Below are 144,179 nucleotides of genomic sequence, written 5' to 3' on the forward strand. Positions count from 1 at the left end.
ATTAGAAAATACCCAGTTACACAATGACTGACTCCCCCTTACCTTTTTCATGGCTAGGAGAGTTTTGAAAGACCATTGCAGTGTTTGATGAAGCTTGGGAAGCAGTCTAAACTCCTGAAAAAAGCAGAGAGCCCGCCAAAGGATTTCTAACCCAGTTGTACACCCCACAGACTTAAAGACACATCTAATCACATGCCTGGTCTGCTCAAAACCACCTTCCCATGGCCCCCCACCATCCACAGATAAAAGCTATGATTTAGCGGCTCTTTACAAACTAGCACCAAACTTTATAGCAGCATTATTGCCTGCTGCCCTCTTTACCCCAAACCCTCAGCCCAAAATGCTTTCTCCCAACCTCAAACTAATCCTTCTGAACTGCGCTCAGAAGTTATTTCTCCCATCATCCCAGAAAGCTAGTTACCATCTTCTGTGTTCCCATAGTATTCAAAAGCACTTGTGCATTAGCAACTGTTGTGTATATATATAACACACACACATATATAACATATATAAAATGATACATACTTATTTTACTCTATTACTTAAATTTAAATTATTTAAATTACACTACATTTTTATGATATCTTCATTTTGTTTAAACTTTATATCCTTATATATTATTTCTTAATTTATATTTTGTCCACATATTTATATAGTTTTGTGTAAATACTTTAAACACATTAGATACTACCTAAATATATCTAAATGTTTACATAAGTATATATTCATGCTTTATTTCTATCTTTATGATTTACTTAGCATTTTATTCAGATATTTATATTTATATTATTTGTATTTAAACTATGTTCAATTACATATAAAATTTTAAATAAATATAATTATTTGATATCCAGTCTGCCTTAAGCACTAGGTTTGTGTGAGCTCCTCTAGAAGAAGTCAGAATAAGATTCTCAGCTAACCACAATAACAGCTACTTTTATAATGCACTCATTCCATGCCAGACACTGAGTTAGTGATTTCTGTACATTATCTCATTTAATCTACATAAGTGTCTAATGAGATTGGTGCTATTTACTATCGATATTTATACACGAAGAAATAGAAACACCAACACATGAGGTAACTGAACCTTAGTACTAAGTGCTTAGTTAGGCTTCAGATTCAGGTTTGGTCTTGACTCCAAGGACCTGGACTGTGACCACTAGGTGAGGGGGGACACGGCGGGGGCTACATATCATAGCAGTTAAGAGAAGAGGCTTGGGAGTCAGATGATTTTGGTGCAAATTCCTATTCCATTATCTCATAGTGGCATGGTTCTAGAATATTCTTCCTGCCTTTCATGGGCATATTGAACAAGACAGATTTAGATGTAGAGCAAGTGCTGAGAAGGAAAAGGAAGCTATGTCAGCAGTTAGTGATGGAAAACTTAGACGAGGGATGCCTGGGTGGCTCAGCAGTAGAGCATCTGCCTTCAGCTCAGGGCATGATTCGAGGTCCTGGGATTGAGTCTCACATGGGCTCCCTGCATGGATCCTGCTTCTCCCTCTGCCTCTTTCTCTCTCTCTCTCTCTCTCTCTCTCTCTCATAAATATATAAAATTAAAAAAAAAAACTGACACTTGGCAAAAAACTGACATCTATATTTCCCTGACAACAAAGCTAGGTAGATCACTGGCTACGGCTTAAACTTGAATTTCTCCCGTACTTGAACAGTTTCTATCCTTCAGGTTCCTGCTACTCAAGAATAGAAACTATTAGTGTCACCTGAGGCCTTATGAGAAATGCAGAATCTCAAGTCCCATTCCAGACTACAGAATCAAAATCTGCATTTAGATAAGATTCTTGGGTAATTCCCACATACTATAAAGCTTGATCATCCTCATTTTCTGTCCAATATCCTTAAATCATGGTTCTAAAGACTTTTGCTGATTTTTCCATTGTTGTTCCAACAATGTATTTCTAAGAGAGGTGTGAGGATTATAAGAGGAATGTGGGGTAAGGTGGCAGGTAAACCAAGAATCAGAATCTAATAGCAGACTTGATACAAAAAGCTGTGAGACCTCAGGCAAATCACCGTCTCCGTTAACTTAAATTTTCCCTCTACAACAAGTGTTTTTGGAGGAAAGAGATGAAAGAAATTAGCATAGAGTATTCTAAATTATCTAATTTTTAGATCCAATTATTCATTAAATAAATATTAAATAAAGTAAAACACAGGCCTGACTAACAATTGTGAGGATTATGTCTCTGTCTTAACCACTGCTGTATTTGAATAACTATAGAGTAGTTATTCAATAAATACATGAACCAAGAATAAATGAATGTCCACTCTTACACTCTCTTACCCAAAGCTAGCAGCACCTTCTGTTCTCCTATCATAATTTTTACATATATTAATTGATACAAAACAATGTAACAAATTTTTCTTCACTGTAACAAATTTTCTTTCTGCAAAGGCACTTATAAAGTATTTATTACCTTGCCAACTAATAACATTTCTGCAAATTTTCTTCTGTAGTTGTGGTAGGTATGTGTCTTTCAAGTCTCTAAGGTCATAGGCAACATAGATTTGAAATCTGCATATTTCATATGCAGATATAATATCAGAGCATTGGTACATAGTAGGCTTTCAAAAAACATTTGTGAATGTATGCAGCTTTCATAATTATTTTAGGACTACATAATATTCCCTCAAGTTAATGTATCCTGACTTTCAAAACAAGGTCCATAATGTTAAACATCTTGGCAGTTTCTCCTTTTCTTATTAAAAAAAAAATTAGAGTGAATATCTTTGAGAATGTATATTGGTGGTTCTGGTGAATGACATTTCCTTAAAATTCATTAGAGTGGATTGGCTGGAACAAAGGGTAGGAGCATCTTTACGGTTCTTATTACAAACTGCTAACTTTTCTTTCTAGTTCCAAAATTCTAGGATTTGTAGAGAATCTCACATTCTCAAGTGGCGGTGGCAAAGACTAGAAGCCAGCAGCCAGCTACTGGTGCCACCACAGTCCTTGAAAATGGCAAAACAGACATTCCCACATTCTTTTCTTTCATGGATGATTAAAACAAAATGGAAACCTTGTGCTAGAAATTGGCTTACAGCGTCCAATGGAAGAAATATCATGTTACACAAATGACCAGAGACTAGTTGGATAAACAAGATAAACTCAGAGTTGCATTCTTTCCCAGAATCGGAGAGTAGTGCTTTGGAGCATGGATTCACAATTCCACTTCTAGCCTATTTTTAAAATATCAAAGAGAAGGACCAGATGTCACAATGAATTAATATCTTAGACTTTTAAATCTGTAGACATAGGTTCAAATTCTCCCTGGTCGAAAGTAAATATGAGTTTTCTGGCTTCTTGGAGATCCCTTGTGGATATTTCATTCACCCACAAATTTGACAGTTTGACAGGATGATCCCTGCATCTTCTTTTTCATTGTGACCCGAGGGCTGGATGCTCAGATGAGGTGAGGCAGGTGCCATAACGAAGCTGAAGAATGAGTCAGCTTCAACTTCCATCTTCTCACCACACATCCCTCCTGGAATTCCTATCTACTCTTCAGCATTTCCCCTTTAAGAGGCACTGAATTACACAGCTGTTGTTTAAGAAAAGCAGGAAATAAAGGAGGAGGAGCTCTGGCTTCTCGAATGACTTAGTGATGGAAAGCTGAAGGCCATCAAAGTGCAGCTGCAGAATCGATCGGCATGGCCACAGTACCACTGCAGTCCATCCAAGTAGATCTACGGGAAGTACTCCCCCAACACATTTCCCCTCAGTGACATACACCTCCCTGTTCTTTACTCAGGCCAGTTTCTGAGATCTCATCACAGAGACTGTGGCAATGTCATTAACAGTCTTATGCACCATTGCCATTTCTTCTGGAAGGTCTTGCCGCCAGGTCCAGGTTACATAACCTTTCTTTGTGTCCTCACGACCTCCTTGTTCCCATCACAGTGCTTTTCTCACTTGCCAATCATACTACACTTGTTTGTTTCCCCCTCTGCTGGTCTCTAGATGCTATGGGAACAGAGCATGTGCCTACCCAAGTCTCCGGTATATGCCCCCCGTGCCCATATCTAGATACATCCTCTGACTTGTATCTCTGAGCATCTCAGTAGGATGTTCTGAATCACCCTGGAAATCCTCTGAGACATCCTTCTGAAAAGAAGAGTGGTGGCTGAAGAGGCTTTCTGATGGGATCTGAGATGAGGGGGTGGCCTCAGGCTCCCTGCCAGCTAAGCGTCTCAGTGCAAGTGAATTTGATTTCCCCCAGAAACTCCACATAGATCCTCGCAGGAGAAGTGTGACTGGTGTGCTGATAGGAAATGACAGGTGATCTCTCTCAAAAAGACAAGGGAACAAAAGGAAGGATCATCCTTTATTTGACTGATGTCATTATGCAGCCCCAGATAATTCCACTTCAGGAAAACCTGGACTGAGGAACTTTTGGTCAAAAAACAAAAAACAAAAAACAAACAAACAAAACAACAACAACAAAAAAAAAAACAACACCATGTACAACCTTACTTTATATCTGCTTTTCTTTCTAGTAAAGTTGGGCTTTCAATTTAAGGTGTGCTTAAAAAGACTTAGAAAAAGGCAGAAGGAGCACATTCTTTCACGTCTCCTCCTGACAGTGTTCCAGTGGAATCCCTGAGTGAAGAAAGCCTGGCTGATCCTAAACTTTCTAAATAGGTGGGCTGTCCACTTCTCTTTGACACAGATTCCCTACTTTTATTTGCATTCAGCTGTATCAAAGTATGAGCATGTTTCAAAACAAAACAAAACAAAACATATCATTTAAGGCAGAGTAAAGACAACTGAAACATTCCTTCTCCCCCTCCAGAAACCTAGGAATGAATTCCTCACCATTGAGGAAGAGTCTAGGAGAGAAGAGAGTAGCCACTCAGGGAAAAAAAAGTGAACCCAGAGAGCTGGTCAAGTCAAATGTGGAAAAGACCAACCTCCCAGTCTTCAACCTGCAGTCACGGGTTAGTCCCAGAGAATCTGTCTCTTTTTCTTACTTTTTTTTTTTTCCTGAAAATTATAATTCAGAGTTCCTTCTCTGAGCCTCATAACACCCTGATCTCTAGGATAATTTGCATCCCACCTCTCTTGAGCTTGGGTGCTAAACTTTTCTTCCCAGAGTTAGGTTTTTAAAGAAAAGAGGTTTAAAATTGTCAGCAAGAGAGGAAAGAAGGCCAAATCGCTCTCATGCTTGAACCCGTGGGCCAATTTGTTTGTAATTGGATTGGTATGCAGCAAAGATAGAGCTGTCTGGGGGAAATGCTCCACGGCCCCCTTCTGGAGGGGATATTTCTCCTGATGCCAATCCTCAGTCCAGTGCCAGCCCCTAGTGTGGGAGAAGCAGAGAGACCCCAGACCACAGAAGAGAAGGGCCGATCATGTGCACCCATAAAACAGGGACTGCCCTGTAAAAGGAGGCAGGACCTTCACCAAAATAAACGCAGAAAGTAGAGCACACATTGCAGGCTCTGTGTCCAAACTCAGGGATTATGGGCCAAGGAGGAAGCCTGGTTGAGAGAAGGGGAGGAGGAGACAGAGATAGAGAGGGCTCCAACAAAAGATGAAGCCAGGCCTCACCAGAAACCTGAGGAAAACTTTTTTTTTTTTTTTAATAAAATGAAGTTGCTACCACTTCCACTGCCACCTCAGCTGAGCCTCCATGGTGGTCCATCTGTCAGCCAGTTATACAAGTTCCACCTCATGCTCCGCATCAGTGACAGAGGCAGAACACATGTGGACTTGGGGAGAAACAGATCTGGATTCTAATCTTGATTTTGCTACGTCCTATTTATGAGATTTTAGACAAGGTATTTAACCCAGTTGAACCTTAGTTTTCTCATCTGTAAAATGAAAATAATTCCTACCAGAAGGCTGACCTAAAGGGGTCCTGAATGTTTGAAGAGCCATATTGGATACTACTCATTGTCAATCAGCTTTATCCTCATCACCCCTTGTAGTGGTTCCCCTTTATCTCGGGGGCTAGATGCCTGGGAACCACATGTCCTAGAACTTCCACCAATGTTCTGAGTATGACATGTTTCATACTAAAACTCATTCATGCGATGTTTGTAAGGCAGAAGAGAGCAAAAGGCCCCCTCCTTCTCTCAGCACTGGTAGGGATGAAAGTGTAAGCTTCAGCAGATGTGACCAGTGTGGCAGCTGGCTGGTGTCTCTCACTGCTAAGTGGCAGCTTCAGGGTTATGGACCAGTTCTAATTTCCCACAGCTCCCTGGCTGCCTGTGGTGATGTAACCTGAAAGCTGGGAGTAGCCCACCTAACTTTCTTGATTCCGGCTTTCCCATAATCTAATAAGCACTTATATTAGTTTTCTACTGCCATGTAGCAAATTACCACAAACTTAGCAGCTTGGAATAACACCTATCTATTACTTCACCACTCTACAGGTCAGAGGTCAGGTGGGATCAATAGGGTTCCAGGTTAAAGTCTCTCCATACTGAAATCAAGGTGTCAGCTGTTGACAGGGAACTTATCTGGAAGCTCTGGGAAGTATATACTACTAAGCTCGTTCAGGATATTGGCAGAATTCATCTCCTTGTAGTTTTAGGACTTAGGTCCTCAATTCCTTGCTGGCTGTCAGACAGAAGCTTCTCTCAACTCCTTAGGACCACATCCCTCCTCATGTGGCCTCCTCCATCGTCATTCCAGTGATGGCGCATCGAGTCCTTCTCCCAACATGGTAGCCAGAGTAGGACCCATCACACCCAATCCCCTCGCACTTGGACTCTCACTCTCTTTTCTCTTCTCAGCCAGAGAAAGCTCCCTGACTTTAAGGGCTTGTGTGATTAGATCAGGCCCACTGTGGTAATCTCTTTATGGACCAGGATAAGCACCCAAGAGTGCTAAGGAAGGATGGACCATGATCAGATTTGTATTTTCACAAAACAGATGTTTATTGAGAACTTACAATGAAGGTAGAAAATCCACTTTGGTACTGGGAGTATTGCCATATAACATAACATAATCACAGGAGTGATCACCAGCATATTCATAGCTTCTGGGATTAAAGTGGAACATCTTTGGAAGTAGAATTTTAGAATGCTACCTACTGTAGCACCAAAATCCCTCTATTAAATCACATTCTTCTTGAAAAACCTAAAGGGGTTTTTGTTTTTCTGTATTGAACCATAAGTGATCTAAGATCACAGTCTGCAAACTCAGAAGTGAAGAAAACAACCCTTTGGATTATAATATTGTTACCCATGGAAATTTCAGGACTCTTACCCAACAAACCTAAGTTCAACAAACAATTATCTAGCAGCTGCCATGTGCCGGGTTGTGCTATGTTTAGGGGAATCAAAAAAGAGAAGAAGCCCTACCCTTACAGTCTAATGGGCAAAATAGACACACAAATAGAGCTTTTCAGTGTAACATTAGAGATGATAAGAGAGATTGGGCTCAAAGTTGAGCATCTCTCATTTACTCAAGAAATATTGATCTGACATCTACTCAGGATCAGGCATTAGCTTAAATGCTAGTGACTTAAAGACCAATGAGGCATAATGCAGCTAGAACAATATCAAAGCCAGTGGAAATCAGGTATGTAGTATCGCATTATTGCCAGAGAGCACACTTATTGTCATATATCACAACAAACTGCTGTGTTTTAATAATAGCTGCCATTTTTTTTTTACTTTTTACTCATTAACCCCAACTACACATTTATACATGCTATCATATTTAAATGTCACCTAAGGGGATCCCTGGGTGGCTCAGCGGCTCAGCGGTTTAGCGCCTGCCTTTGGCCCAGGGCGCGATCCTGGAGTCCCGGGATCGAGTCCTGCGACCGGCATGGAGCCTGCTTCTCCTTCTGCCTGTGTCTCTGCCTCTCTCTCTCTCTCTCTCTCTCTCTCTTTCTCTCTCTCTGTGTCTCCCATGAATGAATAAATAAATAAATAAATAATAAATAAATAAATAAATAAATAAAAAGAAAAAAGTCAACTTCCTAACTTTTTAAAAATAAAGGCAGCCTGGGTGGCTCAGCGGTTTAGCACCGCCTTCAGTCCAGGGCGTGATCCTGGAGACCCAGGATCGGGTCCCACGTCGGGCTCCCTGCATGGAGCCTGCTTCTCCCTCTGTCTGTGTCTCTGCCTCTCTCTCTCTCTCTCTCTGTGTCTCTCATGAATAAATAAACAATTTAAAAAAATAAAATCTTTAAATGTCACCTAAGTGAGAAGAATTATTTTCTGAATTTTACAGAGGGAATCGAAAACAAGTCACTTTTCTAGATTAAGAGTAATCTGGGTTTGCCACCCACACAGACACCATTCTAACATCCCTCATACAGGATAACATCCAATGTCTAATGTTTGTGTTCTGCCCAGATCGTACTTCTTTGCTGCCTTCCCCATCGCATCCTACTCCCCCGGAGTTATCTTCCCACAATCAGAACCCACCCCCTTTCTTGGGGAGCTATTTGTGGGGTCTCCTCACTGGCACAGAAGGAGGATAGCATCTGGGAGTGCACATTCCTTGGGTGGTCCTTCACCAGTAACTGCTGGAAGTCAGAGTGTGAAAACACCAGCTCCTTTACCTTGTTCAGGAAGACTCGATTTATAGAGTTCCTGAGTTTACCTGAAGATAGGGCAAATTCGACCCTTGGTGGAACTTCATGACTGCACACTTCCCCCACTTCCTCCTTTCCCTGCCCTCTGCCCCCCACCCACACTTTTCCTAGTTTCCCTTGGGAATTTCCTTACAAACATTTACACACAGGTCTGAGAGTCCTCCCTAAGACATCTGTGTTCTGACATTTACACTGCACTACCATGGGAATGAAGGGAAGACAGTGCTTAACTCCATTTGTGCCAGTTGGTGAAGACTTTCCAGTTATGAAAGATAAGCAGAGGCCTATCTAGGTGGTAAGTGGGAAGAAGAGCATTCCAGGCAGAGAAAATTGCACACACAAAAACCACAGAGCAGGAGGATGAGGGCAAGTCAAAGTGTAGACTTAAAATTGGACATGCTGGGGGCAGCTGGGTGGCTCAGTGGTTGAGTGTCTGCCTTTAGCTCAGGTGATGATCCTGGGGTCCTGGGATCGAGTCCTGCATCAGGCTTCCTGTGGGGAGCATGCTTCTTTCTCTGACTATGCTTCTGCATCTATCTCTCTCATGAGTAAATAAATAAAATTTTAAAAAAATAAAAATAAAAATTGGACATGCTGGAGCAGAAAGTGGGCCTGCCAGGAGGAGTTGGAGCTCTTAGGCCAGGAGAAGCACCTAGGAGTGTTAAGGAAGAATGGACCATGATCAGATTTATATTTTCACACATTAAATATTTATTGAGGACTTACAATGAAGGTAGAAAATCTACATCAGTACTGGGAGCATTGCAGTGAAGACCAACCTGGTCTGTGTCCCTCATGGAGTTATAGAATAATCCTTTTCTGTCCAACACAGTAACCACAAAATACCTGTGCCTATTTAAATTTGAGTTAACTAAAGTTGAAATTTAGCTTCCCAGTCACATTAGCCACAATTCAAGTGCTCAGTAGCTACGTGTGTCTACCCTATTAGATGGCTCTGGCACAGAACACCCTCAGCATTGTAGAAATTCTACTGGATGGTGCTAGCCTAACCACGTGAGAAAATAGCTATGAGTCTTTCACCTAAGTTTTAATTCTTATGTGGCTATCTCCTAGTTAGTCTTTTTTTTTTTTTAAATCTCTCCTTGTGCTTTTCCATTTTATACAGAAGACTGAGGATTCTTTTGATTGCACAACCGGGCCTCTGCACAACCACCTGCATTTGGCAATCAAATCATAGTCGTGGTTGTCAAAAGACCAGGATTGCAGAAATCCCTTTGAAAGTGCACGTGGTCCTTTTATGTGCTGGATGAGGGAGATCTGCTCACACCTGCCTGGAGAGCCCAAGCAGTGGAGTCCGCCTGCCGCCATCTGTTCATGATGTTCATTCTGAATGCTTGCAGCTCAAAGCCTACCTTCTAAAAGCAAAACAATATTCAGGAAAGAAGAATAACCTGAATTCCTCACCTGGCATCATACCATTTCCAGGGCTACAAAAATGAAAGTAAAACATCCACTAGCTATGGCAATCTCTGAAATCTGTCAGGGAATTTTTAAAAGGGTGATTTTTTAAAAAATTACCTGATTAAAACCAATAGAAACAGGAATTTTCATTGGAGAGTTGTTTCCCTCTACTTCATCTATGTTCTTACAAGAGCCAACGAACAACAAAGCATTTCATGATAGTCTAGAATAAATCCATCAACAGCATAAACACTAGACTGTGTAATCAAAGATTTTCAATCAAAGCGTCACTATAGGGAAATTTCAACATAGCTATTATGAAGTGCGTAGTGCAAATCCTAATGAGTGTGCCATTCAAAAATGAAATTCCCCCTAAAGAGGCACTTTCAAATTCAATAGAGCAAAGATTATACATCTCCCTATTCCTGATATGATACAGTTTTTAGGCTCTAAACAAACATTCCTGACTTCATGAAAGCTCTTCTTTTTATTGCAATGATTAGAGGGCTTTGTTTAACAGAAGAGAAAGCACTACTTTTTTAAATAACAAAATGTCAACTTTGTTGACTGTTATGCCTGCATCTAAAGCTTCACTCAGTCAGCTTTATAGGATTTTTACTAGTCTTGATTTATGATAAACTGATGAACACTAGTGGAACAGTTCCTAAAGGCCTGGAGCAGCTCTGGGAGCAAGGGGCTAAGTACCAAAGAGACCGTCTCATTTCAGGGCGGGAGAAGGTATCATTACAATAAGTAAGATGGCTTTTACAGATAGTTTGTTTTGTTTTGTTTTGTTGCTTTTGCTTAGCACTCTGCTAATTCTGTTGCCCTGACACCTGCAGGCAAAAGGGTGCAGGATATTCCCATCTCCTCTGTCTAATTCCACAAGCCTAAGGAAGCAATAATGACCAAGCTCTTAGAATCTTCCAGTTGATTATAGAGAAGGGCATTGTATTCCACTGTATATTCTTACAGCCCTGCCACCAGATGAAAGGAAAAGCATAAAAGCCCCAGCAAGGCTGGAACTCTACTTTTCCTGCTGTAACATGCCATCAAATGCGGATGGGGCCCTCCACCGATGCAGCCATTCTGTTGTTCACGTCCGCTGAGTTCAGCTGAGGATGTCGGAGATCAACAGGTGGCCTGGCTAATGGAACAGATTCACTCATTGTTTGTGTGTTTAATGAATCATTGAGTTACTGATCAGCAGTGAGCAATAGAAGCTGTTCAAACAGAAAAGAAGCCCAGCCGTGAGGTGGTGTCGCCACCACACTCCTTTGAAGCAGTGCTGGCCCCACGGACTGTGAGGGAGGCTTGGGGTTTCCTCCCTATGGTTCCCAGAAAAGCTGGTGGTGAGAAGAGGGTGTTATTTCTAATTGGATGATGAAAGTCAGCTCAGGGGACAGAGACCAAAGGGCCAAATGTAAAAAGGGGAGGAAGTGAAAACATCGGAATCAAAGGTTGAGGTAATACCATGAGACAGGTGTTTGCAGTGAACCGCGCAATAACCCCCATCCTGCCTCCCTCCGCAGGTCCTCCGGAAGCAACCAAGTGGGCAAGGGCCTAAAGAAGTAAGAAAAAGCAAGACTTAGGATTCGGGTGCCGATTTCCTCACAAAGGGTTCATGGTGCAGTGGAAATCCTCTCTGTTATCAGGAGGTAAGTTTGACCCTTTTTTGTGAGATTCCCACAAGTTGCACTGGGGCTTTTCCTGTGAGTAGAATTTGACTGAAGGTATGCTGGAATTGCATTTACTGGGTCACACTTGTCTTTTTTTTCTCCCCGCAAATAAGACTTTTTATTTGTCACCATTAAAAGTCGGAATGTTAACCAGATTCTCAGACTAGTGGCTCATATCCATCAGCTCATTTAACTGTATCACCTGCCTCATCCCAGGAGCTTTTCTAGAACTATTGCCTTCACCGTGAAGCAACATGAGTTCTCCCATTTCAAACTTGGGCTTCTTCAGCATTTTTACTTTTATAATGAACCCATCAGAGAGGATAAATAGATTGGAAATTCTTTCCCATTTCTGACTAGAATCACTTTATTGACAACATCTTTAGAACCATTTATCTGTGCCTTTTGGGTCATGATTTCTACCATCTTCCTGATTTGGTGGACCTGCAGGTGCTGAATGTGAGAGGTCTTCCAAATCCGATAATTGCTTTTTTTTTTTTAGTAAAACCAACACAGAACAAATGAAGCATGTAACTCCTGGTACTCCTGATATTGACATGAGCTTCACTCATGGTCTGCCATATTCTTGACTATGGAGCACATTTTTCATGGGCAAGATCCAGGGCATAGAAGTTGGGCAGGTGGTTTTGCCCTGAATATCCTTGGTGGTTAGTTTGGATTTTCCTTTTTTTAAAAGATTTTATTTATTTATTCGTGAGAGACATAGAGAGAGAGGCAGAGACACAGGCAGTGGGAGAAGCAGGCTCCCCACAGGGAGCCCAATGTGGGACTCGATCCCAGATCCTGGGATCATGCCCTGAACCAAAGGCAGACACTCAACCGCTGAGCCACCCAGACGTCCCAGTCTGGATTTTCTAAGGCAACTTCATCATTCTGCAGAGCAACAGGCCTCACTTTATGACCCTTGGGGCGGAGGGTTACTTGAGATCTCAAGACGAGCATTGTTCTGTGCTTCCTGTCTTGATACATGTTTTCACATCATACCAATCTGCCTTAGAAAAGAGACAAACCACTTCTTCTTGGTTTCCTTTAACCACCTTTTGTGGGAAGTGTTTTTTTAAAGGTAGGGGACAAATGAAAGATATGGCAGAGTGATTTGGTAAGGAGAGAACTGTACTATGGGTTAAGTAACCTGTGTCTTAGTTTCATCTCTGCCGCTGTCTCTGGAGTATCACCGGTCACATACTTCCCAATGGCAGAGATTGGCTACCCATTCACCAAACCTTGTTCCATTCCTCTTGACACACAGCTAACCCCAGGTTCCAGCTTTCCTCATAGCCAGATGTGTCCATATGACAGGCTCCAGCCAATGGAATGTGCACCAAAGTGTGCAAGCAGACCTGGATCATAATCCTCATAGATGATCCTCCATGCTCTCTTTTCCCTTGTCTTCAGCTGGATGCTGATACCCATGGTTGACCTTGAAGTTCACAGAGCTTCTCTCAAGCTTGGGTTGTCCTCCATCTCAGGGTAGCTGGAGAATCTAGGGCAGCTGGAGTGCCCAGCCTGGATACCTCAGCTGTAAGCAAGCTCCTCCATTTACCTTAGTGCACTGTACAAACATCAACTCCTTCCACATATGCCTTAAAACCAAAGAGTAAAGAGATGTTCCCATGGACTCCGAGGTTTCTTCCTGCCCTACCATCTTTGATTCAAATCCATTGCCTCATTTATACTTCCATCCACCCTAGACAAAGTCAGGGAAGATGCTCTTCCTGTCTCTGTAAGATCTGGAGAAAAGAGGGAGACTTTTCTCTATTACATTATCTCTCAAAGACAGAGCTAGAAGAGGAATAAAGAGAGAGAAAATAGAAAGTCTGTCACAGTTAGTGGGAGCGAATCAGGAGGTAGTCTAGAAGGCAGTAGGCTGAATGGCAACTCAGGCCAGAGAATGAGAATGTAGTTTGCCATTGCACCTGGCTGGTGGCAGATCTTTGGGCTATAAATCCTGAATGAGGGCCAGGGCAGTAATAATAAGCTTCTATTCCACCAGTACATCTCTTGCTGTGGGTTTGTGCTTAATCAAGCCAGCCTCAAATCCTTTTAGAACTGAAGATCTTGACTATTCCAAAATGAATTTCCATCCATATGTCCTCTTCAATAAAGCCTTCTTTTCAACACAGAGGAGGATGTGAAAGCTATTGCTCCCTTAGGCAATGTCATTGCTATTTGAAAAACCAAGATGTATATACACACATGTGTCTTGTGTGTACATAACTTACAATATAATTTTCTGATTCTGAATGTTTGTGTGTACAGTGGAATGTTAACTCCTCCTGGATATAGAAGCTACACCATATGTCCCTATAGTGGGAATGTGTCCCAATCATAGAGTAAATGGGTTGCATTTGGTTTGTGGCATTAAATAGTCAAACTAAGTGCTTGCTATTGGGATAATGCATAACTAGTCTACATAGATGTTTATAAGCACCCCTTTTTTACAGGATAAGTGAAGGGTAATTCCATGTTTTGGTCTTTTTTTTTAATCTTCGACACATTTATATAGTGTTTATTATATAACAAGTATAATGAAACAAATATTATTCTAAATGTTTTTACAGTTTTTTATTTATTTAATTCCCTATTAAAGTGAGATATTCAGGGAGGCCTGGGTGGCTCAGTCAGTTAAGTATCTGCCTTTGGCTCAGGTCTTGATCCCAGGGTCCTGGAGTGGGCCCTCAATTGTCAGGCTCCCTGCTCAGCAGGGAATCTGCTTATTCCTCCACTCTGCCCTCCCCCTGGTTCAAGCGCTCGCTCATGCTCTCTTTCTCTCTCTCTCTCTCTCTCTCTCTCTCAAATAAATAAATAGATAGATTAAAATCTTAAAAAAAAAAAAAAAAGAAAAGAAAAGAAAGTGGGACATTCAGGAGTCCCACTTAGCATTCAGGAAGAATTTGATGGAAAGTGGCAAGGACCATAGGTCAGAAGATCTTACTTCCATACCATAGCATGACCAAGTTTGGCTGGCAGAGAGGCAGTTATAAAATGACACCTCCTTAGGCTCTGCTTCCTCATTTTTGAAGTAAGAAGCACAAGCTAGATGACCTCCAGGATCTAATCCAATTCTAGGACCGTTTTGAATTCATTCTCATCCTGACCCCATGACTCCTCATGATCTGGTGCCTGACAAACTTTCCAAATTTTTCCATCTTGTATCCCAGCCTCACTTAGCTCCAGGCCCATGGGCCTCTTCTTTGTTCCAAAAACACTGAGCTCCTTTCCAGCTTAGGGCCTTTCCACTAGCAGTTCCTGCTCTGGCAAGCTTTTTCCCTGCATTGTCTGTTTGACTCTTTTTTGTCATTCAAGTTACTGATTAACCTCTTCAGTGAGCCTGTCCCCAATATCTCCTCCTAAACTGTTCCTACACCCAGCACTAACTTTCCATCAATCACTCTGATTTACTATCACCTGTCACCATCTGATATTTTCTTGTTTATTTATTTGCTTCTTTGTTTATAGTCTGTCTCCTCTCATGAGGAATAAACCCTTGTGAGATTGAGGCATTATCTGTCTTATTTGTCATTAGGTCTCCATTGCCTACATAAGAGCACAATAGCCACAGAGCCCAGCAAGTCTAGTGCTTGCAGTAGAGGCAAAATGGAGCCCAAGACTTAGAGCCATAGGATTCCTAAAAGTCACATAGAGGAGAAGAATCCCTTAGTGCTATACTTTCTTACTCAACTCAGTGATTTCAGAGCAAAGGTCTGACTATGTGCAGATCCACATCCTTTTTCTCCTACCGACCTTCTTTCTATCTCTCAGAGACATGAAGCTTCAGACACATCCTGTGCTGTTCTATTACCAGCCCCACAAGCAGGAAATAGCATATCCACCTAAGGAGAATGATTCCTCACTGCTGAGGACAGATGAGCAGCTCTGCAGATTTGGGGCTTCAGGATCTGGGGAGGGAGGCCAAGGCTAGTGCCCAGTGGGACTTAGCCTAGATGCTGAGCCTGAAGTGGTGTCTCAACTGAAGCTGATTTGATGCTGGCTGCTGCCCTGTGCAAGAGTATGTCTCCTCTCCTAATGGAAGGACCACATTACCAAGGCAGATGTAGTAAACATTCTTTCTTAGGTCTCTCACCTGATAGAGAAAATCCTCTGAGGTTTAAGGAAGCCATAGAGTTTCTGGAAGGGACAGCTGTAGAAGTTGCTCCTTCCCACTCAAAAGGGAGAAGTGATGCTTAACTCACAGCTGAAGGCAGGGTCCCCACCCAGGTGAATCACTTGGGACTAAAGTAGAATGAAGAGGAATAACACTGTTGAAGTCACAGTGCAATGTCAGAGTGTCACTATCTGGATTTCAGAAATAGGGACTGGGCCGTGTATGAAGAGTCATCTCAACACACTCATGACCTGGGTAGAGTCCGCATGATTGTTTTTATGGTTAATTGATTTTGACTTCTCTTTCTTCTCTCCAATCAGTTTCAGAACTTCCAGGTCTGTTAAGAGACACCCTTGCACTCAGATTCCTCCACTTACTCCTCAGGACCTCCTACATCAAATACCATGTATAATGACAACTCTGGACTAGTGATTTTCTATCCTATCATATAAAGATTACAGGGTCAGACATTTCAGCACTTCTGTGCACCAGCATTTGGTCAAGAAGTTCTTCCTTAAGCATTACTAACATATCTCTTGCTGCAATGTCAGCTCATTTCTCTGTTTCAACCTACTGTGGAGAAGCAAAATAATGAGTATCCAAATTCTTCATGATTTCTGAAAACAGTGAAATCAACCCTTAGCTTTCTCTCTCTCTCTCTCTCTCTCTCTCTACTAAATTTCATGAAAGGCCATGCTCCTACCACTATAATCTATCTGGTAATCCTTTTCTGGACTTCAATTCTTTGCATCATTTTTAAAAAGTCAGAACTGCACATACTGTTCTTGTAAGGTCCTTGGCAAGTCTTGGAACAAGGAAAGGTTCTTTCTGATTGGTGATGTAGAATTTCTGTCATTTTCAATCTGAAAATATACTGTTGAATTACATTCAGCTTGCAGCTGGATCTCAGGTTTCTTCTTGTCATATATACTCACCCAATCCTTTCCTTTACAGCATTGCCTCCCTACAGTTTTTGTTCCTAGGTGCACAGAGAGGTCCCAACCTTATCCTCTTTCAGACAGTTGGCCTTTCACTTTTCCTAAGTTTATTTACTTTTATTATTCTGTCATGGGAGTTCTCAGAAAAGTCAACCAGCTGAGAAGAGAGGGCTACACATCACCTGGAAAAGATAAGGAACAATCCTGGTCCCAAGAAGATACTGATATGGCAAGCCTGGACTCCCTCTCAAGTTCACACTGAACCTTTTCTTTTTTAAAGATTTATTTATTTATATATTCATGATAGACACAGACAGAGAGACACACACACACACACACAGGAGGAGGGAGAAGCAGGCTCCATGCCGGGAGCCCAATGTGGGACTCAATTCTGGGACTCCAGGATCCTGCTCTGGGCCAAAGGCAGGTGCTATACCGCTGAGCCACCCAGGGATCCCCCACACTGAACCTCTGATGACCAGGAGTTGTTTCAGAGTCCCTACCATAATGTATCCACACCATATTTGATCAGTCTCACTCCCAAATCATCATTGGAAATCTACTCTCAGTGTCTTTTATTCCCGACTTGTCACATGCACAAACGACCACATTGTCCTGCGAATCCAGATACCCTTTTTGCTTCTTTTTATTATATGTATCTACCCAATTCTTTTTTAAACATCATTGACTGCACCCAACTTCTATCCCTAGGTTTAATGCCCTCATCCCAACTTTATCCTCCTCTTTCAGATAATTGGCTTCCCACATTTACCAAGTTTACTTACATGTTTCTCTCCCTTTCCTGGGAGGTTTGGATAGACTTAGCCAGTGAAGACTGCCTGGAATAGTCAGTTTACATTTGTCATTCCCACATAATTATTACAGAGGTTCCTTTTGCTCTTAACAGTATTTTGGTTTGGATGGTAAATTATATGGTCACCCTACTGATAGGGCAGGCTGACTCTCTGCTAGCCTTTCAGACTGACTCTGAACCACCTGAGGGCACCTTAACTTGCTACAGGTTGTTCTCTCTCTGGGACTAGCCTTTGTGGTCTAGAAAATGAGCATCTGGCCTATGGCAGAGGCCCTGTGGCACTACCTATGAGTTTAGGCTGATCTTTCTACCATGAGGGCCCATGAGAGTTAAATGTTCATTGCCCTAATTCTGCATACCATTGCATCATGAAGCTGCAGTGTAGTAGAGCAACTAAAAACTGGAATTTTGGAGCTGGACTGCTTAAGTTCAAATCCTGATTCTGTCACACTTCTTTATATCATTTAATTGAGGTATATAAACCTATATACAGTTTCTTTATAAAGAGAGCTCTGAAACAGACTATTTACATGGACACAGACCCAGCACTCACTACATTGTATTTGTGATCCAGTGTTTGTTGACTTCCCATGTCATAAGATCTAATAACTTGGATATGTCACAGGTGACTGAGCTCCAGGCCAGCTTGCTCATATGACTCTAGTCTGTGGGACAGTAAGCTTGGCCAAATCTTTCTAGCACTAGAACATCCCTTCTACAAGACAAACCCAACAAACCTTCTCATCTGAATGCCTAATAAAGATTGAATTATGTCATTCATTTATTCATTCACAAAGCACATGTTCTCTCAGGCACACAGAGCTAAGAGCTGCAAGGGATCTAAAGAAAATAATGTCCATGCCTAACTTCAAGTTAGTTTATTATTGAGCTGGGAATAATAGAAATATGCACACAAAAACTAAATGGCCATGCAAGACATTGGACCCAGAAATGCTACAAAGGAATACAATGATTAAATGTCAAATGAGTAGGACCTCATAAGATCTAAGAGTTCAGAAAAGACATAGGTCACCTAGAAATGTAGACACCAAGGGAATCAAGACCTAGAATAAGAAGTAATGGATTGGGAAGGAAAAGATAAATGTTAAATATGCACTGAACTTCAGAATCAGACTAATACTTGGCATGAGCTACAGCCTTGGCTTCTAGAAGGCCAAATAGCTGAATGTCTACTTCAATATCATGTTTTAGTATCCCAGAACTTGTAAATGATCAGTAATCTTTTGATTTTACAGTTTACAATTTTATCTAATGAGTATAACAACACTAGGATGATAGCTGAAACAACATTTTGGATTAATTTTTTTGATAGAGTTACCAACTTTTTATTTTGCTAAGTAAGTACATTAGGAAAAGCAACACTATAATTTCATAAAAGGATATTGTCACACCAAAAAAGTAAATAAGACAAAATCAGACAATTTTAATATCTCGATATTAACTTTCAAGTGTGGGTCTATATTCAAAATTATCATTAGAGTAACAAATTACCTTATTTGCTTTATGTGCTAATATAGTATTAGTCAATTGAAACACAAAATATATTTATCATTATAGAAGTAAAATGCTTTACTGACTATTCATGATTATAATAGCTACTAATTTATTTTTAAAGTTAATAACTTTCTAATAGGTAACTATAAAATAATAGTTTCACAGCTAACACAAATGTTGAAAGAAAATACATTTCCTAGATAAACTAGGAAAAATCTTTTTCAAATGCACATGTTTATAAAAATTTAAGTGATAATACAAGACAAAATAATGGTTTATTGTAATTCTCTTCTTTACGTAGTTGTTTACACCCCTGCTGAAGAAAGTTTTTCTTAAATTATATTCTGCTCTTCACAAAAAATTAGTAATGTTATTATATTTGCTTCCTTTGTATCTCATATAGCAGATATCCAGATCAGCAAAAAGGAATAGAAATCTTATTTTTTAATTTGACAGCATTTAGGATGAATGATGAATTCAACTAGGTTTCTGCTTTACTGGCTTCCTGAAGGATTTCTGAATCTCAAACAGTGATCACAGTGAACTTACTGAAGAAATATTTATATAATGGAAAAATCAGGAAAGAAAGACATCATGTAATTATCATTTTCAAGGAAAAAATAGAAAGATGCCATGAATGATTTACACTATTCATATGTGTGCTTAGGAAGTAATTCTAGCACAGAATAATATTACAGATTTACTAGTGACCAGCAAAAGATAGTGAGCCACTGTGATCAATTCTCTAGCCACAGACAAACCCCTTGATTCAAAAGAGATTTGAGAACTGTATGGTACTTATGCAAGGATATAAACAAGATGGAACAAACAGCTAATGCATATTTTGGTTTTTTTAATTTAATTTAAAATCAATTCATTAACATATAATGTATTGTTAGTTTCAGAGATAGGGGTCAGTGACTCATCAGTCTTATATAATACCAAGTGCTCATTAGATCACCGGCCCTCCTTCCCAGCAACCCTCAATTTGTTTCCTATGATTAAGAGTCTCTTATGCTTTGTCTTCCTCTCTGATTACATCTTGTTTTTTTTTTCCTCCCTTCCCCTATGATCCTCTGTTTTGTTTCTTAAGTTCCACATATGAGTGAGATCATAGGATAATTATCTTTCTCTGATTGATTTATTGCACTTAGTATAATACTCTCTAGTTCCATCCATGTTGTTGCAAATGGCAAGGTTTTATTTTTTGATGGCTGAGTAGTATTCCACTGTATATATCTACCACATCTTCTTTATCCATTCATCTTTTGATGGATATCCGGGCTCTTTCCATAGTTTGGCTATTGTGGACGTTGTTACTATAAATATTGGGGTGCAAATGCCTCCTCAGATCACTACATTTGTATCTTTGGGGTAAATTCCTAAAAAAAAGTTGCTGGATCATAGGGCAGCTCTATTTTCAACTTTTTGAGGAATCTCTATACTATTTTCCAGGGTGGCTTACATTCCCACCAATAGTGTAAGAGGATTTCCCTTTCTCTGCATCTTTACCAACATCTGTCATTTCCTGACTTGTAATTTTAGCCATTCTGACTGGTGTAAGTTGGTATCTCATTGTGGTTTTGATCTTATTTCCCTGATACCAGTAATGTTGAGCATATTTTCATGTGTCTGTTGGCCATTTGTCTATCTTCTTTGGAGAAATATCTGTTCATGTCTTCTGTCCATTTCTTGATTGGATTATTCTTTGAGTGTTGAGTTTGATAAGTTCTTTCTAGATTTTGGATACTAGCCCTTTATCTGATAATACATTTGCAAATGTCTTCTCCCATTCTGTCTGTTGTCTTTTGGTTTTGTCGACTGTTCCCTTTGCTATGCAAAAGCTTGTTATCTTGATGAAGTCCCAATAGTTCATTATCACCTATTATTGAATCACCTTTGCAGTCCAGGAATAAATCTCACTTAGTCATGATGAATAAACCGTATAACGTACTGTTGGATCCTATAGTATCTTGCTGAGAATTTTTGCATCCATGTTCATTAGGGATAATGGTAATTCTCCTTTTTGGTAGAGTCTTTGTCTCGTTTTGGGATCAAGGTAATGCTGGCCTCATGGAAAGAGTTTGGAAGTTTTCCTTCCATTTATATTTTTTGAAACAGCTTCAGAAGAATAGGTATTAATTCTTCTTTAAATGTTTGGTAGAAATCCCCTGGAAAGCCATCTGGCCCTGGACTCTTATTTGTTGGGAGATTTTTGATGACTGCTTCAATTTCCTTGCTGGTTATGGGTCTGTTCAGGTTTTCTATTTCTTCCTGTTTCCATTTTAGTAGTTTATACATCTCTAGGAATGCATCTATTTCTTCCAGATTGCCTAATTTGTTAGCACATACCTCTTCATAATATGTTCTTATAATTGTTTGTATTTCTTTGGTGTTGATTGTAATTTCTCCCCTTTCATTGATGATTTTATTTAGTTGAGTCCTTTCTCTTTTCTTTTTGATAAATCTGGCCAGTGGTTTATCGATCTTAATTCTTTCAAAGAACCAGCTCCTAGTTTTGTTGGTTCTACTGTTCTTTTGGTTTCTCTTTCATTGATTTTTGCTCTAATATTTATTAATTATCTTCTTCTGGGTTTAGGTTTTATTTGCTGTTCCTTCTCCAGCTTCTTTAGGTGTAAGGTTAGGTTGTGTATTTGAGACCTTTCTTGTTTCTTGAGAAAAGCTTGTATTGCTATTTACTTCCCTCTTAGGGCTGCCTTTGCTGCATGCCAAGTTTTGAACAGTTGTGTTTTCATTTTCATTTGTTTCCATGAATTTTTTTAAAAAAATTATTCCTTAATTTCCTGGCTGACCCATTCATTCTTTAGTAGGATGCCTTTAGCCTCCATGTATTTGATTCTTTCCAAATTTTCTCTTGTGATTGAGTTCCAGTTTCAAAGCATTGTGGTCTAAAAATATGCAGGGAATGATCCCAATCTTTTGTTATCACTCGAGACCTGATTTGTGACCTAGAACATGATCTATTCTGGAGAATGTTCCAGTGCACTCAAGAAGAATGTGTATTCTCTTGCTTTAGGACAGAATGCTCTGGATACATCTGTGAAGTCGATCTGGTCCAGTGTGTCACTCAAAGTTCTTGTTTCCTTGTTGATCTTCTGCTTAGATAATCTGTCCATTGCAGTGAGTGGGGTGTTAAGGTCCCATTTTTTTATTATATTATTATCAATGTGTTTCTTTAATTTTGTTATTAATTGGTTTATATAATTGGCTGCTCCCATGTTAGGGGCATAAGTATATACAGTTATTAAATCTTGTTGGATAGACTCTTTAATTATATAGTGTCCTTCTTCATCTCTTATTACAGTCTTTGGTTTAAAATCTTATTTGTTTGATATAAGGATTGCCACTCCACCTTTCTTTTGATGTCCATTAGCATGATAAATAGTTTTCCACATCCTCACTTTAAATCTAGAGGTGTCTTTGGGCCTAAAATGAGTCTCTTACAAACAGCATATCAATAGGTCTTGCTTTTTTATCCAATATGATACCCTGTGTGTTTTGATTGGGGGCATTTAGCCCATTTACATTCAGAGTAATTATTGAAAGGTATGATTTTAGTCCCATTGTATTACCTATAAAATCATTATTTCTGTATGTTGTCTCTGCTCCTTTCTGATCTATTACTTTTGGGCTCTCTCTTCACTTAAAGGGATTCTTTTAATATTTCTTGCAGAGCTGGTTTGGTGATCACAAATTCCTTTAGTTTCTGTTTGTCCTGGAAGCTTTTGGTCTCTCCTTCTCTTTTGAATGACATCATAGCTGGATAAAGTACTCTTGGCTGCATATTTTTCTCATTTAACACTCTGAATACATCATGCCAGTCTTTTCTTGCCTCCCAGGTCTCTGTGGATAAGTTTGCTGCCAGTCTAATGTCTCTACCCTTGTAGGTTATGGACCTCTTGTCCAGAGCTGCTTTCAAGTTTTCCTCTTTGTCTCTGAGATTTGCAAGTTTCAATATTATATGGTGGGATATTGACCTATACTCTATTGATTTTGAGGGGGGTTCTCTGTGCCTCCTAGACTTGGGTGCCTGTTTCTTTCCCCTGATTAAGGAAATCTTCCACTATAATTTAGTCTAACATACCTTCTGCCCCACTCCTCTTTCCTCTTCTTCTTGGATCCCCATTATTCTAATATTGTTTTGCATTATGGTATCACTTTTGTCTTGAATTCTCCCTTCATGATCCAGTAATTGGTTTATCTCTCTTTTTCTCAGCTTCTTTATTCTCCATCATTTTGTCTTCTATATCACTAATTTTCTCTTCTGCCTCATTTAGCCTAGCAGTTAGAGCCTCTACTTTTTATTGTATCTCATTAATAGCCTTTTGGACTTTGACTTGAATAAGAGATTTTAGTTCTCTTATTTCTCCAGAAAGGGATTCTCTAGGGTCTTTTATGCTTTTTCAAGTCCAGCTAATATATCGTTATAATTGCTATTCTGAACTCTAGTTACAACATCTTACTTATGTACATACTGATTAGGTCTTTGGCAGTCTTCTTGTTCTCTTTTTTTGAGGCAAGTTCTTCTGTCTTGTCATCCAAGAATAATAGATGAACAAGGGAACAAAATACTAAAATGGCAACAACAACCCCAGAAAAATATATACTAAACAAACAGGAAGAGACCAAAAAAATTAAAAATAAAAAGAATATAATCAGCACCCCTGGCCTTCCTGTGATCTTGAGGATTCTGAGACCACACTGTCCCACCTAGGATTCTACACCCCACTTCGCCACATGAATGCCTTTCAAGCTGGGACATCTCTCACTGAAGCAGACTTCTAAAAGTTCTGATTTTGCATTCCCTTGCTATATCACTTTCCAGTGCTGGCTGCTGGAGGCTCCCTCTCCACCGTGGCCTCTCTTCCTATATATTACCTGGAATTCACTTCTCCACATCTCCTACCTTGCAGAAAGTGATTGCTTTTCTATCTGTAGAGTTTCAGCTATTCTTTTCATAGATCTCCAGTTGAGTTCATTTGGAGTGATTTGGAATGATCTGATAGCTATCTAGCTGAATTCCTGGTACCAGATAAAAACTAAGGTCTCTTACTCCTCTGTCATCTTGGATTCCTCCTCCACTAATGTATGTTTTTAAAAAGCCTCTTTTTATTTTTAAGATTTTATTTATTCATGAGGCACAGAGAGAGAGAGAGAGAGGCAGAGACACAGATAGAGGGAGAAGCAGGCTTCATGCAGGGAGCCCGACATGGGACTTGATCCTGGGTCTCCAGGATCATGCCCTGGGCTGAAGGCAATACTAAACCGCTGAGCCACCTGGGCTGCCCCCTTAAAAAGCCTCTTGACAAAGTATTAATCCTTTATAGATAGCAGTGTCAACACAGCAGGACCTACCACCACCAAGGTCAACTACAAGGAAGGAGTGTGTGTTCTGAAGCCTACCAAAGAAGTAGCAGATACAGAGGAACCTGGAGAAGGTAATAATTCTTCAGCATATCTTTTCCAAAGATTCCCCATCATTACACACTGAAAATGAAAATAGAAATCCAGGATATTCGAGTTCTTGTTATCTGGAGACCAGATTACCTTGTCCCGATGGCATATTTCTATATCTAAATTTTAAAGACAATTTTTTTTTCCCTCAAATGATGAGAGGAAGCAGTAAGAACATGCAAAATACCAGAAATAAACAATTTAAATGAAAATGAAAAATCTTAAATTAGCTTTTGAAAATTTGTTCTTCAAGTATTTTTTTCATTCAATCACCATTTATTAAGTACCTTTGCAGCACCAAATCTAGAACCATACTACATGGGTTTAAATCCCAGCTGAGTCACTTGCTGGCTATATGACTTTGAGTTAGGTATTTAAATATTCCTCAGTTTCTCTTTTATATAATGGGATTAATCATAAACTCACTCTTTTTTTTTTTTTTGCTTTTTGAATTTTGTTTAAAGAATATATACAAGAATGAAGCTTTCCATTAAGTAGAAGAGAAATAAAATACTTTGTAGTGAAGATTATCCAACTACAAACAGATTTGATCAGTAAAACAACAATAAACAATTTTGTTTTATTAAGGGCACACTCCATTCATTGTCTGTAGACAATATAACCCACATGTCTTGAGTGTTCAGTGAGTTAGTATTTGTAAAGCATTGGAAATAGCACCTAGTAGATAACACACATGATGTAGTACTTGCTGAATTAAAATGAGATGTACCAGGTATAAGCATGGATAGTAAATAAAGCATCCTTTTTGAGATTATTTCAAATAAATTACATCATTACCATCAACCAAATTTTCAAGTCCAGGAGTTGAGGAGGACATAATTTGTTATGCCTGTAATTTGTTTTAGAGAAAGGAAAGCTTAATTATTTGGTGGTAATGCTGCTAATAGCCAGATTATCCAAAAATATTTCACTTCTTCATCACCCTCAGTTGAAATAAGTGAATGGTGAATACATGTTGATTGAATTAAATTAGATTGAATAGAAGAGGAACCAGTTCAGAAGATGGAACCATGCAGTGCCATCAATGCTAATGGGAAAAAAAAGAAGTCTAGAAAAAGGACATATGACAGTGTCATGTATTTCAGGAAAGTTAAGAAAGACACAGGCTGAGAAAGGGACAATGGTTCAACGGATTAGGAGACGCAGGTGGCCTTCAGTTTTAGTAGAAGTTTCACGTAAGTCGGATTACCAGAAGTTAAGGAGAGTGTTCTCTGGGGAAAACCAAAGATAAAAGTAGAAAATATGGAGTATGACACCTGAAGATGTTAGCGGGGTTAAAAAAAAAATCCTTATATGGGAAAGCCACATGATTAAAAAAGAATCACCAGAGAAGGAGGCTTGAAAATGTATAGAAAATAGAGTATAACTGATGAAGAAGTTTCCAGTGGAGGCTGAAGGGCAATGAGATGAAGAATATTGACAGATAATTGTTAGGTGGAAAAGTGAATGTGAGGAAGTTCAGGTCAAATGTCCTTGGTTTCCCTGATAAAGAAATAGATGGAGAGAGGATATAGCAATCTCTCTGGGGACATAAAAAAATGGAAAAGTTTAGAACTACTACTATGAGGAATATTATATGGCATCAACTGGACATAAATAGATAGTTATCCAATTAAGCCTGAATACCCAACTGAGATGCCATAACAAGGATCTGTGGGGAATCCAAGCACAACCTCCAGTAATGACCCATTTTACAGAATGGTGAGAGGGCATGTGGAGATCACAGACTTGGGAGAATCAAGTCCATAGTGGACAGATTTTCACATGGAACGATCTTGCCTGGTAGCCCCAGGCTGGAAATAATGGAGTAAGACAGAAGTGGGAAACAAGTACACGTTTTGGAATTGGAGGGTCTAGTGAAGACAGAATGGCTTTGTGGGCATGAGGTAGAAAGACAGGGCATTATTAATCAGAAGAGTGTTCAAAAAGTATAAGATCCTAGAGGTGGCAGAGAGAGGAGGGCCAAGAATCAAGCCTAAAAAAATGTGCAAAGGGGCAGGAAGAAGGGAAGCAAGCAAAGAAGAGAGAACCATGAGAGAGGTAAAAAAACAAAACCTGACCATGTTATGGAGATCAAGAAGAAAGGGAATTTCAGGTAGAAAGAATTTACACAGTATATTTATACATAATAACTCTAATGATTATGTTATGTAATATACTAATGATTATTAAATGCTAGTTATGAGCCAAGCACAGTGCTAACAGTTTCATAGGCATTGTCCTACTAAATTTTCTCAGCAACCTAAAGTGGCAAGTATTATTATCACTGACACTTTACAACTGAGGAAAATGAGACATAGCTATGCAAAATAACTTATCCAAGGTCACACCACATGAGCTCCTAACCCTGACCACGGCTTTCTACTTTAATAACAAACATGATGTCCAAAGCAGTTTCTCTATTATTACAATTACTTTGCAAATGTACCATCATGCACATTAATGATCTCTATTACATTTCAGGGCAATTAACATAGAACTCAAGAAAGCCTAAGGTCAAGGAGTCATCATTGGATTTGAGCATTAAGAGATGGTCTAGTAGATAGGTACAATGTGCAGAGCACATTGCTGTGATAAAGGACTGGGGAGAAGAAAAGGAGGCACAGAAGGTGGGGTTAGGATCATGGGGATTGGAGTTTGGCACAAATGAGTTCAAATCCAGGCTGTGTCACTTAGTTGTGTGATCTTAAACAAGTTTTTCCATGTTAATTAGCTATATTTTCCTTCTATGGAAAATGATAACAATAACAATGCCTACTTTATAGGTTGTTCTGAGAATCAAACACAATCCCAATAAATAGTTTTGCTCAGTACTTGGCTCACAGTATACATTCAAAAATGTTTTATTATACAAATTGCATAGTTGACTTTACTGTAATCTGCCAAGTTTCTTTTTTTTTTAAGATTTTATTTATGTACTCATGGGAGACATGAAGAGAGAGAGGCAGGGACACAGGCAGAGGGAGAAGCAGGAGGCAGGCTCCATGCAGGGAGCCCGACGTGGGACTCGATCTCCGGTCCCCAGGATCGAAAGTGGTGCTAAACCACTGAGCCACCGGGCTGCCCCAAGTTTCTTTGTAAACTTCTCTTCTATGTAGGTATTCATGATATAGCCATGTTTTGGTGATCCTCTTACTACTCTCTGCTCTTGGTTTCTTGAATTAATGTAGCCTATTTCAAAGCACTTTTGTATATACTAGTTCTTTTTCTCAGACAAGACTTTGTGAGACAGTACAACAAATTCTGTTATCTACTCTAGGTAGAGAATACTGTGTCCTGATAAAACAAATAGTCTGCTTTACAGAGAGCTATTATATATACCACATGTGGATAATAATTTTCTGAATAATTAGCGTGTAATAATATAACACATTTACTAAAACTGCCCTCCTCATAATATAAACACTGTTTAGTGATTTAAAAACTTAGAATTTTTACTGCCTTCATTATCTACATATCATCATTATCAGCATTTATTTTCATCTCCTGTAGATGAGCAGAACACCAGCTACCCTCCTTGTAACAGAGCATCTGACCCCTGTGAATATAAATATGTATAATAAACATTTACATGTACATTGTATTCAAAAAGACCAAGTTCCAAGAACATTAAAAATATGACAGGGAGAAAAACTATATGCACATTCAGGGTCAATGTTTGGGATTAAAGAAACACCCGGAATCACCAAAAACCTTTGGAGTTAAGCACTAACTTTCTAGGTTGGTCCTCCAGATCAGAGAAGTATCAACTCAGCTAGGTATGGGGAAAATAAAGGACAGCCTGGAAATTAACCACATCTGTTACACTCATTGAGACATAAGAATTTAACTTTGGGAACTAGAGGCTGTTTTAGATAAACTCCGTTTTAAAAAATCCTTATTAAAAAAAAAAAAAAAAACCCTTATTTAAGGACCTCTAAACACAGCACCAAATACTGTCCTCAGATTCTTAAGCAAAACTGGGTCTGAAATCAATATAGGCACTGTTAGAAAGGATTTCAGGATTGAATCAGAGAATAGGATTTGGCTCCTAGGACACAAACCATGCTACTAATCCCAGGGAAAGGATTTGCCCGTTTAAAGGATTATAAATTTTTGAAAAGCATATTCTGTTGATAATACTTTTCATTTCCTGCAAATCAAATTACTGAAGGATATTTTTATTGTACATAGAATTGGACAATGTTTTCATTGTTGTTGTTTTAATATCTTTTGTATAAAAGGGTACCAAATTTCAAAATAATGAGATATGAATTTTCATAGCCCCAAATGGTGACACATCCAAAGACTCTTTAAATGAAGCCTACCAGCAAACTAGAAGACAATTACATCTAAAAGAAAGTATCTTTGATTTCTGGCACTGGCATTTATGAGAGTATGGAAATATCTCCAGTTTTACATGATGATAGCACAGAGACACCTAGACAAGGAAGGACAAGACCAGCAGGCTTACTTGGTGGGCTCTCTCCTATCTCCCATCCTGGCATCTTCTCACCCTGGACTCATTTTACTCTAGTGAAACAAAGGGCTGCAAATAACATTGAAAAATAGTGCTTTAGTGAGAGAAAAGCTCATTGGTTCTTGAACTTCCTTAATGGAACTGGCTTTCCAGAAACTATTTATCAGACTTAAAAGAGAAAGCAAGCAAGCAAGGGAAACATCTGAGGTCATATAACACTTTGGTCTCCAATATTCTCAATGCCTGCCTCCCTCTGTGCACAGACCTCACTTTGAAGTTACCACCAGCCATAGGCCTAGAAAATCCACTCACTGGAGACCATGCCTAATTCTTTGTTCTAAAAGGCACCTAGTTTTCTCCAGAGACATACTCAGCAGCAAGCAGCAGCAACAATAGCAGCATATTTTATTTGTACCAGCCCAGCATAGGACCATCCCTGCAATATAGTAGTAAAGATCTGACCCTGTGGGCTTTTTCTTGTTCTGAATTTTCTGCTGTCACTAGGACAAAGGGCCCACCATTTCTGAGAAAGGAAGGGCGGGGTGGGGCTGGGGAAGGAGACTGCCTGAAGTCACAGCATAATGCTATTAGCCTGAGTTCTCCCATGACGGAGCCAGAGTCCTCCCTGGGAAAGACAATTACATGCGAAAGGATGATAACCTCACCAGGCAGTAACTTTCTGGGAACTCCTAAGTGTTACTACTATGCACAGGTTATTAATTAGATTGCCTTTCAGAGAAGTAGCCACACTTCAGGGGTCCTCTCAAAACCTAGTCAACCCTTCCAACGTTTGCCCCTCTCTAACGAGCTGGGTCTTTTCAGCAATCATCTAACCACATGATTTCCTTAATTCTTAGCCAGTTGCACAATGACAAAGATAAATGAGGCTTTTCCAGTTGATTCTAAAATAAATTCAAGATTGAATTAATATGAATGGAAATACTTTTTGTTCGGGTAAAGGGTAGAGGGAAGAAACCGCATATGTGAGATTTGCCGACACCTGCTAATATATATACTGTGTGTCCCACATTGAGGACATAGGAGTGGCAGAGGTGGAATAATGAACTCTGGAACCCAAAAACTCCTAAAGTGGTGAAATGCCATCATATTCACTCAGTTTCAGTAGAAAGTAGGAAACTTAGTTATAAAAGAGAGCTTTTTGGGATTCTAATACCATCACTTGTTCAATGAAATATAACAACTATGTTATTTCTAAAAACAAAGGTTGAAATAATGTTGGAATATCTCCAGTCTATTAATTTATGTGCTCCTCCAGCTCTCATTTGTATTAGGAGTAAAATGGTGATGGGAGATCTTGAAAGTCTGAGAACAGCAAAAATTTAATGACTGCAGAGGAAAAACATATTACTTAAAACTGCACCAAAAAAAATGGAATCTTCATATTGTAAGAATCTAGACTTAGTAGAAAAAGACAGTTCTCTACTTGTTAAATTAACATCTCACCATGTACCATTAACTTTTATTTGAGATATAGTTACTAGATACCATCTGATGAAGTGATAATTGTGTGTAAAATACTAGGGATTAAAGACAAAGAAACAAACAAAAAACTTGACTGCTTAGTCTGTCACAGGACCTCATAATCTAATGGAAAGAAATAGCTCACACAGACCTAACAACACACAAGATCTCAGGGATGACCATTCCAAATGAAAACAAAAAACAGAGGAACAAAGGCCCTGAAGGCAAGTAGAAATCAATAAGAACAAATAAGGTAAGTCAGGGATACCTTTTCCAAGGAAACTTGAGGTTTTGGGTAGATTTGAGAGGATAACATGGCTGGATGGATAGGAGAAAGGAAGATATTTCAGTGGAAGTGAAGACCCTGAAGCACAATCTATTTCATTATTCTTTTCCTTCTACCTTAACTTGCAACCTATTCCTCTCCTCCTAACAAGTAAAGGAAGAGTAGATATCACTTCTATGGTTAAGTTATAAGGACTGAAGGGTAGGTTCCAGTTCAAGATGGTGATGTAGGAAGACTGAACCCACCTCCTCCATGAAACACACCAAATTACACCTATTAATAGAATTATTTCTCCTGAAGAACAACTGAGGGCTGATTGAAAAGCTACTGAACAATCAAAGACAGAAAGAATGGTAAGAGAACAGTAAGAGAGACAGAGACATAGTAACAAAGGGAAACTGCACCCCCCACCTGGGAACAGCAGTAGGGAGGGATAGGACTGAGGGGCCAGGAACAGATCTCTTCATCCCTGGGCACAGAAAAAAATGCTTCAATTTAAAAGAGTAACTAACATATAAAAGAGACAATACTAAAACACTGCCAAGCAGCAGAGGAGCTGTGGAAAAGTTCTCCAGATCAGAAGGATTGGAGAACAACAAGGTTTCTATTCTCACACACTTGGAAGCATGGACAGGACTGTGGGCCAGTCCTTTTGTCTGGATGGGCTTATGACTTCAGCAAGCCCAGGATCCACAGGTCCACACCAGCCCTAGATACAGTGGGACACAGAAGAGAAGCTGTGTTTAGAGGGGCTGTGGAAATGTGGGAATTCTCTCTCTCCTTCCACCTCAAGTGCCCAGTCCAGAGCAGACCAGCTCATGGTGAGCTTAGGACCTCAGCAAATGCAAAGTCTGCAAGCCCCCACCAGCCACCCAGTGGTGCTAAGGAACAGAAAACAAACAAGGTTTTTTTTTTCTTTTTTAAGTTGTTACTGTTTTATTTTTTCTCTTTCTCTTCCCTTATTACTCCCTTCTCATTTTATGTATATATTGTCATATTTTACATCTTTTTATTCATATTTTCCCTCTGTCTAATTATGACTGATTTCCATTTCTTTTCCACTTAAATAAGTCCCTTTAACATTTCTCTCAAGGCAGGTTTAGTGATGAAAATTCCTTTATCTTTTGTTTGTTAGGGAAGCTCTTCAAATCTGAATGATAATCTTGCCAGTTGTAGGTTTTTTCGTTTCAGCACTTTGAATATATCATGGATATATTGTAAAAAATTGTAAAGATTCTACAGAAAGCTCGTAGAAGTAATACATGAATTCAGTAAAATGGCAAGATACAAAAATTAATGCCCAGAAATCAGTAGCATTCTATGCACTAACAATGAAGTCACATAAGAGAAATTTTAAAAACAACACTATTTACAAATGTACCAAAAAGAATAAAATACCTGGGAATAACCAAGAGGCAAAAGACCCGTACTCTGAAACTATAATACACTGATGAATGAAATTGAAGATGATGCAAATGGAAAGATATTTCATGTTCATGAATTGGAAGGATCAATACTGTCAAAAATGTCTATGTTACCCACAGCAATCTACAAATTCAATGCAATTCTTACCAAAATACCAACAGCATTTTTCACAAAACTAGAACAAATAATCCTAAAGTTTGTATGGAACCCTGAATAGCCAAGGCAGTAATGAACAGTAAAGAACAAAGCTGGAGGTGTCAGAATTCCAGATTTCAAGATATACTACAAAGTTATCATAATCAAAAGAGTGTGGTACTGGCACAAAAATAGACCCATAGATCAAGAGAAAGGATAGAGACCTCAGAATTAAATCCATATGTATATGGTCAATTAATCTATGACAAAGGAGGCAAGACTATACAATGGGGAAAAGACAGTCTTTTCAATAAATGGTGTTGGGAAAACTAGAGAGCTACATGTAAAAGAATGAAACTGGACTACTTTACAACACCATACACAAAAATAATCTCAAAAAGGATTCAAGACCTAAATGTGAGACCCCAAACCAGAAAAACTCTAGAAAAAAGCACAGGCAGTTATTTCTCTGATGTCATAGCAACATTTACCTAGATACATCTTCTAAGGCAAGGGAAACAAAAGCAAAAGGAAATTATTGGGATTGACTACATCAAAATAAGAAGCTTTTGCACAGGAATGCCTGGCTTGCTCAGTTGGTACAGCATGCAACTCTTAATCTTGGGGTCATGAGTTCAAGCACTACATTGGGTATAGAGCTCTCTCTCTCTCTCTCTCTCTCTCACACACACAGCTTTTGCACAATAAGGAAACCATCAACAAAGGAAAAAGACAACCTACTGAATAGGAGAAGATACTTGCAAATGATACCCAATAGGAGTTAATGTCAAAAATATATAAAGAATTTATACAAATCAACACCAAAAAAAAATCTGATTCAAAAATGGACAGAGGGCAGCTCCTGTGGCACAGCGGTTTGGTGCGGCCTGCAGCCTGGGGTGTGATCCTGGAGACCCAGAATTGAGTCCCACATCAGGCTCCCTGCATGGAGCCTGCTTCTCCCTCTGCCTGTGTCTCTGCCTCTCTCTCCCTCTCTGTCTCTATGAATAAATAAAAAAAAATAAAATCTTTAAAAAAAAGATTTAAAAAAATGGACAGAGGACCTAAATAGACATTTTTCCAAAACATGCATGCAGCTGGCCAACAGAAACATGAAGAGATACTCAACATCACTAATCATCTGGGAAATGCAGATCAAAACCACAAGATAGATGACTGTTAGAATGGCCCAAATCAAGAAGAAACAAAAAGTGTTGGTGAAGACATGGAGAAAAAGGAACCTTCATGCACAGTTGGTAGGAATGTAAATTGAAGGCCACTGTGGAAAACAGTATGTAGGTTACTGGAAAAATTAAAAATAGAAATACCGTATGATCCAATGAGTCTACCATTGGAAATTCCCACTCAGGGAAAACAAAAACACGGATTTAAAAAGATATATGCATCCCTATGTTTACTGCAGCATCATTTACAATAACTAAGACATGGAAAAAACTTAACTGTCCATCAATAGACGAGTGAATAAAGAAAATGTGCTACATAAACACAATAGAATATTACACAGTCAAAAAAAGGACTAGATCGTGCCATTTGAGAGATGGATGGACCTAGAGGGAGTTATACTAAGTGAAATAAGTCAGACTGAGAAAGACAAATACCACAAAATTCCACTCATAAATGGAATTTTAAAAATAAACAAACTGGGGTGCCTGAGTGGCACAGTTGGTTAAGCATCTACCTTCGGCTCAGGTCATGATCCCAGAGTCCTGGAATTGAGCCCTGCATCGGGCTCCAGGCTCAACAGGGAGCCTGCTTCTCCCTCTCCCTCAGCCTCTCCCCCAGCTCATGCTCTCTCACTCTCAAATAAGTAAATAAAATCTTAAAAAAATAAACAAAAGGCAGAATCAAACTAATTGTTTGATTATTGTCAGATCCTGCAAAGCATTTTTATTATTGTTATTAGCAACAAGCAAATAAAATCATATCAAACTCTCCAAACTCAATTCATACTCTTTTATAATGGTAAGAAGATAGACATGGGTTTGCAGGGGAAAATGATCATTTACTTTCTTATTATCTCATCAGTTACATACATAAATGTTCATAGTCAACTTTATGTTCCCATTATTTATGTGTCTGAGGCTAGAGACTAATAATAAATACCATGTGTTGGGCACTTAACACTGTCCAGGACTAGGCCTAAGTACTTTACATTCATTAATTCATTTAATCCTTATAGCAACACTAAACAGTTTTTCCAAATTCCCAATAGATACTAATCTTTAGGAAACAAGAAATCAGGAATCCCAGAAATGTTTGTGAGTTCCTGAAATCATAAATTATTCTGTATGTTAGTGATATTTACCAAGGAAAAGCTTTTAGTAGTGGTTGCTGTTTTGTTTTGTCTTAGTATTTTAGACAAACTATAAAGAACATATTTTAGACAAACTTGTAAAGAACTATGCCCTATAGTGAATATTCAGAAACTGGAAAAAGCCAGCAAAAATTATTGAATAATGCTGGAAAAACCTAACATTCAGATATTCTAGCAAGATTAACAGCACTACACAGAATCATATGTCAAAACAGCTAACTTAAGGACTTACTTTGCTTCCATACGCATTCTCTCTTAAAATACATAGGATTTGTATGAAGTATAGCATATATACAAATTTATTGATACTTATTTTATTCACAAGAATGACTCATTATTAGTCACAGAGAGAGCCACAAACAAGCTCTTGTAACATGCTTCATTAGATTTCTATTGCTGTGTAACAAATCACCACAAATTTGACAGCTTGAAATAACACAAATTTATCTCATAGTTTCTGTAAGTTAGGTCCCTGGGGCTGAAATCAAAAGCCACAGTTCTCATCAAAGGGTTCAGGGTCCTCTCGAAGCTCACTGGTTGTTGAAAGAATTTATTTCCTTGTGGTTTTAGGACTGAGGTCCCCATTTCCCTGCTAGCTGTCGGCCAGGGACCACTCTTAGCTACTAGAGACCACCCACAGTTCCTTGCCTGTGGCCCCAGAGGCAATTCACAACCTGGATGTTTTTCTTTCTTCCAGTCCAGGTGGAGAGCTCTCTCCGTTTTCTTCTTCTGTGACTAGCCAGAGAAAACTCTCTGCTTTTAAAACACTCCTGTGACTAGGTAAGATCCATGTGGATAATTCCCCCATCTTAAAGCCAACACATTTAAGGCCTTACTTACATCTCCGAAATCACATCACAATAACAGTTAGATTAGTGTTTGATTGAATTACTGGGAGAAAGTGTGGATATACCAGAGATCTGGAAACTCGGGACTATATAATAATTTTCCTACCACATATGACAATAGCCACAAACTACATATGCTGGCCATCTATGTCATTTGAATTTTCTAGGAGCCAGATTAAAAATAGAAAAGAAATCAGGCCTAATTTATGTTAGTAATATGTTTAACTCAAAATATTCAAAATATTATCATTTCAGTGTGTCATCAATAAGAATTATTGAGATATTTCACATTATTTTCCCCAAGTCTTTAAATTCTTTTTACATTTATAGCAATTCTGAGTGCAGACTAGTCTCAGTTCAAGTAATCAATAGACACATGCTATATTGGGCTGAGCAGAATTCAATTATGGCTGTTTTTCTCCTATACGGTCCTGGCACAGTTCTGGAAATGTCTATCTTGACTTTCATTCCTGCTCTTGCTTTCAATGTGACATCAGTGATTATCTTAAAGCCTATAATATTTCTATGTTTATCATAAGAGAATTATAATAGTTTGTGCTATTTTCCCAATTTCTCAACTGATTTCTCACAGGTTCCAAGATTCAAGAAAACATACATTCCCTGGGAAATTCTGGGAAGGAATTCCCACACAGAAATACTACTATAAGATATACACTACAGAAAGTAAAATTGAGGCTCAAAGCAGTTAAATTATTGTTCCAAATCACACAACTAGTGCAACTGTCTGATCAACCACTTGGCTACAATACAATATTGTCAATTCTTGTGTGACCAGAGGACAAGGAAGCCATCCTTCCCCTTCACTCCCCATTCTCACTATGTTAGAGATTAATTCTTGTCTAATACCTTAATCAGAGGCACACCTGGGAGCAGTATATTCATACTTTAGTAAGCTCCCTGAACATGCAAAGGAACATCCAGAGCTAAATTTGCAGGGGAGGGCTGGAGATTGCAGAATTGCTGTGTAAGAACATAGAGGTAAACCCATACAATTAATAGTCAGGAGGTTTTCTGACAAACATGCCAAGACAATTCAATATGGAAAGCATAGTTTTCCCAACAAATGGTGCTGGGACAACTGAATATCCACATGCAAAAGAATAGTTAGACCCTTATCTCACACTATATACAGAAGTTAATTGAAAATGGATCAAAGACTTAAATAAGAGAGCTAAAACTATAAAATTCTTAGAAGAAAATGTAGGTATAAATCTTCATAAGCTTAGATTAGGGAATGGTTTCTTAGGAATAATACCAAAAGCAAAGCAACCAAAGGAAAACTAAACATATTGGGCTTTAACAAAATTTAAAACTTTTGGGCTTCAAAGGACACTATCAAAAAAGGGAAATAACAACCAATAAAACAGAAGAAAATATTTGTAAATTATATTTCTGATAAAGGTCTAGCAGAAGTACTATTACAACTTGACAATAAAAAGACAATACAATTTTTTAAGTGGGCAAAAGATTCAAATAGACATTCTTCAAAGAAGACATAGAAAAGCCACTAAGCACCTGAAAATGTACTCTACATCACTAATCATTAGGGAAATGGAAATCAAAACCATAATGAGATACCACTTCACATGTACTAGGATGACTGCAATAGTAAAAATAATGTGTAGAAAAAGAATGTGTGACAATAATGTGGAAAAGTTGAAACTTTCATCCCTTGTCAGTGGGAATATAAAATGGTACAGCCACTTTGGAAAATAGTTTATCAATTTCTCAAAAAGTTAAACATAGACTTGCCATTTAACGCAGCAATTCCACTTCTAGGGATATACCCAAAAGAATTGAAAATATATGTTCATACAAAAATTTTTGTACAAATATTCATAGGGGCATTATCCACAATAGTTAAGCATTGAAAACAAACCTAATACTCATCAGCTGGTGAAGGGTACACAGGCCTATCCATACAATGGAATATTATCCCATCATAAAAAAGAAAGAAGTACCGAAGCATACAACAGCATGGATGATGCTTGAAAACATTGTGCTAAGTGGAAGAAGCTAGACCCAAAAGATTATATATATGTTACATGATTCCATTTATATGAAATGCTCGGAATAGGCAACACATAAGGACAGAAAGTAGATTAACCATTGCCAGGGCAGGGAATGGAGACAGAGGAATGAGAATTGCTAAAGAGTATGGGTCTTCATCTGGGGTTATGAAAATCTTTTAAAATTAGGCAGTGATGATTGTTGCACGACTTTGTGAATATACTTTCTATCTTACCAAAACCTCAGTGAAGTCTCATAAATACATAAAGATTTTGTATAAATGTTTGTTTGCTTGGGTCTTCCTCTGTGTATGTAAGAGTGTGAAATCAAGTAAAAGTTCTGAGTTCTAAGTGTAGGTCAACACATCATGGAATAGGAATATAATGTGACAGGTGATCCATCTATAATCAGAACTAATATGGGAGCAGCTGGAGTGTGGAGCCACAGGTGGGCATGGGAATGTGAGCCCTTAGAAATTTGCAAAAATTTGCAGAAAACTTTAGGAACATGCTTGACTTCCTATGACCATGGAATGGAATTTTTAAATAATACCATGTAAATCTTAAGGGCAAGAGTGACTCCAACATGTGAGTGGTCAGTACAACTTGGTCTAAAGAAGATCATTATTGCTTCTTTTACATGAGAGTTAGACCAGGCCTGCTCTCATGAGGACTGTTATGTATTTCAAATCTCTAACCTTAGTTTCTCGGTTTCATAAAAGTGAGAAGTTTAAGTGTAGATCCTTTTTCATGCCAAAATTCTTATACCCTGGAGGATTAAAAACAAGCAGCTCAAGTTTTCAATCCAAAGCTTTCTGGGTTGAAAGCTTTTTTCACTGATAATTTACCCTCAAATCAATAAAACCTCAAATAAGTCAGGAAAATCACAAGGATGGCAGTAAGTATTTGCTAACAGCACTATAAAATGAAGCTCTTTTCAGCTGAACATATAGAGAAGGAGGGACATCTTCCAGACCTACAATTCTTAAAAATTTAAGGTCCAAGTCAATATTGTGTATTTAGAAATGGTTTTAAATTCAGAGTAATCTAATTCGTAAAATGCAGAAGGGTGATTTCCTACATAAGGGGTTTTCTTTTCTGCTTTGGCAACTCTCCTCTGTCTCCACAATGATAATCTCCCCAATGGCCTTTTCCCCGTAACACTTTCCTATGAACCAAGTCCAAGATAAATCAATATGAAGTCTTTATTACTGTCTCATTATACTTAAAAACCATGACAAATGTGTACAGTGGTCAAGAATGAGGTTCTCGGATCAGAAAGGTCTTCTCCCATCTAGAATGTAGTCTGTGAGGGCAGGAGATATGTCTTATTCCAACACTTGGCATAATGCCTGACGCAAATCAATTGTTTTGTAACCATTCAAATAAATGAATAGTTGAAATACTAACTCTACCACCATGATGTAGTTCAGTGATGTAGTTCAGTTCCTCTGTTTCCCCATCTGCAGAATGGAGATGATTTTGTTTCTCTCAGAGAACTTTCAAAAGTGTGGTGTATGCAATGAGCTTAGCATAAGGGCTGGCACATAGCACTCGCTCAATCCATGGTCCCTCTTGTTATTTTTATATCTGTCTTTGAAACATTTCTTGATACACATTATGAAAGTCTTTTAAAAAGTGAGTGGCTTGTCACACAAATCTGACTACTAGAGCATCACAAGGATAAAGTAATTTCAGTTCAAATTAAAGGCCAACCCAAATAATCCGGACAGAATACTTTTCACGAGGGAGCCTCTATTTGCATGAGAAATCTAAGACTGGAGGAATAAAAATGATGTTTCCTATTCTGATCTCACATAGACCCTAAGAAAGCACTTCAAGAAGAAAAAGAGTATTGCCATCTGTTTTCACCTCCTACTACTGCCATGGCTCCTAGAGGATCCACCAGACCCTATTCCCATCTTTATGACTACTTTAGAAACTTCAGTGAAAATCAGGAGTAGTGACACGAAATCTATGAATGGGGAAATCTCACTGCCATAACTCATACCCCAGAATGTCTGATTGTTCAGTTTTGCAGATTAGCATGTGAACAAACCAATTTAAAGAAATGAGGACATGCCACATGAAACACATTCCTCTTATTTATCTTGACAAGGCATGATTCTATTTTGATGATTTATGTTAATGTTTTATTGTATAGTGGTTAGGCCCTGAAGTACATTTTATAAGACAAATGAAGTTTTAGTAATCCCAGACATCTTCTCCAGTATTCTCTTATTATGTCTTTGCTGAGAACTCATGCGGGGGAGACCACCAACCACTGTGTGAGTAAGGAAGTTTGTGAACTAATGAAATGAAAAAAATCAGTCAAATTCTACAGTAGTGAGGGTCCACAGGCAGTTCCAATGGGACTCTGTTTTCACACAAAAATGGTTTATTGGCCTTCATCATAATAAGAGATGAGCAAACTCTGCTGTATTTAGGTTTCATCAAACATCAAACCATTTTTTTTTTCAAATGTTTTGGGTTTGCCAAAATCCAAAACACGTTTTGCCCTCAGCATTTTTCCCTTCATTTTCAAACCCCTGTGTATTTTAAGGAAATTTAATCCTTATGTTTCTGACTCATTTACACTTAACACGTGAACATGTTGTTTCATAAGACTTATTTGACGTCTATGAAGCCTTGTAAGTCTTCTAAAGCCCTTTTTCCTTAGCGGCAGGAAGCTGTGTGTTGCAAAGACATGTGAACTTGAATCCCCAATGAGTGGGGGATTGGTTTGGAACTCAAGATTTGTTAAGATATAGTGTTAAATTGAGTTAAACTTGGTAAAATCCATTTTCTCTACTATAATTACTATCCTATACTTCGGCTCATGGCTTTTAACAATGAAATTGCTGAGGCCACAAACCTCATTCTTGACATTCCTGTGATATATACCACAAGCTGGATTTCCATAAAGGAGGAAGGAGCTGAGGTCATTGTCTATCTGTGGCCAGTGGAGTACGGTTTAAATTCTAGACTTTCTAGCTCCCTCTAGTCACAAACCTCCATGGAAGCCGTTGTGTCCTGGCTGTTCAAACTAAAAGGTTCCTCTGAAGTCATTGTCTTTGTCCTTTTGACCTTCTCCGGTCTCACAAAGGTCTGTGTGGGGTGTGACAAAGCTCATGCATTTTGGAATTCTACTAACTAGACTTGGATTCAAATTCCAGTACAATCACTTCCTGAAAGGCATGTAGGATGGGAGGTGAGTGCTGTTAGGACAAAGACTCTTTCTTACCCTAGAAATTCAGAAAATGAAACCAGAATAGTTAGTGATCAATGTATAAAGTCTAAATCCAGATAGTTGACTATATTGGGGAGTGAAGAAATGGAGAGACTTCTGTTCCTTCCCTATTCTTATGTTTGTCCCTCTCAAGTACCCTTCATCCTTAAGCAGCTACTTCCACTACAGCAGGACCCCAGATGGGTCTAGAAGCCTGGTATAGGTCGGGCACTCAGAGCCATGTCCAGTTTCCTCCTGGAGCAAATATAAACCATGAGTTTCCTGATGTTTCCTCCTGAGGCCAGAAGTGTTGTGGAGTGATTAGTGGGAAAGCACAAGGATTTTAGAGTTAACCAAATCTGGACCTGTATCTTGCCTCTACCACTTCTTAGTTGCTTAATTATTGGGAAGTTAACTGTATCACTGAGCTCTATTTTCTAATTGCAAATGGAGATTTAAATATATACTTATAAAGTGATGGCACAAATTAAATGAGGTCAAGTATGGTAAGTGCTTAGTGAGCACATATTAGAAGCACCATGAATAGCAATTGTATTCCTCGCTATTACTGTTGCTCTTGTTCTTGTTTTTAAACCAAGGTTTAAAAGGTTTCTGATAACTGGAGTCCTTCTCTCTACTATTTACAACCCCTTTTGCCATACTACTAGTATTTGTATAGAACTGAATATCCAAGAAAAGTGTTTGGCTCTATTTATTTTTTGTCACCATTGGATCTCTTCAGGGTGTCAAACTGAATAAAAGTGCCTTCCTGTCTGCCCACATGAGCAAAGAATTGGGATAATCTTTTTTTAAACTAATCTCTTTGCTCAGTGTGGAGCTCGAACCCACAACCCTGAGATCAAGAGTTGAGTGCTCTCCACACTGAGCCAACCAGGCATCCCTGACATTGGGATCATCTCTAGCCTAACCTTTAAGCTATGATCTTCAGGACCATCTCTTCATAGGCTCAACGAAGGTTGACTTCAAATATATCTGCCTTTCCTTTAAGGGTGTCTTCCCCTTTTCTTCATTACAATAGATTCCTCCTTTCTCTTCACTCTTCTGTAAACAGACACATTTATCAATGGCCTTCTTTCTGCCTTCATGCCTTTCTATAGCATTTTCTTCTGGTATTTGTGGAGTACTTTCTCACTTCTCATCTCCTGCAAGAAATATTCTTGGTTTAAATCTTATTCTCTCTTCAAAACTCATCCCTCTATCTTCCTCCACAGATTAATAAATGACTCTACCACCTTCCAGACACTCACACCCAAAGTCTGGAGTCACTTTGGTTTCTCCTTTATCATAGTCCCCTGCATCTAATTGCTCTATTGATTCTACTTCGACAACAAATGTATTTATCCATCTTCTTCTCTCCACATGCATCACTAACACTCTGGGCTGATCCCACTATTCCCTGAGGCCTGTGCCACCTGTAATGTTCTTCATGTTTTCACTCTTCATCTCCTATGGTCCATCTGCCACATGATAGAACTGTCTTCTTAAAATGAACATCTGATCATGTCACCCTTTTACTGAAGACTTGCAGTGGTCTTCTAATGTTTTTAGGGTCCTACAAGGTCCACATAATCTAGCATATCCCGTTACATTCTCTCTATCTCACCATGCACCACACATACTACTCTTTCAATTTTTCAGAGGAGTTGATCTCCTTTCCTCATGGGGGTTTTCCCTCTGTTAATAATGAGGCTCTCCTCCTCTCCCTTAATTGGGTTAATTCCTGTTCTTCCTTCTTGTCAAAGCTGAAAACTCACTTCTTCTGAAAAGCCTTTCCTAACTTTCCTCCTACACCTTCACAGCACCTAAACTCCTTTAGACACTTAGCACAAGCATCACTGAAAAATTTAGGGAAGACTATTTGTTTACTAGCTCCTAGTTACATCATATACCTAAACTCCAAGAGGGACTGTGTCTCTTGCTCACTGCTGAATCCCCTTTGTTAGCAGGAATGCCTCAGTCTTGTTTGCTCTTAATAAAAATGTCTTCAATTAATTAATCCAACCTACCTCTGTGCACTCCTGCCCCATGTCCCTTCCCATGTAACTTTTGGTTTGCACAGATGAAATTTCTACTAGTCCCAAAGTCCTTTAGTGGTATAGTCAAGGTATTTGATCTGGTTAAGGATGAGATTGTAAGCTCTGTGTGGAAAAGCACCACACTTTCTATTTCTTTTGTGTTCACCACACATTTGCTGCTCCTAATACTATAAATCATATTTACTAATGTTTACTGGCTGGCTGATAACTCATGCTTTTCCTAGACAATTGTATTTATCTTCATGATTCATCCTTTCTACAATATCCCATTCTTGATTTAACTATGGCAATATATAGTAGATAGATTCATATAGATAGTTGTGTAGTTACATAAGAATATATTTATGTTTGATAGATTCCTCTATCAGCTGAGTGGTAACATGAAATCAATATTGTTAAAATTCAGTAAGTGTTTTAAAATTTTAATAATTATTAACTTAATGTTAAGTAGCTTTAAGTAACATTATGCTTCTGATAAATCATGTTAATTCTAAGTTATGACCCAACTGGCTGGATGAAGGTCATCTACATTAGGGAAGGCAATCTCCTTTATTCAGTCTTCTGTGAATCTTATCTAGAAATATTTTTTAAGGTTTTATGTATTTATTTGAGAGTGAGAGAAAATGAGAGACAGAACATGAATGGAGGGGAAGTAGCAGAGAGAGAGGGAGCAGCAGACTCCCTGCTGAGCAGGGAGCCCAATGTAAGGCTCCATTCCAGGACACTGAGATTAAGACCCAAGGCAAAAGTAAATGGTCAAGAGACTGAACCACTCAGATGCGCCTCTAGAAACATCCTCACAGACACACACACACAAGATTTTATTTATTTATTCATGAGACACACACACACACAGAGAGAGAGAGAGAGAGAGAGAGGGGCAGAGACATAGGTAGAGAGAGAAACAGGCTTCATGCAGGGAGCCCGATGTGGGACTAGATCCTGGGACTCCAGGATCACGCCCTGAGCTGAAGGCAGAGGCTCAACTGCTGAGCCACCCAGGTGTCCCAGGCTTTTCTAAATTCTTCTGCTTTTTTTCCTAAGAATTTTTTAAAGTTTAAAAGATTTAAGTCTTCTTTCCATCCACAAACTAGATTAAATCCCCTTACTTTTCATTCCTATAGTCCCCTATCCTTTTTTATTTATATAATTCCTCATCCTTGTAATGAGGAATGTTTAGTATCAGTAATTCCCCTAGCCTGTAGTTCCATGACTGCAGAGGCTGTATATCACTTGCTTTCTGCCATAGTCCTAGGTCACAGAACTGTGCCTGCCCCAGAAGAGGCACATTCAATTCAAACATTTGTTGAATTGAATTATGTTCTAGTTCCTTGATTTTCTGACCATCAGGCAATTATTTTCCAGGTCTGCATCCATGTTGCACAGTATTCCAAGTATAAATGATGGCAGTACTCTTCCCATCTGTTTTCTACTGAGAAAGGGGACCATGAATAGAATTTTTCTCAAGCTTTGGGTTTAGCAGAAATCCATACTAATTCAAACAACCAAAATTCTCTATCTGTTGCTCATTCTTCTGACATACAATAGTGGTTTCAGCAGCATACAACCCAGCCTATCATTGTCTACCCACATTACCCTCAGAGAGGAAATCCTTTTACCTAGGAAGCAGCAAAATTAGATAATTGTGGCTATAATTATTTGCCAATTCAGCTTTGCAACTCCAATAAACTGTACTAGAAAATGAAATAGAAAAAACAACAAAGGAAATCCTGATACAATGCTTAGATAAAACCAAACCTGGGGGTTTCCTTCCTAAAAAAAAATCTGCAATAATAAATATTCTATGTTTAAACTTAAAATATTATGACATATTTTTCTGCTGTTTTATCATAGTTAAACCATAGCTACTTACCCATTTATACTAAGAGATAAAATCCTAGCAATGCCTTAATTTACATTAACTTTTTAAAAAAGATTTTATTTGTTTATGAGAGACACAGAGGGAGAGGCAGAGACACAGGCAGAGGGAGAAGCAGGCTCTCTTCAGGTAGCCTGATGCAGGACTCGATCCCAAGACCCTAGGATTATGACCTGAGCCAAAGCCAGATGCTCAACCGCTGAGCCACCCAGTGCCCCTACATTCATTTTTAAAAGGAAAAACTGTAACAGTGACTATCACTAAAATATTCACCTAAACTCTAAGATGTCACACATGCAAATGTAGCTATATTCATTATCTTTTCCTTCAGCATTATAATAGAGAAGAAATGAGCCAGCCTAAGTCTCAGAAGATCTACTTTTGATTCTTGGCTCCATCTCTTACTAGCAGGTAACTTTAGCTATCGACTCATTGATGGGTAAAAATAAGATGGTAATGTCTTCCCTATCTACCACTACAATGTTGTATAAATTAAATGAGATATCATATGTAAACACACTTTATAATTATGAGGTGCTATACATATTAAACCAGTAAGAATGCCACATTGTATCAGTATTTTTTTCCAAGTTTTATTTAAATTCAAGTTAATTAACAGATAATGTAGTATTGGTTTCAGGAGCAGAATTTGGTGATTCATCACCTACATAGAACACCCAGTGCTCATCACAAGTGTCCCCCTTAATGCCCATCATTCATTTAGCCCATCCCCCCACCACTTCCTCTCCAGCAACCCTCAGTCTGTTCTCTATCCTTGTTTTTTATAGCTTGTTAGTATATTTACTTTTTAAGTAAAGGTTTTCTCAAAACAAAAGAATTTCCCATTAAGATATTATTTATAAATAGTACTTTTAAATAGTTTGTTCAGTTTTCATACTTAACTTTTTTCCGGCAACTTCTTTTCCTGGCTGCATTAGGATATCTTGTACTTTATGGGTAAGGAACAAATAATTTGTTAACTGAACAAATGATTGCTTCACTTTTTTCAGGTTTCAGGTGGGTAATTACTTGGGAAAGCAACACCTTCAGTTAATTCCTTAGCCAATGTACATATAGGCAACTGCAATTTTCAGGAAGAGCTTTAAATCTCAGGGAATCCAATGAATCACATTTAAGTTAAAGATGCTGCAGTATGAAGCACCAGTCAAAATGCCAAAGAAAAGGCAACCAAGGCACCATGTTCAAACTTCTTAGTGAGGCTTCCGTCTTAGAAAAGTATCCCTTGATGGTTTATTTCCACCAGGGCATCAGAGACAGCAGCCTGTTCCACCATCTGGGTATAATAAATGAAGAATTTGAGTCATAAAAATTTCTACCCAATTTAAGATGCACAGTATTGCTTTTCTCAAACTAACTGCCCCTGGCAGTTCTAGTTAATACTTCCATTCAAAACACACACACACACACACACACACACACACACACACACAAAACAAAACCCAAAACCTTGAAAGCCTCTTAAACTGACATTTAAAATAATTTGGGAAACAATGCTAAGGTTTAATCTCTTTTACATCAAACTTCCTGTGAAATATGATTGTACAAACTTTCCCCAACTCTTCCCCACTTATGGCAGACCTGCTGGGAAGCAATGTAGAGGATAGAAGTCAGTGTCCCCTAGAAAAACAAATGATAGGACAATGTGCATTTTAGATTTATCCACTGAACAGGGCCTAACCAACAGCCACAAGAGCAAACTCAATAAAGAGGACTGGATTCTACCAAGCAAGAACAAAATGTGTGTGGTTTTTTTTAATTGCTATTCTAAAGTTTGAATCTTTGTCAAGCAATGCCCATCATTTATTTCCAGCTCATAGGAAAATATTTTCTACTTAACTATTTGACTACTACAGCCTCTGTAAGATACTGGTGTGAACCAAGAGTTAAAGACTTAAAAGGGACAAAAAAATGTATTTTTTCAAAATTAACTATGAGTCATCTTTGATTGACAGACTCTTTAGAAGGAGGAGAGAGAAGAGGAGAAAAGAAATCAGAATGAGAAAGAAATATCTCTTCCACCTCTCCTTAGTAAAAATTTAATTTCTTAATTAGATTTTATTAAGACAAACCAAATTTAACAACCTAAATTTAACAACCTAAAAGAAATCACGAGTCAAAAATTCTTTTTTTTTTTTATTTTTTATTTATTTATGATAGTCACACAGAGAGAGAGAGAGGGGCAGAGACATAGGCAGAGGGAGAAGCAGGCTTCATGCACTGGGAGCCCGACGTGGGATTAGATTCCGGGTCTCCAGGATCGCGCCCCGGGCCAAAGGCAGGCGCTAAACCGCTGTGCCACCCAGGGATCCCACGAGTCAAAAATTCTTAAACTAACTTTATAAGAATGTAAATTTCTATACATGAAAAACGAATAGAAATAAGTTGGCTCAAATGTGACCAAGAGTTACTTTCACTATTGTGCAAAAGCTCATGCATGTACATAAGTACATAAGAACATCAAAATCATCCCTTCAAAACTGAACAAGGGATACAGACTCTCACAGATGGAGAAACCCAAAATAAAGAAACACGGAAAAAAATCAACTGCACTAGTAAAGCAAATAATTATAAATTAAGGGAAAATGCTATGCTTTATCTAGTAAGCCAACAAATGTTTAAGAATGATAATATTCATTATAGTGAATTTGCAGTGAGATATAAACTCTTCAACATTTCTAGGCAGAGTGTAAATTAGTTTAACTTTTCTGAAATAATTCTTTTTTTTTTTTTTTTAAGATTTTATGTATTTATTCATGAGAGAGAGAGAGAGGCAGAAACACAGGCAGAGGGAGAAGCAGGCTCCATGCAGGGAGCCCGACGTGGGACTTGATCCTGCGACTCCAGGATCACAACCTGGGCTGAAGGCAGTGCTAAACCGCTGAGCTACCCGGGCTGCCCCTTCTGAAATAATTCTAACTATAAACTCTAAAAGAATTTTAAAAACACAGTCTTTTTAAGTCGGTATATTCATTTCTAAGGTTCTGTTCTTTAAAAAAAAAAAAAAAGTTAAAGAAACTCACCAAAACTTATGTAGCAAAATACACACGGTTTTCATATAATAGTGGAAGATTGTAAATAATCTAAATTATAGCAATAAATAACCAAGAGATTTCACAGGATTGTATATGATGTCATCATTTAAAAAAATGTTTCTAAAAGTAAGTGACAACAATAAAAAATGCTACCCATGGACTTAATGAAAAAGTGGGACACAAAACTATATATGCACCATGACCACATTTTGGTTAAAATGCATGCATAGAAAAAAGACAGGAAGGAAATCAAGAATATATCAACAGAGCATAAAGGAATACTATATTTTCTTCTCTGTACTTCTGTATGTTCTATATGTTTTATAATAAACATTCTTTAAAAAAATTCTGATTTTGGAATCATAAAAATAGAAATGCACTATTGACGCATCCTTGTCAGATAGATCAATGGGATATAAACTTGGTTTCAGAAGGAAGTCAGTAAGTGCAAAAAATACATTTTTTGAAAATGTATTTTGAAATGTATTTTGAAATACATTGTATTTGAAATACAATGTATTTTGAAAAATACATTTTTAATTTTGAAATTCAGAGCTCAAATTCAACCTGATCCATTGAGCTTTCCATGGAAACTCCCTTAAATATTCTAACTCAAAGAAAACTCTCCCTTCAAAAATTCACATTTTGTTTGCATGCATCTTTTCACTTAATATTTTATAAATATCCCTAATATTGATATCCTGTCCTGAGACCCTTAGATGTGTTAACTGTTATTATTCCCATTTTATAGGTGGGAACAATGAGGCATAGAGCAGTTACGTAACTTGCCCAGAATCACACACCTAATAAGTGGTAGAGTGAGGATTCAAATACAGTTAGTACGACTTCTATACCGGCTTTCTCTACCGCATTTTAGCATGTTCTGTTTTGTGGGCATTTTATGTGTGTTTAGTCTCCTCGGTGATAGTACAGTTGCTTTCTAGTTGTGTTAGGGGCAAGCATAAGACATTCCTAAAACTTCTTTTACTTGTCTTCAAAAAAACCCAAGATGGTGCTATGGATTAAGGATGCTGACCATAAAGAAAGCAAACAAGTCAAATGTATTTATATAAGCACCGAACTCTCCAGGGGGAGTACTTTAGAGATTAATATTATTGATTTTCAAGGCTTGTTCTCTAGACATAGATCTCTAAAAGGCAAACTATAGCTCATCTACACAACCGTATGTTCCAGTCTTAATTTCTCTGACACAGCAACATAGAGACTAAATTTTAAATTTTTAAGGTTTATTTGAGAGAAAGAGAATGTGCATGTGTGCACGCAAGTGCAAGTGGGGAGGAGGGCAAAGGGAGACAAGGAGAAGCAGATTCCCCCTTGAGCACAGAGCCTGACCTAGGGCTCCATCTCACTACCCAGAGATCATGACCTGAGCCAAAATCAATAGTCGGACACTTGACTGATTGAGCCACTCAGGCACTCCAAGACTAATAGAGAGAGAGAGCATGAACAGGAGGAGAGGTAGAAGGGGAGGAAAAAGCAGACTCCCCACTGAGCAGGGATTCCCAACATGGGGCTTGATCCTGATGGGGGAACACAGGGCTAGCTGAGGACAAGGCACAAGCCTGGGGCAGCACATTGACAAGTCCTTGAAATAGGCAAAGGGACATTCCTCTTCAGACTCAACTGCCTCGATGTTCATACTTTGCTAAGGGCAGAAGGCAATTTTTGCCCAACTCCCAGGAGCCTGTAAGTCTACTTTAACCTATAAAAATTCCTTTAGAAATTTCCTTTATCTCTAAACTCCCAAGATACATGTTGGCAATCATCCCCCAAGCACATGGTCCACCGATACACATCTGAAGGGTCTCATGACTCAGGTTTTATTGGACGGTAATAAGTGACCTTTTCCCAACAGTAGCTAGCCCCCTCAAGGTCCTGGAAACCATGCCTCCAAAATTCCTTAGAGAGTACAGCTATCCTCAATTCCCTCCCAATACCCTCCCAATTCCCAGGTATATAATCAGCCACCCCTCACAGGCCCCGGGGCAGCAGCTCTTCCTGCCCACGGGTCCTGTCCCATGCTTTAATAAAACTACTATTTTGCACCAAAGATGTCTCAAGAATTCTTTCTTGGTCATCAGCTCCGGACCTCACCTATATTCCAAAACTTCATCAATCCCAGGACCCCAGAATCATGACGTGAGCTGAAGACAGACACTTAACTGACTGAGCCACCCAGGTGCCCCTAATAAAAAATACTTTTAATTGAAAAAAATCAAGATGTCATTTTGAACCACCTTTCATATAAATCTATTTATTACCTGTGGAATTCTTTTGGACAAATGCAATTCAAAGGTAGAAAACGAGGAAGGAAGAAATGAAAGACACTCCTTTTGCATTCTTGCCAAATAAACAAGCGGTTTATAGACTTGGCTTCTGAAGGGAGTCAGTGAGTACAAAGCACAGTTTTTGTGCTACCTGCTGCCTCAGCCAGCTTGGTAGTGGAACATGTTTAATAGCATGTAATGTGATGCAAGTTTGGGGGGCAAAGAGGACAGAAAATGCAATGTCTCATCCAAGTGAAATTATTGGGGAATTCTGGGTTTATAGATTACCCAAATTGGGTTTTGGCCAGATGATTGAAGTTAAGATCTCTAAATGGATAGAAAAAGCGGCTGGACATTTACTGACCAGGGCAGCTAAGGACTCTATGTTACAATTCAGTTGAAAGCCAAACCTTCCAACAGTGACCCCTGACACGAAGGCTGGCACAGTCTTGATTCAGAAGAAAGAGTGCCAACTTGTTGAATCATCAAATCATTTCCTAGAGCAGATATTTCTTGGATGTCTCCCATGCAGTTTCATCAAGGCAAGGATCCTATTTCACGTATGAGCTCATAGCCCAAAAAGATGTCTATATGCATATTCAGAGAAGGGTTTAAAGGAAGACACAAGAATATTTTTTAAGCATCAAGGTGCTGAAGGCAATAAAGGAAAATACTAGGCTTCTAGGGCTGGAGTGCTGAAAACACAGCATGATCCTTGTAGATTGCTCTGACCACATATACCTTTTCTAGAGACTGTCACCATGGTTCTTACATCCCACATTCCTTTCCTTTTTAGAAAGCTGTTGTGCTATGTACTAATGGAAACTGGCAGCTCCATCAATAAGAAAACTTTGAAGTTTTGGTAATGTTTGGAAGTTTACATTTATTGGATCCTATCTGTCTTTCCAATTCCTAAATGTATAAATAGCATAGCACCCTACTTTGGTAGGTACACAATGTATGTCATTAAATTCCTGATTCCTTTTATTGCAACGTGGACCTGGTGCAGTAAAAAACCATAAGCCCATTTTATGCAGTCTTTCCTTTCTATTGTCACTGTGACATAAGATGATACCCCTGTTGAAGGGTATTTTGGTAGAGCATCTTCTGCTTCAGGGGTTTACTATGGCAACCGAAAATCCAACTGAAATACCTACCTACAGAAAGAATTTTAAGGTTGTCCAGCAACTTGCCTCTTTCTGTTTATATCTACATCCTCACAGCTAAGCGTCTCAAAATCCTTTGTGTGTGCCTCCCCTCCCATTTTTCAGACTGCAGAATTTCCCCAGTGTTTCTATCTGCAGGGAACGGCAAACAATTTCCTTACCTGCCACAGGCCATCGCCATCACATTTTAATTGTCTTCAAGGCTTTTCGAGAGAAGAATCCTGTTGAGACTTTGGAAAACCTGGTTTCTAGTACTGAATGAAGGAAAACATATAATCTTTGTCTTATTTGCAAATAAGTGAAGATCCTTCTCCCAAATAACTCACAGTAGCAAGGATCAGCGTCTTTAATATGATTTGAAAGTGCATAAAGGTGCATGGAATTATGCACATACACTATAAATACATACAGGTAAATGCAAACAATCTTTAAAAATTATTGGTTGATTCATAGTATGGAGTTAACCAAAATTTACCTGCAAATGGCCAAGTCATTCATATTCAAATTAAAAGAGTCTTTTAGTGTCATTCAAAACAATTAAGGGTATTGCCTTAAAAAGATAAACAGTGTAATAGGTCTTTGAAGTAGGAACTGGTTCAGCTGCCTTTCTCCCCCAATGTAGTCCCTTCAAAATCATCAAAGCAATGTTCTTAAAGTGTGAATGTCTTACAAGTAGCTCCTAATGGATTCACCCTTCACTCTGTTTCTCACTAATCAGAGGTAACCTGACTTTTACGTTCCTAATTATGACTCTTTCAAAGAGCATTAAAGCTAATATTGGTTTTAAATGGTCCTAAATGCATCTCTGCTTTTGACCTGGGCTGCTCTGACCAACATACATCCTGATATTAGAGCAATCCCAAAGACAGTATGTCCCAAGGGCACTAGTCAGTAGGACTCCCCCCACCCCCCAGCCCCCCACCTCCCCCACCCCCCATCACTTCTCTTTCTTTTCCCTGAACCACCTGCAGGATGTCCCCTAAGTGGTTGATTTCCTTAGACCCCTTCCAGAAGAGTCCAAGTTTTTCAAAGGCTTACTCTAGTCTGAAAGAGTGATTTTCAAATTTAATGCACTTAAAAAAAACATAAAAACCAAACCTTTATGGGATACTGTTAAAAATGAAGACTCCTGGGCCCCAAATCCCAAATATTTTTAATCCAGTTAGGGTGAGGCTGGGATGTGCATTTTAAATATGCAGGCTAACCTATGCAGGTGTAGTTAATCTGCCTTTTGAAAAATACTGTCCTATAGAATAGTGTCCATTCTGGACCCAAATAACTTTTCAGGCTTATCTCCACATTAACTCCCAAATCCCAGCCTTAGTGTGTGTGTGTACATACATGCACGCACACAGACATTAGGCCCCAAAAGATGACACACAGCCTCACCTGTGTGCTCTTCTTGTTCTCTCAGCTTTGAATGTCCTTCTCTATCCTCCCACCGTGTGAAATCTGTTTTCGAGGTCTTACCTAGCTCTGAAGCCAGTCCTAATATCTCAAACTAGAATTCCCCTCTTAAAATTTCTGGAGCACCCAGTTTTTATGTCATGTGACCCTTAATAAAATATTCCTTGCATTTACATTTATTTTTTAGCCTACCAGCATTCATTATTAAACTGTAAAATACTTGATAAGTATCAGATCTCACTTATCTTTTTAGTCCTAGCAGAGGGCTATGAACATAATGGCTGCAGAGTAAATGTTTGTGAAATTAAACTTACTTTAGCTAGGTCTCTTAGATGTACTTAAGGTTAGTTTGTTAATATTTTTGCTGTCTTCCCTTGGATTATTGAGGCAGAAATCATCTCTGAGGTAGATATAATACACAACCCAGCTAGCGAAAATTTTAAGTTGCCGTGTCTGCATTTTGAAAGTCTGCTTATCTTGTTTTGCTAACTTTGAGTTCCAGAATCTTACCCATATTACACAAGCTGTAAATATAAGTATCCAAGTATAAAAATATTTAGGATTATTCATTAATGAGGAACTTAGAAAGATACCAAAATATTTACTTAAAAATTAAATGATCCTTGGGGTACCTGGATGGCTCAGTCATCTGACTTTGTTCCAGCTGAGGCCATGCGCTCAGGGTCCTGGAATCAAGCCCCGCATCTGGCTCCCTACTCAGTGCACAGAGTCTGTTTGAGATTCTTTCTCTCCCTCTGCCACTCCACCCACTTGCACTCTCTAAATGAATGAATGAATCAATCAATCAATAAAATCTTTTTAAAAGATTAAATGATCCAATAATTAGAAAACTTTATGTTCATCAAATTAGCAAAAAATTAAAAGGAGTAACATTATATGTTGCTTGAGATGAGCACCCCCAGATATATAGGAGCATAAACTGGAACAACAGTTTTGGAGGAAGGTGATAGATTAAAATGCAAAGTGTAAGAATTCACTGACCCAGTCACTCTACTGTTTCGTATCCTTCTCAGAGAAATTCACGTACAAATATACCGAAAAATACACAAAAATATTCATTGTATCATCAAGTGCCATAGCAAAAGACCTATCAGTAAGGAGAAGATGTAAACGAATATGGATATGGTCATGCTACAGGGTATTCATACAGCAGTTAATTATGAGATACATCTATATAGGCTGACATGAAGGATCTTTAACGTATTTTCTTGAGCTTCAAAGGAAAGTTGCTGCACCTGTATTGTAGGATACTCTCGTTCTTTTTTGAAAGCTGATCCTGAAAGTCAGTAAGATACTATCTCCATTTAAGTGCAGTTGCAAATGTAAATTTATGTGTAAAAAGGCACAGAGGAACATATTGCAAACTGGTAACATGGGCTCCCCCTCCTAAGGCAATGATTGAAATTGGCACAGTAAACGTAGGGGGACGGAGAGGTGGGGGTGCAGCCAATAGGAGACTTCTCTTTTATTTGTATTGTCTCAATATATTTTAAATGAGCTCCTATTCATGTATTACTGTCATTGTAGAAGCATTTTACATAAATGACTTGTGCTGCAAAATGACTACATCCTACTACGTATTTTGTATATGCATATTATACATATACTATATGTATAGTATACTATATTATAAGGTTAGCTTCAAGCTGTAGTTACCAAAGGATGTGCAGAGATGTCTGATTCCCTTTCACGAAAGACTGACACAGACATTAAGTAGCCTGTCGAAAACAGAAATCTGTTCGCTATGGTAACGCTCAGTTTCTTCCTGTTTCCATGGGTTCTCTTCTCAATGTTACACTCGCCCTGTCTTATCATTATCCTATCCCAGGGCTGAGGAGAAATTACAGAAGTCCTTACTCTCTACATCTACATAAATATTAAGCAGGTTCTCCAGAGAAATAAACTAAAAACCTATATATAGATATATAGAAAGAAATTTATTATGAGTGATTGGCTTACATGATTCAGAAGGCTGTGAGGTCCATGATTCTGCTGGAAGTCCAGGAAAGCCAGTGGTATAGTTTCAGTCCAAACCCAAAGGCCTGAGAACAAAAGGAACCAAGGATATTAAGTCCTAGTCTGAGTCTAAAGGTCCAAGAACCAGGAGCAGCAAGGTCTGAGGGCAGAAGAAGAGGTATGCCTCAGCTCAAGCAGAGAACTAACTCTCCCTTCTCCCACCATTTCATTCTACTCACGGCCTCAGTGTATTGGATGATGCCCACCTGCACTGGTACACTCCTTTACTCAGTGTACAGATGAAATGCTAATCAATCTCATCCAGAAACACCCTTATAGAGAAATAATGTTTGGTCAGCTGTGTGGGTATCCCTTACCTAGTCAAGCTGACACCTAAAGTTAACCATCACAACCCAGCATTGCCCACTGCTTTGTATATTAACCAGGAATGGCTGCACAGAACTATACTTCTTCTCACTAACATGAGCAGAAGCCACAGCTTCTGAATGGTATATTCTCTGCATGCCAGAAGAGAGGAATATCTTTAACTCCCTGTTCCTGTAAAGGTCACTATGAATGGGGGTTCAAGCCAAAACGGATTTTGTTCTCCCTTTGTTCCTACCCCTTGAAAGAAACAAAGAAATCAAGTTATTCCTTATTTTTGTGAGGCTACTGTTTCTATTATTTTGGAAAGCCCTGCTTAGGAAAACAAATTAGAGGTTACAGGTAAGAATTGCTAGGGTGCCCCCTGACTGAGATCCTTAGAAGAGACATGTTAAGTGTACAGTCCTAAAACTCAAGCTTCATTATGCTCTTGATAAATCCCATTTGCTTGAGGTATCATAGCAGTAAATGTGCACCTGGGGCTGTTTAATCATTTCACATCCACTGTCAGGTGACTCACAGGGCACTTTGCGTAATTTAGTAAACGTTAACTACTTAGGATGATGGTGACTTAAGTAACTACCTAAGAACTACCTAAGAATGGGGTATATGAACACATATTATGCCTTAAATTGCCCTAAGATAAAAAGGTACATCCTATAGGTCATGGTTAAAGTAAACTAAATCCATCTTAATACTAAAAGAAAAAACAGTGAAACATGCAGTGCCTTCTAAGGATCCACAAATTTAATGAATACAGATAGATCCCATTTTATGACAACACTGATTAAAACAAAAGAGGAGTTCTATTATTTGTAAGAGTTTATCAATACAAATTTTACACGTTTTAGTTAACAAACTTTACAACTGTTAGAATACCTGTAGCAAAAGAAAATTGTTGCCCTTATAGTAACACTGTGATTATTGGAGTTTACACTATTTTCAGTGCCTCATGCTTTTTGAGATCATACACTGACATTCCCTTGAAAAATGTACGGACAATAGAAATAGTACTTTGGATTTCGCTTATGGAAAGCTGCTTGTAGTTAAGGGTAGTGTCTTGGAACAATGTGGGTCTCAAGCCAATCATAGGCCTATCCTAACATAATGGGGTGGGAATACTCACAGTCACTGAAGACCCATGATAGAGGCAATGATAATTTGAGAAAACCTTATTAGAATTTCTTTTTAATATTAAATGGGGGAATTTTGGCAGATTGTAAAGTTGGTCTTTACATAAATATTCTGGTAAAGTAAGACATTTTAAATTAACAATAATCTTATTCTATCTTATTAGGTCAGGCAAAGACGCATTTCCCGGCATCTTCTCTGTGTATTTGGCAAATAATTTCTCTGACTTAAACTCTAGCAATCAGAGTCACCACCATCATCATTACCATAATGTCTGCTACAATTCCTAGGAGCCCCTCTCTGATCAGTCACTCTGCTGAGCACTACATGCATATGCTCCTTCCTTACTGTGAGATAGATGAGATCGCACAAAGGCACATGTTCCTTAAAGACTGTCTTGATAACTATGCTCAGAGCAGACATTCACTGTCTTTACACTTCCCTGGTATATCAGTTAGGAGTCTTCCAGTAACAAGTGCCAGGAAACACTAAAGTGGATTTTTTTTTTTTCATCTGTCACTAAAAATCCTGATAGGACCTATAGAGGCCCTTTTAGGCAGCCAACCTGAACAATGGTAACCTGAGTGAGCTAGAAGGGTCCACAGTGACCACTGGACTGAATACAAACAGGCCCATTAGGTGACCCACCTCAAAATACCCATAAACCATAGTTGACCAATGGGCTATTTTCAATTGGGCACAGGTACCAAAAACGGAGAACTCCATATGCTCCTCACCTCCCATTCCCCCACCACCTTTTGACACACAGTGTCTGCTTTGCTGTCCTGCCTGATGCTTCCTTGAGATGTATTCAGTAAACTTCGGATAAATCCCTTCACCACCCAGGCCACCAGCCTACACCTGATCGGGTTGCCCTCCAGGACCACCTTCAGTGGAAGCTTGATCCAACGTGTAACATGTGTTTTTCCCTGTTCTTCCATTCTGCCTTCCTCAGTGTTTAGCTGCTCTAGAAGCTCCAGGCTTTCCCCTTGAGATTAAAAAATGGAAGAAGAGAAAAAGGAAAGCTGCTAAATTCTACGACTCTCACATTCTCATCAGGCACATTGATTAATAACATTCTCAGAAGTCCTTGGACTCATCTCTTTGACTCTCATTGTCATGTGCCCAAACCGCATACTATCACTGTCACAAAGGAGCAGATAAGATAAGGTAACTGGCTTAAGGAATCAGTTTACCCTTTGGTCTCAGGGTAGGATGATAATTCTCATGGATGAAAATGAAGTGGAAATAACTTCCTCACAAGGAAAAGTTTGGTGCTGTTGTCAAGAAAAGGGAAGAAAGGAGGCCGGGAGAGACCAGTATAGATATCAAAAACATGTCTACTATATCTGCTAAGTGTTATTCCTAACTAGATAAGATAACCTAAAATTCTAATATAGCATCTGTTCATGTGCATTCAGGTAAAAATCATAAACAAAATTGTTAGTCCCTCATTCTCCTTCCAGTTCCTGAACAGGAGGAAAATTTTTTTATCATTATTTGCGATTTAGAAAATCCTACTAAGAAATGTTATATTTAATTACTAGGTATATGGATTTTCTTCTCTATGAGAAAACCATGGTGACCTAATAACCATTGGAGTCAAAATCTTCTCACAAAGCAAAGATAATTTATGCAAGAGGAAATGGGCCCCAAAATAATGATCCAGATAATAGATCTTAATGTTCTTTCTACTCTTTATAGAGATTTCCAAGTCAATCTGACTGCTTACACCCATGCACACCTTCATAGTATATATCTTTTGAATTTTCTTATACAGATATTTTTTTACCCTTTTATTGAGATTCATTGAATTGCCAGAAACACATTTGTAATTGCTCATTGTGAAGAATTGAAATGTGTTCAGTGTTAACACATCTGAGTTTAAGATTGTTACATTTATTGCCAACATTGTACCCCAAATATGAGACCAAGATAGAATATTGTGTCCTGTATTGGTGAACCAGGTATGGACTTGAATTTTCATCAGACTTAACAGCAACAACATAAAATGTTTAAATGTGAATAAAACCCAAAAAAGTGAAAGGAATTTCCTTTTTCATATGTTCACAAAAGACTTATGTGGAATATTCTTTGTGGTGGTGGTCAGTTTACCACAGGAAGTCCTGTTCACCCTGCATTTAAATGGAGAGGTGGAAAATGTGTTGGAATAGGACGGATAAAAATTGAGTTCTAGACTAAGCTCTATCAATCACTATCCAGCTCTGTGACCTTGGGCAAACTACTTTTTGTCTCTGGGTTGCACAATGTACAGCTTGGCAGAGATTATCTTTAGAAGTTCCCAATCATGAACTTATTAGAATTTTGTGAAATGAACATACCTAATTAGGGAGCTCAGTTTACCCAAATATCTAAAATGGAACATTACCATCCATTTCCCTCCTAGGAAATTGATATCAGGTGATAGACATAGAAAGTTTGTAGGACAATTCTGGGTTTTACAAACAAATTTCCACGTACCTCTTTAATTTGCGATTACCTTAAGTAAGCAATTCCCTTTACACTTTTATTCAAAAATAACAAGCTGTGTTTGAAATGCTGGTATACACCATTTATTACGCTCTCCAACCCAAACACGAAAACATTTGTACTTATGTTATGACTTCACCTGGTGGCTTTCATTTTCCCCAACATAAAGACAGGGTGAAGCAAAGTAATAGAAAAATAGAAAACATCTTTGTCGGAAAATGAGATTGCAGCTGTGTAACTGGAGCACACAACCATAAATCAGAATGTCAAATCCAAAACACATGACTGTTTGCAAGTTCTCCATGTGCGCTCTAATGTGATTACAGCCTGGTTGCTATTATGATTTAAAACAAAGTCTTTCATGCTAGAAACAAAATGCGGAATGTGAGCCGCCTGGGGGAGAGAGCTGCAAGCGAGCTAGCGACATACCCCTTGCTGTCAGAGAGGTGGGCTACAGTATTTCAAGCGCTGGTTTGTCAGGTGTGAGAGAGCAAGAGGATACAAGAGGAACCTTGGCAGAGGTCTTAACATGAGGGACAAATTAGCCAGCAGTGTTCAGCTCAGCTTGACAATCTGAAATTAGCTTCTCTCTCTCCCCCCTCCCCATCTTTTTTTCTCCTGAGCAGAATCCTGAAGCCAAATACGAAGATTACAGAAGTCATTCTTTCCTGCCTATCACATAAACAAATGGCCCAGCTGTTATTGCTAAGATTCCAGTTTTAAACTTGGACTTTCTTGTATAAACTTCAATGTAATGGTATTTAAAGTGTCATAGGCAATAAGCATCTAATCCTACTCAATAAATTGTAGGCTCGTTGCATGAACTCCTAGAGCTGTTAAAGACAGCTGTGCTTTTTTTGTAATTTAAGTCATTTCCAAATTGGGCAAGTCTCCAGGTGTATTTTCAGACAAACAATGTGTACTAGAAAAGTGATGTTCTGAGTCTTTCAGCAATGGAATAAACACAAAGGAGTAAAAGCTGAGATACAAGAGAGTACAAACATCATTCTCAATCACCCCAGGAGGGCAGGCACCGACGTAGGGGTGCCAGGAAATTGGTTCTTATTTCCTTGGACTATTAGAATATGAGCCAGGGACTTTTCTCCCAAGGACCTTCTGCAAGCTCAACTACTCTTGTAACTAGTTGTTGGGCCAATGCCATAGATAGGTACCAGGATGGAAGATAAGAATTTGGTATTTCTCAAAATAGAACCGTCAACTACCAGAGCAATGACATAACCCTGAAATAGAAAAAGCTCTTCCCATAGCTGATATTTAAAGTTTTCAGGAGAAAGCGGTTTCCACCCTGTGATGTCATTGAAACAAATCATCATGAGACCAAAGAATAAGAAGGAATTGTAAGAGGTCATTTCATCCAGTGTACTGTCTCTAAGAGGACCTGCAATAAAAGCATTTAAAGAAGATTAATAGGTAATTGTTTTAGATCCAAATCATCATTAAGTATTAAATGAATCCTCTTCTAATACTTAAGAGCTCTGAGTGGGCAGGGCAGGGAGCATATTTTTCTGTATCCACCCCAAGTTGAATATTCTACACTCAACTGATAGACCTGAGTAGGAGGAAGTCCAAGTTCTTCACCATGTTTTGATGATAGCAAGTAGCCCTGGGGGAGGCCATCACCAATGTTTGCCTCCTGGATCTGATTCCAGAGCAGGGGAGTATTGTTACTGTTTGACCTTGGTGGTTGTTTTATCACCAACGGTTGATTTGCACCTATAAGATATTCTTACCTACCTCTGTTCTACATTCTTATAAGGTACTGAGCATTATCTTTTGGGCTAAACACATATGATGTCTACCTCACTGTCAGCAGTGCAGAGTAAACAGAGAAAGGCACAGGGAAAACATAAATCACAGACCTAGATCCCACAGTGCAGTTCCCCTGAGTCCTTCTGTGGTGGGTTGAACTTCATCATAGACAAACTAGGCCTGAAATGAATCAACACCTCTTTCAGTTGCTGGAACATAGCACAAGCTCACAGGTGGAGAGAATTTCAATGACTCGGGATTACTTTTGGCCTAGGTGGACAGCTAGACAGCTACAACTAGTCCCAAAACTCTTAGAAATGATCTTCTGGATCCCTGCCCCAACACAACCCCCCAAATGACAGTTCTCCATGCAAAGAAAATTCCTACCGAAACTTTTAAGTTCAGGCTTAATAATTAGAACTTCTTCATGCAGGGATTCTGATGGCATTCTGACTGTCCCTCTTTGAGTAAAACACATCACCTCAGTGACAAACTTCACCTCAGGCAAAAACCATGGCCCACTGAGCAAAACCCCTTAGGCTTATTCAGTTCTGAGGAGAAACTCAAAGACGTAACCAAAAAATGTATACATTAAAGATTTAACCAAAAAATGTCTAGAAACAACTAATCTCTCAGTGTCACTTCAAACAAGTATAGCATACCAGACACATAGTATTTATCAAACAATTTAGTCTCTCAGCTAGCCAACCTATTGGGTCCCATTTCTGTCACTTAAAAAATCTCTAAAAGCCTACAAAAATACCGTCAAAACAACAAATGATAGTATTCAGACATGTGTTCCCAAGGCAATTTATGCAATACTACAGGTAGCATTTCTCAGTATATGCATAACTAAAATGCTCTTTAATTTTCATGAAAGTATCTTGAAAGAAAGGACAAGCCGCAAAGAATGGAATGGTGGGTAGATTTTTTCAAGCTAAAAGCCGGAGAATGAAATTATTGAAACCATCTTCTGTTCTACTTTAATTTTCACCAGCTTTTTGCTAGTTTACTTTAACAAGTAATGTTTGATTGAATTCAGGCCTGCTTTTGTTTACAAAATGAACCAGAGCCAGCAAGTCGTGGCCTGGCTAATTTGCACATCCACTGCCTTGGTCTCCTCCCCTTTAAACAAAAATCTGGAGTTTGTGATTTATTGTTGATTTGGTTAGTTCAAATGATTTTGATGGCTTAGATCTACCTTCTGCCCCATCCTTGAGATTCTCACCAAAAGTACCCAATCTGTGTCTACTATACAAGGCAGAAATGACTCCATCACAAAAAAATGCAAAACACATCTCCTTAACTTTAGATGCCAACAAAAGAAACTGAGAATAAAAATCTACAGATGGAAGAAGGGAGAAAGCAGTATCCATAAATCAATAGCTTTAGAAACCAAACTGGCCCATTCAGAACAATAATGTCAGGAGAGCAAAACAAAATGGTCATTATTGATGACAGGGCTCTTTGAGTCTTTGAGAGCCATAATTGTGTGCTAGTCAGATAAACCAGTGGTTCTCAAATCTAACAAGCATCAGAATAATCTCAAAAGCCTTATTCCTAAATCTCCTCCACTAAAAATTCTGATTTTAAAAATCCGCAGTAGAATCTGTGTGTTCACAAAGTGCCTCCAAATGGTTCTGGAGGCTTTGAAACATGGGTAAAGTCTTTATGCATGTTTAATGTCACTCTGCTCATCCAGTCTCATGTATTCCTCTGCTTGAATTCTCTACTCCAAGTCTGAAAGTCTCTTCTTAATCTAGGCTGTGAAACTAGTATATTGTTCCTCATATAGTCAGGTGAGAGTAAATATGTACAGAGAGTAATTCCTTGCCTTCTTTGTCACTCATAACAAAATGCACACACACACACACACACACATACACTACTGTTGGGGTTTGCTCCCCAAGATCACTATCTAATGCTAAAGATGACCTCTCACATGCTCACAGTCTGTCCATAATGTTCCATTTCCATTCAAACTTCCATTTTCCTAATAGCAAGGCAAAGCTCTTTCCCAATCTCCTACACCCCCATGCAATAGGCTGCTTTTCTTTTAATACACCAGCTTTCCTTCATACTGACTGTTTAAAAGTAATCTCATTTGAAATAAAAGGGGAATTTACACAGTACTACAGATATTGAGGGAGTATCTATTAGCTCTTAGAGAGAAGGAACCATATCCATTGTGCTTATCTCTGCATTTCCTACGCAGAACCCAGCATATGGCACATGGCAATGTTCAGTAAGTACTTACTGAAAATACAAATTAATGTCCAAAATTACATTTTTCCTACAGACTACTTAAATAACCTGTGACTTTTCAGACAGCACCATCTGGAATATTAAAATTCTAGAGATGGAAGGGCTGATGAACATACTGAGGTCATATAATGCTATGGTTTTTCCAAGGTCAACAGCACATGCATGGCAACTCTCAGATTAGCAGAGTCCAGTGTTTTTTGTTATTTTCATGGTTCTGTTTTGTTTTTAGTACTCATCTATGAAATAACGATGCTTCCCACACCATAGGATAGGAGGTAAAAGGTAATGAGAAGAAACCTAAAAATGCTCACATGTGTTCATGATGCATTGCAAACACTTAATAATTTAAGCTTTTGTTATTTTATCATATCATCTTCCCTTTCCAAATCTAATATATACACCTGATATACAAATCTTCCATAATCTCCCTCAGTTTTGTCAATCCAATTGCATTTCCCATTATTGGCCTTCTGCACTAACTGCAGCATGCAGTTCTGACACTCCTGACACTCCTGCATGCAATTCTGATACTAACTCCAGAGTTAGGTCAAATTTCACAGGTCAAGGACACAGTCCTCCATAAGACTCCTCCCACTTTAGACTCCAGTCATGAACTCTGAAGTTCTCAGACCACCTGCAATTTTGACCAACTGGCTACAAGCTTGGAGGTTCCCACTACCATCTCAGGTTCAATAACTCACTAATATGACTCACAGGACTCAGGAAAGAACTATACTTATCATTACAGTTTCACCTACAAGATGCAAATAAGTACCGACCATTAAAAGACCCATAGCTGAGGTCTAAGAGGATCCCGAATGCAAAGCTTCCATTTCCTCAGGATCTGTCACCCTCCTAGCACATCAATGTGTATCACCAACTAGGAAGCTTACTTGAGCCAAGGGTGTCCATGGCTTTTGTTGGGGTTTAATTGTATAAGTAACATTGGATTCAATTTCCAGCACTCCTCCCCTCCCTGAAAGTCATGTGTGTTAAGCCCCAAGGCTCTGGAATCACATGGTTGGTTCTTCCAGATTAGCTAGCCCCATCCTGAGTCATCTCCTTAGCATAAACTCAGGCATAGAGTTGGATTCCACCATGAGTAACAAAGACACTCATCCCTCAGGAAATTCCAAGGATTTAGAGATTACCTTCCAGGGATGAAAGTCCAGCCAAATTTTGTATTGGATGACAGGCATCTACTCTGATATGACTGGTTTTCTCATTGTCCTCAGACCGTGATCAGTTAATTCTAGGTCAGTTCCTTCTGTTGGACGCACTTACCTTTTGTTTTTATTACACTCATCATATTCATAATTACTTTTTCTTTGTCTTCCTCATTAGACTATAAGATCTGTAAGGGCAAAGATAAGGTCTGTCTTATTCATTACACTTAGCTAATTCCTTACACTGGTCCAGAGATGTAGTTAATATACTTAAATATTGGTTGGTAGGTGAATTCCATCTCCATGTCTTTATTCACAAGTATGGAAAGAACATTAGCAGACGTGAAGTTAGCACCAGCTCCTCTGCAGTAGGAGCAGGTACAATTGCACAATAGGATAACCAAGAGAATCCACCAGTCATTGAAAAACCATTCAAAGTAGATTTGAAACATACACCACTTCATATTCTATTGTGACTATATAAGAGAAGCCTGGGAAAATGTGAGACAAGAAGCACAAAAATAAGAGAATTTCTCTATTTTTTTATCCTAAAGTTGCTGATGGTGCTTGTAGGGGAAGAGAGATATTAATTGATTTTCTTCTTTACTCAACATTAGTTGCATTTAATTCACTTTTAGAAAGCAATCATCTTCTAAATAAGCAAACTATTTCAAGCTTATTTTCCCCTAAAATATGTGGTAATGGAATTTGCAGGTGGAATTCTATTGTAATGGCCACACAAAGATCCTTTTCCCTAGCCACAACCCCCTCCAAAAAAGATCCTTTAGAAATGGAATTTGCCATTTTAATTTCTAATGAAAAGTACAACCATCCTCCTAGTTCAGTCAATAAGAGAAAGATTGAAAGTAAGCCTCTAAATATTTTAATCCACTTTCTTACAATAAACATTAGTAGAATTGAGTTGAATTGAAAACTTGTTCCCTTGTTTTCATTGGTCTTAGTCTTGCTTCTCAGCAATTGCAAGTTGTAAACTCAATGGTAGAAAGTATGTCTTAGGAATGAAAGGGTTATGGAATATCATAGCTGGAAGCAATCTATAGAATAGAAAGCAGACAGCCACTGAGGACAAATAACTTGCTCAACTTTCCATACCAAGTTAACAACAGAGATGGGACCAAAATCCCATCTCCTGACTCCCCACCCTTATTTCTCCTATATCGTGTTATACTAATATTTATTTTCTATGCCTCAGAATTTATAACAATGCCCAGCACACAATAAATGCTTAGCAAATTATGTAGATTTTGAATTCTTAAAGAGGATTTGTCTAACACATTCTCAGGCATGATTCTGATTAATTACATACTTCCCTCTCATATATTTAGTACTAGTTTTGCCCCCACACAGGTTACACATGGCCATTCACACAGAACCAACCTGCTGAGAACCCAGTGTGTCTGTATTTAGCCTGTCATCCTTCTTCAATCTCTTCCTAAAGGTAAAAGTACAGCTTCACACAGCATACCATTTATGGCTTATCACTACCCTGTCTCCAAAGGTAGACTTGTTCTGATTCCAGTTTTCAAAGCAATCAGTAGTGTTGTAAATGGTTTGGAAACTTGACTTTTGGGCAGGGGAAAGGCTCACATTACCTCAGGACATTTAATTTTTTTCCTTGGTTTCACTGGTCTCCAAAAGATTACATCTAGCAATTACTATGTTCATGTGCCTTTTAAACCAAAGTGGCTGACATACATTGGTCCCCAAAATGTGCGTTAAATAAATGTAAATAAGACATGTGATTTGAAATTTTCACATTAAATTGTAATGCAGTGTGTTTTTAGATCCATATTCCATATCCGAAGTACCTTAGAATAGTGTTTCTCTTCTGGTGGCTAATTAATGAACATTGGAATTCACACAGGAGCCAACAGTCATTTTGAAAAGAAAAATCATATCAGATCTTTCCTACCTGAAATTCTTCATTGGCTTCCCATTGTACTTAGAATAAAATCAGACTCTTAACAGTAGCCTTCAGGCCCCAAATGATCTGGTTCTACTTTTTCCTCTAACCTCATCCCTCTTGAAACTTCTTTTCATTCATCATCAGCCAGTGACCTTCTTTTAGTTTCCTCTGACTTCAGCTTTTTCAGAGCCTTTGATATGCTGCTCCCTCTGCTTAGAATATTCATTGCACTCCCCCCCCCTTCCCTCTCCCACAAATCATACCTTCTTGTGTCCATGCCCTTCTGCAATCAGACTTTGCTGCTCCTCCCATCAAGTGGTGGAGGCCATTTTCTCTCCTTTTAATCTGGGCTCGACTTCTGACTAATACAATGCAATGGACATAGCATTCTAGAACTTCTGAAACCAGGTCTTAAGTGGCCTTATAGCTTCCATTTTTGTTTTTAGACTCATGTTGCTATATAAAGAAGTTCAAGCTATCCTGCTGAAGAGAGAAGGCACATGAAGAGAGAGATTCTCCTGTAGAAAGAGACACCATGTAAAGAAAAACCGAGGTATCTTAGTTGATAGATGGCAACAAGACTCAGACTATTTTGGGCTCTTCAGCCCCATGGTTGGTACCATATGGAGCAAAAGGATGATCCTGCCAAATTCCTGACTCACAAATTGGAAGCAATGAACGGTTATTGCCATTTTAAATTTATTTTATTTAAAAAGTTTTATACACAGTAAAATTCTTTTTTTTTTTTTGTTTCTTTGTTTAAAGTTCTATGGACTTTGGGATGCCTGGGTGGCTCAATGGTTGAGCGTCTGCCTTCAGCTCAGTACGTGATCCCAGAGTCCTGGGATCACTTCCCACATTGGGCTCCCTGCATGGAGCCCTCTGCCTCTCCCTCTGCCTATGTCTCTGCCTCTCTCTCTCTCTCTCTCTCTGTCTGTCTCTCATGAATAAATAAAATCTAAAAAAAAAAAAAAAAGTTCTGTGGACTTTAACACATGCATAGATTTTTGAAACCAGCACACAAATGAACTCAGCATAATTCTAACATCCCAAAGTATTTCCTAGTACTGTCCCTCAGTAGTCATAATTCCATTCCCCCCAAGCCCTAAGGATTACTGATCTGTTCTCTGAACTTATCGTTTTGCTTTTATCAGACTGTCACATAAATGAAGTCATATAGAATTCAATATTTTAATACTGGTTTATTTCAATTAGCATAACACATTTAAGATTCATTCATGTTGTACCAGTAGTATGTTACTTATTGTTGCTGAGTAGTATTCCACTGTGTGAATTTAGCACCCACTGAAGTATTTTGGGATTGTTTCCAGTTTTGGGTGATTTTGAGTAACACTATTTTAGGCACTCAGGTGGAAGTTTCTGTTTGAAAACAAATTTTAATTTCTTTGGGATAAATAGCTATAAGTGGGATTTCTGGGTCATATGTTAAATGTATGTTTTAACTTGTAAGAAACCACCAGAGTGATTACATCATTTTGTATTCCCACCAGCAATATATAAGACTTTCAGTCGCTCAAATTCCTTGCCAGCACTTGCTATTTTCAGTATTTTTATTTTGGTCATTCTAATAGTTTAGCTCATTGTTGTTTTAATTTGCATTTCCCTAATGATTAATAATGTTGAGCATCTTTCATGCACTTATGTGCCATCTGTGTATCTGCAAATTAGCTGAAACCATTTGCCTACACTTTTATTGAATTGTTTGCTTTCTTGTGAGTTTTGTGAATTCTTTACATTCTTTGTCTTTGTATGCAAAGGGCAGAATACATACTATTTATTTATTTATTTATTTATTTATTTATTTAATTTGACAGAGATAGAGAGCACAATCAGAGGGTGTGACAGGCAGAAGGAGAGAAGCAGGTTCTCCCCTTAGCTGGGAGCCTGACACGATGCTCTATACCAGGACCCCAAGATCATGACCTGAGTCAAAGTCAGATGCTTAACCAACTGAGCCACCCAGGTGCCCCTTAGTAAGGAATTTAAAAGGCAACTTAAAAACTAACAAAATTTTTCTCACTTGAAGTTAAGTTCCTTTCTCTCCTGTTCCATCACTAGTGATATACTCTCATATATATATATACTCATATACCTATATGAGATATATATGTGAGCTAGCTAGTTAAATATTTATCATTCTGCTTCCTGCCTTCCAGATGTTTCTCCACATTCTTTACAAATTCTTTGAATTCTTTCATTTTCTTATATTCATGAGACTTTCACTTCTTTGCTTAAAGAATTAAGGCCCCCTCATTGTTCTTTCTTCATCCTTATGCTTGACCCTGGCTATCCTAGAAAAAGTCTTATACCTTCTATGCCATTGTTTCTGGGAAATCCTTCTGGTCCCTACTCCCAAACCCTGTTAAACTCCATTTTGTCTGCAGTTCTCTGATGTGATTCATTGCTTTAAATCTAGTTTTTGTTTTTTCATTCATTACCTTTGGACTAGATGTTTGGAACTTCCCTTACATCCTGGGCCCACCCCAGCGCTCATCTCAGACTTTGATTCTAATTCCCCTTTAATTAGAGCCCTCAAAGTGCAGAAAAACCACACCCACTCCAATACCAGTCCCTGCTAGTAGAATTTCAACCCGGACCCAGTCCCTGCTTGTCTGGGAAGAAAGGTCTGACACCTCGCTTGTTCGGAACATAACATGAAACTCAACAGTGTGGAACCATCATGGAATAATTCATGTGGTGCTGACTTTGTTGATTACATTACAATTTAATCCATTGTGCAAAAGATCTTTTATTTTATCCATTATTGGAACCTAATTTTCCTGCCTTTCTAAAGGATTACATAAAATATCATTTAACTTTTTTCTTGGTATCATTTTAACATCAGTTATCCACTGGGCTATTGTAGAGTGAGAACTCGAGATCTTAATAAGGAGGGAAAGACCATTTCTCTCCTAAAGAGGCCAAGATTGCAGTAGTTTTTCTGTTTTATTGGTGGGGGTGGTGTATTCATATGTTTGACTTATTTTTTTCTACTTATTGTAGTTTTGATGTTTTCTCCTTTTCTATGCAGCTTTTAATTTCCTCTTGAAGGAAGTGTCTCTTTAGGACACCTGTGATTCACTTAACACCTCTAATTCTTTCATTTGACTTTTCATGCTTATCTATGGTTTGAATTTTTGCAATGATTATGCAATTATTTTTACATGTTAAAAATTAATCAAAAATAAAAATTTTAAATGAATTTTAAAATAGTACTTATGTCATGGGAGATCTATGAATATTAAATACATGAAATATCTGTAGGAGAGGATTTCACACCTAGGAAGTGCTCAGGAAACATTAGCTGATACAGCTTTTGTTTTCTAGCTGGTCCTAGAGATGGTATGATGCTGCATTTGTAGCTGCTGTTAGACATCCCTTCCTGGATATTCTGCTGGTGCCTCAAATTGCACTTGAGTTCACCATTGTCCTCTACCTCCCACCAAACTCATTCTTCTTCCTGTGTTTTTAAATTCTGCCTGGAGCACCATTTCACTATCATAGACTTGAATTTTTAAAGATACCTTTGATTTTTCTCTTTTCTTTGTCTCCCAACCTGAACAATTCCAAGTCCTTTCTATTCTATTTCATGAAATTTCTTTTCTTTTTTTTTTAGATTTTATTTATTTATTAGAGACAGAGAGAGAGAAAGACAGAGAGACAGACAGACAGACACAGGCAGAAGGAGAAGCAGGCTCCATGCAGGGAGTCCGACGTGGATTCGATCCCAGGTGTCCAAGATCACGCACTGGGCTGAAGGCGGCGCTTACCATGAGCCACCCAGGCTGCCCATTTTTCATGAAATTTCTTAAGACTTTACTTTCTTCCCTGTACCCTTGTTCGGAATCTTGTTACTGCTCATCTGGATTAATGCCATAGTCTCTGGACTAATGAAATAGTCTGATAACTGCATTTGATTTCCAGCCTGTGCAATATGTTCTTGCACTTAGATTAATTTTCCCAAAGAACATGTCTGATAATGTCTCTCTCCTACTCAAAGCTTTTATTGACTCCCCAGTGTATTCTGGATTAAGCCTGTCCACTCTCCAAACCCAGTTAACCACTGCAATCTGCCTCAGCAACTTCTTCATGCTTTGTACTCTCTAGGCAAATTATTTAAATCACACTAAAATAAAAATAGTTTTCTAATTGAAGATCTATGACTTTTTTCTTTCTATATTTAAATGCAAGAGATGTAGTGAGTGGACTTTGATCACCTCTATCTGGGCTTCTAAGCAATCTTCTTTGTTGGCTTTTAACAGATTCTTGGTTTTATTCTAGATTGATGAGATTGTCAAATCGCTAAGCTCATTATAGGTAAAATTACCTGCCATTAAAAAAAAGTATCACACACACACACACACACACACACACCCTACAAACACATACTAAGGAACTTTGGTATTTGGTATTTTAACAATATTAATTCTTTACCTCAAATGCAGTAGATACTACAGAAATACTTTTTCATTTCCCTTTACATTGGACATATTTGCAACTTGAGAACAAGAGCCAGTGTTGGTTTTCAGACAGAATCCATTTAATTAATCATACTATTTGAACAGCTGGGGAAGCCATATATTTATGTAAGAGCTTAACATTCTTTCAAAAATTGTCAAGTATGAATCAAAATAATATTATTTCACTTTTTAATGATACGCTATTTATCTTTAGATTTTATTCACACTTAACTTTATAAATCAATAGTTCCAGTTCTTAGGACACATGGTTACCTATGTTTAAATGCTTTTTAGAAGCACTATCATAAGCAATGTGGTAAGATAGGTCTAAAGTTCTATTTACCACAGGGACTTGTTTGGGAAGTGTGAGATTTTCCAATTTTTGTTTCTAAATTTGACAAGTACTGGATAGAGTGGAGAAGAAATAACTTGATAAAATTATGTTGTCCCTTTGGTAGTAACCAACAGAAAGATAAACTTTTCTTACTAAAAAAAAGGTAAAGTTTGTCTCATTCAATGCAACAGTATAAATTCTACATAGACAAATGTGGGTAGGAGGAAAAAAATGGATTCTTGCTTTAAATCTCTCAAGAACACAATTTAATTTTTTAAACTTTTTAAAAAGATTTACTTATTTATTTTAATACTACTTATTTCCCCAGGAGAGATAAAATACAAAAGTGGCCACTGCAGGCCGATGGTGGTGGGATAGAGGGGGAGAAAGAAAATCCCAAGCAGGCTCTGTCCTGAGCACAGAGCCCGACATGGGGCTTGATCTCATGACCCTAAGATCAAGACGTGAGCCCAAATGAAGAGTCAGACGCTTAACAAACTGAGCCACCCAGGCTCCCCAAGAATATAATTTTAAAGAAAAATATTAATTAAAATATGAAATAATAGCAAAAATAAGTAGGAAAACTTCATAAAACTCATTTTAATACTGGATTCTAGCTTCTCTTCCTAGAGTGAAGGCTAATTTGTAAGAGAAACTTTGGATTCTGCTTGAGATAATCTGATAAGAAACTTTACAGTTATGAGCAATTATTTAAAGGGAAGTCACTTGTTGATAGCTGTCCTTCAGTTATCAACCAGTGTGGTCAGGGTCCCTGAGGGGTCACACTGAGGGTCTTCGAACTCTGTTGTAACTGAAAAAAAGTTGTAAAGGGAGAGAAGCTTCATAAGACTAAATGAGAGGATAAAGAGAATGATAGGCAACTGGAACACAGCATGGTCAATTGTAATTTTCCATTTTGAGTTATATTACTACAGGACAGAATTGTTTATGGTTAGCAATTTGCATAGCTAATGCCATATGACGTTGGCAGTTACTTTTTTTAAAGATTTTTATTTATTTGAGAGAAAGAGAGAGAGCATGAGCAGGGGGAGGGGCAGACAGAAGAAGAAGCAGGCTCCCTGCTGAGCAGGGAGCCTAATGCAGGACTCAATCCCAGGACCCTGAGATCATGACCTGAGCTGAAGGCAGATCCTTAACCGACTGAGCCATCCAGGTGCCCTGACTTTGACAGTTATGATTCCAGTGGAGTCAAGGCATATTTCCCCAGGAGGGGTAAAATACAAAAGTGGCCACTGCAGGCTGGTGCTCAGAGAAACTCCAGACTTTTTACACACTAAATCAGCCTTGAAATTCTGATGAGGCATTAACCAAGGTCCACATACCCACATACCTCCCCACATACCTTTCAGGCTGCCTTTGTCGTTTTTGTTGTCTCTACTTCTCCTCTTTTTTAATTTTAATGCAATTCTCTGTGCAGGAAAAAGCAGAGTGCATGTTATTGTGTTGTTTCTTCTATAACCTCATAGGAGTGGTCCTGGCCCCTACCACTGTCTGAGACTGCACCAAGAATTGGACAAGAGAAACATCTCAGAAGACTGAAAGCCAGTCTTCACCCTCTAGAAATTTAATAATATAAGAGAGGAGATGCAGATACACCCAAACGTAAGGACTTCAGAAAAAAAAATACGTTGAATTCATACATGAAATTGTCAGATACAGCTCAAGGGAATCTTAATGTTATACATTCAATCATTCCTTATTAATTCACTTATTCTTTCCTTCATTCCACAGACATTTATCAAATACTTACTACAGCTTCCTAAGCACTAGAGACAGAAGAGCGAAGAATACTTAACCCTGCCTCTGCCCTTGTGGAACTCTCAAAATAGTGGAGTAGAAAGACAATTAAATAAGACACAAATACAAAATTAAAACTGTGATGTGAATAACATGATAATATGAGAGCTTGCCATAATCAACATGACACAGTCAAGAAGGGAAGACTTTCATGAGGAGACAGACACTGAACAGGAATAAACTGTGTGACTATCAGAGAATAGTTTTCCATTCAGGAGGAGAGAGCACGGTAAGAGACACTGAGAAAAAGCCAGTGTATCGGGCATGGAGAAAGTATGGGGGATATGACAGGAAATGAGATATGATGGGGAGAACTCCAACTCTGCACAATTGTAGGCCTCATTCATGAGTTTCATTTTGAGCAGAAAGCAAGAGTAGCATTTCATACTTTGAAATGATTACCCAGAAGCATCATGTCCAGTCCAGACAGAGGCAAGATAAACTTGCAGAGTCTAGAATCCAATATGGTTGGGTATAGTAAAGGCACAACCACCCTCTTAGTGTACAATAATTGCTGGGGACAGCAATATTAAGAGATGGCTTCTTGAATAGGGGCCAAACCACCACTTGGTTAAAACAGGGAAGTTTTCACTAGCTGCACTAATAAATAATGAACCCAATATCCTTTGCCTGGCCTTCACTCTTTCACATAAATTCAATATGTTAATGCATCTGTAACAAATTAAGTGTCTCTTAAAAGTCCCTTAAAAGTCTCCAAATCTTTTAAAATTTAAAGTGCCTATGGAAAACAAATAAGCAAAATCCTTGACCTTTTCTCTATTCATAAGTTAGATCAATGGTCTATGCCAAGAACCCAGAAACCTTTTTATTCCCAGAATTTTTAGAGAATTTACTTTTATGAACCCAAGGCAAAATTGGAAATCTCTTTCAAAAACTAGCTTGCTTAGTTCACTTTTGATAATGAAGTCAAGAGAATACTAATATATACCAGTCGCTTTGCAGAATAACCTAATCTCCAAAACACACACTGACATTTGACATATGTAGCCTAGACAACCCTGGGAATTGAAGAGTAGCAATTTAAGTTGTTTATTCTTACATAATGGAAAAGGAGGGAGGGGAAGAATTTCTATTTCCCATTTGTCAGCGTCACATGTCTTTTCTGTATTCTGGTGAGTATTTTCTGTAGTAACCCATTAAGCTGATCTATAACGACCAATAAAATACCTGAGAGCATGCATAGAAATCCAAACAGAATCTTGGAATAGAGAGATAATAAGAGGAGAGTCTTTTGTAAGTACGTATAAAATAACATTTCATTTCATATTTTATTTTATTTTACTTTGGGAGAAAAAAAAAACAAAGAATGGGGAAGGAAATGCTATTACAGGGCTACCACAAGGAGTCAGCAATTTCTGAGTTTTTCAATTAAGTTGCCAATTTTCAGGCTATTACACTGCTCCCTGAATCAAAAGGATTAACAATTTTCCTCTTAGCAATTAGAAAGGTAGAATTTTACCATGGAAGCACATGGGGGAAGACTGTACAAGAAGTTAGAATTAACTAAATCTCCACGAGGACCACCCAAGAGGAGCTAAATGAGGGGTTACTTTCAAGTGAGGCTGGGATCAAAGATTGAGGGAGATTAGAACCAATAGGAGGTTAAAGAAAAACATCTGGTCCTTTGCAGTAATCACCAATAGAGAGGTGGATCTTCCTTGGGGAAAGAGCAGCCCATCTGACCACCGACCCAACAATGTGCCACAACGTGCAGATTCTACAGGGGAGAACATCTCTGTCAATCTGTGGGACATATTCCCAAACCAGAAAAACTGGCAGGGGCCTTTCTTCATCAGGAGAAATGTAAATGTACAACTCAACACTGGCACTTAAAAGACACCTTTTTCCCTGCTCAGGCAACATGATCATGCTACATAGTGAGCATAACCCCTTGGCAGCTTTCCTCTAATGAAGCTCATCACTCTGAATGGTAAGGTGGACACTGACATCTTTAGAGAGCAGCTGAGCACTGAGACTATCAGAAAAAGAGGTGCTGTGTGTTCATATTCATTTTAATAATCTTGGAGCTTTGTCTTACAGAATAAATGTCCATTTCTATTGAGGCAAGAGATGTTAAGGTCTTAGGGAGAAAATGAAAATACTCAGAAGAAATAAAGAAGCAGGGAAGTTTCAGTATTTTCCTAATAAAAGAAGTCTTTGATGAAAAGAGCACTTTATTTTAGAATGTCCTCGCTTTTTGTAGTTTCAGCTTTTTTAAAAAAAAGAGCTTACTTTCACATGGTTTCTATACAAAGTGTAATGCTACCTTATTTCCTATTCTTCAGATGATCCTGGATAATTTATCACCCAAAGGGATAATTAATATAAAACAGCCCCTAAAATGGCAACTTTAAACGTGCCAGTTTTATCAGTTATCTCTGCATATCACATTTCCTTTAGAAGAATTCCAAGGAAGAATTTTTTAAAGGATCAGAGCAAACGTGTTTGCCTGACTCCTCTATCTAAAAGGAAGGCAACTGGAACGAGATCCCGTGTGCACTTGGCCATTGAGATGTGGAGGGCAGCAGGCTGTTTCCTTAGTTGGGCCACAGAGAAGAGAGGGCTTGTACTTTCTCGGCATCGTTTGTCCACATGTTTTCATCAGTGATGAGCTTGTGTGACGGAGAATCATAAACCATTGGGACTTTGGGACAGAGGTCTGAGATAAGACCATTTCACTTTTTCAGGGAAGAAACCAAGGTCTAAAAGAGTCATAGGTGGCAGTGGTGCCACTTCCTGCTGGTATTCATCGAGATCCCTGGTTGCAGCTCAGGACTTACCTGCATTTCCCCCATATCTCATAGTCAGTGTTCCAGTGGGCACTCAACCTCACCAGTGGCCTCCAACCTCTCCTACCTTCTGTCTCAGACAGCTAGAATATGGGGCAGCAAGGACTAGATAACCTCAGCTCCAGTTAGTGCTGGGGACCAGAAGAAGGGAGGAAACTAGAGCCAGGAGGCACTGGCTTCGAGCTTTCTCCCCACTTATAAGTGGGTTTCCCTCCTAGGCTAGCTAAATGTTGCCCCCTTCGACTTGTCTTATTTTCTTCTTTGGACTTGGATATATAATATTGAGAATTATCATATTCCTCAGTTTGTGGCTCACTAGCATCTGTTTATGTAAAACCCTCTCTCTCTTTTTAAGTTTTGTTATCTTCCCTCTTTATCTTTCATTCCCCACTCCATTGTCCTTCGTCCCATAGGCAGTCCTTCTAGGGTGTTTACTCTATGTCCTTGGATATCCACATGTCCTTGGATAATTTAGCATTGTTTTGTGCAGTACCTGTTTTAATTTACATTAGTAATATTGCATGAAGCTCTCCTTCTGTTACTTTTTCACTCAAAGTTCTTTTATTAAGATCCATCAATGCTCCTGTATGTAAATCTGGTTTATTACTTCAAACTGCTGTATATTCTCACGTAGAATGCATCCCAACACTTTTCTTATCCACTATTTCCAGGAATGGATACTTAGGCTGCCACCAGTCCCAGATACCATAAGTAATACTGCTTTGAATATTCTCCTTTGTACCTCTTCAGACAATGAAAGCATTTCTTTTGCGGGTTATATCTGAGTAAGACTACTGTGTCATGGGAAAGATGTATATTTATTTTCACTTTGTATTTGCATGCTAATCTCCAGAATGTCTGTCCTACCTGTAATATAGAATTCTCCCATCCCTATTAGCATCTGGTATTGCATGACTTTCTAATTATTGCCAGCCAGTCTTCCCTCTTCATTAATTAAAGGACTTTTGATATGGTAATTTAAATCATTATTTTATGCTGTATTTTCTATTTCGTGAAATTATACTTAATGACCAAATACAGGAAAATTTCATGTGCAGCTTAAATGGGTATTGGGAATAACCCAATGTCCTGATTAATGGAGAGCTATCTGTAGGGCATACCCAGGTTACCATTTTCAAAGAAAGTGAACAACCTGTAATTGTTAAAAAAAAAAAAAAAAAAAAAACCTCTGTGAGCATAGTTAGTTCTCATAGGAATTCAGAAGTCACTTCAGGATTAAGTATTATCTATAGACTATCATCATGAAAATTAGCCCTCACTGAAGATATATCAGCAAAGAAATCATTTTGTTTTACAATAGGAAACAATTTTGGAAGATGCAGCAGACATATTTATGATTTCCATGTCATCCCACCCCCACTCCTGCACACTCCTCTGGAAATTGCTCTCCAACCATGGTCCATCCTGAAGGAGTGGTCCTAAGGCCATGTTAATACCACATGATCCTGGTCCCTGGCCACATTTTATAGAATGAGAGAAATTCATTGATCTAACATCAAACTCACTGATAATTTGGATTAAACCAGCAGGAAACTTATGACCTTGAACTGAGTTGGGGCCAATTAGACACAGTGAGTGCCAGAATCAGCACCTGGGCAAGACAGACCTGATGTCATGAGAGGGCAGAAATTTAAAAATTGCAGAGGTTTCTGATTTGCAGGAAGGAGTACAGATTACCACTCAGCTGTGAGTACATGAATCAGCCAGGCAGGAACCTTATTGGGAAGAACTCCTTCACCTAACTGCCACTCTATAAAAAATAAGGCCACTTGGATATTCTACTTCAAAGACAAGATGCATCAATCTCAGGCAAGGGGACTGACTTTCAGGACTCTGTTCTCTTCCTTTCTCCAGAACTCCCTCCAACCAGGCACCATCCACCATGTTTGAGGAAAAATGGAACATCTGAGCCTCCACTATGCCCCACTTGTTAGAAGTAAGCTTTGATAAGTTAGTCTCAAGGAAATGGTTAGGGAAAAGAGAGACAAAAGAGAGCTACATATGATCTTTACAGGGAGCAACTCCAGCTTCTAAAGAGTCAACCAGAGTATAGATGAATCAAATACATCCTGAACAGGAGTGCCTGGCAGGCTCAGTCAGTGAAGCGTGTACCTCTTAATCTTGGGGCTATAGGTGTGAGCCCCCATATTGGGTGTAGAGATTGCTTAGGAATAAAATCTTAAAAAAAAAAAATCCAGAACCTACTGGAATGTCCAAGCTAAAGGGGACCTAAACATAATATAACTCATATTTAATAATATGTTTTTAACAACCAAATAGTGTTCTTCCACATGGAAGATGCTCTAAATATTATTTCTTGAACAGAATCAATTGACTTGGTGGAAATTATCAAGCTGTGGAGAAGGGTGTAGGAGGAAATAAAAAATGAAAGACCTGTAGTTGTAGGGAATTACTTTCTTAGCAACCAGAAAACTTCTGGGATGGCCTTATCTCCTCAGCAACATTTTGACAAGTGAACCAGTAACTCTCCATTTACCACTGTGAATTGGATGCTTCCAAATCATTGGCTCTATAAATTAATAAGCTAAGTAGATGGTCATGTTTTCCCTTATCCCTAAACTTTTTTCAGATGGCAGAGTGAGGTGGTTAAAGGAATGGGCCATATATTGGACTATTGATGTTTTAATCCTGGGTTATCTCCCCAGCTACTATATTGAGCAAGTTACTCAACTTCTCTACACTTTGATTTACTCATGTATAAAGTAGAGATAATAATAGTACTTTCCTCACAGGGCTGTTGAGGGGATTGGTGCCTGGGAGATAAGGGTTCAGTTTGTTGGCTATTATTATTTTGGTAACAGCACCATGATTTTCCTTCAGGGAACCACCATTTCATTCTTAGTCCAGTTAACTGAGGTGGACTGATTCCCTACTTTAGATTCTCAGATATTGCCAGAGTAATTTCTTTGAGAGTCAAGGTCAGGGACTTTTGATTTGAAGAGGCATTTTGTTTTCACCGGCATTTGCTAAGCTAATGATAGATAATAAGCCTGGAGCCACTAGGAATCATCAAATTGAAAGGTCTTGTCTGAGGATTAAGCCAAAATGGAAAACAAAAACAAAAACAAAAAAAACCCAGAGGTGAAAGACAGCAAGAGATCAAATATTTATGACATTATTAAAGCCTCTGGATCTAACTGTACCTGAAACTAGTACCTGATCTCTGTAGAGCTCCTAATTGTGTGAACCAATAAATTCTCTTCTTTGCTTATCTAATGTAAATTGGAATTCTGTTATTTATAGTGGAGGAAGGGTTAAGTAATATAGTAAATTGTGGCTTTAAAAATTTGGAGCTAAGTAATTCATTTCTTAATTAATTCATCCAAGATTTGCATTGAGTACCTACTTTGTGTTAGACACTGTGCTGGATACTGTGATACAGCATTGAACAAACTAATATTTTCATTCCATCATGGGAAGACAGTTAAGAAATAAAATTTTGAGACTGAACTACATGAAATTGTAGGTCATTTTTGTAGGTCAAATACATGAAATATTGACAATTGCACATGGTTCAGCCTAATACCTAAATGTCATATACAGGTACTGTTTATCATAAGAAGTTCTATGTTCTGAGGTAAACCCTGTTGCTGGTTTCTAATCAAATCATGAGGTTTCTAGTTTTACCTCTTCCTTCCACAGATCCTCACTCTTCCTGCCCTCATTTCCTCTACCATGAATTAACTCTGGGTAATATTATAAACTTTGTTTCATCATGGCAAAGAGATACAACCACCTTAGAATCACTTAGATCCCTTACACCTTTAAATCTACATGGCTAACCAATCCTGGGGCCATATTTTCCTTCATAGGTTGTCTGTGACAGCCTAGCTCACTACCTACTTCTCCTAACTTCTTTACCTACTTGATCCCAAAATTGCTCATTTATTTATTTATTCAAGTTTTTATTTAAATTCTAGTTAACATATAGTATAATATTACTTTCCAGAGTAGAATTTAGTAATTCATCACTTACATATAACACCTAGTGCTCATCACAAGTGAACTCCTTAATACCCATCACCCACTTAGCACATCCCCAAACCACTTCTTCTCCAGGAACATTCAGTTTCTTCTCTATAATTGAGGGAGTCTGATTTATGGCTTGCCTCTCTCCCTTTTTTTTCCCCTATGTTCACCTGTTTTGTTTCTTAAATGCGACATATGAGTGAAATCAGATAGTATTTGTCTTTATCTGACTGACTTCATTTAGCATAATACATTCTAGCTCCATCCACATTGTTGCAAATGGAAAGACTTCATTTTTTTTTATGGTTGGGCAATATCCCATTGTATGTAAATACCACAACTTCTTTATCCATTCATCAGTCGGGGGACATTTGGACTCTTTCCATAATCTATTTTTGATAATGCTGCTATAAAAATCAAGGCACACGTGCCCCTTCAAATCAGGATTATTTTATCTTTTGGATAAATACCTAGTAATGCAATTGCTGGATCCTAGGGTAGTACTATTTTTAACTTTTTGAGGAACCTCCATACTGTTTTCCAGAGTGACTGCACAAGGTTGCATTTCCACCAACAGTGTAAGAGGGTTTCCCTTACTCCAAATCTTTGCCAACATCTGTTGTTTCCTGAGTTATTAATTTTAGCCGTTCTGACAGGTGTGAGGTGATATCTCATTTTAGTTTTGATTTGTATTTCCCTGATGATGAATGATGCTGATCCATATGTCTGTTAGCCATCTGTAAATCTCCTTTGGAAAAATGTCTATTCATGGCTTCTCCAACATGGCCCCTTTATAATTGATATCACTTGGTACTTTCTCTACCTGCTTTTAGTCTGAATTCTTGATTCCTGTTCAGTTGTTCATTCCTTTCCTTCCTAACCTAGAACACGTGGCCATCCCCCATCATCTGTAGTTTGGGAGAGGGTTACATCTTGCCTAGCTGGTAGGGGGCTTAACAGGACTGAATCTGGCAGGGAATCTATTTATATTTGGAGTGACAGTAAAATCGGAGTAGTGGTGGGGTGGGGCAGAGAGACAAGCTGGGTGGCCTGAGGATGTGGACTCTGAGACAGAGATAGGATGGAGCTTATTGGGTTCTGGAGGACAACATCAATAGAGAAGAAGAGAAGAGACAGAAAGGAAGCAGGACTAGGTAGAGGGAGAAGTTGAGCTACAGTGCAGTCCTAATGGAAGCTGTAATAAGCCTGCAGGGTGTTCTGAAGATGGGATGACCCTTAAGACTTGTTCTGAATTGAGGTGAAAGAGTAAGGCCTTAATATTCAGAGCATGGTACCTCAAGATACCTGTTACCTTGGTGCTAATATATATCAGCAATATTCACATTGTTTAAAATATGTTTTATCACCTAAATTTTAACTACAATCTTTTCCATTTATTGTCAAGCCCTCTTGGTCCGTAAGTATGTATTGTCCTTAAAAGCCAATCAAAGCTTTATCGAAAGCATGAATTAAAAAGTGAGTAATTCATGATTAAAGGAAATGAAACAAGTCTATAATTCATATTCTCTACAGAACCATTTATGTTTAAAGAAGGAATTTGAACATTTCATTGCCAATATTTAAGATAGTTTCACATTTTAATATTTCAACAAATATTGACGAGGTAGTTTATACTAAACATTATAGGTATGCAAATGAAAAATCACACTTAGTGTCAAGAAATTTGCCTTCTAGTTGTAGGTCACACAAACAAATAATTCTGATGCAATTCAGGTTGTGTTACTAATGTGGAATCACCCCAAATACCCCAAGAATTGGGAGGCTTGAGTCTCTATTAGATGAGGGGTGGGGTGGAATGCTTTGGGGAGGCAGTACACTTTACCTGGGCTATAGAAGATGAGTTGGGCTTAAATGAAGTTTGTGAGATGTTCCAAGCTGAAATAAGGTCATGGACAGAGGAAGAGAAAGTCATGTGAATTAGCTGGATGATGGTGTAAATTTGTGGAATGGCAAGAGATAACACTGGAATATAGGTTCACCTTAGTCAGGCTCTGGAAATGTCCAAGCAAGTTTTAACTACCAGACACCTGAGTCTTAAGAGAAAAAAACTGTAGTATTCTATCTTGTGATGACTAAAAATGAAAATGGGTTGAATTATAAACAACCCATTTTGTTGTTTGTTGTTTGATGGGAATGATTTGAGATTTGGAATAAAACTTAGGAATAACAAGAATAAACAATATCTTTACTAAAATATTTTACTTACTATCAGTTTTGTCCTTCAGAAGTAAAGCCAACCATGGCTGAACCTCAGCTCCAAGAGTCAATAAGTTCTTTTTTTTTTTTTTTAATTTTTTTTTTAATTTTTATTTATTTATGATAGTCACAGAGAGAAAGAGAGGCAGAGGCATAGGCAGAGGGAGAAGCAGGCTCCATGCACCGGGAGCCCGACGTGGGATTCGATCCCGGGTCTCCAGGATCGCGCCCTGGGCCAAAGGCAGGCGCCAAACCGCTGCGCCACCCAGGGATCCCGAGTCAATAAGTTCTAATTCATTTTTATCATACCCTTAGTTTTCAGCTGGATCCATTCTAGATTATCTGCAGTATTTTTGTGATAGCCTTGCGGCTCACACTGGGCAGGAAGGTGGACCTGTTGCATTAGAGCAGTACAGCCCCAAGTTTCTTTTGAAGAAATCCATGATTAATGTGTTCTCACATCTCCCTCAGCAGGTTACACATTGGAAAGGTCTTTCCAAGGCCTTTCTGAAAAAAGAAAAAAAAAAGTGCAGGGCTGGGTAGATTCATGAATGTCTTCTAGCTCCAGGAAAGCCATCCAGACTGGAGATTTGCCAAAGGGCATACTTTGGCTTCTTGCCAGTATTTTGTAGTGGGGAAACATTATGTGGAGGGACTTCCTTTGCTTTAGTGAAAGCTTACTAAAGGTCAGAAAATTATCCATTTTACCCACACACAGAGTCTGACATTCACAGATTTATTGTGGCTCAGGAATTCATGACATATCCTTAGAGTTTACCCTGGATGACAAAGAAAGTAGAAACATGATAATGAAATCATTAGATACAAACATTAGTCTTTTCTGCACATTTTCCTCACACTGTCCTCTCCACCCAAAAAAAGTATAAGTAATTATTTGATTTGTTTCATTTTATAATTCTTTAAATAACTTCTAAAAATATTTTTCCAACAGAAACATAATACCATCTGGTTCATAATAGCTAAACCTGATGTACCAAAGCATAAATATAATCATTTTTCTTTAGATTTTCAATTAGGTTATTATATTTATAGTTTTACTTTTAAACTACGCTTTTTAAACAAAATATTTGACATTAAGGACAAGAAATATCACAATGTCAGATTGGTTACTTCTACCCATTTTTTTCCATTCTCTTTCCTTTTTACATTACATGCTGAAGTTAAAGAAAATTGATGTCTTACTGTTGTTCTTTCTGAAATAAACAGGAAAAATCGTGCACACTGTCAAACTTTAGCAAAGCAATGAGTGGAGTTTTATTTTTTCTGCAATTAAAAAAATTGTTTTAAAGATTTTATTTATTTATTCGTCAGAGACACAGAGAGAGAGGCAGAAACACAGGCAGAAGGAGAAGTAGGCTCCATGCAAGGAGCCCGATGCCGGACTCAATCCCAGACTCCAGGATCATGCCCTGAGTAAAGGCAGACACTCAACCACTGAGCCACCCCAGCGTCCCTCCACAATTAAAATCTACCTCATCTTTTTCATTCAATACCAGGCCTAAGACCACCAACCTAGAGACAACTTCTCATTTTAATAGCTCCCATTAATATCTATGAAAACACAGTAAATGCATAATTTTCAAATCAGGATATGGAGCCACAAGAAGTGAATTATTTATATGGACTACATAAAAGTAATCTAGCAATACTAATGCTTGCCAAACAAAAGTATCCTTTATAATTTTCATTCGCTCCACAAAGATTCATTTTAAGTCCTACCACGTGCTTTGTATCAAGGCACAAGTTTTAAGGGACATGAGATACATAATATGCAATTCCTGTCCTAGAGAAACTAGACTCCTATTGGGAAAACACACAAGTATGTGTACACACATGCTTACACATACACAAAATACCCAGCCATATGGGATTAAGGGTTCAATAGCAGTTACAATACACAATGGGCATGGTGGTTCAGAGGAAATAAGGATCATCATTATTTCTAACAGTCTCAAAAGTTGTCATGGAAATAGTGGGCATTTTTCCAAAGGATAAACCAATGTCAAGGACTCTATTCTTCATAGATGTATACATGCCATTGAAAAGAAAATTCTGTTGATGCTCTGTTACCCTGGATAAATATTTTTATACCTTAACATCCCTCTTTTTTCTCTCTCTTCTCCCCACCCCACACCCATCAGCTGCTTGTGCTTATAGTGGCTGTTGCTATGATTCCTATGTATCCTGCCAGAAATCCTTAAGCAAAAGTGATTCTTAATCTCTGAGCACCAGAGAAAATGATGTTACGTTAATGACACATTGTTCTGTGCAAAGGAAACAGCCTTCTCAGAGTCAGGAAAGGGACATATATATAAATGCATGGATATTCTGAGGAAATTTTACTTGGAGTTACTTATAAGCTATCCTTTGTATTTTTCTTTCCTGAACACAAATCATCTTATTTCAGAGTGACTTATCTTTGTGAATGGATGACTAAGCTAGATGGAAACCAATTATTCATACTTTGTAGTTAAGTTTTCCGAGTATTTCTGAACTGGCACATTTAATCAATTTTTTTCCTGAGCTTTATTATTTTAATTATTAATTAAAACCAACACTAGAACACTGTATTATATGATTAAGAACTTGACTTGCACATAAAGGTGAGGAAATCAAAACCAGATAGAAACCACAGGACCTTCATAACAGAGTGCACATTGCTTTTGTTTTCAATGCCCCCCACCCCACCCTGGGGTTTTAGAACCTCAACCAATGAGGTACTACAACTCCATCATGAGATAATGGTCTATCATCTGAGATGGGTAGTTCAGAGTAGATATTAGAGTTAACATAATCAAGAAGCTCTTCTGAATGTAGAAAAGAATTCTATTTTCCTTCAAAACCCTTTTCTGCATTGTTTTCCTCAGACCTCAACTAAAATTGGGATGTTTCACACATGCGTTAAGTCTTATTTGGAGAAGTCAAACCATGTATCTTTTCTTAACAAACTGTCTTCTTTCTGCACCAGCACATGGATGTCCTTTCCAAGTACCAAGCCAAAAAAGAAATCAATTTACAGCCTGTTATTCAAATGAGGCCAGCTGTGAATTCCTCTCTGTTCAGGGAGGTTTTATGGTCATCCATTCTTGAAAAGTTGACAGTTGTTCAAGAAATATGTGTTAATTTTACCAATTGAAATTTTATTTATTAAGAAATTCCATGTATTCAGAAAGATATATGACTTGGGTAGGCTAGCTTTTTTGAAAATGAGCAATCCAGATTTGGAGGAACTGTAAGAACCAACTTTCCAGACAAGATGCCCCTTCAACTAATGAAACTGAATTTATTTTACCACTGGGGTTAGTGATAGCCCAGATCTTATTTTAAGCTCTGAGTCTATGACCTATCAAAGAGCTGGAAGACTTTGTAACATTTCTGAGGTTACGAAAAGGGGCCTATGGCTCAAAAAGATGTATAGCCATGAAACACACAGGTAAGACATGAGATTAGACAAGGACTACAAGAATCCACTTCTCAATTTTGCTCATCTTTATTGCTACTTTATCCAGTGAAGTTAATCTTCAGTGACTAATTGAGCATCATTAGATGTCACACAAGTGAATTCATTTCAGAGTCTACAGGAGCTAAGATGGTAGCACAAAGAATTCCAAGCTTCTAAAAAAAAAAGGGCTATGGAAACATAAGGGAATTTTACTAACTTCTTCCTCTAAGAACCTGCTTTTATATTTCCCTTTCTGTCATTATCCACCTCCCACCCCCCATGAGTCACTCTTTTCTATGGTCAATTGGGTTACCACCCAAACCCACAGTGACACCTGCTGGCCAAGCAGGAATGGCAATACAGTCTCGGCAAAGGCCTTCTGAGTCTGGTGGCATAAACAAATAAGTCTATTGAAACAAATATTAAGTACTATAATATTATTTTAGAAACTTAGTGAGAAAAAAATGAGTGAGCATTGTCTTTCTGTGAGCAGCTTGGGAGGGGGGAAGCTTTGCAGGGAAATCGGCCTGAACCATTATAAATATAAATTTTAAGGATTTTATATGTTTTGACCTCATGAAAATGAGCCCTAAATACATCCTGCACCTAGAACCAATTATTCAGCGTTAAGAACATTGTTGTGCTAGTTACTCTTGGAAGGTGATTTTTAACGTAGGTTTGTTTATTTATTTATTTATTTATTTATTCACGAGAGAGACACACACAAAGAGAGAGAGAGAGAGAGAGAGAGAGAGGCAGAGACACAGGCAGAGGGAGAAGCAGGCACCATGCAGGGAGCCTGAGGCAGGACTCCATCCCGGGTCTCCAGGATCACTCCTTGGGCTAAAGGCAGCGCTAAACCGCTGAGCCACGGGTTGCCCTACATAGGTTTTTATCAGCTACACTGATAGTCCAAAATGTTTTGTGTAGCATTAACTTTAAAAATTCCCAAAAGAAATGCATGCACATTTTTTCCTTCAAAAGAGGAAGGAAAGGATTAGAGCTCCAACACAACGGGTTAAAACTATAGGTTGAAGACATTCTTTTCTGTCTCTTCTCAAGAACTTCCAATTCTTGAATTTCTTTACTGAAGAATATTCATATTTTGTTAATCTTAGGAATTTATACATTGGTTATTTTGGCTGGGTACATTTTTGAGGATGTTTGCTTTGTTTTAAGCAAATCCGTTTCTGACTTGAAAGTACAAATTCTAGTAAAAACAAAGAAAACAGGAATATTTTTTACCATTCATACATTTTCTTAAAATATTTACACTTTTCATTTGAAGGTTAAGTCCCAGGAAAAATCCTCCATACACATGTTCATATTTGAACCAGAAGGTTGTCCCTGAGGACTTGTAGCAGCAAATGTGTATTGGACAAAAATGTTGGCCTTCTTCATCCTTACTTTGTGTTCTAAAAGCCAAAACTTCATTTTAGCATGACCTTAGAAGAATAGTGATACTTTTAGCATTTCCTGGTATTTGGTGGAAAGAATGTTTTTATTTGACTGTGGATGTCACTTGGTTTACAGGAAAGATTTGGTAACGTGTTCATGCCAGTACTGCACTTACCCCAAATTTCTTGCTATGTAGGAAGAACACATGTCAAAGCTCACTGTTTGTTAAATGGAAAAGATTCAGTACACCAGAAGCTTCTATTATAAACATTGTGACTTCGTGCAATTTACAAAATGTTCTATCTCCATTAAACAATAAACCCTTGACCCCAGAGCTCAGTTTCGGCATTCTGCGATTTGAGAAGGTAGACATAATGGATGGCAATAATAAATGAAAAGTTCAAGAGGTTAAGAAAAACTGTTTAATTATTTCTCTAGAGTGTGGGCTGCAGAAGCCTTGCATGCCTGTCTTCTTGTGGAAATGCTGGATGGAAGGAGTCCACCAGTGCAGCCCAGACAGGGCATTAAAGCAGGTTACTGGCCCTCAGCTGTGTTTATGAACAAATGGTCTCTAGATACCCTTCCATCTCTGAACCTTGCAGTTATTGCCAGCGGAGATCCAGTGCCAGTCCCAGGGCTCAACATCTGTTTTCCAAAGAGCTTGGATTTGTTAGCATGAGAAATTCATTGCTCATAGTTGCTTCCCAGCTGTGGCACTCGTGAGTGTAGCCTTTTTTTGCCTTATTTATTTGTGAAAAACCATGTCTGTCCTCTCTTGGAGACTCTCTTACATAACCAGTCCTGGACACAGGCTGCTGTGCTCTCAATCCCAGACCCTTAAATTGCCTTGTTAAGCTAAAGAGCTCCTCCTTTAAAACCTCCTCATTTGAACTTCACAAGTTTAGGGGTGGGAGTGAGGGGACAGTGTCCCACATGAAGGTGGGACCCAAGGCACCACATTCTTTAAATCAGATGCCCAAGAAATAATCCAAGTCTATAGACTGGGGATTTGGTTGAAGAAATAGTCAAGGGGATGCTCTCAATGGCGTTTTGGAGGCCAGGTGCAAAGCCTTCCCAGAAGAGAATGACCAGAGCAATCTGCTGGGAATTCCTCACAGAATCTGTAGTGTGCTTAGAGCAGGAGCCAGTAAAGAATACATAATAGGTCTAGATCCAGGATTTTAAGGTTAGCAGACAGGCATACTTGGCTGCCAGATGAATGTGAATTCTTGAGAGTTTCCTATCCCTCAGCTCATCCCCAAAATGCTTACAGTAAAATGCTATCTGTCTGATTCCATCTAGGCTTGCAGAAACTGGATCAAGGGCACCTGCTTGCATGAACCTAGGCTCTGGAACTCTAGAAGAAAAGTATCATGAGGGCTATAACATGGCAAAAAAAAAAAAAAAAGACTTGGCTTTGCTATGATTTAGATACTGAAAATTTTTTTCATTATAGTCTGAAAAAAGGAATGCCTGGGTGGCTCAGCAGTTGAGCGTCTGCCTTTGGCTTAGGGTGTGATCCTGAGATTCTGGGATTGAGTCCCACTTCGGGCTTCCTGCATGGAGCCTGCTTCTCCCTCTGCCTGTGTCTCTGCCTCTCTTTCTGTGTCTCTCATGAATAAATAAATAAAATATTTAAAAAATAGTCTGAAAAAAACATTGAAACAGAAATTGTAATAAAAGAATTATAGCATTTTATTCTTTCAATGTCTTAATATGAAAGACACTGCTATTAGCATGCCCATAAAAGAGGGGAAACGGCTCTTCTCCTATGTGGAGCGGAAGTGTGTGGAACAAGAGTAAGAACTGAAGCTTTGAGTTAGGAAGTTCTGGATCCTACTATTACCTATCTGGGTAACTTCTCTAAGGCTCAGTTTTCTAATGTAAAATGGAAACAATAATAGTCCCACCTCCAGACTGTTGTATTGTTTAAATGACACATGAACCTAAGAAGATACCTGACACAGGGTCTGGCCCTGCTCACTCATTATTGGCAATAACCATTTCCAATAAGCCATCATGAATAGAAAGATCTGCCTTTGGCCCAGGGCGTGAGTCTGGAGTCCCAGGATCGAGTCCCACATCCGGCTTCCTGCATGAAGCCTGCTTCTCCCTCTGCCTCTCTCTCTCTGTGTCTTTCATGAATAAATAAATAAAATCTTAAAAAAAAAAAGAAAGATCTTGAATTAAAAGCCAATCTTGACAACAGCATTCTCTGTGAACTCAAATTTCTTCCCTTTTCTCTGGCTCTGGATCTACCTATAGGTATCACTGGAATGATAATTGAGAGAATGAAACGTTGCTTGTTTTCAATCTGTATTATATTAAAATGAAATCATCATATTGAGGGGAGAAGATCATGTCCTAGGAGCAAGTGTATTTATTCCATGCTTACTCTGCACTCGCAGATAATTCCCGACAAGAGGAAATTTATAAATCCCATGGCCTAAGCACTAACTCAAGTCAATGTGAGAAGGGGGCACATGACTGGCACTGGATACAGACCATCCAGTACCCAAACGTCAAGAATGGGCTAGTACCAAAGCTCTACCACTGTTTCCCACCTCATACAATGTCCTGGGGAGCCTCCACTGGGTTATGGGCCCAGAGACCCACTTTGAGATCAAAACCCAATACATTTATTTACAAGTCTTAATAATACAGCAAAATGTAAATGAAAATTGAAAACACTGCTCATTTTTCTAATTTAATTTGACATATAAAATGGAGTTTCCTCAGAAAAAAAGATTCGTATGAAATTTACCTTACCTTATGATTTATGCTCTAAGAGTACATTTTAACCTCTTCCTAAGGTCTCCACACCACCCTTCCTGTAAGACTTATCCAGATGCCATGTGCAGTTTGATGTGAGCCACAGAATGAAAGGGACAAGGAAGCCCCAGGAAGGAGGTGAGATGGGGATGAGGGTGAGACAAGTAGGGTACATGCCTCAGGCACAAAATGTAAGAAGACATCAAAAAACTTAGCCATCAAGGTAAATAATATTTCTGTCTTAAGAATAAAAATTAATGCATCAAACTCCATGATGAACAAAATATAACTTTAAATAAACATGGAATTTTGGTGTTCAGAAATACCAGGCATAGGAGTAGCTGGGAAAAACTTGGGGCAGTGGCTGCACCAGGAGAGATCTAATGCCAGCAGAGCCAAGCGGGGAAGCTCCAGTGGAAAAGCCCATAGATGTGCAAGTTCCATTTTTGAAGGCCTTGCCCCTGGAAAAGCATTGTCCCCATCACTGTTTTATACAAGATGCATATAAAGCTCTGCACACTGGCTGGGACATAATTTGAGAAGCAAAATTTTACTTTTGCATTCCAAGGAAAAAACTGCTTATTGGAGAGCTCAAGAGATGCCCTGAACCCAGATCTAGTATTTACTTTGCAATATTTTGATGAATGCTGGTCAAATGGTTCCAAAATATACAGATTAACCTCCCCTAGAACATACACAGTTTGGGGAAAAAAAGAAAGAGAAATGGTATTTAGAGCAAAATACCTGTTTGGTTCCACTGTACCCCAAATATTTAAAGAATACTACAAAGCTTGCCAAACCCCAAGTGTTTCTGGGCCCATATAGCCTTGCTCTGTACTTGAGAATACCTTTCCACCTCATTTTCCCCAGGCAGCTCTACTCAGAACAGGGGTCTGTGATTCAATTTTTTCTTCTGTAAATAAAAGCATTTCTAAAAGTATAGGTCTGACATCCACACCAGAAGGCAAGAAAGAAAGGCAAATACAACCTTTTTGGGTCTTGTCATCCTCACAGGATCGTCACACACTTAGGAATTAGATGACAGGTGCTGATTTTGGAGGACTCATTCTGTTTAAACAAACAGCACTGATTCTCATGTAATGTCACACTCCATCCCCAGGCTTTGGAAAAATAGTCCCATTGTTACCAGGCTCGTGAGTCCTTACTGACACTTAAATACACAGAAGAATCAATGAACGTTATTCTGTTCAAATTTAGATATCACAAAAAGTGCTTTACCAAGTAGAAGTATGATCCATCTCATCTGAGGGAACACTAGGGAACCAAAGCAAATGGATTGCATTATGATGAAAGCCAAAAAGTTGCATTTAGGGAAAAAAGTCTCCATACATATATATATGCCCATCTTCCTAATTCTCCTATGACAGGATTAGAAATGGGTATCAAACAGATGAAAATTGTTTCTGAGAACTCAAGGCAGCCGGTGAGTCCTGGAGATGCACGGTTTTCAGGTTAGCAAGTGGGTTAGCAGGGCAGAGGTGAGGTGTTTCCGTTCCTGGGTTTGTTTTGTTCACTCCTTGGCGTGAGAAGCCAGGCACATTTCTTCAATCTTGGAAGCGACAAAGGAGTCCTATTCATTGGGGTTTGTGAATCAACAAAGAGGAATGGCGTTTAATATTTAAATATGTCTCATGTAGCCATTTAAAATCTTTTATGAGTGTTAAGCCATTATTAAAGCAAGATGGGCTCTAGGTCATGGACCCTTTCATGGCACTCCCACAGTGCTAATGAGACAAATAATATCTCTTCATGGGATGATGGCTGCCTCCAGCACTGAATTCAGTGTGCCTTCTGTAGTTAAAAATTCTAAAGGAAAAGAAATTACCATTAGAATTATCCTACCCGAGGAAAATTTTCCTTTTCATTGTCTGAGCAAAAACATAGTTTCTAAGTCAATTAATGTTCGCTTGGTTTTTTTTTTCCTCTGTGTGTGTGTGTGTGTGTGTGTGTGTGCATGTGTGTAGTTAGAAAGGCTGGGTAGGGAATATAAACCAAAGATGATCAAACAGATAGATATTAACACACATGAATGCCTGTTATTCACTGGACCAATGAGTTAAGTCTGTGCTTACCTGCTTACACTTACAGATGGCATTATGTTCCACTCCACTCTAAGTCATCTACTCTTTCCATGACAGCTGAGGGCTGACAGAAGGCAAAAACAATGACAAAGTCACAGAAAGCTGATAAAAGAAGATACACACACTGTATAAGAGAAATATGTAAGTGAGCACAGATGCTGTAAATTTTATACAACTCGTTTGGAAAGACCTACTCAGTGAGTGATATCCTCCAACTGCCAAAATAACAGCTTTATTATACCCCATTGCCAAGCCATATTCACACAAATGAACAGTAAGATATTTAAGATATCTATATATGTAAGTGCTCCCAAATACTCTTCTTTCACTTTACCCCAAAGAGCATTGAGTTCTGCATCCAGCTGCCATCAGAACATAGTATTCCCGGGACGCCTGGGTGGTTCAGTGGTTGCATGTCTGCCTTCGGCTCAGGGCATGATCCTGGGGAGTCTGCTTCTCCCTCTGCCTATGTCTCTGCCTCTCTCTGTGTGTCTCTCATGAATAAATAAAATCTCAAAAAAAAAAAAAGAACATGGCATTCCTCACTAAGAGTAATTTGATGTCAACTATCACACCATGAGAATGAAACACAAACGTATTGTGATTTCCAGATCATATATTCAGCACAAAACTTTGTCATAGCCTTTTTTAATGTCCTATATAACAACTTACTAGTTTCATAAAATATTCATTAAAATGAAGTAATAAAGAACTACATGCTATGGACTTCTGAGTTCTGATATTGATGATATTTTATTTTTTAATGAACATTGGCAAGAGACAATTTCTAGGAGTTTTCCAATTACTCTCTAATGTCAAGACATTTAGAAAAAAAAATTCGCAGTTGACAAGTGGTAGCAGGAGGACAACAATTACATTATATATCTTTTGGTTAACTTATCTTGGTTGCTACAACACCATTAGTTACAGTGTTATAATATTTAACAAAAACTCAACAAATTTTACTAATGTTGTCAAGACTCATCTGGTCATAAGAGGCAAAGTTGGCTCAGTCAAGGTGTCCCAAAATAATAAGCATGGGGGACCTTAAATTGGAAACAAAAAGCAATCAGGAGTTAAGTAGCTTTTGCTAGGTGCCTGTATACAAACTTCTGTGTCAATCTGTCTTCCTCCCTTTCTTTCAGTGACTGCAGGGACCCTCACCCACACCTTCTCAGTGCATCTCTGCTGTGTTGCCCCCATTCTTTTGGTCCTTATCCTTATAATTTGTAATTACTGCCCAGGTCAATCTGGTGGGCTTCCAAATCAGTTTCCTAAACCTAACATGCTCAGGTTCTGAATTTCCTCAATTCTAAATTCCAACAAGAGAGCAAAGAGAAGATGTCTTCTCTTTTCTACCCAGACACCCTGCTGGAGGTCATTCTTGGGCCGTATGTGCCCCAACAATTGAATCTGGTCTTGTCAAATCATCCCATGGAGTCATTGATTCATCAGGGCAGAAGCTGTAAAGGGATACCCAAGCAGAGCTCACCATACTGAGGACATGAACATAGCAGAACACTATAGCACTGAGCAGTTGCTGTCAGGGAGGGCACTTAAGAGAAGACACAGATCATGAATGCTATGGCAGCTGTGCTTCCAGTGAATGGGGAACTCTGTTTTCATTTTGATCTGTGAACAATTTGAAAATAAGTATTCTCCTCTGTATATTTTAGTTAAAAAAAAATCTCAACCTAATACGAGTACATAGAAATAAGGAAGGCATTCCCTGCTACTGAGTGATGAGAGATAAACATTTTTTCAGACTACGATGGTGGGTGGAGCAAGGTATTCTTGGAAATAAAATTTGTTAAAACTAAAGTACAAAAACAAGAACAAAACTGTACTTGGAAAAAACTTGGAGCAAATTCTCTCAGGACTCTGGTACATGAAAAGGCTCATGCCAGAACAGTCTGCAGAAGAGTGAGGGTGACATTCGAAGAGGAACAATAGCCACTGTTGTGGACCCAAGAGGAGGTCCCAAGAGGGACCCAAGAGGACCCAAGAGGAAAAATAAAGTTAAGAAGATGCTGCTACTGTTAGGGTCAGTAGTTATTTTCAGTCTCTGTATTTTTTAAAAAGATTTTTATTTATTTACTTATTCATGAGAGACAGAAAGAGAGAGGCAGAGACATAGAGGGAGAAGCAGGCTCCATGCAGGAAGCCTGATGTGGGACTCAATCCTGAGACTCCAGGATCATGCCCTGAGCAGAAGGCAGGCGCTCAACTGCTAAGCCACCCAGGCATCCCCAGTCTCTGCATTAATGTCTCTTATTAGTTACCTTGGTCTGAGTTTTCAACAATCCTTAGAGAGGAGGGACTTAGGAAAGAATGTCTAAACCTTCTTGTGTTCTTAATGATCATTTGTTACCCATAATTACACTTACATTAACTGGATGTAATAAGCTGTATATGATTTTTAATCACAGTGGAACTTAAACACACATCTTTCTTGTTCATTTAACCTGGAAATGGATACTTCTATTGCTGCTCATCCCAAGAGCTTTCAAGAAATGGAAAAACTACCGCAAAGGAGTATAGAGCTTTTTCTTTCAAAATGTTTTAAGGAACTGATAATTTATCATCTTCTCAGTCATCTCCCCAACTGTTTCAAGGAAAGAAACAAAAAATGGCCAGCAATCTTCTACTTATAATTGCACTCTCAATCCACCATGCAAGGAAAAGGAAGTGGGTTACCCAGACTTATTCTAACAATATATCTCAACTGATTCCTTTTTTTTTTTTTTTTTTAATGACTTAGAGATGTGTCCAGGATAAACTGATTCAAGAAACTCCAAATCTTCCTTTATGGCTCTGGAATATAACACTTGAAGGACAGTGAGAAAGTCTACCTGGATTGTTCCCCTGGTGCCTAGTATATATTTGGCCCAAGACAGTAATTCAATTAGTATTTCTCGAATGATTAAATTAATTAATTGATAGTAAGCAGGAAAGGAGAAAGGGACAGATTGAGGTAAGCATCACTAATAACATTTTTTGTAGGTTTTCCCTCCCATCTTATTAGATATTATTTTACTAACAGAATCCAAATTTAGACACTTTACTTAATACAGCTGTTAGATCATGCTGAATGATAGAGATCTTCTAAGTTACTTGAATCTAAAAGAGCAAGACACAAAAATGGTCATCTTCCTTGTCCTCAGCTAAGCCAGTGAGTGTTATGTTTGAGGTCTACAGTCATTGTCAAACTCACCCAACTTTTTGAGTTTAAGTATTGGAAATGACTCAGTTAAGACTCAAATGTGACTTGATAGAGCATCAGAGATTTTAGAAATGAACAATGATGGTTTTAATTATGATTGATGACCCTGACCATATTCTGATTACTATTTGTAGGTTCACCATTTGAGTTGTAATTCACTATCTATTAGCTCATATCAATGTCTTATAAAAGCGCTCATAATATTTACAATGAGAGGCCTTGGTGAGTATAGTCATATAAATGTGTGAATAATTGAGAGGTTATGCTGCAGTACATGCCTCATCAAGCTTCCTTTTCAAGTCTCAAGCACATAATTAAAGTTCAACACGAGATGTCAATAATGCTTGAATTACCAGAGAGAAAAAAAAAAGCTGCATTAACAAAGCTGTCAAAAACACCTTCTGCTTTAAATTTACTTGGACAACTGAACAATGGAAATAGTTCACTCATTTATTTTTTTTTTTAGTTCACTCATTTAAAGGTTGACTTCATCTAGTGAAGATTCCACTGCATTTAAAAGAAGAAGAAGAAGAAGAAGAAGAAGAAGAAGAAGAAGAAGAAAGCTTGATATTTATTGAGTTTCTTTCTTGGTCCTCAAGAAGATAGATTGAAAGAAAGTCAAACTTGATAAAAGGTCTACAAAGTTGACTATATTGCCAAATTTATTACATAGATTCAGTACAACTGATACAGAGAGAAGTGGAATACTCATATATTCATATATATAAATATATATAATCCAATAAAATCATATTACAGTGGTCTCAATAAATTACAAGGGACCCAGCAATAAAATAATACAGTATAGAGCATGCTACTCAAAGACTACAATTAAGAACCCACCAACTTTGATTTGACTCCACAAGAAAATATTCTACAGTTTGGAATTGAAATTAACCCAAAACATGCAAAAGAGTTCTATGTTTCTCCACTACTAAAGATACATCTCACATAATGCTATTGTAAAGGATACTTCAAGTTTCAGGGTAACTCCAAGTTATTCTAATATGAAAAAATGGAGAAAAAAAGTGTGATCAAATTTTTAAAATAATAAATACTGCCAACATTCATGGACTTTATTAAAATTCTAATCTATGTTTATCTTTAATATGTTTAATATCTTTAATATGTACGATGTGTTTTGCAATATGTACAATAGTCCAAATGTAGTAATCTTGGGTTATTCCTCTGATGATAGTTTTTTAATATTAAACTGTCCACAGGGGCAGCCTGGGTGGCTCAGCGTTTTAGCGCCGCCTTCAGCCCAGGACCTGGTCCTGGAGACCGGGGATCGAGTCCCACGTCAGGCTAACTGCATGGAGCCTGCTTCTCCCTCTGCCTGTGTCTCTGCCTGTCTCTCTCTCTCTGTCTCTCATGAATGAATAAATAAAATTTTAAAAAATAAAAAAATAAACTGTCCACTGATAGACTTGATATCAACTCCTTACGCTGAATCTCATATTTATATAAAATAATCCTTACCACTCAAAATAAAATAGATTCCTATTGCCTTCGAATCACCCTATTGGATAATTTTCATTTTAAAGCCTCTCCTGATTTGCCTAAAGATGAAGGTAGCATGAACAGGAAATGTAGACATGTTGTGAAGAGCTTAAATGCCAACTCATCCCATTCTCTTATTATAAAGAGAAGGGAACAAAGGTTGAGAGTTTGGTGTCTCATCCAAAGCCACATACTACAATGCAGTGGCAAAGCTGGAACTACAATCCAGTTCCCTGACTCTTATTCTGATTTTTTTCACCTACACTATCCTCCACCAATATCAGATGGAGGCTTCTCAGCAGCTTCCATTTATCCCATCTCATGCAAATTCTACTGAAGAAATGTAGTAATTTAAGTCAGAAAATATTCATTGTGTACCTACACACATGGCAGATGGTAAGGTGGACACATATAAAGCTGACTAAGTCTAGTTTCCTATCCTTGGGAGGAAGACACTTTCCTGGTTGATCATTAGCCACTACCAGTATTGCAGAAGAGCTGCCATAGAGATAGCCCATGCTGGGAAGGAACAGTTGTTAAGACGGAGTCCTTCCAGGTTAACACACCTTCAGAGTGCTTTGTGAAGTAGGTGGCATTGAGGAAGATTTTGGCAGGTGGCTTGGTATTTGTTCTGGAGAATTAGTTCATTCTGCCCAACTTATTCCATTTTAACCAATAAAAAATATAATCGAAAAATATCACAGACTATATCTGGTCAGTGAATGGTGGGTCAGAATGTTTCTACAGACTAAACAGATAAGCCTGCAGACTACTAAATGCACATTAATTCATAGCTTTGTCAAAGTTATTCATATAAATCAGTCCCAACACAGCACTTTCATTTTATAGGAGAGCAGTAAAGGAAAATATTATTTTATTTGTTTATTGATTTTAAAATGATGATCAGAGAAATTAAAGACTTGTCCGTGGACATATGGCTGACAAGTGGCAGAACTGAAGCTAAAACTCATTTTTTCCCACTCCTTGCATTTTCTATATGACCATGTTGTCTTTACAACTTTACAGCTTTCAAATTCATTTTTATGAGCATTACATCATAAGGAGGAAGATATATATACAAGGTCACAAACTTTCAGAACACCACTACAAAACCAGTCTTGATAAATCAGATATCATTGTCACACCCTATGGACTCGCTCACAACCCCCTGTCAGAACAACCTAGTTGTTACCGGGCAGTATCCTCCAGGTACGGTCAGTCAGGCATTGTATATACATTCACCTTCTTTCCTAAGAAAACTAGAAACACCTGGATTATGTTAGGTCACTTTTGGGTTTCTACAGCTGGATTTTATGCTTCTCCCCTCTTAAGGAGTTGACAATCTGGAAAAATCTTGATATTCAGCCAAGAAAGCAAGAGCTTTTCATTTTAAACATGAACATTTCTATATGTTCTGGCAAAGGAGTGGAGTGGGGAAGGTGAGCTGAAAATTATTCCTTATGGTGTATAAATAAAAGTGGGCAATAAGAAAGATGGGTCATGACCTTCAATAGGGATATATTAAGCAAAGAAAACCACCCCCTTTTTCTTCCTAAACAATCCTCTTCAGCATAACAAGTGGCTGCATGACTCAATAGCTTGGTCAGTAGTACCCAGTGGAGAGTAACTTCAGGCCGCCTGTGTTTCAGTTGGACCATCTGCTGTGTGGGTCTGTGCAGCTGTGCCTCCGCTCTGTAGTTCCTCCACCCTCTCTCAAAGAGACACTTGAAAATCTCACTTCAAGCAGAAGGCAGGGGGCCAGGGGTGGGGTGGCTCTGCTTACTCTGTAGCACACTATTTCTCTGGTTGAAAAGCTTCTGATGTAAAATTAGTCATCAATTTAGCTATTTTTTCCATTAGTCTAAACTCTGGCTTTCTGAATGTAATGTGTAGATGTAAAATATCCAAACCATGGGAAGAGCTACAGTTTCCAAGACATGAACTTTGAGGCCAGCGAAGTTCAGAGTAAATTTGACATTAACCAAATATTACTTCCCTGCTCAGGCTGTGAGCTAAGAAGTCTCCATACTAAAAACAAGAAAGGGAGGTTTCCTACACAAAGGAACATGAAACACTCTGAAACAGTGTGAAACAAGGGGTCTTTGGCTTTTTAACCTATGACAAGAACAAGCCAAGGCGTACATGTGGGAGGGGTGGCAAATGCCACTCTGCATTTACCAATTATGAAATATGTTCATTGCCCAACCAGGGGAAAGTCAATGCAAGTAGGCAAATTCTACCTGCTGCTACATCATTTCCTTGGCCAAATTTGAATTATTTACACATATATTAATCTTCCATGAATGTACAGCTCAGTGCCTATGTGCAACTAGAGATATGAGGGCAGATATGCCCCTTGTTAAGATGTCCCTTGCCACGCAGGCACTCCCAGCATCAGCCCTACCCTGATGCTGTACTTTTCATCTATTTCAGCATTCTCACATGCTGATTTCTGTCCAGCCAATGCCATGAAAGGCAGGCTGCTGTGCTCCAGCTTCTGTCTTGCAACCATCCAAAACTTTCCTCTATTGCTCCTGATCTTGCATCATTCTGGTTCCACCCAGCAACTAACTCTTGACTTTGCCTCCCATCGGCCAACCTGAAAGCAGCTCCTTGTATTTAATGGCAGCACTTGTGTGTGCTAGTGTTAATCCTCCATGCTCCCTAAGGACAGTGAATCAGAATCATTGACTTGTTCCACTCTTGGACACACAGATGGTAACTTCTTCTTTCCCCTGCCCAGCTCTGGTCCCTGGAACTCAAACTGCAATCCTGACCCGTCGAACTCCAATCCCAGTGGAGTCAGGGGTGGTGTTCGGGCATATCATCCATTGTTCTCTTGCAAGGCAGCTTGTTACCTTATTAGGGAATCTCATGCCATGGAAATACACAAAAAGATTACCCTCTTCAGGTGAGAGGGTCAGAATGAAATAAGGGGATGCTCATGAGTATTAGTGAAATTATTAAAAAAAAAAAAACAGCTGCAGCAAAGAACATTCCTACCTTCTCATTGTAAACAGCCAAAAGCTACAATAAGTTTGCTCCTAGGAAGAGAACTCTGCTGCTACTTATAAAAGATACATTAAACAGTCTCTGGTGTTCATAGAATAATATGGGAAATATCAATACCCACAATATTTTTAGAGAGGCTCCAAATACAGTCATTGTTAAGGCCACAAACAAAGCATTAGGAAAGCCTAAATAAAAAAATAATAATAAAAAAAAAGAAAGCCTAAATAACACACTCATGTATTTTGCTTGGAAGTTGAGAAATATACAAGAGGCTCTCCTATTCAGTCAGAGAAGGCATCATACAAGAAAATGGGTTGTTAGGATCATTGAAAACTAGTAGTGAGGCCATTTAGAAAGCCTGGCAAAGGATTCTAAAGGCAAGAGACCGCAAGCCATCAGACTTAGATTTGAGCAGGGCATGTGAAAAGGGGGAGAGGATGCTATGGAAGGAAACATGTAAAGGGGGGAAAAGAGGAAATAATAGTAGCTACTAAGAAACCAAGGTTTAGAAAAGATGGATAATGTCCTGGACCCAGGTTATATACTTCCTCACCCAACATTCACTCAGAAATTATTTCCTATTGCTCATGACCCTTCAGAAAGCTTTCCTAGGACCAAGCACAGTCTGAGAGGAAAGTTCATGTTTGTCTTCATGGTGGTCTGTGTGCTAAGCCAGCTCAAACTGCCACTACAGCTGTTCCTGGAATCTGATGCTACTGTGGGCAGAACTGAAAGCCATCTTTTCTTTCACCTCACTCCTGGAACCTTCTGCCTCTTGCCAAAGACTATGTTTTATTCACTGTGGTGTGAGGCACCATATGCCCCTTTTGGTGTTCACGTATAGGCACTAGTTCACCCCTTAATGTAGTGTAGAGAAAGGCTAGCCAGAAGGCCCCTGGCTTGCTGCTGCCTACAGTGTGCTCTCTGGACTGTGACTCACATGGAAGAGGCAGCTGCCATCTTGGACCTTTACTGTCACAGCGGCTGTTAGGAGTACCAGCTGGTACAACCCAAAAGTGCAGAGGGATCATGGGTCAAAGTATGACCAAAGGGAAATGAAAAATGATGGATAATTCCTTCTCTTTCTTCACACAGGTGAACTGTTCTGAGATATAATGACTCACGCAGACTCTCTGAAGCTGTCCTGAAAGATTGAGCAATCACCAATTCTGGTTACAAATTCTGGCCACTTTGAGAATGTACTCCTTTGCATTTGTTCTTCATCCTGGGCTGCCTCCCTCCCTTTTTCTACCACTGTGTTTCTCTCAGATGATGCTTCCCACCAAAGTGACAACATCAACAACTTTGCCTCAGGCTTTGTTTTTTTTTTGTTTTTTTTTTTTAATTTTTATTTATTTATGATAGTCACAGAGAGAGAGAGAGAGAGAGGCAGAGACACAGGCAGAGGGAGAAGCAGGCTCCATGCACCGGAAGCCCGACGTGGGATTCGATCCCGGGTCTCCAGGATCGCGCCCTGGGCCAAAGGCAGGCGCCAAACCCCTACGCCACCCAGGGATCCCTCAGGCTTTGTTTTATAGGCTAAGTGGGCTAAGGTAATGACATTTTTAATGCTGCACAATACTGGGATTTGAACCCAAACCAACTTCAACTATGATACATAGATGAACAGAGACCCCAGGTAAAGACAAAGAAGAGATCAAACTCTAATGGACAAAAAAAACAGTGATAGGCCTGTCTGAATTCCTAAACAAGAAATAAATAGAGCAAATCCAGTAGAGCAAGTGCTATATTCTGTAATTTTGGCTGTCTGCATTCAGAGGAAATTACAGCTACCAGGTCTTCTGCTTTTCATCTTTTCATCGCTACACACTGTCTTGCAATTATTGGTGGTCTTGATTTATCCTAGAAGAAGAAATTATCCAATGAAGATAACCAAAATTTGTCTTTAGGTATAATTTACTCTAAGTTCCTTTTAGTGCACTACCTCCAAAATGGGTACAAAACATTGGCTACCTCACAAGAGACTCTGTTTACACTAGCTCTGATTTTATGATAAAGACTGCAATTTAAGGATCTTGATCACAAAACACCAATTACCATACAATTTTTGCTTTTGTTTATTAATGTTATTCTCATTCTACAGAGATTCTTCAAGAACATTTAAGTTAAATATCTACATGAGTAATAACAATAGAACACTCTCCTGTAAAATATCATCATCTATCTCAGAGGTATAATTTTTGAGATTTGTGTATCTTTGATTTCTCGCACTGTCTTTAGGAGCTTTTGGTTTTTACATAGAATGGTGACACTCCAGTAACAAAGAAAAGATCTCTAACCTATATTTTCCAGCTCTATTTTATGGATTTAGATCTAATTTTCTCTGTTGTGGAAGATGGGTCACACATTATGAAATAAATCTGCTCTGGCTTCTCTTCGCAAACTGGTGCATCTTCTCCCAGGAGTACTATTAAACAGATGCTACAATAATTTCCTTGGACTCTACCAATCCTCCTAGCTCATGTCCTTGAATTCTCACTCCAGCCTCTACAACATCATTGTTATTTCATTTATCCTCTTCCATACACCCTTCTCCTTTTTCCTTCATTTCATCAAAGACAATTCATTAGCAAAGATCATGGAGCTTGTTCACATAAAGCCACCATGACCATTAGAGAAAACTAAAAATATTTAAACTATCCCTTCTGTTACCCTTAACCACAAATATCCAGAATCAATAATAAGCCTGATATTGAAATCTTTCTTTTCCTTCAAATGTGCACAAATGAATCACCTGGAAGGTAAAAAAAATCTTAAACTGAATTCAATTGGAATTTGCAGCTTCGTGATGTCTGGGTTCCACATCAACTGACCATCAGATCTTTAAGGAAGGGCTAGGAGAGCTGGAGGTGGTCTATTCATAAAACTAGTTAAATGAGGTGCCCATAGACATCACTAGGGTAAATTTCATAGCTTCTATCTGCCATCGCTATTGCTGTAAAATTTTATGTGGTTGAAATAGAGATTAAGGGTGGATTTGGAGAGGGAAAGAAGTCACTTGTCCAAGTCCAAGAAGCCAGCCAAGAAGTGGTTATGAAAGTAGAAAGTGTCATCCAACTCTGGGCCTTGAGCAAGATGCTGGCAGTGAATACTTCAATGACTGAAAATAGGTCTAAAAGTATAATGTCCCTTTTAGGCTTGTGAAGCCATCTTCTCTTTCTCTGCCCATAGTTTTATAGCAGAGGGGTCCCCAAGCCATGAGGCTTGAATAAGATCAATTACCTCATGATTGGGACAACAGTGTTTATAGAGAACCACTTGTCAATCGAAGTTTTCTTTTTTCTAATGAAAATAATCACTACCACTCAAGACAATAGAATCGAATGGATTTTGATTTTCAGAAAAGTACATGATTATTCAGAAATAGATTTTAAGAAAGTTAGTCATCTGGAACAGAAAAAAATAAACATTTCTTGGCCCACTTTAAAAAAATTTTTGTGTCTTTTATTTGTTTGTTTATTTTTACTTTGACTTCAGTGGTTTCTTGGAATTCATTCAAGCCACTTCAACATGGCCATGCAATTCACATGCCATTCAAAGTGTACAGACCAATGTATTTCTAGAGAAGTTGAAAGAGGAGAGATTATCCATTTGATCACTTTTCTGTTTGTAAGAGAGTCACCACTTAGTTTCTACTATGAATCTAGCTTTTGTACTGTGGCTGTTATTGAAGTTGAGAGGGGGTAAGAAAGAAATAAAGGAATATTACCTTTAGGCAATACTAAGTGTTGGAAAAATAATCTATATTCATTGAGATTTTGGACTGAAGATGGAACAGGACCTTAAAGTCAAGGAGTGAAGAGCGCCTTTTCTCCCAGAAAGAATGCTGTCCTTACTGGGGGTCAAGGGGGAGAGAGTTATCCCTGCAAAGTCCATCCATCTGCATGGTGGTATAAAGGGAGAGATCTAATGACCTCTCATGATTCCTTTCCCTCAAGTCTATAATTAAGGAAACACCAATATAGTTAAAAGAAAGGATAAAATGAAAAAAGAAGTCTTTTGGTAAAAAATGACTTTTCTTCACTAGGGAACTCTCATGGTGCTCAACCTCTTCATGATTTTTTTGATCCCTGATTTTTTTTCCATACTCAAATGGCTTTATATACTCCACTTTGGGTGGCAGAATTTAACAAGAATGTTAACAATGAAGGATGGATTCAGGATAAAGGAGAAGGAAGCAAACATTTTTTGAAAAATATTATAAAAATGAAGGTCCTGTTAAAAGTATCATATAAGAAATTGTTGGGTTATAAAAGAACCTTAGCTGAGAAAAGACTATGAGATAGTAATTCTGTGTGGAAGAGAAAAAAGACATCTTATGTAACTCCTCAAGACAGAATTAGGGCTAAGATTCAGCATAATGGGAAGAAGAATTTATTTTAAGAGACAAAATAAGTTGTCTAACATCTGAACATGCTGCATAAATAAGGAGTGAGCTTTTCAACACTGGAAATATTTTAATAAAAACTAGATGACCCTTGACAGGGATGTTGCTAAGGGAATGCCTCCTTGGAAAAATGATTGTACAGTATTTCCAACTAAAATATTCCCTAATTACCAATCAGCACTGGTAATTATGATTAAAGTTTTTCAAATAAAGAAGCTGGCACCAAATCCACAAATTTACACAAAACTGCCTTTAAAGTTTATATTTAACTGCCAATATTATTTATTTATATTTGTATTTATTTAGTTTATATTTAACTGCCAATATTATTTATATTATATTTAGCTGCCAATATTATTTATTGGTTCATCCATTCATCAAATAATTCTTTGAGCCCTAAAATATGCCCGTATGATTTTAAACACCATAGTAAAGTAACGGAAAAGCAGATAAGGGCACTGCCTTCATGACACTTGAAATCTTATGGGGTACCACACAATAAACATCTTTACAAATAATATGTAAGATAACTTTTGGCAGTGACAAATTCTGTAAGGAATATAAAAGTAGAGTAATAGAGAAGCATGCCCCTCCGGCTCCCTTTAGCCAGGGTGAGTAGGGAGGTCCTCTGTTGGAAATGTCATTTGAGCTTAAGACCTGAATGAATTTAAAAAAAAAAAACTGTCATGTTAAGATCTGGAGGAAGAAAGGTTTAGGCAGGCGAAAGGGGAAGTAGAAGGACTCCTAAGGCAGATATCAATATCTTGAAATAGAGTGAAGTCCAGGTGTCCTTTTGAGATCAGCTCAAAGAGAAAAGCAGGATCCAGATGATGTAGGACTATGCAGACCATGGGAAGACATTTGGATTCTCCTCCCGTTGCAAGGGAAAGCTACCAGAAAACTATAAGCAGGGAAGTGATACAGTCTGATTTACTATTTAAAATTATGCTGGCTATTGTGTAGAAAACAGCTGTCAAGAGTCAAGGGTGAAACCAGGAGGTCTAATTAGGAATCTAGAACAGTGAGAACTAATGAAGGCTCAAGGAGTAGCATAATTCAAATAGCATGTTGGCTATTCTTTAGATGTTTAGAAATCCCACCAATCTGAATGCTGTTCAAAATGGAAATGGCTTAATACTGTGCCTGTATATATATATATATATGTACATACATATATATACACATAATATACATATATACATATATATATATATACACATAATACCTTGAGGAGTATACACATAGTATTTTTAAACTTGGGAACAGAAGTTGAATAGAAAGCAATTTCTGATACCCAAATAGCGATCAAATTGTTGGAGAGTTTAACATCAACAACAGAAACAGAAAAACATGCAAAATTTTCATTTTATTCCCCTCCAAAACACTCTCACAGTTTTCTAGGGAAAGTAAAAAACCCATTGTGTCTAGTCATATAATAAGATCTAAATAGTAATTAAATTGTGTTTATGACACCTGCTGGGATGACTTTCTCTTCTAGCTGTGAGAAGACAATTTGGGATCAAACCACGGACTAAATCTAGCCACAGAGCAATTAACATAACAAATGACAGGCTCCTCCAGGTTTGTGGAATTTGGGAAAAATAAGAAGCTAACTTGCAAATCTTCGTTCTCATTGTGTTGTATTTTACTTTGGGAATATGCAGTTGTTTGGAAACTGCAGGTGATGTGACCCATTCAAACTGTTAAACAAAATTCTACTGAGTAAATTTAAAGATTTAATTGGCTGATTCATGAGTTGGGCAGCTTCCCATCTAAGCAAATAGAAAAGAACTCCGTGGAGCTGTACAAAATGGAAGACTTTTATAGGCAGAAGAGGGCAGGAACAAGGAAGTTACTAGCAAAGAGTGGATTGTTTCAGGCAAAATCACCTTCCGTTAGGTGATGGCAGGGGTCTATCAGGTGGATTACCTCACTATTGCTGACCAGGAAATTCCAGACTGACTAGTTAAGATTACATTCCTGGGAAAAGCTGAAACTGCAATTAGTTTAAGTATTAAGTCTCGGTTTGGTGACATGGGCTAAGCACGAGTGACTCCATTTTGGGCCTATTATTTCCTTCTTTCCTTTTTTTTTTTTTTTTTAATAGAACCAAGACTTAAACAATGGTTTTATATGCAGATGGATAAGCCATCAATCACTTGGCTGTAGGTGGAAAATCTTTGCTTAAGTCATCAACACTCCCAAGTGTAATCCTACCTGTGTTAAGCAGGGGGAATTCTGTTTTTCTACTGTGATTTGATACTGAGAAATAACATGAGCAGATAAGCTTTATAACAGCACTAGAAATCCCTGTTATTTCTAGCAAATGAGAACCGCTAGACTCAATGAGCTGAGCTCTACCTCATGGTCAGTGTATGTGATGACCAAGGTAATGTGGCATAACCTGGATCACTAGAGAGAGCTGAGCAAGAAAGCAGAGTAGTTGAGACAAACAGTGGAGAAAGGCAGTGGGAGTGGGGGGATTGGAACCAATGAGATAAAGAGACTAGCCAGCTCCCAAATTTTCAAAATTACTGCTTTACTATGTTTTTCAATTCATTTCAGTGTGACAGATAACTGAGGAGAGTTGCTTTTCCTGAAGACTTTGCTTACATGCATCACACCCAGAGTGGTCCTGACCCCTGTGTCTTAAAGATTCCCTCCCTCTGGGGATCCTGGGTAGCTCAGCGGTTTAGTGCCTGCCTTTGGCCTGGGCATGATCCTGGAGTCCCGGGATCGAGTCCCGTGTCGGGCTCTGGGCACGGAGCCTGTTTCTCCTCCTCCTGTCTCTCTCTCTCTCTCTCTATGCCTGTCATAAATAAATAAATAAATAAATAAATAAATAAATAAATCTTTTTAAAAAAAGATTCCCTCCCTCCTTTAAGGAGTACTGTTACCATTTAGTGTCTATTGCATGGGTTCAGCTTGGAAGCTCTTTCAAATACCCCTCCTTTCCTTCTCTTCCTTTCTACCCTGTGGTTAGGAAACTTCAAGGTGGCCCCACCCACTCTCTTCTAGTTCACATTTCGCACTTTATTCCAAAAAACAGTGGAGAATGCTAGTCAATATAAAGATGGTAGTATGGTCACATGAGAGGAAAACTTCTGCACTTAAGGATTGTCAACTTTTTTATGGCTAATCCCTACATGATTATTATGCAGTGTTTGGGAAAGAGATTTGTCATAAGAGTAAACATCTGTGTGCATATTCACATGCCTGTGTGTATGTATGTGTAGACACGTCTTATGCACATATGTTCTAAAACAAGAGTTGGGCTGAAATAACCACAAACTGGCAATGGTTATCAACATACCCATTGCTTAAACTGTATTAATCATCCAATTCAATTATGAACAATAATCACAGAGTAGTAATATACTATACTGGTGAAGACCATAGTCTGGAATTGGACCTCACTTTACTACTAACCAGCTGTGTGACCTTGAGTAAGCTACTTAAACTGTGCCACAATTTTCGCATTTGAGGTGACAATATTACTTATGTTTTTCATAAAGATGAAATGAGCTAATTGCTATGTAAGTGTTTGCTGTCATTGTCATCATGGTTGTCACTGTCATTAAGTTTATAACTTTCCAAAATAAGAAATAAGCATAAAATCGTATCTGAGTATTTGCTCTTGTTATGACAGAAATACTCATCCTCCTATATTTCTCTCCAATCAATTCACTTAAAAGCCATTTATTTTGTCAATGTGTTTTGAATGCTTGCTATGTACTAAGCACTGGTTTACACTAGTTATACTGGTTTACATGCCAGGGGTTAGAGACCATCATAAGCAAGACAGAGAAAGTCTCCAGTTTCATGTTGTTTACATTCTAGTGGGCTGGGCACTATGTGTGGTTCATATATGCCAAGAACCATGGTAAAGAAGTTTCATGTAAATTCAGTTTTAATGAAGGAAACAAAAAGTTTTCTCTGTCCATAGACAAGAGATTAATGTGTTAATGCCTTCTAGAATTTTGTCCTGATCATGTCATTCCTATATAAATACATCACATCTGTTTTATAAGCTCCTAGAAGACTTTATATTATTGATTTCCTCAAATTGTTCTGCTTTCTTCACAAGGTGCTTGATCAGGAGAAGGCAATATTAGACTCCTTCACCTTAGACAGTAATATCTTTGACTATGCAATATAAGAAAATGTGAACAGTGTGCATATGAGCCTTGAAAAAAACCCTCAGCAACTTCTTTAGTCCCTTCAGGCTGCTATAACAGAATACCATAGACTCGGTGACTTACAAACAACAGAAATTTACTTCTCAGTGTTCTGGAAGCTGAGAAATACAATATCAAGGCACCATCAAATGTGGTGTTTGCTGAGGACCCATACACTGGTTTATAGACAACTGTCTTTTCACTGTGTCCTCACTTAACAAAAGACTCCTGGGACTTCTATCTGGTCTTTTTTATAAGGGCACTAATCTCATTCATGAGAGCTCCTCCCTCTCAATCTAATCACCTCCAAAAAGTCCCATCTCAAGAAGTCCCACCTCCGGGCAGCCAGGGTAGCTCAGCGGTTTAGCACCTGCCTTCACAGGGCCTGATCCTGGAGACCCCAGATGGAGTCCCACGTCGGGCTCCCTGTATGGAGACTGCTTCTTCCTCTGCCTATGTCTCTGCCTCCCTCTCTCTGTGTCTCTCATGAATAAATAAATAAAATCTTTAAAAAAAAAAAAAAAAGCCCACTTCCTAATACTGTCATGTTGGGGGCTAAGGTATGAAATGTGAATTTGGGGAGGAGGAAAAACAAACACTCAGTCTTAACAACAGGTATAAAAAGAAAAAAAAAGAAAGAGAGAAAGAAAGAAAGAAAGAAAGAAAGAAAGAAAGAAAGAAAGAAAGAAAAGAAAGAAAGGCCAAACCAAGCTTCATTAATTTGACTCCCACTGAGAAATCTCAGCTCAAACTATACATGGAGAAGGCTGATCTTGTACAAAAGATCTAACACCAAAAAATCTAACATTGAAGCTAAGAGTAGGACTAGGACATTTAACTAAAGTCCAATGGTCTGGGTTCTAATCCTGTGCAATCTGTGGGTAAGTCTTCAAACCTCATAGGACCTTAGCTTCCCTTTTGTAAATTGGGACAAGAGTTCCTATCTTGTTTACCTTATAGGTAAGAATCAAATAAAACAGCATTCTAGAATGTAGATCCTAAATAATGGTGTTGATGCTAAGGCATGGACCATGCTGTAGAGCTGACCTACAGAGAACTGTATCAGTCAGGATTCACCCTAAGAAGCAGAACCAGCAGGAATTTGTTCTAAGAGATTGACCTTGTACAATTGTGGGAGCTGAATAAACAGTGTCTGTAAGGCAGTTGTTTACACATGTGATGTGGAGTTTGACATCCACAGGACAGGCAGTCAGGAAGAGAAGATGGCTATAAAGTATAGGATATCAAGGACAGGCTAGAAGCCAGAGACACAAGCTGAAATCCCTCAAGGGTAGATAAATCCTGCATCTGATCTTGGTGATGGACAGAAGCTGGACACTTCTGAGAGCTAATCAAACAAACTCTTGGCCCAGGAGTCAGAGAAACTGAAGCAGGGTCCAGGGGAAGTAGAGCAGTTGCAGGCCAGTCCCTGTTGCTGTTCAACACCAATCATCAAGTGACTCAGCAGATGAGCAACAACATACGTGAGTTACAAGATGGCTGCTGCTTCTTGGCCATCCTCCAAATCTCCCAAGAATTTTCCTTGTGGTTCCTTTGTGACCAGAAACATACAAGAAAGCTAATTCTTGGAAATGTAGTTCAGCCTAGCCAAGTTGAGACGCTAAAAAACCATCACAAATTCCTTGATTATGATTGGGAACTTGACATAGCAATTTTTATATTCTTAACCATACAAATGTCACTACTTTCTAAAGCCCTAGTACTGCAGTAGCTAAGAACAAGAACTTGAGAGTCATCCTTGACCCAAGTTCAAATCCAAGGTTTACCATTTTCTTGTTTTGGGATGTTAAGCAAGCAATTTATTTGATTCTCGGTGCCTCAGTTTTCTCATCTGTAAAATTTGGATTAGAATACCTGCCTTGTCAAGTCTGATCAAAGATTAAGAGAGGTGATACACATGAAACGCCAGAATGGTGCCTATTATGTAGGCAGTGCTTAGTAAGTGGTAACTGTTACTTTATAGGCCATTCACCATTGGCTCTTCAGAGCCAACTACATTAGAATCAGATGCCTGAAGAGATTCTCAGAGATCTCCCACCTCGTGGCACTCTTAATCATGCCACAGTGCAAAAGAAGTGTTTAAAGGACATTCTTGAGGCAAATAAGAATGGGACCAAATTAAACTTCAAATCATAGAGGCTATTTTCATATTTCCCCAGCTGCCAGAGGTATTTGCTGAAAGAACATTGGTATTTTAAAGTATTATGCTTCCAAGTTAACTCACAAAAAGCATTTAATTGGCAAGCTGTATTATGTTGGACAATATAAGCTAAGAAACAGAATTATGAGTATATACTCAAACTCTGGGGACAGACAGCCTGGGTTCAAATCCTAGCTCCATCATTTACTGTGCTTAGGCAAGTTATGTAAACTCTTATCTCATCTCCTACATCTATAAGATGGAAATAATGTTAGCATCTATGAGCTAGCAGTTATTGTGAGAATTAATGGCTTATATAAAATGTCTAGAATAGTAAGTAGAGTAATCATGAGGTAAATGTTTGCTATCATCATCATTGTCATCACCCACAGACCTCATCTTCTTTCAGTCAGGAATCAGAACCTATTAACTCAGGTCTAGCCATACCCAACAGGAAGCACAGAAGCAAGCAAAGAAAACTTGACTTGTACCCAAGGATCAGTGCTCAACTCTAATGCCTCTATTCCTACTTATTGTAATCTACCTGCACCTTTTGCCTAGACAAAAGGACTTGATTCTTTACCTGCCCAAGCCTGGAGAATCAATTAAGTCTTCGTTTTTAGCTGGATTTCAAGACCTTCTTCCCAGCCAGCTGTAGCCAGCTCCCACTCATACTCCAGAATAATAGCCTGTTAGAAAAGATTTCCATGATACCCTGTGCCTAAAGAGAATTCGTGAAATAGTTTTCTATTACTTGTCTTAACAAGTCAAAATAATAGACTATATCACAATCTCATTGTCCTACAGAGAATACAATCTTTAGGGTCTTTGCTGACCTGTTGGAAAGCATCAGATGATTGAAAACTGAGCCCTACTGCTCTATAAAGACCATAGCTTTTCTCAAATGTTTGCTTTTCCACACTTGCACCTGCACTTCACCATAATAGTAAAGCCTAAAGAAGTTTAAATAGAGATGTGCCTAATTCAGAACACAGATGCTTAAGGAAACATTTCTGTTTTTAAAAGAGATTCTTATAAATGATTTAGCAAATTTGAGCATATAACCTGTCCAAAGTGCTAGCACACTTTGCTTCAAGCAGCCAATTTTGCAGGCAAAGCTGTGGTTTTCTTGTTCCTTCTGTGAGCTGTGGCTGCCATTTCCTCATGGCCCAGCCCTCAGTGATGCACGAACCAGGGATGTATTTCTCATTTGTGCATAAAAGTGGTTTCCTTGAATTATGAGCCCCACAGTTCCAAGATGCTTACGGTCTGGGTGGCCACACAGGTATAAGTGCATAAAAGTCTGTTCTTAGCATGGCTCAAGGAGTGAAAGTATTCACTTCAAACAACTTGTCTCTCTGGGAACATGCTACACAGCACTCCATCAGGGAGAGGAATATTTGTGGTCATAATGTACTACAGCAATGGTACAAGGAGACACACACCAGGAGAAGTTAAAAAAAAAAAACAAAGAGAAAATAAATCCAGCTCTTTATAAGATAGGATCCTTTAACTCCCCTCCCTACCATCCTCTTTCGAAACATTTTAGTTCCTTGGAATTCAACAGAAATGCCAAAAGGAAGGTTGTGTCTATGAACCCAATCATAAGCCTAATAGTAGCAGAAGTTAAAATCTGGACTTTTAGAAAGAATAAAAAAATCAAGTTACGAAGTTTTTGTTTTTGTTTTTGTTTTTGTTTTTTTTTAAAGAGCCTCTTAACTTTTGATTCCTTGCACTAACAAAAATTCCTTGAAGGTAAAAAGTCTCATCCTTTTCAGACTTGGAGAATGAAGGCTCCCATTGACTATGTGGGGTTGTAGCAGTGGTGTGTATCCCTCAGAATCTGAGCCTGAAGGACAGCAAGTCAGCACAGCCCATAGTAAGCCCCCAGCTTCATCCAGATATTGAGGGCCACGACCACCAGATGAGTCACCTCTGCCCTATTATAACAGAGAAAAAGGATGAAGAGGAATTTGGCCTGTGGAATTAGTGCAGGTTCTTCAAATTCAGGAAATTAATTTTTCTCTTTTAAACAAGTCTGGGCCCTGAGAAACTTATTCTTCTAAAAGCCAAGAGGACCCTTAAAAAGTTATAACTATTTTCCTGGAAAAGTTAACTTCAATTCGAAGTACCCAGTTTCCTATAACAGTATGTCTTATGCTCCTTTTTCCTCCTGTGTATCTAGGAATATAATCATCATTGATTATAAAGTACATATTTGCCTATTAAAACAAAACTGCCAAGCTGAGTAATATCATGATAAGTCATTATAAATGCATGAATTTGATTCTGTTTGGTTATATGTACACTTGAACTAAAATTGTCTACAGATGTACTTTTGACTGTAGAATAGATATACCCCTAAAGAGTTGCCAGGAAATCTTTGAAAATAGAAATGTACCTTTTTAGTACTGGGGGAGCTCATTATTTCCAAGAGCCCTGAGATGAATTATTTAGTAGAGAAATAATGTGTATTTATGCAGGGCCTAATGGGTGAAGGATATGAAAGAAATACAAGACATAATCTTTGCCCTCAATCAAACTCCAACTCAAGAAATTGTTTCAAGAATTTGGATTGTTATTTATTGAATTTATTTAAAATGAGGCCACCGGTGCAATAGACAGCATCTAAGAAGTTTCAATCTCACCTTATGCCAGGGAAGCAGCCTGTGATGAGGCCCTGTGGTCAGATAATGCTCCTTTCTCATAGCTGGGACAGTCCTGAAATTTAGATACTTTGGGCCATCTAATTTGCAAACACAGTTGTCTAGGATTGAGCAGCTACTCCTCCTCCTCCATCCAACAGCTTCCCATGCCATAATTGTCCTTTGTTCACACATTAGCTGGACACACACACTCTACATACTCATACAATTTTCATTGTCTTGGGGGTATAACTCTCTAGTTATCATAGTCTTCCACAACAAGGCCTCACTGAATAAGTTCAGCATCACCACACCATTTTCCAGATGCTCATGGACATCATTCTTTCTCCTTCCCTCCCCCAATCAGAGGAGAATTGGGGACAAGGCGAGAATTCTCTCTGATATCATCACATAAGTAGTCTTAATCCACCTCTGTCTTGATCCTACCCAATTCAGAACAAAATGGGAACAAACTTACCTTAGTGCCACTTAGATTCATCACTGTTGTTTTAGTTAAAGATGAAAACAGGCCAATGTGGTTCGAGGATCCTGAGGGTCTCCTAAACCCAGTTTAAGTGGCAAAGAACTATTGATGGCTCAATGACAGGAAGGGAATCGGGAATACTGTTGTGCTTTTTGAAGCCAGGTCCCAAATTGGAACCCCATAGGTACATCACTCTATGAATAGTTAAATGTTTCGGTGCAACATGTCTAGCTCTTGTTTCTTGCAGCATTTGGCCACCTCCTCCTCTACATGCCTTCCTTTCAGTTTCTGTGACATCACACTCTCCTACACTCTCCTGCTTTTTATCTCTGTCCCTGCTAGTGACAACAGCAGAAACAGCAACAGCAAAAGCTGTTATAAATTATAACAATAACTTATATGTGTTGAGTGCTTCCTCTGTACCAAACATAGCACTGAGCATATTCCTATGTGTTACCTCAAGTCCTAAGCCCTGACTTCTCACATTCTTCTCCCTCCTCATTTCCCCAATGGACTTAGAAAACATCTGTGAGCTAATCATTCCCAAGTTGCTATCTCTAGCCTAGACTTCTATTTACATTCAAGACCCAATATCTAACTGCCTAGTTGGTAACTCTTCTTGAATATTTCTCAGGCATCTCAACATGAACTTTTCATCTCTCCTCATATAGCAGTACCTCTACAATGTTCCCCCAGCTCAGTAAATGGCACTATAACAACCAGAATATAACGGTTATTCTGACACTTTCTATCCCTCAGCTTTTATACTCAATCCATCACCAACCTTGTCAATACAATTGTCTCCATGATGTTTACCAAACCTGCCACACACACCCCTTTCCATGGCCAGCTCTCTCACATGGACCAACGCCATCACCTCATAACTAGACTTCCTGCTTCAATTCTTACCCAATGCCAACCTATTCTCCACAAAGCAGTCACAATAATCTTTTCAAAATAAAGTAGCTCATACCTACTCGAAATCCTTCCTGTGTATCACATGGCACTTAGGATAAAATTGAGAATCCTCATGTGGCCTCTGCCCATTGCTGCAGCCTCACCTCTCACCATCTTCTTCTCCCTCACTTGGCTTTAGCCACCATTATTCATTTCCCCAAATACTCCAAGACTATCTCTACCTCAGAATTCCCCACAGGTTGCTCTCTTTGTTGTCTCAATGTTGGCCTTCCTCCCTAGACTGTGTCCTTTATGAGTGTTCAACAGCTCAACACTGTACCCACAGAGCCAGCAAAATGCTAGCTGGCTTATAAGTGTTTGGTAAATATTTGATGAATACATAAATACAAACATTCAACATGTATCTTTCGAAGGTCTATTATGTGCCAAATATGGAGATACATGTGTAGATATCTTCAGGTAAGATTGTACATCCAATTCCAGTAAGTGAGGTTATTCCCCAACACCAAGCAATTCTCTGACACCAGCTGAGTGTGTCCTACCATTCAGCTTAATTCTTCAAAAGGAATTGTTCTATCAGCAGGTATAATTTGATGTGTTCCATGGAGGAGTTTGAGTTTGGTGTCTTCATAGGTCACTATCTTGCACTGAAACCAAATCCAATTTAACTCAATTCTGACACTATCTACCCAGAGATAGCATCAGAGTGCATAGGTTAAGGGCTCAGTCCCACAGGAAGGCTCCCACTTCAGATGCCAATCGCAAGTCCAGGTTTGTCACCTGTTTCCCTGAACCACTGGCCATAGATTGTAGGTTCTTTTTTTTTTTTTTTAAGATTTTATTTATTTATTCATGAGAGATACAGAAAGGGAGAGGCAGAGACACAGGCAGGGGGAGAAGCAGGCTCCATGCAGGGAGCCTGATGTGGGACTCAATTCCGGGACTCCAGGATCACACCCTGAACCAAAGGTAGGTGCTTAACCACTGAGCCACCCAGGTGTCCCTAGGTTGTAGGTTCAAATAACCCCCTCTTTGGGTTTAATTAATTTGCTAGAGCCACTCACAGAATTCAGAGAAACACTTTACTTACTAGATTACTGGTTTATTATAAAAAGATAGAATTCAGGAACAGCCAGATGGAAGAGATGCACAGGGCAAGATACGTGGGAAAGGGTGAGGACCATACTCCCTGAATTTCCACATGTTTGCCAATCTGGAAGCTCTCCAAACCCATCCTTTTGGGGTTTCATGGAGGCTTCATTACATAGTTGCGATTGATTAAATCATTGGCCATTGACAATTGAGTCAACTTCCAGCCCCTTTCCCTTCCCTGGAAGTCCCAAGCCTCTAATCATATAGTTGGGTCCCCTGGCAACCAGGCCCCATCCTTGTGTTACCTAGGACACCTTTGTCACTCTAATCAGGAAATTCCAATGGTTTTAAGAGCTCTGTGTGAGGAATGGGGATGAAGCCCAAACATATATTTCTTATTCTAAATCACAATATTACAAGAAGTCAGCTTGCAAAAATGGCAGCTGACTTCCCTAAGAGCATGCAAGCAAGAGAGCAAAAGACAATAAGGCAGAAGCTACTCTCTTTTTAACCTAATCTCAAAAGTGTCACCCCATTACTTTTGCCATATCTATTCATGAGAGGCAAATCACTAGACCCAACCCACACCCAAAGGAAGAGGATTAAACCAGGGCATAAATACCAGGAGGCAGGGATCACTGGGGATCATCTCAAAAGCTGCTTACTGCAGTGAGTGACTACTCCATGTCGATATGTAAAACTCTCTTTGTTGTTACACCTACATAATATTCTAAGGCAGAAATGAAACAATTGGCTATTTGAACAATTCCCTATTGTTGGATATTTAGGAAGTTTATAATTTCCCACCAGTTTTGCAATAAACATCCTTGAACACATACATTTTCACACTTCTCTATTTCTGAAGATTCATTCTCTAGAATGAATGAAATTCATGAGCCAAAGTATCTGCACAATTTAATTGTTCATATATGTTGTCAATGTGCCTTCTGAAAATGTTATATCAATTTACCTCTTGACAATTTATGACTAATCCTTTAAACACTGCATAGCAAAATGTCTTAATATTCCACTTTTCCACTATATCAGACCTATTGGGTTGGTGCCATCTTCTTCTCATGAGCTCTTCCCCAGTGTCCCTTTACTAACTACCCCATCAGATATTTGATGATCTGAAGATGTGACTTATATAGCTGTGTATTTTACTTAATTTCCCCACTTGGCACAGCTTTTCTCCTGCATCAGAGAGATGCTGGTGGAGGATGTATTTGCTAGAATAGACTAGGTTATGCTGCAGTAACAAACAAAACTAAAAATCTAAACGGCTTACATATGAAAATGTATTTCTTGCTCATACAGTCCATTTAGGTTTTGAAGATGTTCCATAGGAAATTTTCTTCCCATGGTGGTTCAGGGTCACCTGCTTCTATCAGGCAGCTCCACTAGATCCACATGCAGTCTCCTTGGCTGAAGTAAGGGAATAAAAGGGAGTGCAAGGGTTAAGTAAGAGCTTGTAACTCCCTCAGCCAGAAACTGACATACATCATTTCACTCAAAGTGCATTGACCAGAATGAGTCATGTAGCTCCACCCAAGGATTTGGGTGACCATTCAATTATTAATTAAATTTTAACTTCACTAAATACTGAATAACTAATATCAATGGACATTTTATATTAATAAATTATAACAATTGATATTCATAGATGATATATATTGATGTAGATAGAGAAATAGATATGGACAATTATTTTCTTTCATATCTATTAAATTCTACCTCTGTCACAAAACATAGGTAAATATACATTTATCGATAACAAAAGCCTCTCTCAGTGAGCCCAGATATTGTCAGCAAATCAGCGGCCTTATCCTGACTCTGGTCTTCTTGGTAAAGTCGTATAAAAATATAAAAGTAAAACTGTAAATGTATCACCTTGCTGTGCTTCGTACAGACATGTGCCACTTCCCTCCACATGCTGACATGGTCGTTGCCAGATGATGTGTTTTTTAAGTGGACACAACTTGGCACTGGACTTTTCCGCCTCTCCTGTTTCTAATCATCCATTGCCTGGGCATGTCAGGGTCAGGCTTAAAGACTTGCTAGAACTGGATTCAAGATTTACGAGAACGAGATGTAACCAGGCCTCTCCCAGAGGTTTGGGAAGAACAGCTGGAGTCTGGCCCTTTGCATCATGACAAGGACTATTAAAAACTAAAGCAGTTTTTTGTTGTTTTTTTTTTTTAAGATGAATATAGAAAAGCAAAAGCAGTCCAAAGGAATATCAAAGGGATCCTCAGAAAAGGCACCTTTAAAGCAGAAGATTGTAACAGCTCTGGCTCTCTACCTCACTCACATTTCAAACTCTTTCGTAAACAAGAGGCAAAAATTATTAGGTTTGAACTGTGGATTTTCCCCCTTGACCCATTCCTGAATGGAATTGAATCATTCCCACTCAAAGCAGTGAGGGGCTGTTTTGTTCTTGGGGCCCCACCCTGTGCTGATGTAATGCACCCCGGCTGTGTTTTTCTGATGAGTGTGCTTTGGAGGGTCGTGGCCAGGAGGAGGCAAAGCTGTGGCCCAGCACTCCTGGAATGGCAGGGAGAGAGGAGGCCCAAGAGCACAGATGTTTGCAGTGGAAGATTCTCAGCTCATGCTGAGTATAGGAAAGTTCACCTTGTCCCTCCTCCTCTTTGCCCCCAGCGACTACACCCTGCCCCTCTCCCCCCAAGACCATCCATCCATCCCTGAAAGCTCATAACTCACACCAGAGAACTCTGGTTCCTGCAGCCGCACCTCCCTTCCTGCGCAGCACTGACTGCAAGTGTCCAGCCTAAGGGTGTCTGCAGGCTCCCAGAGCCCAGCTTCTCCCCCAAAGGAAGGAGCAGCAACCCCAGGGCTGGACACACACAGGATCTTCTTCTGGGCTTCCGAGTGGGCAAACCTGCTGTCTTGCCCGGGAAGGACGTTTTAGAAACGAATTGATTTACTTTTAATGTTGAATTAGCATTTGTGGACATGTTAGGAAGACCAGGACCCAGAGCAAATTTTAATAAAATAGAAATATAAGCATTCCATTTCTTCAACTCCCCCACCAGCATCCCACCCCAGCCATCTCCTCCTACCCCATTCTTCTTACTCCCTATTCACTATCTAACACCTTTACTTTTCCTATTGATTTTCACTCTTCCGTGCTATTTGAGAATTATTTTCATTTCTAAAATTAAATACACAGTGTTTTTTAACATAGCAGTGACATGTACACATAAACATTTTGCATCCAATCTCTTAAACTCTCCAGGATACCTCATAAAAATTATAAACAAAGTTAGTTTTAAAGTAATTTTATTGTCTTTCATGTAAAAGCAACGTTAGTGAGAAACCTTTACTGCAGATGACATATTCCTAGGGGATTGAGGGACACACAATTCTTGACTGTAAAGATAATTAAGGGGGATAGAAGTAACTGAGTGACAGGCATTAAGGAGGGTGCACGATGAGATGAACACTGAGTGTTATACTATATATTGGCAAATTGAATTTGAATTTTAAAAAACTAAGTAAACTACATTGCTGCAAACCATTTATTTAAATTTAAATGTATCCTGATCTATTTAAAAATTTCAACTTGCTATCTGTTTGATATCTGTTAGTTGGTTTTTTTATATTCCCTTAGAAAACGGAGCAAAAGATGGGGAAAGGAAGACACTAGCTATGTATATTGTGCAAAACAAGCAAAGAAAAACCCATTTTCTGGTTCTCTTTTATCATGAGGGGAGCTCGTGTTAGTGAGGCATCAAGAAGACTGCACAAATGATTAAAATTGTAAAAGAACACAGTTGATCTATTTTTTTCAGTAGTGAGAACTCAGGCCATGGAAACTTAAATCTTGATAATGAATAAATAGCTTAACAAAATGCCCCTTGAAAAAATCCTGTAGTATTTTTGGCTGAAAACATTCTAATCTCACCAGCTCCCAGTATTAAAATGTTCCTTATTACTAAACAACTGAAGAAAAAAAAAACTTGCTTGAACTTATTGGTCTAAGATTAAAGAAAACTTAGAAATGGAAACTATTCTTTATAAAGTTTTGCCTTAGGATCTTGCCTCCTCCTACCCCTTTGGGGACACCTGAATGTGTATCTTCTAAGCTGATGGCTTGCCCTGCAGGGGTCTGCCTCTGACTATTCCCAAGAACAGAAAGATCATTGTGGTACCCCAGGGTTTGGCTAGCTTCGATATTTGGGTGCTTCCATACAGCTTGGCTCTTGCCCTTGGCAGAATCTGAAAGATGAAAAGTCAAATTCTTCTCTGGGACCGGATTGTGAAGGAAACGGCAGCCACTCCAGGTGAGATACTTCAATTCCAGGGTGACCAAGTGCCCAGCCCAGAGCCAATAACAGTATACCCGGCCACCCATGCCTTTCCTCTTCCTATTCTGTTTCCTCTCTCTTCACTGCCCTCACTCCCTTGCTCTGACGTCACTCTCCTGAGCTTTCTCTGTTTCCTTTGCCTTATTTTCTTTCTCTCCTTCTGTCCCTTATGTCTGCATATGTCACCCATTGGGAAGACTTACTCCATTGGTGACCCCCAAATATGTACCTTCCGTTCCTTAAAGTAACTGAGGTCTCCCAAAGCTAAGTCTCGTTATCAGTCAAATATTTATTGAGGGTCTACTTTATACCATGCCAGGTATTTGGTACTGAAATATGATCCAACCTTTAGAGCACCTAGGTCTGGCTGGGGAGACAGTCACATGTAATTAAAGGTTATTAAATTCAATGGGAGAGGAAAAATGGCAAGAATGGCTCATCAGCCAAAGTTTGGACAGGAAACAGAAGACACTCTATAGAAAAGATGTCATGTAAAATCAGGGGACCACAGGCCGGCTGGAAGAGCTAGGAGAGCAGACACCAGGAAAGCTGCTCCTAAAGGTCAAAGATTGATGGTGAAGACCAAGCTGGGCACAGGAATGTGATGGAGAAACCAGAGCTCTCTGGAAGTCTGCAGAGGGGGAGCTTATAGGAAAGCATGTGAAGCCCATGCAGCCATAAAGTATGAGCTCAAGGAGAGGTCTAGGAAACTGCCATGCCTGACCCACACCCCCTAAGAACAGTGATCTCCACTTCACTTCCACTCCTAAATCTCACAGAACATCCTCTCAGTGGCAAAAGTAAATCTAGAGCTATATGGGGAAGTGGTTCTAGTAAATATAATTCCCAGCCTTAGACAAGAGTGGCAGTGGTGGTGGTGGTGGTGGTAGTGGTGGTGGTGCCCAGTTGACTAGAGAAAATCTACCACAAGCAGGGAAAGGGTGCTATGGGAGAAAGGCCACCTAACCCGGGTGAGAGTGGATGAGGAAGGAGGCTGAAAGGTTGGATCTTAAAGAATGAGTCAGCCAAGCCAAGGCAGGAAACAAGGGCATGCCAGGCAGAAAGTATAGGATGAGCAAAACCAGAGAGGGGAGCTAAGCAAAGATGTAAAAAGAATGAGTTAATGTTAATGGTGGCAATTTTCTCCTCCAGCTTTTTATTTTGAATCAGAAAATAAACTGATTCTTTTTTTTCTTTTAAGCAGAGCTCATCAAGAGATGCCAAGTATACTGGGGCACCTGGGTGACTCAGTCGGTTAAGGGACTGACTCGGTTTCCACTCAGGTCATGATCTCAGGGTCATGAGATCGAGCCCAGTGTCAGCTCCATACTCAAGCATGGAGTATGCTTGAGATTCTCTCTCCCTCTCCCTCCCACATGCACGAATGTTTTCCCTCTCTCAAAAAAATAAAGAAAATCTTTTTTAAAAAGAGAGAATCCAAGTATATATCAAGTAAACCTGCTTAAAATTAACTCAGCAGGTGGCAATAAAATGGTTAAGAGTGGGGGCTCTAGAATCAAACTAGGAACACAGCTCTATCACACAGCTGTGTGAACACAGCTACTATCTAACACAGCTTACTAGCTGTGTAATTTCAGATAACTTCTCTGAATCTCTCTTTTTTTGTTTGCAAAATGCCAATAACCATTATACTTCTTTTTGAGGTAACTATGAGCAATAATTGAACTACTCCATGAAAGCACTAAAAAATGTTAGCCATTATTATTCTTATAGCTCTGACACTGCAGGGATGAGGGGCAGCATGGATCTTAGCCTCTTAGAATTTCTAATTTTTAAAAATCATATATTTGTGCTTTATATGGATAATCCATATGCTCATAATTGATCTCTAGTTAAAGTTCAAAAGCATAAGGAATGCTGATGTTGGAATTATAATAGTAATAAGGAGCATAAAAATAATAACTTTGAAAATTCATCTCAATATTATCTTAATCACAAAGTCCATTCATTTCATCATGATCTTTATGGTATATATGAAGAAATCCCTGGTACTTCAACAACCAAAAGTACAAAAAAAAAAATAGTGACAATTATTAACTGATTTAGGGATGCCTGGGTGGCTCAGAGGTTGATGCCTTTGGCTCAGGGTGTGATCCTGGAGTCCCAGGATTGAGTCCCGCATCGGGCTCCCTGTGGGGAGCCTGCTTCTCCCTCTGTCTGTGTCTCTACCTCTCTCTCTTTGTTTCTCATGAATGAATAAATAAAGTCTTTAAAAAATTGTTAACTGATTTACCTTTCATTTATTAGCAATAAAGACCATCCATATTTGAAATGTATTATTTGTGCTGAAGCAAGTTGCATATAGCAGCCTCCTGGACTTAGATTTAGAAAGAAAACAAGAAATACATAAAATAAAAGCAGTTAAGCTCTTAAAGCACCAAAGGCAAGAATTACAAACATCAGATAGTAAAAGAATTTTTGTCTATTTTTATGCCATTAAATAAATGTCAACATACATTTTCCTGCATGTGTCCTCATACCCAAATACAATGATATTTTCAGTGTATTTATCTTATATCATCCTTTTACTACATAATTTATTGAAAGAAAATGAAATATGCATCACTTGTGAAATGAGGAACAAGCACAATGGGTCTATCTGTTAACGATTCTTATTGACACTGGATTCAAAATAAAATTAATAATAAAATAATCTAAAATAATTTTTGATCTGCATAAAATAGCTTTCATTTTATACTGCACACAGTACAAAATCATAAAAATAAAATCCAAGGAAGATCAAGAGCTTCTATAATTTTAAAAGGAGAAATAAATCAGAAAGGATTAGGAAACCCTGCTGTAAGCAATGAGGGGTTTTATGCAAAGGATGGAAGGATGGTCTAAAAGAGAGCAAAGATTGAAACAAAAAGAATAGTCGGGAGGTTCTCAGAGGAATCCATGTGAGGGGGTGAAGAAGTGGTAACAGGATTGGCCTGAGAAGAGAGATTTGAAATAAATATAGGAGGCAAAATTGGTAGGATTTGTGATGGAGCAATAGGGTAGAACTCCTCAGTGAGAAAGAAGTCATAGATGGCTCCCAATTACTAGTTGGCCCAATAGGGATGATGATGCCACCCACTTAAGTAGCGAGAGATCAGGGATAAACCATTAGGAGAGAATTTAATGAGCTCAGTTTTAACCAATCAAGGATGCCAGATTTTTAAAAATTCTTTGTTAAGCATGTGTTTCCTTTTCCTTGCTCTCCTTTCCTTTCTTCTACCCCACTTCGCCTCTTTTCCTTTATTCTGAGGCTAGTGACCTACAATAACTCAGAATATACCTTGAAAGGTTCTAGATTGTGGATAGAAGTAAGATATATTTTATATAATATAAAGGCTAAAGACTGTTCTCAGTAAACACTGCCTTAATGGCAATCAGAAGAAAGAGGAAAATTAGTTTCTTGCTTTAGGGTTTCAGAAAGTGCTGTGTTTTGTTTTGTTTTGTTTTGTTTTGTTTTGTTTTGTTTGTGCTGTGCTTTTTGAAAAGGACTCTGTTCCCAACCTCATCTGCCTGGCCAATTTCTATTCTTCCTACAACTATCCCTTGAAAGGTCACCACCTCTTAGAAGTCTCACCTAACCTTGGTTGAATTAAGTGCCCCTTCCATGGATAGAACTTATGGATGCACTTACCCTGTTCCAATCACTGATGTTCTTGAACGTCTAATTTGTCAGACAGGGAATCTCTTGACTGTAGCTTTGGTTGGGTTTGTCTCTGAATTTCTCATGGACAACAAGCACATGATAGAGACTCAATATATAATTGAAAAGGGGAGAAATGAAAGAAGAGTGGGAAGAAGTCGTGGAGAGAAAGGAAATAAAAGGAGAAGAAAGGAAAGGTAAGGGAAAGAAGAGAGAAGACAGAAAGGGGGAGTAGAGGAAGATAAAAATATCTTATCTAACAGCCCAATCAGTTCAAGGAATATTTCCGGGAAAAAAATACTCATTGACATGAATAAGATTTATCTGCCTAAATCTCCTATGTCAGTGATGCTGTGAAGTTAAGGACTAATGATCGTAGGTCATAAGGCTGCAATTTGATGGAAAAGGAAGATCTGAAATAATGTGAATTAAATTACTTTTAAAAATAGTTTCATATTGTTAGAAAAGAAGTAAAAGAATATAGACTGAATACGCAATACATGGGTATTAGATTAGGTACTAGGAAAGATGCCCTGCTGGTAGAGACATTAACATGCTGGAAAATATCACTAAGGAAGGTTTTCAACTATATGTAAAGGATCTACAGAAAGGCCAAAAGAAAAAAAAAAGAAACAGATACATATGATATTTTATGAAGATATGATGATATGATATGATATGATATGATATGATATGATATGATATGATATGTAGAGATAAATCATTCTAGAGGTGACTTAAAGGCAGGCTGGCCCCTGTGTTTCATTTCTCAGGAAAGATTACTTTTTTGATGACCTTTTTTTCCTGAGCTCAAATCATTACGATTAGGAACTATGAGATTAAACAAATTTGAAAAATTGAAAGCCTGTAAATATCATTCACCGAAAGCCTTAATTTTTAAAAAAAAAAATTACTACCAAATGAAGTTTGAGATCATGATAGTCCACATTTAGCAACTATAAAACAGCTTAAAAGGATGTGTTCTTCAAAAGGAAAACTTGGACAACATTGCTAAGTCAGGGCACAAGCACTCCTGCTGTTCTGTTAGTGTTGTCTTCTGCGTCTATGTCCTTGGCGCTGTCTACCAAATGAAGTGCTTAGATGGCAGATGGTAAGGCCTGCAAATTTTAGCCAAATGTTACTCAAACAGGAATAAGAAGGAGAAAAGAACAAGTTAAGCAGGACTCCCTTACAGAGAGATTCATAGTATCTTTCATGGTGAAGATATTTTGATGTTCTGAAAAAGGGCATCCTCTGGGTGCCGGGGTCAGCATCTGACCTTGCCTCTCAGGAAACACTTTTCTGGTCCAATTCTCTTGCCCAGCTTTGGGGAGCTCTGCACAACCTTGACATAGAAGACACAAAAGGCAAGCCCAGATTGTCCCATCTTTGACTTTCAGGAACATTGAATTACCACAGAATCATCAAGGAGCATAATTTCTAAGCAAATGACTCTTAGTGGAGGAGGAAAACTTTCAACATACTCTATTGAAACATTTGCAGCATATCCCAGATTTGGGTTTTTTGGGGGGTTTTTGTGTTTTGTTTTGTTTTGTATTTTGCTGGGTCCCTCATTATGAAGGTTTTGCCCATTCACATGTAAACTGTAAACAGACTGACAGATGGAATTCTTTTGTATAAACAATTTCAGATACACTACTCCTCCGTGGCTGTGTCAGTTGTTTACAGCATCAAAAAGCCACAGATACGCCTAAAAGTAAGGAAGTTCTGCCAAACATTTGCACAACATCTATCCATAGTTTGTCCCCGGGTGCTCAGAGTGTGGCTGATGAAACGCAGTTTCTCAAATGTATTTATGAGTATTATGTCAACAAGTCTCCCCAGGAATTTTCTGAGAGCACCCCCCTTCTAAAGCGGCTCCTATTTTTGTGAAGAGGCCGCAGAGATGGCCATACCAATCTAGACGCAAATCTAGATGAAAAGGGACCCAGAAGAAACAGCCCAGTGTGCGAGCAGAAATTGCTCTTTCACTCGCCTTGCATGCTGCTTCTCTCAGGCTCAGCACCACGTTCTCCAAGGCAAAGGATTCATTTCTCTTCCCTCTAAAAACTCGGTTTCGAGAGACTTTGGGAAGCTTACTTTGCAAACATTCACCCCCATTTTAGACTTCTCTCCCTCATCCCCTTCAGCCATTAAGCACCTTAATTCTTAATTCCATGTACTTCCTCCAAGGCAATCCTCTTGCCAGGCTGTTTGAGCTATTTGGAATTTCTTTTTCATTTTTTTCCCTGTCCCCTCCACTCCAAAGTTCAGCTTTCCTGAGGAAAAATTTTAGTTTCATAAACTGTGCCTAATGGTCTCCAAATCAGTGGAACTCAGCCAGTGTATTCTGATCCACCTTATGTGCAGAAGCTGGTTTTGTTGTGTTTTGTTTTCTCCGCAGAGTGAAGTTTATTCCTGACAAAGTTTCCCTCCTCCCTCCCCAGCCCAGGACAGGATCAGACAGCCTCGGTGAAGATGGGAGGCCTCTGAGAAACAGGGAAGAGCTCTGGCTGCCCAGGCCCTGCCATGTGTGGCTCCCCCAGCTCGGTTCTAATGAGATGTAATTCAGTGCAATGTAATTTATTTCTTTAAAATACATCATTGAACTGTTTTTAGTATATTCACAGAAATGTGCAACTAACACCACAATCTAGTTTAGAACATTATAATTACCCCCAAAAAGAGACTTTGTAACAATTAACAGTCATTCCCAGTCCCCACCCCACTTCTACCAACTGCTCCAGCCTTAGGCAACCACTAATCTACTTTCTGACTCTATATATAGATTTCAATATCCCAGACATTTATATGAGTGTAATTATAAAATATATGGCCCTTTGTGACTCATTTCTTTCATTTAGCTTGTTCTCAAGATTTATCCTTTGTTATAGCATGTGTCAGAATTTTCTCTTCTTACTGCCAAGTAATACTGCATTCTATGGGTAGATCATTTCATTTATTCATTTATGAGAATATTTAGGCTATTTTAAACAATACTACTATGAATATTCAGGTACAAGTTTCTGTGGACATATTTATTCATTTCTTTTGGGTGTCTAGCTCGGAGAATTTCTGGGTAATATAGTAACTCTATGATTAATCTTTTGAGGAACTGCTGACCTGTGTTTCAAAGTGGACACACCATTCTGCACCCCCACTAGCAATGTATGAGGGCTCCAATTTCTCTACGTATTTGGCAATTTGCTATTGTCTGGGTTTTTATGAGGACCATCCTAGTGGGTATGAAGGGGTATCTTATTGTGGTTTTCAATCCTTTGCCCATTTTTAAATTTGAGTTATCTTTTTTATTATTGAGCTATAAGTTATTCATACGTCCTGGATATGTTTTGCAAATATTTTCTCATAACTCATGTGTTGTGTTGTCTTTTTACTTTCTTTATATACCATTTGCAGCATGAAAGTTTTTAATTTTGATTGAAGTCCAATTCCTCTATCTTTTTTCTTTTTCACTTGCACTTTTAATATCACATCTAAGAAGGTCCTACCTAACCCAAGGTCATGAATATTTATTCCTGTGTTTTCATCTAACGGTTTCATAGATTTAGCTCTTAAATGATCCATTTTTAGTTAATTTTGGGGAATGGTGTAAGAGGGATCTAACTTCATTCTTTCATATGTGAATATCCAGTTGTCACAGAACCATTTGTTGAAAAGATTATTACTTCTCCCATTCCATAATCATGGCACCCTGATCAAAAATCATAATGCAAATTTTAGTTCTGGATTCTCAGCTCAATTCCATTGATCTACTTATCTATCCTGTTTGAGGACCATACTGCCTTGATTACTGTACTTTTGTAATAAGCAAATTAATAAGTATGAGTCCCCCAACTTTGTTTTAGCTATTCTGAGTCTCTCATATTTTCATTATCAATTTTAGGATCAGCATGTTAATTGCTGAAAAAAAAAGCTAGCCGAAATTTTGATAGGGATAGAGTTGATTTGTATATCAACTTGGGGAGCATTTCCATCTTAATAATATTAAATCTTCCAATCTATGAACATAGGATATCTTCCTATTTATTTAGATCTTTGACTTCTTTTAACAATGCTTCACATTTATTAAAATCAAAGTTTTGCATTTCTGTTAAATTTCTACCTATTTTATTCTTTTTTATTCTATTATAAATGGACTTTTCCCAATACTTTCAGAATGATCATTTGCTAGTGTATTAAAAATCAATTGATTTTTGAATAGTGATCTTGTATTTTACAACCTTGTTGAGTTTATTTATTTAGTTCTATTTGTTCTTCATTTTTGATTCTGTAGGATTTTCTTTATACAAGATCATGTGATCTCCAAATAGAAATAGTTTTACTTCTTTCTTCCCAATTTGGATGCCTTGTCTTTGTTTCTTTTTAAATTATTTTTGCTAGATCCTCCAGTACAATTGTGAATAGAAGTGGCAAGAGCAGATAGTCTTTCATCATTAAGCATGATGTTAGCTGGAGAGTCCTCATGAATGCTCTTTATGAAGTTAAGTATCTTCTCTTCTAGTCTTAGTTTGTTGTGTGCTTTTACCATGAAAGAATGTGGGATTTTGTCAAATGCTTTTCTGCCTCTATTTGCATAATCATCTGGATTATGTCCTTTATTCTAGTGATAGATTACATTGATTAATTTTTTGAAAATTAAGCCAGCCTTGCATTTCTGGGATAAATCCCACTTGTTCGTGGTATATAATACTTTTTACAAAAGCCCTTTGAAATATTTTATTTTTAAGTTGAAGAAAAGAAGAGATATTGAATTTACCACCCCTAGAATTCATTGTTTATGAGTAATGCAGGCTGCAGGAGCAATCTTAATGTGACATTAATTCTGAGCAGTAAACTCAATAAATCAAGCAACCTCATAGCAACAAATAAATAAATCCCATAGGGCCCTTGTAACCAAATTACTGGGAAAACTTTGCAGTGGTGGGTAAATAATGTGTGAACATCAGTCTAATTTCAAGCCATAAATTGGCACAAATGATAATTGCAAATAAGAAAAGTAAGATGGGAGAGTGGTAAGTGTAGAGAAGGAATCATCTGGCAATCGAAATACACAAATACCCAGAGAATGAAGCCCCGTAAAAAACAATAAAACTGAAGCATCCAAATGACTTAGAGGACTATAGGGACTTAAAGTTATTTCTATCACACGTTGACGTAGAAAAAAATACAGGTAGAATAGATGGAAACTTAAGCTCAAAGAAGTTAGATGAATCTATCAAGATTGGATCATTTGATTCCCAGCCCAGTTCCTTACACAGAGTCAACTTCCCTTAACAATGATGTTCAAATGTGCCTGGCCAACACTTTATAGTTCTCAGGTCACTGTCACATACATCATCCTGCTTTATTCAGTGGCCTTTGCCCAATGGCACTTGCTTCATATGTTGGTTATGGACAGATGCTGAGTGAGCCCTTGCCTCTTCAATAATGACATTGGTAGGATTTAGTCTCAAAATTATTAAGAATTGTGTTCCATAGTTTATGTGTAATCAGGGTAACAGAAATTTATTTTAAAATATGTGATTCACTGCCCTAAAATGGAAGTAAATATAGAGAAATGACCTATTAAACAATGATCAACATAAATCTGGTTGCTTGTGGGTAGAAAGAACTATATAGTGAATAGAAACCAGTGTTTTTAATCTGCTGCTGAGTATAACACAATTGCACTCAGGCATTTATATTAAACTACAACAGAGAGAACATTGACTAGTTTGTGGCAGTAACTAGAACAAGCTGCATTTTTTGAAATCCTGTAAAAGATTTTGATACACTAATTCAATACAGAATGAAATTCATCCATATCTACCAGAAAGAAATTATAATAGGTCCCTGCAACTAATAGCCTAGTAAAATGGAGATTTTCTGGGTTCATCCTTCAGGCTGGATTGTGGGGATTATACTACAAGAATACTATATGGATGGGAATCAGGTATTTTTACTAGCAGTACAGTGTAGAAAAGAGTGTAACATTGGAAATGTTATCTCAGATCCTTTAGAGAAAGATTATGGGTAAATGGTTGGAGGAAAAAGTAAATGGGCTTGTTATCAAAGGACTTGGAAATTTGGCTAAATTGGACATCTTTAGGCAGGTGACTTTATTGGAAGGCTTCCATTTCTTACCTAACAAATGGAAGTAAACATATCTGCCTTTCCTCACAGGTTACTATGGATTTAAAATGAGCTAATGCTTCAATGTAATTTCATAACTACAAAATAGCAGATACCAAGTAGTGTATTGTTGTTAGCTGCAACTGAAGTGAAAAGGCATAAAATGAGTTGGAGGAGTTGGGAGGGATATGAGAGATGTATAGTAAAACTGGTTCTTGAAGAAATCCAGAGTATTCCAAACTGAAACGCTCACAGAGATATTAAGGAATCCACGTAAAATAAAAGCATTTCTGTTCAACTCCCACTTTGAATGTTATAAAGTACTTTATGATGGTGTAAACCATTCCAATATGTATTCATATAGTTAGGAACAAGATTAAACTGTAACTGTCAGCCACTTTCTCCCTTTATTTTCCTCTTATGTCAGTGCATTGAGCTTTAATTAAAACAATCTTGTGAAATATTTTTTAAGTAAGATTTATTTATTTATTTTTGAGAGCAGTGGGAGGGGCAGAAGGAAGGGGAGAGAGAGTCTTAAGCAGACTCAGCTGCTGAGTGCCAAGCCAGAGGTGGGTCTTGATCTCATGATTCTGATATCATGACCTGAGCCAAAACCAAGAGTCAGCCACTCAACCACCCAGGTGTCCCAACCTTGTAAAATACTTTGAATGGAAGTTTAAAATCTAAACTGTGGGGGCTCCTGGATGGCTTAGTCAGTTAAGTATCTACCTTTGGCTCAGGTCATGATCCCGGAGTACTGAGATCAAGCACCCCATCGGGTTCCCTGCTCAGTGAGGAGGCTGCTTCTCCCTCTCCCTCTGCCCCTCACTCGTGTTCTCTCTGTTTCTCTCTATCTCAAATAAATAAATAAATAAAATCTTTAAAAATAAATTAAAACCTAAAATGTGAAGCAGATAGATAAAATAGAGACCATGGGAGCCATAGAACTGCAAATAAAAGAAGCAAAATATTAATTTAGGAAAAGTGTTTGCAATGTGGGTACTTGTGTAACGGGAAAGGAGATCTGCTTGCAAGGGCAGAGAGAACAAGAATCGGGGGAGTTGGCAAATAGTACTTAAGAAAATAAAGCTAAAGATTTCTTTCACTTTAAAATGAGTAAATGTCCTTTAAAAGGCTGGACCAAGGTTCAGAGGAAGGACTAGGGCTTCCTTTTGAAGGCTAGTATTAATTTTGAATGCCAGTATTATGTTAATGGCACTGATCAACCAAATTTATTAAAACCCTCCAGAGTGTGTGCCCAGCCCTGCTTTTTGAGATAGGCTCTTTCTTATCTTTATAATGTAAGTTTCAGGGAGCACCTTTGGGGTCACTGGGAATCCCATCAACTTTAAACTATTTCTCTTCTAAAGCATTTGCTTGAAATAATATTGTTTGAGGGTGCCTGGGTGTCTCAGCCGGTAAAGTGTCTGTCTTTGGCTCGTGTTGTGATCTCAGGGTCCTGGGATTGAGCCCTATGTGGTGCTCCAAGCTAAGCGGGGGGCTTCCTTCTCCCTCTGCCTCTGTGCCTACCTACCCCCTTCTCATGCTCTCTCTCTCTCTCTCTCTAAAAAAAAAAAAAGAATATTGTTTGCAATGCTTGAGACTTATCCTTCATGATTCAAAGAAGTAAAAAAAACACAATCTGAATTATTACTAACCATACAATGCAAAGATAAGCAAAACAACAAGATTTAGGGCCCTTGGCTTAGGTTACGCAAATATTGATAAAGTTTGTGAAGCAACCAAATTTATTCTATAAGCTTCATTGGCATTTCTATGACAAAGTAAAGAAAGAACAATTGTATTTCGATATGAATCCAGGACCAGGCAAGTATCTTCAAGCCTAAATATCTCATAGGTCTTTTTATTTCCAATTTCTGAGATCTTTTCATGATGGTGTACTAATTTTGTGTTACTTGGCGCAAATGCATTTAAAAACTATAACACTAAATCTTGAAATATAATCCTAAATATAAGAACTTATACTACAAAAACCTTCAACAAAATAGAGGCCTCATTAAAATTCAAAGGGGAATACAAAATACCCCTTTCCCGCAAAGAAGTTCGTGTTATCAAGAATCCAAAAGGTAAGACTCACCTGGGGGAAACAGAAGCTGAGTTATATATGTATGAGAAGGAAGCACCCTGAATTCTGGCAGAGTAGCACTATCCAAAATGGTAGCCATCTGTCACATTCAAGCACTTGAAATGTATGGCTAGTGCACAGAGGAATTGAATTTTCATTTCATTTCATTAGTTAAAATTTAAATTGAAATACTGATCATTTCAGTTTTTAGTGGGGCACCTGGGTGGCTCAGTTAGTTGAGTGTCTGATTATTCCTGTCAGCTCAAGTCTTGATCTCAGAGTTGTGAGTTCAAGCCCTACATTAGGCTCTACACTCCATGTGGAGCCTAGTTTAAATTAAAAAAAAAAAAGAAAAAGAACTGATAATTTAGTTATTGAAGAACTTTTAAGTTGTATATTATTAAATTATAATGTATAATTACATGTATATTATTTATTTAATGGTTTATTATTTAATGTATATTATTAAAATTAATCTCATGTATGTCTTTTTACTTTTCTTAACAGTAAAAAAAATTACATGTGTGGCTACCACTTCATTTTTATCAGACAGTGCTGATTTAGAGGGCAGCATATTCCTAGGCACAGATGAAACTCTAAAAACAATCAAGTAAGAATTTTCTCCATAAAGGCAATCTCATAGCCAAAGTAAACTCATATACCATTTGTTGAAGGTTCAGGCAAAAGTAGCCCATATGAATAAGGAGATAATACTGGCTTCCTTACTCAGTCCAGAGCAAGACCACACTCAGGAGCAACAGTTCAAGCTTTGGAAAACCTCACAGTGAGAAAGGTACACAGTGTGTAGAGTTCAGAGCAAGTCAAAAAATTACTGAAGGGCTAGAGGGGAGGAAATAAAAGAATGAAATCCAAGGAAGGACTAAAGATGAATAATTGTATGTAAAGGATGTGAGCAAATTAGTTGGCATGATGAAGGAGCTTACAACCAAAAGTAATAGGTTAAAGGTAACTAAGGACAATTTAGGCTCAAGACATTTTAAATTGAAGAAAAACTAGAAAGGGCTCAGGGGGTACGAGGCTATTTTAGGTTTCACAGAGGAATGGAGGACTTGACCTAAATGTCTTTCCAGCTCTGGTTCCTAAAATCCTTTCTGATTGGTGTGTTAATACGCTGATGGAAGTGAGCTTGGCAGGCAAAGTGGGAGCTAAGAGAACAAATCGGACAACAATTTCAACCTGTGGCTGCACTGAAATGACAACTGCCTCCCTGCACCTCTGGCTTTCTGAAGCATCATTTTGCTAACACTGGTGTGTGTTCCCTCTTGGGAATTCTGTAAGTGTCCATTTGATACCCATTTGTGTCTGCACAGAAACTTCACCATGAAGAGCATGTCACAAGGCAAATTCCCTAAATGACTCACAGGGTCGGATATCTGCAAATCCAGTACACATATTTGTCCCTGATTGTTCCTTTCCCACTATACTTCCTTTGTGAAATGGAGGCAGAAAGAGATGAGCCCAGGCCTGAAGACTGAAAACACATTGACATTCACACACACGCACCAAACCTATTTCTTCCTCAACAGCTTTGCACATATGGTACAGAGACTCCTCACAATTACTGAGATAGGAGATGTTATCTAGGGGTCAAGATAGATCACCTACTTAGTTATGTGATAAATTCTACTTGTCATCAACATTTTCATAATGTCACCCATGCTCCAATAAAAGTCTACAAAAAAGCAATGTGTTTCCAAAATCAATAGAAAGGAAATGAATATTTCCTTTCTATTAATTCAAGTTGCCTGTCTTAGAAAGCAACTCTTCATTATTACCAAAGGTATATGTATGGTGGGAGGGAATATCACATCCCTTTCCCTCACTTTATATAATCTTTTTACTTAATAGTAAATAGTAAAATAGTAAATAGTAAAATAGTAAAAAGTAAATAAAATAAAATAAATATAAATAAAATAAAATAAAAAGTAAATAAAGTAAAAGTAAAAAGTAAATAGTAAAAAGTAAATAAAAAAATAGTAAATAGTAAAATAGTAAATAGTAAAATAGTAAATAGTAAAATAGTAAAAAGAAAAAAATCAAGACCAGAAAATGATACTCCAAACTCCAGTACACCCATCTCTAGCTGTTTCCCCTTGTTCTGTGCATTCCTTAAACGTGAAATGGAGATAGGCCAGCTCTCATTTTCAAGAATTAGCATGAATGTGAGCCTTTTTCAATAGTACTCCAACTAAGAGCATGGATTCTAGAATCAGAGTGCCAGGGGCCAAATCCTGGCTAGCCCAGTAAGATGTGAATGACTCGAAGGCAATTTACTTTCTTCTCTGAGCCTGCTTCCTCATCATTGAACTGATTGTTGTATCTGTCTCATAGGGTTACTTAGAGAAGTAGATGAGCGAAAATACATAAAATTCTTAGCATAGTACCTGGCACACAGTACACACTGACACATATTCATTGTTACTGTTACTGTTTCTGTTGCTGTTGTCATTGTCATTATTAATACCAGAGTTACCATTGATATGACATCAGATAGTTACTAAGGCAATAGAAGTAGTTAAAACAACTGAGAGCAGAAATATAAAGAGATCTAACTCTCCATAGAAGAGCAGCCGGTTGTCTTACCTGCCAAACACATACTGGAGAGAAAACTCCACTCTATTTAGCAAAATGACTCTTGAACCTCAAGATCAGATGGCTTAGATGAGCATATTCGAAATAGCCATTGCATAACTCTGTTAAGGCTAAACTGGGATAAATTATTAGTACGGCCCTGGAACTGTGCTCCATTGTGCAATCAAGAGATTCTGTATGGTTTTACTTTTCAATCGAAAAAAAAATATCAAAAACTAGAACCAGAAAACATTTGGAATTTTATTTTAGTCCATCGCCAGATCTTACAACATCAGTGATTTAAACCAGGCATAGAATATGAACTCAACTAGGCCTCTAATATCTCTGCATTATTTGGTTCGGGTGAACAATGCAGATACTGGCCCGTCGTTGAAACTCCGCAACATGCAACGTCTGAAAGACTGTGCTCGTCAACTGGAGTCTCAGTTTCACAGTCCCCTTCCCAGCATGCTGGGATAACTTAGTACTACAATGCTGAAGTCCTCAGCACCAGAAGTACAAAATGAAAATATTAAAATTTAATAAGCCCAGAGACTACAATCAAAGCCACATTTACTCCCAAGAAGCCAACTGACAATGATGCGAAGCAGAGAGAGAGAAATCTATATTTGCCCTGGTTTACATTTCTAAGAAAATAGCAGAAGAAAGAGTTAGGTATGGAACTCCAATATTCCATGAGCTGTGGCCTCCTTTCCAGAAGTCTTCAAGAAGTACACAAAGGATTTCATAAGCCCAATATGAACTGACTTTCTAAATGGCTACAATGCGAACCAGCACTGCTTTTCCTGAAAGAGGAAGCTGTTTATTTGCATCTTCTGTGCTGTCTCTTCGAAGAGCCATTAAGGGAAGCAGCATAGCCACAAACAAGTACCTGAAAAGAATGGGATCAAGGCGATGGTATAAAGCTTTGTCCCAGCAATCTGAATGCAGGTGTGAGAGACACAAACCAGGTGGCTAAAAGGCTTCTTTGTTTGAAGCTGTCAGTAGGAGGACCTGATTAATCTCATGCCCCATCCCTAAACTCCCTTTTAACTATGTCAAGACATCGCCTCACATCAGGAAGTCTACAATGACATGGCTATGTGCTAAGCTCAGTTAATGTGGCCCTAGGTTTAAACACTTCAGGTTGAAAGTGGATAATTGGTGGTAGTGGATTTTAAAAGCTCACACAGGTGCCTTTGAAAAGAGGTCAAAAGTCAAGTGCATCTCTCCTGAGAGTACTGGCGAGCCCTTCCTAAGGAGATCAAAATTCTTTTACACAAACCCCCAGGGTCTTGTAAGAACTGTTATTAATTTAGTTCTGTATGTTCCAAATAATGGAAAAACGATACCACATGTGTATATTACCAGTAACCTGGGCATATTTGTTCCAGAGAGGTAGATGTTAGATAGATTTTCACCTGGCACTTCTGGATTGCTAATGAAGTAATCCACTTTCTACCAGGGCAAAACTGGGAGTTCAGGTCAGGGTAATGAACCTTGAAAATGGTGAAAAGCCTGCGGGAGAAAAGGGCATAAACATAGGAATGTGTTGTCATATACCCAATGCATTTGTAAAACCAAAGCTATGGGGTTTTAACAATAGCTCATAAAAAACAAACATTGCCGCATATATTCTGACTTCAAAAACAAGTGTCTTATTAAGTGTTTTTTCTCTTTTTATTTAATATAAGTTACAAAGTTACATCATCATAGCGTATCTTATGTGTTTTGAAAAGTACCCCAACACACTAAACATTAATTGGTACCTTTCAGATACCAGCTGGGAAAAGTTTGTAGTTCAGTTTGGAGGTCTTCTACTATCCATCTTTATTTTTTCTTTCTTCCACTTGAGACATTTATTCAATAGACCTACAATCTATTATCCTTAAGATGTGCTATTTACTAAAATACTATATTTGAAGCTAACTTTAAAACAACAGGGATACGTAATTAGGAATTCGACGTTTTGGTATATATCCAGTACAGAATATTTAATTTTGTATCTTTTGTGTCTGCATTAAAAGCACACAAAGCTTCTCAATAACGTTTTTAAAGGCTTCATACATACCCATTAAAATGGCTATTTAAAAAAAATAAATAAAAGTGCCGTGAGGATGAGGAGAAACTGGAACCCTATGCACTGTTGGTCAGAATGTAAAAAAAGTGCAGCTGCTATGGATCCTTGAAAAATTAAAAATAGATTTACCATATGACTCAACAATTCTGCTTTTTAGGATATGCTCCCCAAGAATTAAAATCAGGGACCTGAGCAAATATTTATATCCCCGTGTTCAGAGTAGCACTATCTGAAAGAGCCAAAAGTACACGCATATAATGGAATATTATTCAGCCTTAAAAAGGAAGGAAATTCTGATACATCTTACAACATACATGAACCTGAAAGACATTATGCTAAGTGAAATAAGCCAGATGCAAAAGGATAAATAATGGTAAGATTCCATTTAAATGAAATCCTTACTCAAATTCATAAAGACAAATAGGATGGTGGTTTCCAGGGGCTGTGAGAAGGGAAAATGGGGGGCCATTGTTTAATGGGCTCAGAGTTTCAGTTTGGGAAGATGCGAAGGTTCTAGAGGTAGATGATGGTGATGGGTGCACAGCAATGTAAGTGTACTTAATGCCACTGAACTGCAAACTTAAAAATGGATAAAATTTATGTGACATAAATTTTAAATAGGAAATTTAATTTTTAAAATCCCTTCATAGATAAATTAGTGCCCTGGAATTGGCATCTGGATTGGGTGCACTTGCTTGATTGACTGCACTTAACAAGTCTCATGCACTGTTACTAATCAAAAGAAAATGCGTTTCTTTCAAGATCTTAAAGAATCCAACTGGCTTGAGCAAATAGATAAAAACAAGGGTGTAGCTGACATCTTGAAATTGGTACACAAATTCTTGGACTCACTCACTCTATACTTATAATTAGGAAAGAATGTCACTAAATTTTTTAATGAAAATCACAGGTTTGTCTTAGTAGTTTTGCCACAAAATCATGGTTTTACTCAAGAAATGGAGAAAGAAGAGGGAAAAAAAACCTTTCAGAAATAACACTTTAATTCAAATTTGATGTTAAACACACATGTCCATGGTATGTAGCAAAGCAAAGTTAATAGCATAAAAGTAATATGACATTTAATTAACTGGTATTAAACTGAATGTGTTAATTGCAGAGAAGAAAGACTTGCCAAGACATGTTAGAAACTGAGCTTCCAATTTGAACTCTGAATACAAGGAAAGTGACTCTAAGATCTGAGTAGCTGCTCTAACGTTTACACAAGTCCAAGAAATTCCATGCTCAAATCCTAGGAACATAAGTCTATTTATTCTACTTAAAGTGTTAACAGAGGACAGTCCAATTAACAGCATGTAACATTTTTTTGAGAAGACCTCAAAATCTCTTAACTTGCCAATAATAGTTTAAAGATTCCACGGTGTTTTAAAGGCTAGAAAAGGATTCAGTCTCTACAGAAAAGGAGATTGCCCTTGGAGAGCTTGCTAAAAACTTTGGTTAACCAAGAAGCTATAAACCCCATGTTCTCATTATTACTCACATATCTTTCACTGTTGATAGATCACAGTCATTCATTTGATTGCTTATAATTGGTAGTATCCTGTGGTAGAACTTCACCAACGAGGAGAAAGTTAGAGAACCCGATCATCCCAATTCCTACTTTCCCAGAAAATTTTCACCTACTAGTAGGTACAAATAGCAATGACAGCAATAAAAATAAGAGAGAGAGGATGGTCACAGAGAGATTGGGTAGTCACATTTGATTTCTGCTGGCTTTCATTCAGTCTCCTGATTAAAAACTTTCTTAAAGAAACAAGACACATACACACACACACACACACACACACACACAAAACATACACACAATTTTAGTAATTTTAGTAAAATTAAGGACCACAGAGGCTAAAGTTTTTAGTAGAATTAATTGTGGGACTGCTATTCATTATCCTTAATAAGCATTATTGGTAAGCTGCTCATTGAATTTCCCTAGTTTCGATATTGGCTTCATAAAAATCTGCTAGATAATAAATTTCATGAAGGCAGAGATCATGTCTGGCATGTCCACAACTAAATCCTCATCTCCTAGCACAGTGCTGGTCCATGTTAGGCACTCAAAACAAAGATGTGTGGAATGAATGAATGAATGAATGAATGAATAGAAAAAGAAAAGTTGGTGATATTATTGACAACCACTGGAAGCAAGTAGAACTTAAAGAATTTAAAATAAATTATGAAATGCTTACCATATGCCAAACACCATTCTATGTGGCTTACGTGGAATAAATCATTCTATCCTCAAAACAGTCTTATAAAGCGGTCCTATCATATAATATAGTTGAGGAAATGGATGCACAGAAAGCATTCAGCTTAAGTGATGATGTTGAGAAGCAGGTAGTCTGGCTTCAGAATCTACACTCTTATTCTTAGTTAGTATACAAACATTTTAAACCAAGACTGATGATATAAAAAGCAACAGGAACTCTGGCCCTCCCCTCCCTAAAAATAGACTGAACCTATAACATATTGAAAGTATCAGGTGGGTCATTTCAATCAGAAATCCTCATAGGCATGAAAATGGAATCACTAGAGGAGGAAATAGCAATGTCTTAGGGCATGAGCCAGAGCAATGGTTTTTTTAAGTGTTTATACCAGTACCTGGCAAGGTGTGCTATGTAAGTGTTGTTACACAAATCCCTTCTTGGATACAGGTATGTAGTCATATTTTTTGTACTTCAATTCTTTCAGATATTCAAGGGATGGCCGAGTCCACCGCAAGTACCTATAATATCAGAAAACTATTTCTTATATTGAAATGAAATACATATTTGTACTCTCCCTGCCTAGTTTGGCAATTCAGAACAACTTTTGTGTGAAAAGCTTTTCTGTAGGACAGCACCTCAGTTATTAGAAAGTAGCACCTTGTTCCCTCAAATATTCATCTGACATCCTTGGGTTCAGTAACCACTCATTTGGTGCCATGAATTCAAACAGACTTCACCAGAATTTCCTACTCTGCATACAATTTAATCAGTCACTATGCCTCCTAAATTATGGAACCAAAATTGGACAATAATATTGCAACTGCTTTCTGACCAGGGCAGCTTTTTAGGGACTGTTAGGTCTCATGATCTGGAAACTATTTCTATTAATGTGCCCTATTATTATGCTAGCCATTTCTAGCTTTGTATCACACTGTTCGTTCTGAATAAAATGAAAGTCAGCTAAAACTTCTGATCCATTACCATACACCTTACCTTTTAACTTGTGTTTGTGAAATTAATACTTTGACTCTATTTGATTTACTTTTATTGAATTAAATTTCATGTTTCAGTCTAGAATTTCGAGATCATTTTGTATTTTATTTCCATTTTTAGATGCAAATTTTATGATAGGGAAAGTAAAACTTAAGCTTTATCACTTGCCCAGATCCCTTTTAAGACCTTGGGAGGGGCCCTAGCAACTTGTCCCTGTGGTCTTAAGTTTTTGTAGAATTAGCATAAGACATTTTAGCTGTCATTAGTTCTGGGTCTTTCCACTCAATCTTGCCCTCTGTCACACATGTCCAATGGCCCTCAGCACAGAAGTATGTGGGAACGGAGGAAAAACAAGATGTGAAATATAGGCAGCCAAAAAGTTAATCTGTGGAAAATTCTTCCAAATCTCACAGTTCATATATGAAAGAAACTTAGAGAAGTTTCCCCAAATTTGACAATTATAAAATTTTACATAGCATTACGAAAATACATTTCAATTAACCATGCTAGAGACAAGACAACTATCTTTACATTCTTTTGCTAGAAAGCATTACAAAACTATTACCATATGAAAAGACAATCAGAGTAAGTAGCCAAAAAATGAGAAAAGGGCAATGTGAAGATGTGTCCAAAATTTACAAATAAAATTACCTATGTATTCTCCTTTATATTGTGGTGTTTTTAGATGTTTAGATCTGTGGTTTGTTTTATGCTTTCATTTTCTAAATAACTAGATTACAGATCGTAAATATTGATAAACACTCCAGATATCACAGCTTGGTAAAGTTCTGTAACAGGTAATGTGTGGTTGCTAACAACTTAAAAAGAATGGAATAATTCCTGCAAATCATGTTGTGACAACTTCATTTTTATTTTGCTCAATAGTGCCAGCTTTGTACATTAGGATACCTATAAAAAGGAGTAATGACATTAGCAAGTGATACTGGATTCAGTTGCATCTCCATAATATACATGTGGATAAAAGATGCCCCTGGGGGTGTGTTGTATATATGCGATAGTGTTGTGCAGTTCTTTTTTTAGCTGGTTGAACAACTGAATTCAGATTTGAGCTTCAGAGCTTCAAGTTCTTTTAGTGACATATACTGTAACGTGTACTGAATAAAATATTTTATTGTAGATTGGCATAGACTTAGGTTATATAGGGCCTGAAGCTTATATATCTGGGGAAGCGGAGAAGTGGAGAAGAGATCTCATTAGAAAATAAATAAATACAAAATTATACATACAAAATTGGGTATGAATACTTATTTAGAATAAAAAAAGGAAATCACAACAAATTCCATATTTTAAAAAGCTGACTTTCTGGGGCACATGGCTGGCTCAGCTGGTGGTAGAACATGTGACTCTTGATCTCGAGATTGTTAGTTCGAGCCCCATGTTGGTGTAAAGATTACTTAAAAATAAAATCTTAAAAAAAACGCTAACAAAAAAAATAAATAAATAAATAAATAAATAAATAAATAAATAAAAAAAAAAAAAACGCTAACATTCCACAAGCATCACAACATCCAGGAAAATAACGTCATATTTGTATTAGTTCACAGCTTGATAGAACTTTAGATCTATTTTTCTATGGTTGTTTGGTTTTATCCTCTTTGAGGACAATAGTTTATGTTGTTTGTGTTTGTATAAAGTCCTCTTCAAATAGTGATTTATGCATTGATTAATAGATAAACAATAAAATTTCAGCAAACTGGAATTGGGTCAGGCCAGTCTAAGTAGAAAATACGAATTATAAAATTCATAAATTATGTGAATTTCAAATATATATAATCCAATAATTAGCAAGGCACAGCTAAATTGTAAATATAATTTAAAGGCAAAGTTGAAATTTATGGAAGGACTATGTTATTATAAGTAGTTTATATATTATATTGTAACATATATATTATAATGTAACATAAGTATAAAATTTCTTTAACATAAAAATTAATAAATGCAAAAACTGGGTTTCCTGGGACATTTACTTTGATAGAGAAATAAGGTTTGGGTTAAAAGTACTTTTGAATGCTTTATTTAATAAAATCATTTTGTGATGAAAATATTACTAATATTAACATGAATTATAGTTTCTAATTAGAAGTTCATTGTATATCCAGATGGATCAATTATATTTTTAGAGACTTGATTTAGAATATAAAATTTAATATGTGACTTCAAGAATATAGTATTTAATAGTCATTTATTAGCATATACTGATTTAATGTAGGTTTATATAGTAGCCAAAAGAAATTAACCCAAAGTTAGATTTTAATTCATAATAATAAATATCAGCCGTGAAAATTAACATCTATTCATAAGCACAGAGTTTTCTCAAAACCTTCACTGTAGACAATGGCAAAGAAGAGCTAAAAATTCATAAGTAAAATCTATAACCTAAATATAACTTAAAATATTTGGGGAACTGACAATGTACAAGAAAACTACAACCATTCCTTCTGCAAACTTTCCTCCAAATATGGAATTTATACGTTTATATATTGTATAAAAAGAGGTTCATGCTCGAAGAAAAGCAGCTAGAATTCTTCAGCACCATCAGGGGCTCTTCATTCTACTATTAATCAAAGACAAGCCCAACGATCTTGGGACAGCTGAGAAATCTTGCAGATTTCATGGCTGCTACAGGGCAACAGGATGAAGGGTTCCATTTCACTTCTTAGAGTCCATCTGCTTACCAGCTCCTTCTTTGATCTGGCTATTTTTTGTGATAATTACACTCTTTTTGTTTCATTTGCTTACACACCAGAATTTGTCATTGTTTTGGTTCGGTGAATTACTCAATAAAATAAAATTCATACAATACACCAACTAGAGAAGCAGTTCTTAACCCAACTAGCACATTCCAAACATCAGGGGAGATTTTTGTAAAACTAATGTCTGGATTCCATCAGAATCTCTAATGTTGGGTCCCAGCATCATAAAAAGCTTCCAGGTGATTCGAACATGAATCCATGATTGAGAACCAGGCAGCAGAATAATGAATGAGCTTGTCCAGATGATGTAGGAATGGTAGAACAGCAGTAAAATCATCATCTCATTTTGTTACACTATTTTGAGTGTAGTCAAGTTAGAAGGGGTGACCATGGAGGTTTGCCAATAAATTCCAATGACTCCAAGGAATCTCAGACTCAAGTCTAGAGGGGCTGGAGATAAAGAAACAATAATAAAGATTCCCCACTGTGGCAAATAGGAGAGAGTGCAAGCTCCATCCAAAGGGGGCAGCTGTATTCAGCTCTCCTCAATTATTACCATGCAGAATGTGAGCCATTGTTGCTGAGTATTTTAATCTTTCAAGAGATGTCAAATGTGTGTGTGTGTGTGTGTGTGTATGAGTGAGAAATTTCCTAATTTTAAAAGATAGTTCAAAAAATCTTAAAAAATTGAAAAGCCGAAAGAAGTATGTCTGCCAAGTGGACGGGAGCCTTTGCCATGCACAACCCAAGACCCATTTCCCAGTGCTGGAACTATAGGATCAAGGGTTATGCTCTGTGGTGACTACAAGGTCTGGAGCTTCCCAACTGAGTTGTCAGTCCTGTACGAAGGCCCTAAAATGAACGAATTAGACACTGAACATATGACATACAACAAAAGTAAGCATTTCTCCACACTGTCATTTATCCCTTAAAAATATTACCTCACACTACCATTAAAAAAGAAAATGAGTACTTACTTAAAAACCACATTAAAGTCATTTTGAGAGATATGAGATCATAAAATTCTCTTCTAAAAATGGACACATCATGGAACACACATATCATGAGAGTGTCCATCCAGACTTGCCCAAGAATAGAAGTGCTAATATGAAAGGAGCATATGGCTACTACTTGTCTGTGATTATTGAAATCAATAGTTAAGAGAAAAAAGTCCATTCTACCTTTAAGAAAAAAATAACTAATAGGTAAAATATGAAAATCACACCAATCAGCTCAAAGTAATAGCTATTTTCAGCAATACATTTTTTAAATTTCCAAAGGTCCTTATAATATTATTGAATGTACACATTGAAATAGGGCAATTGGACCATAACTCAGTTCTTTAGTTTTTTAAGTTTATTACTTATTTATTTATTTTTAAATAATCTCTACACCCAAGGAGGGACTCAAACTCACAACCCCAGATCAAGAGTTGCATGCTCTACTGACTGAGCCAGTCAGGTACCCCCATATCCCAGGTCTTGCTTTTACTAACTGCATAACTATGAACAAAGATTTGAATTCTATTACTAAATGTGTCAAAATAATAATACATATGATTGCTCAAAAAATTAAATTAGTACAATTTGAAGTCCCTTGTGTATAGTAGATGTTAGCATTTGGCTTAATGCTTGTGAAAATAGTTCTTATATATGCATTAACTTATATAAAGTGGCCACCCATTTTATGAGGGATTCCAAAGCTACCACTGTTCATTTTTCATTGCTTTACCATCTTACAGGTATGTGAATTCAGCCTGTAATGTTATTGAGCTCCAACCACATGTAAGCTGACATGTTCAGAATTGTAGCTATCCCAAGAAGGTCAACATAGGTTTTTCCACTAAAGAATATATATTTCAAAAAAAAAAAGAATATATATTTCATTCACATATTTATCCAACTAACATTTAATGAGCACCTACCATGTATCAGACACTCTTCTAGACAATGAGGAAAAAGCTTTGAATAAGACAAAAAGTACTCCAGTTCTCATGTACTTAAAACATAGCAAAGCTAGTTAAACAATGAACAAATAAGAAAATTAAGTAATAATAGCTGCTATTAAAAAAAAATACAGTGGGCTTATGTGCTAGAGAGTGATTGAGAGGTTAGGTTAGGGGGTCAGCCAAGAAAGGCTACTCTTAAATCACAAAAGAAACTAGTCATGTAGAGCTAGTCTGGGGAAAAGAGTTTCCTAGGATGAGAACAAGCCTGGCACATTTGGAGAGCATCATAAGGGCACATGGGTGTAAGTCAAATGGGCAAGAGGACAGCTGTATGAGGTGAAAAAGGAAAAGTTAGCAGGTCCATATCATGTAAGGACTCATAGCCAGAGCAAGGAATGTGAGTTTTTTGCAGCAGGGAAAGCAAGTACTCAGTTCTAATACTAAGGAATATTAAATAAGTGCCATAAAACCAAAGTGCTGTGGAAACCCAGACAAAGGCTGTTAATTCTGCATGCCTTAAGGGGATTTGGAAGGCTCCTGGAGAAGTGGATTTGAACTGAGCCTCAGAAGACAAGCACAACTTAAACTATCAGTACGTACAGAAAGATGAAAGGGGCATTCTAGGTTGGGAATACTGT

At 38.2% G+C, this 144,179-nt stretch overlaps 1 long non-coding RNA gene across 8 annotated transcripts; it reads left to right on the forward strand.

Moving 5' to 3' along the window:
- Positions 1 to 11,467: 11,467 nt before the first annotated feature.
- Positions 11,468 to 100,216, forward strand: LOC121492483. Of its 8 annotated transcripts, XR_005988253.1 has the most exons (5): positions 11,468 to 11,659; positions 24,422 to 24,532; positions 66,205 to 66,311; positions 72,061 to 72,196; positions 72,326 to 72,965. It is a non-coding gene; the product is annotated as an uncharacterized LOC121492483 (long non-coding RNA). The 8 variants fall into 8 exon arrangements; XR_005988257.1 differs by lacking the exons at positions 66,205 to 66,311; positions 72,061 to 72,196; positions 72,326 to 72,965 and adding exons at positions 89,104 to 89,200; positions 99,998 to 100,216; XR_005988258.1 differs by lacking the exons at positions 66,205 to 66,311; positions 72,061 to 72,196; positions 72,326 to 72,965 and adding an exon at positions 99,998 to 100,216.
- The last annotated feature ends 43,963 nt before the right edge of the window (positions 100,217 to 144,179 follow it).

This window comes from Vulpes lagopus, chromosome 6 (genome assembly GCF_018345385.1).
Source record: "Vulpes lagopus strain Blue_001 chromosome 6, ASM1834538v1, whole genome shotgun sequence".
Classification (NCBI taxonomy): Eukaryota; Metazoa; Chordata; class Mammalia; order Carnivora; family Canidae; genus Vulpes; species Vulpes lagopus.